At 38.4% G+C, this 123,009-nt stretch overlaps 4 protein-coding genes and 1 long non-coding RNA gene across 6 annotated transcripts; 1 reads left to right on the forward strand and 4 right to left on the reverse strand.

Annotated features, from left to right (window-relative positions):
- Positions 1 to 17,017: 17,017 nt before the first annotated feature.
- On the reverse strand, positions 17,018 to 19,678 carry LOC145121801 (receptor-like protein EIX2). Its single transcript, XM_079057502.1, has one exon. It carries the CDS (start codon positions 19,676 to 19,678, stop codon positions 17,018 to 17,020), a length of 2,661 nt encoding a protein of 886 aa, XP_078913628.1.
- Positions 19,679 to 24,278: 4,600 nt separating this feature from the next.
- On the reverse strand, positions 24,279 to 26,941 carry LOC145121802 (receptor-like protein EIX1). The gene is made up of 2 exons (XM_079057503.1): positions 25,438 to 26,941; positions 24,279 to 25,396 (listed from the first exon to the last, which is right to left on the reverse strand). Exons 1-2 carry the CDS (start codon positions 26,939 to 26,941, stop codon positions 24,279 to 24,281), a joined length of 2,622 nt encoding a protein of 873 aa, XP_078913629.1.
- A 19,315-nt stretch (positions 26,942 to 46,256) lies between these two features.
- LOC145122777 (uncharacterized) lies at positions 46,257 to 47,402 on the forward strand. Of its 2 annotated transcripts, none has more exons than XR_013714732.1 (3): positions 46,257 to 46,462; positions 46,609 to 46,713; positions 46,851 to 47,402. It is a non-coding gene; the product is annotated as an uncharacterized LOC145122777 (long non-coding RNA). The 2 variants fall into 2 exon arrangements; XR_013714731.1 differs by having other exon boundaries at positions 46,257 to 46,450.
- A 5,823-nt stretch (positions 47,403 to 53,225) lies between these two features.
- On the reverse strand, positions 53,226 to 53,699 carry LOC145121803 (receptor-like protein EIX2). Its single transcript, XM_079057504.1, has one exon. The coding sequence runs from the start codon at positions 53,697 to 53,699 to the stop codon at positions 53,226 to 53,228; it is 474 nt and encodes a 157-aa protein (XP_078913630.1).
- Positions 53,700 to 53,846: 147 nt separating this feature from the next.
- LOC145121804 (receptor-like protein EIX1) lies at positions 53,847 to 56,009 on the reverse strand. The gene has a single exon (XM_079057505.1). It carries the CDS (start codon positions 56,007 to 56,009, stop codon positions 53,847 to 53,849), a length of 2,163 nt encoding a protein of 720 aa, XP_078913631.1.
- Positions 56,010 to 123,009: the final 67,000 nt, after the last annotated feature.

The raw sequence follows: 123,009 nt of genomic DNA on the forward strand, positions 1-123,009 counted from the left end.
TACATAGGACCCTCGCGTGTGTTCAAGTCCTAAATTGACACCTAGCGTCCTACCCGGCACACCCACGTCAGGTGAGTTCATACCCCTACACCTTTTTCCGAGTTTTTCATGTTTTCAGGGGGGAATACAAGCAAAAGTACAAGTGAACTTGTACTCAAAAGCTATTATTTTGTATGAAATACTTACATGTTCAACATGCTTTTAACACTGAAAACCGTTTTACCAACCGATTAAGAAATTAACTTGTAGAGTTAGTTTTCAAAACCAAAACAAGGAACTTGTAAATTTCATTATAAAATGGTATATTTCATAATTTACAAAGGATTCACGCCAATCATAAAACGGGATTTTCCATATTATTATTTGTAAATTCGTTATTCTTAAGATTGGAGACAAGTCCTCGGTAACACTCCCCATAGATACGAGAGTGGAGGACCGACCCTGTAACCAGAATCTCCTGGAGGGAGAACGTGACTTGTGTGTATAGATCTATACGAGACTGACTACCCCACACCTTACTGCTAGCTACAGTGGGACCGACAGGTCTACGGGTGACAAAGTCATAAAATGAAACTGGCCCCCGTTACGAGCCATATCTAGTTTATTGTATGGTTATAGAACTCGCAACTTAGATAATGGAGATTTACTTTCAGTAATAATGAACCTAGTGAACTAACCTCAAAGTAATAATTGTTTTGATTACTAGAGGGTATTAGTAATACCCCTAAGAATTAGTTCACTACCTACTTATTAGTTTTATGTGTGTATTAAAACTAATGTACCTCATCGAGAGTAACCGAACTTTCAAGGAAACTGCACCTAATGATACAAGTATGGTGATTACTTGTACACTTCATTTTCGGATCGATAACGAACCATTGACTTTTAAGGAAAATATAGGTTTTTCCTGGGATAACTTAACTTTTCATAAACAGGCTATTTAACAATTGGATAACCAAACTTCTTTCATAAGAAAATATGGGATTTTCTTGGGAAACAACTTTTCATGGAATCAAAGGAACATTTTCTTTCACCAGAATCAACCGCTTATGAACTCACCAACTTTATGCTGATATTTTTAAAACTGCTTGTATTCTCAGGTTCACGTTAGACATGAATCTCGCTTACTTTTGATTATACTGATGTATATAACTATGTATTTCTCCACTTTCAAACAAATGTAAATATTCATATGTAATGTAATGGTTGTGTTTACTATGCTTACTATGTATAATGGTTGTGATACTACGCATGACGTCCTCCGCCCCGGAACGTTTCCGCCGCTGGTTTCGGGGTGTGACAGATTGGTATCAGAGCTTTTGTTTATAGTGAACTAAGTATACCAAACCTTACATGGTATATAACTATAAACACTAAGGGGCCGAAGTGCTCTGAACTAAAAGTATACTTTAAAATACAAGTATTTTACAAAAAGTATACTAGAATACCTAAATATCAGAAACAGTAACCACGATTAGAACAAAACAAAAGTAATTAGGTGTTGGGCACTGCGGTTAAACCTGGGCAGTTATGTTGTCGTGTCTAGGGTCAATATAGCCTGATCAACTATATTCATTCGAGACACGGCCAACATGTGCTTGGGAGTGACTGTGGTGTACAGCAGGCCTAAAACTTACCAAATATCCAAACAACAAGTCATCGTCGCAACAAAACATAAAATACTATAGGAGTTTTTTAGCCAAAGCCGAATATATTGTAGAAATTCATTCCAAGTGTTGCTACTCATTCTTTCCTTAGCGATAGTTTACTTGCTTTAGTAACTTTTTCCTGTTCTATCGCTTAGTAGAACGCTCTATCTGCCATAATGAGATATCTCTTATTTCATATCTCTTGATTCTATCCAGAGGACTTACCATCCTCTCTTTCCTGATCATTTTAGATCAAGATGCCTCCAAAGAAAAGACCCAGCTCAAAGAACAACAATCCTCCTCCGCCACCTCCTCTATTTGATCCCGCCATGTTCCAAGCAGCCGTTACTGCTGCTGTGGCTACTGCAATGTCACAGATGAACCCCGGTGGTTCTGGCGGGCCAGGAGGTGGTACTCATCCCCAAAACCAGGAAGGTGGTCAGGGACACCAGAAGGAGTGTTCCTACAATGATTTCATGAATGCGAAACCCACATCTTTCAATGGCACTGGAGGTGTTATTGCCCTGACTCGATGGTTCGATAAGATCGAGTCTATCTTCAAAATCTGTTCTTGTTCGGAAGCCAACAAGGTAAAATTCGCCGCCTGCACTTTCACTGACAAAGCATTGACTTGGTGGAATGGCCGAGTTAAATCCTTAACCCTACCAGTAGCCAATGCTATGGGATGGGAGAGCTTGAAGGAGCTTATGCTTGCCGAGTATTGCCCACGGGGTGAACTGTAGAAACTAGAGCACGAAATCTGGAACCTAAAGATGAAGGGTTCCGATGTTGCCACCTACACTTCTAGGTTTGAAGACCTAGCGCTCCTTTGTCCGGGAATGGTCACCGCGGAAAGCAAAAAGATTGAAAGATTCATTTGGGGGCTGACCCAGCCAACCAAAGGAAATGTCTTGGCTGCTAGGCCAAACACCTTCGACGGCGCTAAGTGCCTGGCGCAGACTCTGACCAATCATGGAGTCGATCTCGATGAAGTGACCACCACTCCTGAACCGGCTAAAGGGAGTAGTGAGAAAAGAAAATTCTGGAAACAGAAGAAGGGTCAGTCTTCGCAAGAGCCCTCAAAGAAACAACAAATAGTGGCAGTCCACGCTGCTACTACCCCTGCCGCTACTCCTGCCACTCAAGCACCTACCAGTAGATATGCTGGTACCCTTCCTCGGTGCGACAAGTGCAACTACCATCATCTCACTTCCAGCCCATGTCGTGAGATGCTCTGCAACAACTGTGGCAAAAAGGGCCACACTGCTCGGAACTGCAAAACACCAGCCCAACCAACAAATCAAGCATCCAGAGCAGGTGTCAGTCAAACCTGCTACGGTTGTGGTGAGGTCGGGCATTACAAGCGAAACTGCCCCAAAGCAACAACAACCAACAACACCGGGAGAGTTCTAACTGTGGGGCAAGAGGAGGCAGTCGCCGATCCCACCGTTGTCACGGGTACGTTCCTTCTTGACAACTCTTATGCATGCATCCTTTACGATTCTGGTGCGGAACGAAGTTTTATTAGCCATTCATTCAAACATCTTCTTAAACATAGTCCTCAACCATTAACCAAAACGTTTACCGTCGAGATGGCTAACGGCGAGAAAGAAAACGCTAATGATATATTCATAGGTTGCACCCTTACCTTAAACGACCATTCCTTTCCCATCGACCTTATGCCGGTGTCCATAAAGAGATTTGATGTTATCGTTGGCATGGATTGGTTGAGTCCCAATCATGATGATATCCTTTGTTACGAAAAAGCTATCCGTCTCAATCTTCCCTCTGGCCAGACCCTCATGATCTACGACGATAAACTTAGTTCCAATCTTCGCATCATTTCATGCATCAAAGCCCAAAAGCTCCTGCGAAAGGAGTGCCATGCATTCCTAGCTCATGTAATTAACGAGAAACAGGAAGTTAAAGACCTCGAGAGCATCCCCGAAGTCTGCAACTTTCCTGATGTCTTTCCCGAAGAGCTCCCGAGAATTCCTCCCGAACACCAAGTCGAGTTTCGCATCGACCTAATTCCTGGAGCTACCCCCGTAGCCAAGTCTCCATATCGCTTAGAGCCAGCAGAAATGCAGGAGTTATCTAGTCAGCTTAATGAGCTGCTCAGCAAAGGGTTCATCAGACAAAGTTCCTCACCCTGGGGAGCCCCGGTGTTATTTGTGAAGAAGAAAGATGGATCCTTTCAGATGTGTATAGACTACCGTGAGCTGAACAAGCTGACCGTTAAAAACCGTTATCCTCTTCCTCGAATAGATGACATCTTCGATCAACTTCAGGGAGCCAGTTACTTTTCAAAAATAGACCTTAGAACAGGGTACCATCAGCTACGGGTTCATGAGAGTGATGTTTCCAAGACATCATTCAGGACTCGATATGGACACTATGAGTTTGTAGTGATGCCCTTTGGTCTAACCAACGCACCGGCAGTGTTCATGGACCTGATGAACCGGGTGTGTCGTCCTTTTCTTGACAAGTTCGTTATTGTGTTCATTGACGACATACTCGTCTATTCCAAAAGCGAGGAAAATCACAAACAACACTTGAGATTAGTGTTGGAAACCCTAAGGACGGAGAAGCTGTACGCGAAATTCTCCAAGTGTGAATTCTGGATTCGGAAGGTAACTTTCCTAGGTCACGTGGTAAGCGAGGAAGGCATACACGTGGACCCTTCCAAAATCAAGGCGATAGAGAATTGGTCGGTACCGAAGACGCCCACAGAAATCCGTCAATTCTTAGGTCTTGCCGGCTATTATCATAGGTTCATCCAGAATTTTTCTAGAATTGCCAAACCCTTAACTACTCTGACACAGAAAGGTGTACCCTTTTGTTGGAGTGAAAAGCAAGATGCTGCATTCCAAACGTTGAAGTGAGCCTTGTGTAGCGCACCTATCCTGTCCCTGCCCGAAGGGACGGAGGACTTTGTTATCTACTGCGATGCGTCCAATCAGGGCTTAGGTTGTGTGCTCATGCAGCGAGGGAAAGTTATTGCTTATGCCTCAAGACAGCTGAAGGCACACGAAGTCAACTATACAACTCACGACCTGGAGTTAGGAGCAGTGGTCTTCGCACTGAATATTTGGAGACATTATCTCTACGGAACCAAGTTTACGATCTTCACTGACCATAAAAGCCTACAACACATCTTCGATCAGAAAGACTTAAACATGAGACAACGGCGATAGGTAGAGCTGCTCAGTGACTATGAGTGCGAAATCCGTTACCATCCCATCAAGGCCAATGTGGTAGCAGATGCCCTTAGCCGAAAGGAAAGCTCAGGCATCAAGGCGAAGACACTGACAATGACCATCCATTACCACTTATCCGCACAAATCCGAGAGGCTCAGTTGGAGGCCCTAAAACCAGAGAACGTGTTGAATGAAGCCTTGAGGGGAATGGATAAGAATCTTGAGATCAGAGGTGACTGAGTCTATTTGTGACAACCCGAAATTTACTCCGTCACTGTAACCCGTTTCCGTTAACAAAAGTTAGTTCTATTAAAATTTTCCGTTAACTCTTATTTATTAAAATAATTCATTTTGAGTTATTAAAATAAATAATATATAATGACGGAATAAAAACAACTAAGTCGGGTTACGGTTAGTTTACCCGGTAAAAACATTTAGCTCCGTTTAAACGACAGTGTATGGTGGGTCCCCACTAGGCAGCCATATATAAAGGAGGAGTGTCCACCTTTAGAGCCTTTTCCCACCTTGGAGCTTTCTCTCTCTACTTTCTCTCTCTAAAAATCGGGTTTGGCCAAAAGATCACCTCATTCAAGCTCAAAAATCAAAGGTAATCTTCCTAACATGTTGTTTAACTTAGTATTCATGCCATCTCAAGTTTGAATCATCCAAATGCCTTAACATGCATGTGTTTACGGTTTGGGGAGCCTCCCAAAACCGTGAACTCCCGAAAAGGGGTTTAGAAGCCCCAAAAACATTTCCAAACCTTCTCTAATGCTTAGATATAGCTTAGATACTTGCATGCATGGACAAAGGAACCCAATATCATGACTTTTGGCCATAAACTTGAGTTTACGGTTCTTGAACATTCAAAAACCGTAAACCCAAAAACAGTAAACACCTCAAATGGTGTTTTGGTGCCCCTAAACCTTTCCTTAGCTTGTTTGATGAACTAGAAACTAGTGTAAATAAGCTTAAGACCTCGAAACATGAAATGGTTGAAGTGGTCAAGGGTTTACGGCCGTAAACCCTAGAGTTTACGACCGTAAACTCCTAGAGTTTACGACCGTAAACTCCCAAAGAGTGGTCCAAGGACCGTAAACTCCAAGGGAGTACCCATTTGAACCCTAATCACTTCCCAAGCCTTCGAATTGATCCTAGAAGCCTTCCTTGTGATGCATGAGACCTTTAGACACACAAACTCACCATTTCCATGAGTTTACGGCCGTAAACTCATGGGGGAAATGGTCTCCCAACCGTAAACACACTTAAGTGTGGCCAAGTGAAGTGTAAACTCCATAGTGAGGCCATACACTCCTTAGATGCCACCTTTAGCACTTCTAACACTTGAAACAAAGTGTTTTCATACATTGAAGTGCCTTTACTCACTTAATTAGTGATTACACAACTAATTAGATACTTTATACATCACTACATGTTACATAGGATCCGTGTGTGTGTTCAAGTCCTCACTTGACATCTAGCATCCTACCCGGCGTTTCCATCCACTTCACTCACTACAGGTGAGTTCATACCCCTAAATGAACCTTTTTAAATGTTTTTAACTGTTTTATGGGGGGGGGGGGGGGAATACAAGTTGAACCAAATAAGTTATAGTAACAATCGCATGTGAATTATAACTTGCAACCAAAAGGATTTTCTACACTATTAACTGTTTTTACCACCGAAAAGGGATTTTCTATATTTCCAACTATATTGCCAATTAAACTGCTTTCAAATGATTACCAAATTCATTTTCATGTTAAGTCATTACAAAAACTATTTCCAAAACTCTTTTAAACTATTTTTATTCCCAAACCATATCTACACCAATATATTTATATAAGTAAGACTTGAAGGACTTAGGACTAATAACTCGCCTTACTTCCTGTTCTTGTTTGATTGTGGGCTTAGGGTATTTTGTTATTAGTCCGACTCTCGTTGAATTCTTAGTTATATATCTTATATATTTGTGTCAGATATAAAAGTTTTCATATCAGTTCAATGCCTTTGGATATTCAAAGACATGCAACCAACAATACTATTTAACTATAATGGGTATAGTTAAGGGATACTATTCACTACTACAATTGCCATGACAACTACTAGAGTCAATTCAGTTGTGGGTCAATATATGCTATGTACTATACAAGAGAACACTATATACTATACAAAGAGAACACTACATACTATACAAGAGAACACTATATACTATACAAGGAGAACATTATATACTATACAAAGAGAACACTACATACTATACAAGAGAACTTACTAAAATAGAATGTGACATACTATTTCTCGATACGACACATCTTTGTGCTATCACCGCGTAACCAGAGTCTCCTGGAGGGAGAGCGGGCATTATGTGTATAGATCTATACGGGACAGACACTCCCACATCCCGACTGCTAGCTACAGTTCGAGCCGTCTAGGCCCAGGGGTGACAAAATGTCACATTTACATATGACTCGGAGGGTCAAAGGGATTCGATCGTCAATCAGCATGGTTACGTACGAGTTCACATTCAAACCTTTAATTAATACTATAAGAATTAAAGGCAACGGACTCCCTGAGGAGTATTGTACATTTAATACTACCTGGAGTCTGCATTTCATTACATATGGCCGACAGTGATACTGTTGGGGTAAAACATTTTCTCATTACTATACATGGATAAAGTCAAACTATATTTTCAAACTATTAAATACTGGGAAAACTTGTACATTATCAAAGGAACAAACAAACCATCGGGTCTTGGTGAAGACTACTTTTTTTCTGGAAAACATAGGGTTTTCTAGGGCTCATACTATTTTCAAACACCGAAACTTTCTTTTACAAATGTATAATTGTGAATATTTTTATACAGGAAATGACACTAAATACTTATGAACTCACCAGCTTTATGCTGATAAACGTTTCAAAATAACTTGTATTCTCAGGTCATCAGTAGACAGGTACGGATGCAGCTTTTGAGAAGACGGAGCACATATAAGACTCCACTTTATTTTGATTGTATTTATGTGTCTAACATTTGTACTAAACACGTTTGTATTACAATTATTATCTTAATGCAATGGATGTTGTTGCTTGTCTTTACTATTATGCTTTGTTATGATACTGTACATGACGTCCTCCACCCCAGAACGTATTCCGCCGTTCTCGGTTTTGGGGTGTGACACTATTGTTTCATGGATCGAATCTGGACCCCAAAGTTCAGAGGTTTCAGGGAGGTTGTCATGAACGAAGCTCACAAGACTAGATACTTCGTGCACCCAGGTTCGGATAAGATGTACCTGGATCTCAAGAAACTATACTGGTGGCCAAACATGAAAGCCGAAATTGCTACCTTCGTGGGCAAATGTCTGACTTGCGCCAAGGTGAAGGTCGAATATCAGAAGCCCTCAGGTCTACTCCAGCAGCCTGAGATACCTGAGTGGAAATGGGAGATGATTACTATGGATTTCATTACCAGATTACCCAAATCTCCGAGTGGGTACGATACCATTTGGGTAATTGTCGATCGATTGACAAAATCCGCTCATTTCCTACCGATTAAAGAAACATTCAAGATGGAAAGACTCACGCGAATCTACATTCAAGAGATAGTCCGACTGCACGGTGTACCTGTGTCCATTATCTCCGATCGAGATGGCAGGTTTACCTCAAGATTTTGGCAGTCCCTTCAGAAAGCTCTTGGAACTAAGTTGGATATGAGTACAACTTATCATCCTCAGACAGATGGACAGAGTGAGAGAACTATCCAGACCTTGGAAGACATGTTGAGAGCATGTGTCATCGATTTCGGAAAGTCGTGGGATACTCATTACCCTTGATTGAGTTCTCTTATAACAACAGTTACCACACCAGTATCAAGGCTGCGCCGTTCGAAGCCCTCTACGGTCACAAGTGCAGATCCCCTCTGTGTTGGGCTGAGGTGGGCAACACGCAGCTAGCCAAGGGTCGAGTCCCCGACAGTACTCTCACTGGTCCTGAAATCATCCGTGAAACCACCGAAAAGATCATTCAAATCCGAGAACGACTGAAAGCTTCACGAGACAGACAAAAGAGCTACGCCGATAAACGATGAAAACCCTTGGAATTGCAGGTTGGAGATCGTGTCCTGTTGAAGGTCTCGCCCTGGAAAGGCATGACACGCTTTGGAAAGCGCGGGAAATTGAACCCAAGGTACATAGGACCTTTTGAGATCCTTGCTAGGATTGGTCCCGTAGCCTACAAACTCCGATTACCTCAAGAACTTAGCAACATCCACCATGTCTTCCACGTCTCTAATCTTAAAAAGTGTCTATCCGATGAAACCCTTGTGATCCCTCTTGATGAGATCGAGATCAACGAAAATCTGAACTTTGTGGAAGAACCAATTGAAATCATAGATCGGGAGATCAAACGAACGAAACAAAGCCGCATCCCGATAGTGAAGGTTCGCTGGAATGCCAAGCGGGGACCCGGATTCACTTGGGAGCGCGAAGATTCAATGAAACAAAAATATCCGCATCTCTTTTCAAATCCATGATTTGTATCTTATTTCCAAATTTCGTGACGAAATTTCCTCTAACGGGGGATGATATGACAACCCGAAATTTAGTCAATGTAACCCACTCCCGTTAATAAAATTTATTTTTATTAAAAAATTTCCATTAACTTTTGAGTTAAGTAAATCCCTTTGGGTTATTGTTGTATTTTTCATATGCGTCTGAAAGCAATACAATCACGTGAAATACCCTCGAATTCTTTCGGAAAAATTTCTAGTTCACGACTAAGTCGGGTTACGACCATTTAATCGGGTACAATCTTAAACTCCGTTTGATGTCGGGATTGGGTGGATCCCCACCTGGCCGTGAACTCAACCCTATATAAGCGTTGAGTGGTCTCTATTTGAACATTTTTCACACACCTTAGAGCTTTCACTCTCTACTCTCTCTCTACAACTTGGGATTCGATCTAGAAACGCCCCTTCTAGCTTCACAATTGTAAGTTAACCTTCCTAGCTTGTGGTTTAGCCTAACATACTTGAAAAATCGTGATTTAATCATCCAAAAACCTCAAGAACATGTGTTTACGGTTTGGGAACGTCCCAAAACCGTAAACACCCTAAAAGGGGGTTTTTATGCCCCAAAACCCTTACAAAACCTTTCCAATGCTTGGCTTATGACCTAGAAACTTGCATGAATGATCTAAGAACCCCAAAACATGAATTGAAGGGGGTAAACATGAGTTTACGGTTTGGGGATCTCCCAAAACCGTAAACACCTCCAAAGGGTGTTTAAGTGCCCTTAACACCTTGTATGGCTTATATTTGGGTCTAGAACTTTGCATGCTTAACCTACAACCACCAAAACACATAAAAATGGACAAATATGAGTTTACGGCCGTAAACTCATGTGTTTACGACCGTAAACTCCCAAGGGAGTGTTCCAAAGAACGTAAACTCCATAAAAGGTCCATTTCAAGCCCCAAACACTTCCATAACCTTTGATTCAACCCTAGGACCTTTCTTTTTGAAGCATAAGACCTTTGAGCACCCAATAACACCACTCCCATGAGTTTACGGCCGTAAACTCATGGGGATATGGTCTTGAAACGATAAACACCCCCTAAGGGCTTACACTTGAAGAGTAAACTCCTTAACAAGGCCATACACTCCTTAGATGCAACCCGTATCATTCCTAACACTTGAAATAAAGTGTTTCCACGCATTGGAGTGTATTTACTTGCCTAATTAGTGGTTTAAATGACTAATTAGATACAATTATATATCACTTCATGTTACATAGGACCCTCGCGTGTGTTCAAGTCCTAAATTGACACCTAGCGTCCTACCCGGCACACCCACGTCAGGTGAGTTCATACCCCTACACCTTTTTCCGAGTTTTTCATGTTTTCAGGGGGGAATACAAGCAAAAGTACAAGTGAACTTGTACTCAAAACCTATTATTTCGTATGAAATACTTACATGTTCAGCATGCTTTTAACACTGAAAACCGTTTTACCAACCGATTAAGAAATTAACTTGTAGAGTTAGTTTTCAAAACCAAAACAAGGAACTTGTAAATTTCACTATAAAATGTTATATTTTATGTTATATTTCATAATTTACAAAGGATTCATGCCAATCATAAAACGGGATTTTCCATGTTATTACTTGTAAATTCGTTATTCTTAAGATTGGAGACAAGTCCTCGGTAACACTCCCCATAGATACGAGAGTGGAGGACCGACCCTGTAACCAGAATCTCCTAGAGGGAGAACGTGACTTGTGTGTATAGATCTATACGGGACTGACTACCCCACACCTTACTGCCAGCTACAGTGGGACTGACAGGTCTACGGGTGACAAAGTCATAAAATGATACTGGCCCCCGTTACGAGCCATATCTAGTTTATTGTATGGTTATAGAACTCGCAACTTAGATAATGGAGATTTACTTTCAGTAATAATGAACCTAGTGAACTAACCTCAAAGTAATAATTGTTTTGATTACTAGAGGGTATCAGCAATACCCCTAAGAATTAGTTCACTATCTACTTATTAGTTTTATGTGTGTATTAAAACTAATGTACCTCATCGAGAGTAACCGAACTTTCAAGGAAACTGCACCTAACGATACAAGTATTGTGATTACTTGTACACTTCATTTCTGGATCAATAACCAACCATTGACTTTTAAGGAAAATATAGGTTTTTCCTGGGATAACTTAACTTTTCATAAACAGGCTATTTAACAATTGGATAACCAAACTTCTTTCATAAGAAAATATGAGATTTTCTTGGGAAACAACTTTTCATGGAATCAAAGGAACATTTTCTTTCACCAGAATCAACCGCTTATGGACTCACCAACTTTATGCTGATATTTTTAAAACTGCTTGTATTCTCAGGTTCACGTTAGACAGGTACCTCGCTTACTTTTGGAGAAGACGGAGCATATAGAAGTCTTGTCTTTTACTTTTGATTATACTGATGTATATAACTATGTATTTCTCCACTTTGAAACAAATGTAAATATTCATATGTAATGTAATGGTTATGTTTACTATGCTTACTATGTACAATGGTTGTGATACTACGCATGACGTCTTCCGCCCCGGAACGTTTCCGCCGCTGGTTTCGGGGTGTGACAATATATATATATATATATATATATATATATATATATATATATATAGTTCATGCGAAAATACAAATAATTTACGAAAACGCGAAAACAAGAAAACCCTATGAGATTGTGTCACCTCAACCTTATATTTTGGAAAATAATCCATCCAAACTTTGAACTACATGAAGATAATGGATGATACATGAGAAGTTGTTTCATATTAGCAAAGCATGATTTTTTACATTTTTATTATGAAAACTTGAATTTAAAAGTGTTTAACGACGTGAAAAAACAATCGTTAAAACCCTCTTTAAATCTATATTACCACAACATCATCCAATATAAACTTATTATATTTAATTTATTGCTAATAAATTATAATTTTATAGTACATGTGTTTGATTTTTATTAGATAAAATCTATTTTTGCATTTTCCCAAAATATTTATGTTTTCGCATGAAACTGCTTGTATATATATATATATATATATATATATATATATATATATATATATATATATATATATATATATATATATATATATATATATGGCCAGGATCAAAACGGAATCATAAGTATTGTTTGAACGAGTCATTTAAGAAGAATTAAAAGGTGTGAATGTACGGTACATGTTATGAAGATGGACTTGCATTTACTATACAATTACACTTTATTAATTATAAGGGTAAATATATCATTTTATTAATAGAGAAATTAAATTAACTAAATTTTAGGAAAATAAGTCAAATCATGTAACATCCCAAAAATTTCAACGAATTTAAACTTTTCAAAGCGATCCTTTTACTAACAAAATGTTTATAAAAATAGTGTTCTGAAACATTATTTGAAAATAGGTGTTTCCCAAGATCTAATCTGTTGTAAAACCAAGGATGTGTATGGTCACGCCTTCGCCTTGCCAAAATAATCAGAATCACCTGAAATAATAAACTAAAACTGTAAGCACAAAGTCTAGTGAGTTTCCCCCCAAAGTACCACTACACAACAGATAACATATATAAATAACAACATGTATTGGGTCCACAGCTAAAATATCGGATTACCTCTTGAGCCCACAGTATGAGTCTGGCTTGCGAATTCGGCCCACAGCTCATATCTGGCTTGGTCCCTAGCCCACAACATAAGTCTGGTTTCTCCTTGACTCATAACTTATGTGTGGTTTGCTCCCTCAGTCCTTGGACTGGAATACCAATTATTAGCCCTCGGTATGAGTCTGCCATGCCCTTACCGGCCCTCAGCTTGTATCTGGAATGCTCATGAGCACTCATTATGAGTCTGGCATTCCCTCCCTAGCCCTCAACTCATATTTGGTATGCTCCAGGGTTTATCGGCTACATCACGGAGCAGTACAACCACTACCCAACCCACATAATATGTCGACATATAGCATATAATATCATGCACATATAATTAGATACCACTAAGCCCTCATTATGAATCTGGTTTGCCCTACCCGGCCCTCAGCTCACATCTGAAATGCTAATGAGTCCTCAGTATGAGTCTGGCATGCCCTCCCTGGCCCTCATCTCATATCTGGCATACTCCAGGGTTTTTTGGCTACAACACGAAGTAGGACCGCCTCAACCCATTCAAACACAATATGTCGACATATAAACAATCAGGATCAATTAGGCACATAATACAGGCAAACAACAATCATACAACTCACTACTACCTACTAATCCTCTCACAACGTACAGTCCCACTACCAGTTAACCCCTATAGAATGCGTAACCATAAGTAACCAGAGGTGAACTAGCCACCCGAACAGATGGTCCTACTCTAGAGCCACAACCAAACGAGGAACAAGCAAGATATCCTAGACCAAGATTTCTCAGGCTATCCTACATGACCATCGACAGTCCCTAAGGGCACTCCATAGATGATAACCAGCAAGCACAAATAACATACAACTCTACAGTTTATTACCACAAAGCAACATACTCAATATGAGGAGACAGATCTAATTGATCACTACAACATAGCAACATACTCGATACCAGAACACGGATCTAATAGATCATAACAATATTCAATCACAAGATGAACCAGGATAATAATCCAAAGGGCCTACCTTGGTGCCTTAGACCCTTGAGCACAGTAAGGAATACTAACCTCGATATATGCGTAGATAAGCACTGTAGCAATGAAGGGCTCTACAAGCTTCAACTCACTTCCAAACACCTAAAGGATGACACTTGAGTCAATACCCGATCACAGGTTATAGTCACTTGCAACAATGACCACCTCACATGAAATGACATTTAGGGCTTAATTTAAAAGGACGATTAGGACTTAGTCACTCTCGGTTGAAATAATAATCTAGTCAACAACCCAATTACGCGTCCGATACTCCGATTATTGCCCAAAATAAAGTTCCTCGATTCTAGGGTTTTCACATAAAAGGATAACTAGGGTTATTGTTTCTAAATTAACCCATTAATTAGTTAATCCATTAAGTCCAGTATTGCGTCGAGTTAATTGTGGATAATTATTAAGTATTATTTTAGGTTTAATTAATAGTTTTAACGCAGGTCCCGACCAACTCCAAAATTAGGGTTCTCTTGATATTAGGGTTTTCTAAACCCCAATTAAAGTTTCCAATCTCTTAATGTTGAATGATTATGTAAGGGTTGTTTTGTTGTAATTAGTCAAAGCTTATTTTGTACTCTTCGTATGATTTGTAATGTATTTTACTAGGGCTTTTTTGTTCGAAGCTTAAGTGTTAATGTCTTAGTATATTTTTGTACGCTTTGTGTATCCTATAAATAGGATCATTTACTAGAGTTAGAAAACGTGAATAGCATTGTCTATTTTTCTCTGTAAACACTTAAAGCGTAATAGAGCTGAAGCGAAATCTTATTTACATCTTGCATTCAATTACTCATTCATTCTTCAATATCAACTCTGATTAATTTCGTACTCGATTCATTGATTCATCAATTGGTATCAGAGCGGGTGTTCTTGATTGGATCAAGAATTGATCCTTGATGGCTATCTTGATTTGGTGATTCTTTTTGTTCATTGATCTTCATGATTTACTATGGAATGTAGAAAGTAAATCAAACTAAGAGTCTCAGATGGCATCAATTAACCAATGAATACGGGTTATTCTTGATGGATTTTGGAAAGCGGCCTCTAAATTTACATACAATGAGAAAGATGGTACCAGATCTTGAAGAAGATATGAGCTATGATCAATAGTAAGCTTGAATTGGGGATTTTTTTTAGTGCTGATTTCTCTTTTGCCTGCTATTGCTTCTATTTCACCTTCATAAGTTCACCTTTGTAGCTGAATTCATCATTCATCGAAGCAAAAAACAATAAGACGAAGTGGCCCACAAATAGTGTAACCTGTTTTGCTAGGAAAATGAATGCAACCCGTACTTACCTAATGATTATAATTACATAACAAAAAATATATATGGAGACATGCAAATATGAAGCAATGAAAAAACTACCAGCGCCTTCAAAGAAAAACCATGTAATTGTACTGGCCCATTTATAAAAATAAAAAAAATTAAAATTTTTTTTTAAAAAAAAGTTAAAAACTCTTTAAAATGATTATCGGCAATGATTTTGTTAAGTAAGTATACAACCAATTTCTAAATATATTTTTATCAATTCAAACCAATTAATTTCTAAGAAGACAATTTAGTAATTTTTTTTCTCTTATTGCTTTAATTTTATTTAAATATTGAGGATTGGTTCAAGATTGCTTCATTATCTTGGATTTGCTGGTTTATATGTATACAACTTTTCTTGAAGTAATGATTTTTTTTTATGTATGTTACTGTATAATTCATACCATTGGTAGTTTTTTGTTTGCTGTTGTTTTTGTATGGGTTTAACCACACCATTTTGATTGATTTTTATTTTGAGGCAAAGAAGTCGTTTTACATTAGCAGACACAACACCGGTTTCGACAAAGTTCGGTCTTTTTTTTGGTCCTGTCTCATGGTTTTTACGCACTTTTTTCTTTATTGAGTTGATGCGTAACTCAAAACCATCCACCAACATGCTACGTCTCTTCACATGGTTTTTGTTAATTATATTATAATCACATTATTTAGTTTACTTTAATTAATTATATTAAAATATTATGAAAATAGGACTTTTCTTATAAAACAATATGTGAAGTTTTTTTTTGGTCTCTAATCCACTGGTTGCTACGAGGTTATTTTTATGTTTTGTATTTTTTTTGTAACTTTATATTTAATTATAAATAACAATGATGTCATCCTATTTTTTGTGAGACAGCCAGTCCGATTTTCAAAACATTGGTTACGGTGGATTTAATTGTAAAACTAAACATTTTATGATTATTGTTTTTGTGATAATTCTGTAAACTAAAAATTTATATCAAACAAAAATGAAAATAAAAAATCACCATTCACATTATTTAAGTTTTTTTGAGATGTATTATGACTAAATTGATGGTTATCTAATAAGATATGTAATTGTTGCTTGGAATTTGGATATTTCTTTTTAATAAACATTCTTACTTTATAATATAAAATGTAATCTGAGAAAATACATAGAAAGACATCTTAACTACTGAATCTGTATGAAATATACTCTAATGAGAGGAGTTTCGTATTAAATCTAATGTATGCCAATTAAATGCAATCAAAAAGACAATTATTCTAGCATATAACGAAATCCTACTTTCATAGAAAGTCTAAACTGAAAATCCTAAATTTAGAGTTCATGTTCTTTGTGTATGTTAGTTCAGTTTAAGCAATTTTTGTAAACAACCCACAAACTAAAGCATGTAAGTAACAAGTGTATATGGATGGACCATCTTTTAACATCAATTCCACGGATAACCTACATTGACAATTCTCCTATAAAATTGTTTATTAAAAACAAATACAACATTAATTAACTAGATTTAAAATATAAAGTTTTCAGGTTGCCTTAGTTGAGTACACAGCTGGAGAACGGCCACCCATGGTGTTGGTGGCGGTTTTATTGATATTGAGGACATAAAAACTCATGTGAAATACAAGTGAAGCATGATTTAATTACAAGACTATCTATGTTCAACCCTTTGCAGATTTGCAAAGAACACCATCACCTTCACATAAACCAAATCTTTGAAGCTATCATAAAAATGAAAAAAAGCATGTCTCCCACGATGATTGAGAAGTAGAGCACCACATGCAATCCAAAATCCAGTAACAAAACCAGTGCCCCCACCAATATAGAACCACCCCCAAAGTTCATCCATATCTTCCCCACGATCCTCACTCTCACCAATGACATGTGGTACTTCTGATTCATCATCTCCATGACAGTTTTTGGTAAGGGGAGGTCCACCTAGTCTCGGGTTTCCATAGTATCTTGAAGCTTCAATAGACTGCAGTTGAGTGCTGGATGGAATTCTCCCTGACAAGCTATTATATGGCACGTCTAGATGATTCAAAAAATTCATACTAGACATGCTTGATGGCATCTTTCCAGGCAAGTTGTTTCTAGATAAATCCAAAGTTTCAAGTTGTTTCATTTGACCAATTGTTTCAGGAATCTCTCCAAGTAGACTATTCTTTGACAAGTTGAGTGCATGAAGTCCATAGAGCTTGGTAACTTCATATGGAATTGGCCCTGTTAAGTTGTTGCTTGACAAGTCAATGCTCTTCAACAATCCCAGAGTACTGATGAGTTCACGTTCGTATCCTTTCCACTCAATCATTGCATGGTCAAAATACTTATCATCATGTTCACCATAGTGATAACCTCCAGAATAAAACAATTTAAGTGTATAGGAATGCACATTATGTGTAGGTAGAAATCCTTCTTGAACCATGCTTTTAAGATTATCCAAACACGAGGGGATTGTTCCATGGAGATTGTTCACTGACAAATCTAGAATTCGAATACCTTCAAGTTGACATAATTGTAAAGGGATGGTCCCCAAGAAGTTGTTTGATCTTAGGATAAGAACATACAACTTCAGTAAGTTCTCCCCAATCCAAAGAGGCACATTACCAGAAAACTTGTTGGCCCCCAAATTTAATGAGTATAAGCTCGTGCAACTCTTTAAAGACAGAGGCAATTCTCCGGAGAAATTGTTCTTGTATAGATCCAATGACTCAAGTTTAATCAAAGATCCAACAGAGGTAGGAAGCCTTCCAGATAGATTGTTGTGTTCTAGATTAAGAATTTTTAGTTCTTTGAAATGCCACAAACAGTCTGGAATTTGTCCGCTTAGAAAATTATGGGAGAGATCAAGAACAACTAAAAACCCCTGGTCAATTTGGCATAAGAAGGAGATTCCACCATAGAATTTGTTTCTAGAAAGATGCAGTGATGTCAGAGTGGAAGAGACATTTGTTATTGGGCCATAAAATATGTTGGAACTCAAATCTATCATTGAAATGTAGCCACACTTTGATGATAAATCTGGTGCTTTCCCGCTGATGTTATTGGAAGAGAGATTCAGATATGTTAATTGAGAAGGCCACATGTCCCAAAACCCTAGAGCAATTGTGTCTGAAATTCTATTATTGGCAATATCAAGATAGGAAAGATTTTTCAGAGTTTGAATCCATCTGGGGAAGTGAGGCCCTAGATTGCAAGATTTCATACCAAGAATGGAAAGATTTTTAAATCTTAAGGTCTCATTAGAGAGTGTCCCTATCAATCGGTTATGTCCAACATGCAACCCTTGTAATGTAAGCGATGTGCATCCAGACAAGTTGTTGAGAAAATCAGGAAATTTGACAACATCAAAGTTGTTATAGAAATACAAACGTTCCAAATTACAGAGGTTACCTAGATATTTGGGTATCCCATCTAATATGTTCCCGGAGAGATCAAGAATGCGGAGCTTATTGCTTGTTAATCGGAACAACCAAAGATACATGGATGTGGTCAGATTGTTGTTGCTGAGAATAAGGGATTCAATAGATGAAGAAGAAGAGTTGAGAAATGAAGAAGAATATGGATACACGACATGTGAGACCTCACATCCATCTAAACTTAAAGAGATTAGTTTCTGGAGACGCAAAATCACATCTATCCAATAATTTTTTTTGGCTAGAGAAATCCCATCCATTTCAAGTGCCTCTAAATGAGAAAGATGAGATAACCACTCTAGGTTCCAAACTATAGACTTTCCAAGGGATCCACGATTAAGCACTTGCAAGTTTGTGAGGTTTCCAAACTCTAGAGGGATGATACCACAATGAGAGTTATCCGAAAGGTCAAGGTGCCTTAATTTTCTCAAGGAACCAATGGACATGGGAATGGTTCCATTCAAATGATTCGAACCAAGGTGAAGGTACCTTAAACGAGTCATGAAACCAATGAACGTGGGAATAATTCCATGAAAAGAATTAGAGAAGAGATCAAGATGAGTCAGGTAGCTTAAGTTAAGCAAAGAATTGCTTATCTCGCCTTCAAGGCCACCAGAACTAATATTTAGCACAATGACACGACCAGTTTGGTTGTTGCACGTGACTCCACTCCAGTTACAACAATCTTCTTTTTCTTCAGATCTCCATGTAGAGAGAGTTTCATCCGGGTCTTGGAGGCGAGCTTTGAAATCAAAAAGAGCACGTCTCTCCTTATCGGAACACTTGTTCCTAACACCATTATCATCTCCTCCTCCCGCTGCTACCAATTGGTTGGAAGTTATACTCTCAAGGCATAGCAAGAGAAGTGAGAAAATGATAAAAACACAAGTATTCATTATGCTAATGCAAATCTTGGTGATATTTTTTTTTTTGGTAGTGATTCATATTCAAACGGCCCCTCATGAGGGTTTATATAGTCTCAATTGTGAAGACAAAAGATTCAAATCAACAACCTCAAACAGGTGGCCTATTCAAATCAAAAACCTCAATTGTGATACGTAATTTCTATGAAAAAGTAAAGACAAATTAAAGATGAATTGAAACGGATTTCCCCAATTTAGACATTTAAAGACTTACAAGTCTTGGAAATTTGTAGTTATGAATTATATCTTTTCCCATCTTGAGATAGTTTCGATCAACTAGTTATATGAAATGAGTCCCTAAAAACAAACCGATGAAATCAAATATAGTAGATATAAATGAGAACATTGATATGATTGGGTCCAAGAATTTAATGACTATGACATGAACTTATCTCACTTCAATTAATTAAATCGTAAACTTGTTAGAAACAATCCAAGTGTTGGTCCATTTCAACTTTGATCCATGGTCTCCTACATTGTTAAAAATAATTATTTATTTATTTATTTATTTATTTTGTAAAAAGTGCTACACTAGTAGTGATTCTAAAACAAGACGGTAACAAACTTGCAAATTGCAATATATACTTTTTGAAAAATAATTGAATGAATTATTTTTATTAATCAGTCTAGATTAAAATGTTTGGGATTAGTTACAAAATTAAAGAATAGACGACCACACTTTTAGACTTCCCTAGCATTGGTACTATGTTAAACAAATTACATTTTTCTTTTCACACCAAAACAATATAAAATAGCGAACACCACAAGTACACCGTTAATTCTTATATAAAAATGAAGGGATATTTCAGAAACATGCAACCATAAAAGATGTTTAGTCATATCATTGTTAAAGATGTTTAGTCATATCATTGTCCTTGCAGATAATGAACATCCCAGAATGTATTTGGTAGAAAAGAATGGCGTGTTGACTATTAATGTAAAAAGAATAAAATGATGATTCAATAAATAAGAACAACAAGACTTTTAATGGCTTGTGTAGCTGAGTGAGAAGAAAGGCTCTAGACAGACTAACCTGATCTGATCTCAATATTGGATTCGATCTTAAAATGTAAGAGAAGAGCGCTGAGAAAAACAGCTAGATTAGATTCATTCTCTTATAGCTAAATGAAAATGATCATGAGATCTATAATCGTTATAAAGTGGAATATACAACAACAAATCAAATTAAGAGCCTCAAATAGCATCAATTGACCAATTAGCATAAGTTATTCTTCAGGAATTTCGGAAGGCAGGCTCTAATTCTACGTAAAACATAAAATTTGAGAAAGATAATATCGGATTTTCGAACGAGAGACTTGCTATCAATATTATCAACAATACCCTTGAATTTGGGGCTTTTAGTGTTGATTCCTCTTTGACTGCTTCTGCTTCTGTTTCACAATCACCGGCGCCTCTACACTGCAGTAGGAATTCAACGATTAATGTCGTTACGTATCGGTTTTTCTGCACCTGAAAAGAGCTTAATTAAAAAAAATGACTATTACCGGAGACACACAATTAATTTATGTCACGGACAACACTGCTTCTGCTTCTGTTTCACATTCTGATTGCAGAAAAAAAAAATACATAACAACATCCAATTAAGTACCAAAGTGTTATAATTTCAAACAAATACCAAAACAAACAATAAAAGTGTTATTAATTTATGTCATAACAAGTCTAACAAAACACAAAGTAATTCGACGAACCACCATCTTCACTCCCCTCGTTTCCTCCTTGAGCATCACTTGGTGGTTTCCCTGAATAAACAAAAACTACCAAAGTACATTGCTATTTTCTGCACTTAAATACAAGAAATACCAAAAGTATATTGATATTTTTTTTCACTTGGGACATAAACACAATTACCAAATCAACATGCATTTATAGATGCCAAAAGTACATTTTTATTTTTAGACCAGGGACAAAAAACCAATGTACATTGCTATTCCTTGCACTTGGAACATTGACACAATGACAAATACAATTAATCAATCAACATGCATTTATTGATCATTATGTAAATATATGAGACTTTGAAATTAAATAGTCATATTTTACAAGAAATGGTAGCTTACTTTCTAGTTATTTTGAGCTAAAGAACCTTAAATACAAGAAATACCAAAATACATTGCTATTTCTTTTCTTTGGGACAAAAACACGATTACAAACACAATTACCAAATCAACATGCATTTATTGATACCAAAGTACATTGCTATTTCTTGCACTTAGAAAAAAAAAGCCAATTACAAAAGCTTTTAGCAAACAATCTCCAGAAATTTCTAAGCTACAAAACATAAATACTTATGGAAATTAAAATTAATCTTAGTTCAAAAAGGATAACCCTAATCTAGGAGATAATTCCTAAAGGTTATATTCAATCTAGAGATAATAATCAACTAGATCATAATCTAACTATTTTAGAAAAAATAAATGAATTCTTTTTATTAACCATCTATACTAAACATTTAAACATTTTAATTACATCTTTATTACCTATAAAATTAAATCATGTTATGAACGTTGCAGAATATGAACAATCAGAATGTATTTGGTAGAAAAGAATGTAGTGTTGACCAATAATGTAAAAAGAATGCAATGGTGATTCAACAATGTAATGATAAGAAACATGGTACCAGATCTTGGAGAAGATATGAGCTATGATCAATAGTAAGCTTGAATTGGGGATTTTTAAGTGCTGATTTCTCTTTTGCCTGCTACTACTTCTGTTTCACCTTCATAAGTTCACTCTCACCGGTGCCTTGTAGCTTGAAATTCATCGAACCAAAAAACAGTAAGACAAATTGGCCCACAAACAGTGTAGCCTGTTTTGCTAGGCAAATGCGTTAGGGCCCATTAAATGCAAGCCCCATACTTACTGAATGATTACAATTACATAACAACAGAAAATATGGGAGCATGCAAAGAATAAACTACCACCGCCTACCAAAAAAAAACAACCATGTAATTGTACCGGCCTATTTCAAAAAAAAAATGTTAAAAACTCTTTATAATGATTATGGGCAATGATTTTGTCAAGTAAGTCTACCTCCATTTCTAAATATATTTTTATCAGTTCAAACCAATTAATTTCGATGACAATTTGTAATTTTTTTTTGTTGGTTATTGCTTTTATTTTATCTAAATATTGAGGATTGGGTCATGATTGCTTGATTATCTTGGATTTACTGGTTTATATGTATACACCTTTTCTTGAAGTAGTATTTTTTTTGTATGTATGTTACTGTACGAATAATACCATTGTAGTTTTTTGTTTGCGCGTTTTTCTTCTATGGGTTTAATCACTCCATTTTGATTGATTTTCCTTTTGAGGTAGACAATTCGTTTTATAATCTCAACGCCCAAGACCGAAACAAATATCATATTCACATTAACAGACCAAGACCGGTCTCGAAAAGGTTCAGTCTTTTTTTAGACAGGTTTTGGTTTTTTTGGTCCGGGAATACGGTTTTTGTGCACTTCTTTCTTCGTTGAGTCAATGTGGGACACACAGCTATCCACCAAAATGAATGCTACACATGCCCTTTGATCTCTCTTAACATGCTTTTTTATAATTATATTAATCACATTATATTATTTAGAAATATGTAAAGAGGACTCTTCTTATAAAACAATATGTAAAGAGGACTCTTCTTATAAAATAACCTCTTCTTATAAACAAAGAGGTTATTTTTATATTTTGTACCTTTTTTATAATTTTATATTTAGTTATAAATAAGAATGATTTCATCTGGGTTTTTAGACCGGTCCGACTGTTTTACCATCGAACAACTAAGATGACCGATCCAGTTTTTAAAACATTGACTATGATGGATTAAATTGTAAAATCAACCATTTTAAGATTATTGTTTTTGTGATTATTTTGTAAATTAAAAACTTATATCATATAAAAAGGAAAATAATAATAATAATAATAACATTTAGGGTATAATAACTAGAATGACGGCTATCTAATCAGATATGTAATTGTTACTTGGAATTTGGATATATTTTTTTAGTAAACATTCTTACCTTATAACATAAAGTTTAATTTGAGAAAATACATAGAAAGACATCTTAACCTCATAATCTGTATGATATATACTCTAATTAAAGGAGCTCCGTATTAAACCTAATGTATGACAATTAAATTCAATCAAAAAGACATAATTATTCTAGTATATAACCAAATCCTGCTTTCATAGAAAGTCTAAACTGAAAATCCCAAATTTAGAGTTCATGTTCTTTGTTTATCGATCTATTAGTCCAGTTTAACCAATCTTTTGTAAATTACCCACAAATTAAATCATGTGAGTAACAAGTGTATATGGATGGACCATCTTTCAGCATCAATTCCACAGATAACCTACATTAAGAATTGTCCTATAAAATTGTGTACTAAAAACAAATACAACATTAATTAACTAGATTTAAAATACAATGTTTTCAGGTTGCCTTAGTTGATCACAAAGCTGGAAAATGGCAACCCTTGTTGTCGGTGGCAATTTTATTGATACTGGGGACATAAAAACACCAGTCAAATACAAGTGAAGCATGATTTAATTACTAGACTATCTATGTTCTTCAACCCTTTGCAGATTTGCAAAGAAAACCATCACTTTCACATAAACCAAATCTTTGCATCTATCATAAAAATGAAAAAAAGCATGTCTCCCACGACGGTTGAGAAGTAAAGCACCATATGCAGTCCAGAATCCAGTAACAAAACCAGTGCCTCCACCAATAAAAAACCACCCCCAAACTTCATCTGTGTCTTCCCCACCATCCTCAGTCTCACCAATGACATGTGCTACTTCTGATTCATCATCTCCATGACATTTTTTGGTAAGGGGAGGTCCATATAGTCCTGTGTTTCCAATGTATCTTGAAGGATCAATAGACTGCAGTTGAGTGCTGGATGGAATTCTCCCTGACAAGCTATTATATGACACGTCTAGATGATTTAAAAAATTCATACCAGACATGCTTAATGGCATCTCTCCAGACAAGTTGTTTCTAGATAAATCCAATGTTTCAAGTTGTTTCAGTTGACCAATTTTTTCAGGAATCTCTGCATGTAGACCATTCTTTGACAAGTTGAGTGCACGTAGTCCATAGATCTTGGTAACTTCATATGGGATTTGTCCTGTTAAGTTGTTGCTTGACAAGTCAATGCTCTTTAACAATCTCAGAGTACTGGTGAGTTCGCGTTCATATCCTTTCCACTCCATCATTGCATGGTCAACATACTTATTAAGAAGTACAAAATAAATACCAGCTACTGAGGAAAACCATTCAATTGAATAGGAATGCACATTATGTGTTGCTAATGAACCTTCTTGAACCATGTTTGTAAGATTATCCAAACACGAGGGGATGGGTCCATGGAGATTGTTCAGTGACAAATGCAGAATTTGAAGATTAGCTAACTGACATAACTGTAAAGGGATGGTTCCGAAGAAGTTGTTTGATTTCAGGATAAGAACATGCAACCTTGATAAGTTTTCCCCAATCCAAACAGGCACGTTACCAGAAAACTTGTTGGCCTCCAAATTCAAAAAACTTAACCTTGTGCAATTCTTTAAAGACAATGGCAATTCTCCAGATAAGTTGTTCTTGTACAAATACAATACCTCTAATTTTATCAAAGATCCAACAGAGGTAGGAAGCCTTCCAGATAGATTGTTGTCTTCTAGATTAAGATTTTTAATTCTTTGAAATGCCACAAACAGTCTGGAAGTGTTCCGCTTAGAAGATTATGGGAGAGGTCAAGAACAAGTAAAAACCCATGGACAATTTGGCATAAGAAGGAGATTCCACCAGAGAATTTGTTTCTAGAAAGATCTAGTAATGCCACAGTGGAAGAGACGTTTGTTATTGGACCATAAAATCTGTTGGAACTCAAATCTATGATAGAATTGTTGCCAAAATTTGATGATAAATCTGGTGCTTTCCCGCTGATGTTGTTGGAAGAGAGATTGAGATATGTTAATTCAGAAGGCCACATGTCCCAAAACCCCAAAGGAATTGTGTCTGAAATTTCATTATTGGCAATATCAAGATACGAAAGATTTTTCAGAGTTTGAATCCATCTGGGGAAGTGAGGCCCTAGATTGCAAGAGCTCATATCAAGAGTGGCAAGATTTTTCAATGATAGGGTCTCATTGGAGAGTGTCCCTATAAATCGGTTATGTACAGCAGACAACTCATGTAATGTAAGCGATGTGCATCCAGACGACAAGTTGTTGAGAAAATCAGGAAAATTGACAACAGCAGAGTTGTTATCAAATGCAAAATATTCCAAACTAGAGAGGTTACCAAGATATTTGGGTATCCCATCTAACATGTTGCTAGAGAGATAGAGAGCACGAAGTTTATTGCCGGTTAATGGGTACAACCAATGGTACATGGATGAGGTCAGATTGTTGTTTTCAAGAGACAGGAATTCAATAGATGAAGAAGAAGAGTTGAGAAATGAAGAAGAATATGGATACATGACCTGTGACAGCTCACATCCCCTTAAGCTTAATGAAGATAGTTTTCGGAGACTCAGAATCACCTCTACCCAATGATTTTGTTTGGCTAGAGAAATCCCATCCATTTGAAGTAGCTCCAAATGAGAGAGATGAGATAACCACTGTAGGTTCTCAACTCTACATCTGCCAACAACTCCAAGGTAAAGGTATTGCAAGTTGGTGAGATTTCCAAACTCTGGAGGAATGATTCCATAAAAAGAGTTACCAGAAAGGTCAAGGTGCCTTAATTCTGTCAAGGAACCAATGCATCTGGGAATGGTTCCGTTAAGATCATTATTGCCAAGGTTGAGGTACCTTAATTTGGTCATGGAGCAAATGAACCTGGGAATGGTTCCATTAAAATGATTCAAACCAAGGTCAAGGTGCCTTAAACGAGTCATGGAACCAATGAACGTGGGAATAATTCCATGAAAAGAATTATCGACAAGATCAAGATGAGTCAGGTAGCTTAAGTTAAGCAAAGAATTGCTGACCTCACCTTCAAGGCCACCAGAGATAATACTTAGCTTGATGACACGACCTGTTTGGTTGTTGCATGTGACTCCACTCCAGTTACAACAATCTTCTTCTTCTTCAGATCTCCATGTAGAGAGAGTTTCATCGGGGTCTAGGAGGCGAGCTTTGAAATCAAGAAGAGCACGTCTCTCCTTATCGGAACACTTTTTCATAACAACATTATCATCTCCTCCTCTTCCCATGTGGTTGGAAGTTGTAGTCTCAAGGCCTAGTAAGAGAAGTGGGAAAATTATAAAAACACAAGGATTCATTATGTATTAATGTTAATAAAATCTTGATGATTTTTTTTTAGTAGTGATGCATATACAAACTTAGTAGTGATGCATATACAAACTGCCCCTCATGAGGGTTTTATATAGTCTCAATTGTGAAGTTGAAAAATTCACAATTTGTGTGGTCTATTTGTGTGGGGCCTATCATACGTAATTTCTATGAAAATGTAAGACAGATTAAAGATGAATTGAAACAGCTTCCCCCAAATTAGACATTTAAAGACTTACAAGTCTTGGAAATTTGTATTTATGATTTATATCTTTTCCCATCTTGTGATAGATTTCAATCCTCAAGTTATATGAAACGAGTCCCTAAAAATGAACTGATGGAATCAAATATAGTAGATCTCAATGAGTCCAGTGATATGATATCATTTGGGTCCAAGAATTTAATGACTATGAAATGAACTTATCTCACTTCAATTAATTAAGTCATAAACTAGTTAGAAACAATCCAAGTTGGTCGGTTTCTTCTTTGATCCATGGTCTCCTACATTGTTAAAAATAACCAACTTTTTTTTGTAAAAAGTGCTACACTAGTAGTGACTCTAAAATAAGAGGGTAGCACTAACAAACTTGCAATTTATATATTTTGAAAAACAATCGAATGCAATTCTTTTTATTAATCAGTCTATACTAAAATGTTTTACATCTACAAATTTAAAGAATGAACAACCACACTTTCTAGACCTCCCTAGCATTGGTACTATGTTAAACAAATTAATTTTTTCTTTTCAATTCTCACATAAACCAATATAAAAGAGGCAACAGCACTAGTACACCATTAATTGTTATATATAAATGAATGAATAGTTAATAAACATGGAACCATAAAAGATGTTTGGTCATATCATTGTCCTTGCACAATATAATGTAACGTACTTGTGGAAGTTTCCTTCAAACTTCAACATTGGATGATTTCTAGAATACCATTCTACACATGTGGTTTTAATTTGTCAAGAATGGGTGGTAGCATGTTTGTCAAGAATGGATGGTAGCATGTTTGTCAAGCTTGGATGGTAATAGACAATTGAATTCATACATTCATTTGCCTATAAAAAAAATGAAACCAAGCTTATTAAAAAACAACACACCTCAAATTACATCTTCATTTTTCTCTCATATTCATACAAATATATATTTGATATATTTGTTTTTCTTTCCTCTATCTCTGTAAACACTGAATATTATAGTAAATTGGTTCTCGGCTTCCTCCGCCCATGGTTTTTCCCGATTTGGGTTTCCACGTAAATATCGCGTGTTTTTTCTTTTTATCGTTCGATTTATTCTTGGTTGATTATTCAAATAGTTTTATATTCCGTTGAATCGCTATCGTGATATTTGGGTTTTATACTTCGATCTTGAAGTTATCGATTATTTATTGTAGTCGATTTGTCTACAATTGGTATCAGAGCTATCCGGGTTTTCCGATAACGATTCGTAAAAAACTATTTTCAACCATGTCATCGATGAAGTACGATATTCTTTTACTTGACAGAAACACAAGATTCCCTCTCTGGCAAGTAAAGATGAAAGATGTGTTGATCCAAATGGATCTCCACAAAGCACTATTAGGAATGGAGAAAATGCCGGCAACTTGGTCGACTGAGGAAAAGGAGATGAAAGATCTGAAGGCGTCGTCGCAGATCCGTCTGCATCTTTCTAACGACGTTCTCCAAGATGTGTTGAAAGAGACATCCGCAGCGGCTCTCTGGCTAAAACTCGAGCAGCTACTTATGACGAAAAGCTTGCCCAACAAGCTACACTTGAAGCAACGACTTTTTAACCTAAAGATGGGTGAAGGTAGTTCTTTGTCTGATCACCTCTCTACCTTTAAAGAGCTTGTAGGAAATCTGGAGAATATGGACGTCAAATACGAAGATGAAGACTTGGCGTTATTTTTATTATCTTCTCTCCCAGACTCCTACGATCACTTTCGTGACACCATTATCTATTCTCGGGACACTCTTGTCCTTGACGAGGTAATGACTGCTCTTGATTCAAAGGAAAAGATGAAGCTGATAGTTGGGAACAGTAGCAGCGATTCTAAAGCCGAAGGTCTCAACATCAGAGGGAGACCTAACGAGAGAGGTAGCTCTTCACAAAACCGATCTAGATCTAAGTCCAAAGCCAATCGCAAGTATTGCAATTATTTCCACAAGAAGGGACATCTGATCGATGAATGTTTCAAGTTAAAGAACAAGGAGAAAGCAAAGGCAATCGCAAAGGGAAAAACAACCTATAACACCGTTGAAGCCGATGTTGCCGAAACTGGTTCCGATGGCGAGCTTCTATCCGTTTCAGACTACGGTTTAATGACCACGAGTGAGTGGGTACTTGATTCAGCGTGTACTTTTCATATGAGCTCCAACCGAAGCGTTTTTCATTCATATGAAAAGGTTAACGAAGGCCACGTTCTAATGGGTAACGACACTTCGTGTCGTATTATTGGACGGGGTACACTCAGGTTCCGCATGTTCGATGGCGTTGTTCGAACGATTCAAGATGTGAAGCACGTATCAGGTCTTAGGCGAAATTTACTAAGTCTCGGTACTTTCGAGAAGAAAGGTTACGAGTTTGTTGGCAAAGACGGGAAACTCCATATTTTCAAGGAAGGTTCTGTGGTCATCCGAGGAGTTAGAAAATCCGCAAACCTTTACATTATGGATGGGCAAGTTATATCCGGCGAAGTCTCGGTATGTTCTAAATCCCTCTCCAACGCTGATCACTCTCGTCTATGGCACCTCAGGCTCGCTCACATGTCATACCATGGTATGAATGAACTAAGTCGAAGGGGGTTGCTCGGGGAGCACAAATCAATCGAACTTGAATTCTGTGAAGATTGTGTATTTGGAAAGCAGAAGCGAGTGAGTTTTATCAGTGGCAAACATACGACGAAAGGGCCACTTGACTACATACACTCTGATTTATGGGGACCAGCGAAGGTTACATCGAAAGGTGGAGCCTCTTATATGCTCACGATCATTGACGATTTCTCAAGAAAGGTATGGTCGTTCTTCTTGAAGTCAAAGGGAGAAGTATTCCAAACTTTTAGAGATTGGAAAGTATTGGTTGAAAAGCAATCAGGTTTTGAAGTGAAATACCTTCGTACTGATAATGGACTGGAATTTTGTTCTGAAGAATTCAACTCCTATTGCCGTAGGGAAGGAATTACGAGGCATCGCACCGTAGTTCATACACCACAGCAGAACGGCGTAGCGGAACGTATGAACCGCACCATCATGGAGAAGGTCCGATGCATGCTATCTCATTCGAAGTTGCCGAAGTCTTTTTGGGCCGAGGCCGCTTCAACCGCATGCTACATTATCAACTGTTCCCCTTCTCGTGCTATTCAAAAGAAGACCCCATTTGAGCTTTGGTCCGGCCAACCTGCTGATTACACGAAATTGATTCCATTTGGATGTCCAGCATATGCCCGAGTTGATAACGGTAAATTGGAACCGAGGGCAATTAAATGCGTCTTTCTCGGATATCCGACAGGTGTTAAAGGGTTCAAATTATGGAGCCCGGAGCTAAGCAAGGTTTTGACATCTAAAGATGTGACCTTCGATGAAAAGGCCATGCTTCATCCTGTCTCCAACATTCAGACCAGAGAAAATGAAAATTCGGAAAAAGACAAAGTTCGAGTGGAGGTGGAGTTTCCTTTAAATTCATCTTTCGAGGATCAGTCTCATGAAGGTGTCGAGGTTTCTCAACCCTCGAATAATCAACATTCCTCTTCTCATGAGCCAGCCGAAGCTCCAAGCCAACCTCACAGTCCCTCCATTGCAAGAGATAGACCTCGTAGACAGATTGTACCTCCAAAGAGATATGTTCAAGCCAATTCTGTCGCTTATGCACTTACAGTTGCCAATGAAGTTGAGTCTGTTCTGGAGCCCACAAGCTACAACGAGGCCATTCAATCCAAACATTCTAATAAGTGGATGGTTGCCATGCACGAGGAGATGGAATCTCTTCAGAAAAATGGCACATGGGATCTCGTTCCAGCTCCAAAGGGTAAGAAGACAGTTAAGTGCAAATGGGTCTACAAGTTGAAGGAGGCTATCCACCCTGGTGACAAACCAAGATATAAAGCTCGTTTGGTAGCCAAAGGCTACAGTCAAATCCCAGGTATCGATTATACCGACATTTTCTCTCCGGTTGTGAAACACACGTCAATACGTGTCTTGTTGGGATTAGTTGCCTCTCATGACTATGAATTAGAGCAACTTGATGTTACTACAGCATTCTTAAATGGTGTGCTTGAGGAAGAGATATATATGCAACAACCTGAAGGTTTTGTAGCTCCTGGCAAGGAAAGCTACGTGTGCAAATTGAAGAAGTCTCTTTATGGCCTCAAGCAATCTCCTCGACAATGGTATAAAAGGTTTGACTCATTTATGACCAGTCACAAGCTGAAAAGGTGCACCTACGACAGCTGCGTTTACTACAAAAAGTGTGACGATGGTTCAATGGTCTATCTACTTTTATACGTGGATGACATGTTAATTTCAGCGAAGAATATAAAGGAGATTCAAAAGATAAAAGACCAGTTGAATGCTGAGTTCGATATGAAGGACTTGGGTGCTGCCAAGAAAATTCTAGGAATGGAAATAGTGCGAGACCGTAGTGCAAGAACTCTATACCTTTCTCAACAAAGCTACATTGAGAAGGTTCTGCACCGTTTCAATATGCATGATGCAAAAGAAGTCAGCACTCCTTTCACAGCCCACTTCAAGCTATCATCCGCCTTAAGTCCTACCACCGAAGAAGATATAGCATACATGGCAAAGGTACCATACTCCAGCGCTGTAGGATCTCTTATGTATGCTATGATTTGTACACGTCCAGATTTGTCATATGCGGTAAGCATGGTGAGCAGATACATGGCGAATCCAGGAAAGGAGCATTGGGTTGCTGTTAAATGGATTTTTCGCTACTTGCGAGGTACTTCCTCTTTATGTCTGCGGTTTGGAAAAACCGATAATGGAGTACTTGGTTATGTGGATTCCGATTATGCAAAGGACTTGGATAAAAGACGATCGATTACAGGGTACGTGTTTACTTTGGGTGATTGCGCAGTTAGCTGGAAAGCGCAGTTACAATCTACTGTAGCGTTATCCACCACTGAAGCCGAATACATGGCTGCTACGGAAGCAGTGAAGGAAGCCCTCTGGTTGAAACGGTTGATAGGTGAGCTTTCAAACAAGTTATCTGTTAACACTGTTTTTTGTGACAATCAAAGTGCAATATTTCTGACGAAGGATCAAATGTTCCATGATCGAACGAAGCATATTGATGTTCGCTATCACTTCATCAGAGATGTTATTGCTAAAGGCGATATTACAGTAAACAAGATCAGCACCAATGATAATCCTGCTGATATGTTCACTAAAAGTCTTCCAATAGCCAAATTCAAAGCATGTTTGGATTTGGTGGGTGTTTCAGATCGCATTTGAGCCTGATAGGCTCGTGGTGGAGGAAGTATATTTACTTTTCGAAATCAATTTTTTCTCATATGGTGTTTGCAGATTCTTATAGAGATTTGGAGTATGATGAGCTGTTGATAAACTGTTTTGCATGATCATTGTGCAAGTTAAAGTTTTTTCATCCTGTCTCATTTGAAGTCAAGGTGGAGATTGTAGAAGTTTCCTTCAAACTTCAACATTGGATGATTTCTAGAATACCATTCTACACATGTGGTTTTAATTTGTCAAGAATGGGTGGTAGCATGTTTGTCAAGAATGGATGGTAGCATGTTTGTCAAGCTTGGATGGTAATAGACAATTGAATTCATACATTCATTTGCCTATAAAAGGAAATGAAACCAAGCTTATTAAAAAACAACACAACTCAAATTACATCTTCATTTTTCTCTCATATTCATACAAATATATATTTGATATATTTGTTTTTCTTTCCTCTATCTCTGTAAACACTGAATATTATAGTAAATTGGTTCTCGGCTTCCTCCGCCCGTGGTTTTTCCCGATTTGGGTTTCCACGTAAATATCGCATGTTTTTTCTTTTTATCGTTCGATTTATTCTTGGTTGATTATTCAAATAGTTTTATATTCCGTTGAATCGCTATCGTGATATTTGGGTTTTATACTTCGATCTTGAAGTTATCGATTATTTATTATAGTCGATTTGTCTACAGTACTTGGTATAAAAAAAATGAAGTTTTTGACTAAATATGTAAAAAGAACAAAATGTTGATTTGACAATGTAATGAGAACAACAAGACTTTTAATCAGTGTAGCTGATTGCCATGCTAGAGTAAGAAACAGATTTACCAGATCTGATCTTAAAATCTAAGAGAGGCGTCCAGAAAAACAGCTAGATTAGATATACTGTAATAGTAAAGGCCCATTTGCGAATAAAAAAGATCATGTATATTTACTTTCACTTTTCATTTTAATTCAGAAATATTTCTATTCATTCAAACGAAGTAACATAAACAGTAACGACAAAGTGACTTAAACATAATCATTAGAATTAAATCAAGGTAAAACCAAGAGAAAGGTAATTACATCTCAGCCGTTATTATTTTCTGAGCAAGACATTAAGAAGATGAAATCCATTAGTTAAACAACGATGAAGACAAAGAAATAGAAAATGGGTTTAACGTTTATGAAATTTTGGGGGAATAAACTTGGTTGGTGTATGTGTCTATTAAAAGAAGGAAACATTGGGGGTAATTAAACAAAGTGACAAAATAACTTAGGGACTGTTTGGTAGAAACTTAATGATTCAATGTTGAACCATCAAGAGGTCTAAATCATTAAAAGGCCTGATCCACTGTTATTTAGTATGGTTGGTGAATGGATGTGAGAAAAATTAACATTTACAATTCTAACCAAAAAAAAAACTTCAAATGCATATAATACAATTATTCATTTATAGAAAATGGAACCATGTCGTTTATTTTTAAATTATGTAGTAACCTCTATTTATGTCAGTAACATTAATACACACACACACAAAAAAAAAGTAAAATAAAAATAAAAATAAAAAAAATATTAGAACACTACAACTCAAACCAACAATTTTTTTTTATCATTGATTAACTTTTTTTTTAATTCCTATATCCATCTTTAATGTTATGAAACCCATTTGCAAACTATAGGTCTGAGTGGAATGACAAGATTTTATCCGTGAAATGGCCAATAAAATGCCTAAGCACCTAAATCCAAACATAATTCATTATCTCCATAAAAAATTAGACAACAACTCACAAATTTAAAGAAATTAGAAAGAAGTGTTCTGGAAAGCCAAATATATGTTCTTCCTTTTTCTTTGATATTAATCATTAACACTACAACATATAGGGAATTTTGACTATCTCAACTACACCGAGATACCATTGAGGATTAAAAAACAATTACAATTACAATTACAAGCAAGACCAAGCCATTGACTATCATCCAGCAAAAGCTTCTAAGTTCTAACCACCTAGAATAGCAACAAATTTTGAGTTTTGGAGCATTGAGGGAACTAGGAGAAACATGCTTGAGATCAAAACCAAGAGATATAAAAACAAATAACTCTACAACCCCAACATAATACAATGAAACAATAAATTCCATGAGGTTCCAAACTAAAAGCCTAATTAACATATCAACAAAATGACAGATTATAATCAGAAATACACAAAGGTGATTGTCGTATGTCTACATAACTGGAATTGGTTTTCAAATGTCACAATAACTGGAATTTGTTTGTTTCTTACTCATCTTGTCAAATAAAAAGCATTGATTTCATTCAAGCATTATATCAAACACTTCATATGCATGTAAAAGTACAAATACAATTAAATGAATTAATCATCTTCAAACATCCCCTTACTTCCCAAAATCAAAAATAACGTGGATAGAATCAGAAACTTGTCATCTTCGTATTTGAAATCAGAGAAGAATTTGTTTTATTTCAACATCAATCATAAAACACACAAAAATAGAAGGAATTAAAGAGTCCTGAGATGCAGGCCTACAAAATTTAAGACGAATTAGGATGTATTAGCTAAAGAAAAAATCAGGAATGCGTTGCTTTTTTGGTCACTTCTATGTTTTTTTGGAAGTATTATATCATAAAATTATTCAAAGATAACACAAATCCCTCCCAATATCATCACAGTTAAAGATAAAACACAAAATAACACAAATCAAATATGGATTTAGAAGTCGAATTGGTACTGTAGAGATGCAGAGATGAGATGGTACTTGAATGTCAGCGAGGAATGAAGAGACGCGATTCATGTTGGTGATTTTAGTGTCATCATGTCATTTTAAGTAACTGGAATTAACATGTGAGCTAAGGGGCTTCATGATTTGTACTCTAATATATGTATGGGGTTGTGCGGAGTGCACGCATGTATAAGATCGAGTCAGAAGCCGGTTCGACGACTAGTCGGGGGTCCGGGGGCAGCGCCCCCGGGTCCGGGGTTTCCAAAGGGGAGGCGCCCCTTTGGCGGGGTCTAGGGGCAGCGCCCCTAGCGGGGTCCAAGGGGCAGAGCCCCTGGATGGGGTCCAGGGGCAGCGCCCCAAAACCTCAACGAATTTTGCATGTGGGAACATAATGGAAAAACTCAATTTCTTGAGGGTAATTATCGTAAAACTAACGAAACTCGTTAGTTTTGGTAACCCTAATCCGGATTAATATTACTTGTTTCCAAAGCAACTAATGACGGCCCGACTCTAATGAAACCCTAATCGTGTTTAGTATATAAACACCTCTTCCTTTCCAGAAGAGGGTTACGTTTTTAGCTCTCGTTTTCATCCCACATTCACAGAATCTTTAGCATATTGGCTTGCGTTTTCTGTGCCTAGAAACGTAAGTGTCCACTTGGATTATCCTAGGCTGAATTTCATGTAACCCATGCATAGGGTAGAAATATCAGTTCAGAAAGTGATATCACGATCCAAGTTGGTATCCAGATCTCCACCACAAACCCTAAACTTCCCAACATTCGAACTGATATTCTGTTTCTGGAGATGGGTGACTCAATCTGCGAGATGACTACCAAATTTGCCAAACTGGAGAAGTTCGAAGGTGTCGACTTCAGGCCTTGGAAGAAGAAGATGCACTTCATGCTGACTACTCTGAAAGCAGCATATGTGCTGACTACTCCAAGACCAGCAGAGCCTGAGGAAGGTGTTGTTGAGACGGCTGAAGAGACGAGAAAGAGACAGAAGTGGGACAATGATGACTACATCTGCAAAGGTCACATTCTGAACGGTATGTCTGATGCTTTATTTTATATCCATAGTGAAGCCTTGTGTGCCAAGGAGTTGTGGGATACCCTTGAACTGAAATACATTACTGAGGATGCTTCTAGCAAGAAGTTTCTGGTTAGTGACTTTAATAATTATAAGATGGAAGATTCAAGGTCTGTCACTGAACAGTACAATGAACTCCTTGGCATATATGGACAGTTTAAACTGCACAAAATGAATATGGATGAATCCATAGCTGTGTCCACTATCATTGACAAACTGCCTCCGTCCTGGAAAGACTTCAAACATAACTTGAAACATCAAAAGGAGGAACTGTCATTGGTTCAACTTGCTAGTCACATTCGTATTGAAGAATCTCTTCGTGCGAAGGAAAGTGACAAATCTGAAAAACCCAAAGGAAAAGTTGAACCTGGACAGCCCTCGGTTAATATGGTTGAAAACAAACCAAGGAACCAGAACCACAAAGGACATGGCAAACGTAAGCAGGAACATGTCCCAAGCAACTCCAACAAAAAGAGAAAGGATTTGGTTTGTTGGAGGTGCAATCAAGTTGGGCATTGCAAGCGTGATTGTCGTGTGAATTTGGGCAACAATGGTGCTGGAAACAGTGGAGCCAATGGGAAAGTGAACGGGTCTTCGGCCCAAGTTAAAGGAGGTCAGTTTTTGACTAACTTTGATAATTCTAATCAGAATTATGTTTATTATGTTTCATTTATCCCTGAATCATTCTATGTGCAGGATGATGATGTTGCTTGGTGGATCGACTCTGGAGCAACGAACCATGTATGCAAGGATAAACGGGTGTTTGAAACATTAACTCCGCTTGAAGATGGGTCGGTGCTGAAAATGGGAGACAATTCATTTATTCCTATTTGTGGTTTTGGTGTCGTGTGTCTTGAATTTACTTCTGGAAAGACAATTAGATTATTTGATGTTTTGTTTGTTCCCAATATTCGCAAGAATCTTGTTAGCTCTGATTGTTTGAATTCTGATGGTTTTAAACAAGTTATTGAGTCGGATAAATTTGTTTTGTCTAAGGGTGGAATGTTTGTTGGCTTTGGATATTTAAATAATAGAATGTTTCGTTTAAATATTGTTGACAAATTATTATCTGTTCAGAATTCTGCATTTGTATCTTCTGCTTCTAATGTTGATAAATCTATGCTTTGGCATGTAAGATTAGGTCATGTCAACTTTAGAAGGATGCATGAGATGTCAAAAGATGGATTAATTCCAGCCTTTGATATGACATCTGATAAATGTAAAACATGCATGCTTACAAAAGTGACAAAACAGCCCTTTCCTAGTGTCACTAGAAATTCAGCTGTTTTAGAACTTGTACACAGTGACCTGTGTGATTTTCATTCCACTTCTTCTTTGGGGAATAAAAAGTATGTAGTCACTTTTATTGATGACTGCACTCGGTTTTGCTATGTGTATTTGTTGCACTCTAAAGATGAATCCTTAGATAAATTCAAAATATACAAAACCGAGGTGGAATTGCAATTGGGCATTCCGGTTAAATGTCTCAGGACTGATAGGGGAGGTGAATATATGGATCCCATATACTTCCAATCAGTGGGTATCATTCATGAGACCACGGCACCTTACACGCCTCAACAGAATGGCATTGCTGAACACAAAAATCGATTTTTAAAGGAAATGGTAAACTTGATGCTATCTTACTCGGGATTGAGTGAAGGATTCTGGGGAGAGGCCATGTTAACGGCCTGCTATTTGTTAAATAGGGTTCCAAATAAAAGGAACAAAACAGTCCCATATGAATGGTTCAAGAAAAAGTCGAATTTGAGTTATTTTCGGGTTTGGGGATGTCAGGCAGTTGTAAAACTCACCGAGCCCAAAAAGAAGAATTTGGGAGAACGTGGAATTGATTGCATATTCATTGGATATGCTGAACATTCCAAGGCATATAGGTTTTATGTAATAGAACCTAATGATTCGATTTCGGTTAACACTGTTATCGAATCACGAGATGCAATTTTTGATGAGATGCGGTTTTCATCAATTCAAAGGCCTAAGGATCTGACTTTTGGTGCTCCTAAAGAGGAAAATTCAGAAAGTCAAGATGGTGGTAATGTGCAAGAACCACAAGAGCTTCGTAAAAGCAAAAGAGGCAATATTGTGAAAATTTTCGGATCCGACTTCCAACTGTACTTGGTGGAAGGTTCAAGGGATGAAATTAGTCTTGAATACTCTTATTGATATAGTATTGAAGATGATCCTGAGACTTATCAAGAGGCCATGGAGTCTCGTGATAGTGCCTTTTGGAAGGAAGCAATTGATGATGAAATGTCAGAGAACAACACATGGGTGTTGTCTGATTTGCCTCCGGGTTCTAAACCTCTTGGTTGCAAATGGATTTTCAAAAAGAAAATGAATGTTAATGGGACTATTGACAAATTCAAAGCCCGGTTAGTCATTCAAGGTTTTAGACAAAAACCCGGTATTGACTATTTTGATACGTATACTCCAGTTGCACGTATTTCTACTATTAGATTGTTGGTTGCCTTGGCAAGTATCCACAATCTGGTTATTCACCAAATGGATGTGAAAACAGCCTTTTTAAATGGTGATCTTGACAAGGAAGTTTACATGAAACAACCAGAAGGTTTTATTATGCCCGGTAAAGAGCATATGGTTTGTAAACTTGTCAAATCTTTGTATGGGCTGAAACAAGTGCCTAAACAATGGCATCAAAAATTTGATGAGGTGATTTTGTCTTTTGGTTTCAAAACAAACCAATGTGACAAATGTGTTTATAGTAGATTTGATGATGCTACTAGGGCTGGAGTGATCATTTGCTTATATGTAGATGACATGTTGATTTTTGGTACTGACCAAAATCAAGTGGATGAAACAAAGAAATTGTTGTCATCCAAGTTTTCCATGAAAGATTTAGGAGAGGCTGATGTAATTCTTGGAATAAGAATTAAGAGGATGAACAAATGATTGGTAATGACTCAAAGTCATTATATTGAGAAAATTCTCAAGCGGTTTAATTTTACCGAGTATTCTCCTGTGAGTACTCCTATGGACCCAAGTGTGAAATTAATGCCAAACAATGGTATTCCCATTTCACAGTTGGAATACTCTAAGGCTATTGCTAGCTTGATGTATGCCATGACAAGTACCAGACCTGATATTGCATTTGTTGTGGGTAAGTTGAGCAGGTACACTAGCAATCCTAGTGCTCAACATTGGCAGGCAGTGAATAGAGTGTTTAAGTATCTCAAGGTAACCATGAATTATGGTTTGAGTTACTTAGGGAGTCCTTCGGTTTTAGAAGGTCATTCAGATGCAAGTTGGATTACCAACATGGAGGACCATTCCTCAACTTCTAGTTGGGTATTCTTGCTTGGGGGAGGTGTCATTTCTTGGGCTTCCAAGAAGAAATATTGCATTACAAACTCGACAATGGAATCTGAGTTTGTTGCGTTAGCAGCTGCTGGTAAAGAAGCAGAGTGGCTAAGGAATTTTTTCTATGAGATTCCTTTGTGGTCTAAACCGATAGCACCTATTTCTATCCTTTGTGATAGTGCTACCGCTTTGGCTAAGGCATATAGCCAGGTTTATAATGGCAAGTCTAGACACCTAGGTATTAGACATAGTATGATTAGAGAACTAATCATGAATGGTGTGATTTCAGTTGAGTTTGTGAAATCGCAACAAAATTTGGCAGATCACTTGACTAAAGGTCTGACAAGAGACTTAGTGCACAAGTCTGTAATCGGGATGGGATTAAACTCCATTTAGTTCTATAATGATGAGACACCTAATTCCATCCTAATATAATGTTAGGAGTTGAATTCAATGAGGAAAGCTCATACTTATAGATTGGAACACATGAAGTATTCATCCCAGGTGTGTGTTCGGTTCTGCAAGTTAGCCAGGTTGAAGTTTAACTTCTTAATAATTCCTTTGATAAATGTATGTGCATATACATGGAAAGGAGTTACCTACGTGATTGTGAAGTGTAGCCGCATTTCAAGAGGTTGTGGACTTGACCTTGATACGATCATGAGAGGATTGGGACACACGGCTTTATAATAGTGTCAAGTTGTATTATGCTAGAAATTCAATAAACTAGTATGTATTTTACTTTTTGGTATTCAAATGGGTTGATGGGTTCAATTCTTAGAACACCCTGATTCTCGAGTATTTGCAACTATATGATACTAAGTGGAAATTCAATCGTTTCGATATTTTCATTATGTACTAGTTTGGTTTGTTGTTGATAAGGTTATGTTTTTTCAAGGGTTACACTAAAATGGGGGAGGATTGTTGGTGATTTTAGTGTCACCATGTAATTTTAAGTAACTGCAATTAACATGTGAGCTAAGGGGCTTCATGATTTGTACTCTAATATATGTATGGGGTTGTGCGGAGTGCACGCATGTATAAGATCGAGTCAGAAGCTGGTTCGACGACTAGTCGGGGGTCCGTGGTTTCCAAAGGGGCGGCGCCCCTTTGGCGGGGTCTAGGGGCAGCGCCCCTAGCGGGGGCCAAGGGGCAGAGCCCCTGGCTGGGGTCCCGCTGACGGCCCGACTCTAATGAAACCCTAATCGTGTTTAGTATATAAACACCTCTTCCTTTCCAGAAGAGGTGATTATGGTAAAACTAACGAAACTCGTTAGTTTTGGTAACCCTAATCCGGATTAATATTACTTGTTTCCAAAGCAATTAATGACGGCCCGAATCTAATGAAACCCTAATCGTGTTTAGTATATAAACACCTCTTCCTTTCCAGAAGAGGGTTACATTTTTAGCTCTCGTTTTCATCCCACATTCACAGAATCTTTAGCATATTGGCTTGCGTTTTCTGTGCCTAGAAACGTAAGTGTCCACTTGGATTATCCTAGGCTGAATTTCTTGTAACCCAGGCATAGGGTAGAAATATCAGTTCGGAATGTGATATCACGATCCAAGTTGGTATCCAGATCTCCACCACAAACCCTAAACTTCCCAACAATTCAGAAATAGGAGGAAAAAAGGAGCGATTGTTTTGCCGCAGTAGAGGAACTCCGACGGGAAGGTCGGCGCCGGAGGAGGGTCTCCGATGGAAGGAACAATCGACTGGATGTGGGTGTCGCTTATATGGTAAGAAGGAAGCACGGGGGATTTATGTGTATAATTACTTATACATGTCATTGACTTAATATTGGTTTTGTTTCTTGAATCAATAGAAGTTTTCGTTTAGTTCTTTTTAGGATGTTGGTGGCATGATTTTTTTTTAAACATTAGTTTATCCCCGGTCATTAAAAATTGTCATCGTACAATGAGTGAGATGGCAAACGGGCAACAAGCTGTGCCGCTAAGCCTTTTTGAATGGTAAAGCTAATTCGTTTAAAGACTACATCCGAAGATGTAGGGGATATAACATTACTATGCATGATTCGTTGTACTCTTTTAAGAAGCTCTACCGCATCCGGTGCGAGGAAACCAAACGTATCAAATGCAAATGGTATGAACACGTGTTGATTTTCCATGCACGATCTCTCATGTTTGGTGACTTTGCCTGTAGCTGCTTTTAAAGCAGCATGTCCCGCCGTGAAACCCCCAGCCCTCAGGCCCACGAGAGGGGATACCCCTGTAAGATCCACACATACGTGTTTCCCTCCGACCCATCCAAAAATCAAAATGTCAGCCGGTCTGAGGGTTGACCTTCCTTCTGTCGGGTCAGTCAAGAAATTAACAAGTGCCTCTTTCTTAGCGGAAACCCCGGCACGCTTAAATATGTCAAACAAAACATCCCTAACCATATCGTGCATGATTTTAGAGTTTTTATGTGACCATGGTGACTATTATCAAGATCTCTATTTGGAGGCATCAAAACTTCTTATTAACCATCTGTACTATACTTTTTAACATTTTACATCTTTATTAACTATAAAATTTAATCATGTTATGAACGTTGCAGAATATGAACAACTCAGAATGTATTTGGTAGAAAAGAATGAAGTGTTGACTAATAATGTAAAAAGAATGCAATGGTGATTCAACAATGTAATGAGGGCAACAAAACTTTTGATTAATTGTAGTGGGTGTGGCCCTGAACGAGGGAGAAGAAACACTCTAGAGAGTCTGGGACACTAATACAACTTTTTCTATATCTTAAGAAATTATCCTTCTTGATAACCAAATCTGATCTTATAATTGGATTTGGTCTTAAAATATGTGAGAAACATTAAGAAAAACATCTAGATTAGATCCATTCATTCTCTTATAGCTAACTGAACATGATCAATACTCATATAAGAGTTATACAACGGAATGTAGAAAGTAAATCAAACTAAGTGTCTCAGATAGCATCAATTAACCAATGAACATGGGTTATTCAACATGAATTTTGGAAAGCAGCCTCTAAATTTACAAACAATAAGAAAGATGGTACCAGATCTTGGAGAAGATATGAGCTATGGTCAATAGTAAGCTTGAATTGGGGTTTTTTAGTGCTGATTTCTCTTTTGCCTTCTACTGCTTCTGTTTCACCTTCATAAGTTCTCTGTAGCTGACATCATTGAACCAAAAAACAATAATATGAAGTGGCCCACAAACAGTGTTACCTATTTTTCTAGGAAAATATGTCAGAGCCCATGATATGCAAGCCCGTACTTACTTAATGATTACAATTACATAACAAAAAAAAATATGGGGACATAAGAAAAAACTACCAACACTTTCAAAGAAAAACCATGTAATTATACCGGCTCATTTTAAAAAAAAAAGTTAAAAAGTCTTTACTTGATTAAAAAGAACCATGACAATTTAGTTTTTTTTTTCTTTTTTTTGTTATTGCTTTAATTTTATTTAAATACTGAGGATTGGTTCATGATTACTTGATTATCTTGGATTTACTGGTTTATATGCATACAACTTTTCTTGAAGTAGTGATTTTTTTGTATGTAGGTTACTGTACAATTCATACCGTTTTAGTTTTTGTTTGTTGTTATTTTGTATGGGTTTAACCATGCCATTTTGATTGATTTTTATTTTGAGGCAAAGAAGTTGTTTTACAATCACAACGACCAAAACCAAAACAATCTCATATGCACATTAACAGACTTAACACTGGTCTCGAAATGGTTCGGTCATTATTTGGTCTGGTCTACGGTTTTTGCGCACTTCTTTCTTTGTTGAGTCGATGCGGGACTCAAAACCACCAAAATGCTACGTCTCTTCAATGCTTTTTCTTAATTATATTATAATCACATTATTTACTTTACTTTAATTATATTACAAAAATATGAAAAGATATCTTTTCTTATAAAACAATACGTGAAGGTATTTTTGTGAAACTCTCATCCACTGGTTGCAAGGAGGTTATTTTTATATTTTGTATTTGTTTTTTTTTTAATTTTATATTTTATATAAATAATGATGATGTCATCCGGTTTTTTTGGACCGGTCCGACTATTTGACCATCGAACCAATAAAAAGACCGATTCAGTTTTTAAAACATTGGGTATGGTAGATTAAATTGTAAAATTAAACATTTTACGATTTTTGTTTTTGTGGTTATTCTGTAAATTAAAAACTTGTATCATATAAAAATGAAAAAAATAAATAAATCACCAATCGCATAAATGAAGTTTTTTTGGGAGCTATTATAACTAGAATGATGGCTATCTAATCAAATATGTAATTGTTGCTTGGAATTTGGATACATTTTTTTAATAAACATTCTTACCTTATAACATAAAGTGTAATTTGAGAAAATACATAGAAAGACATCTTAACCACATAATCTCTATGAAATATACTCTAATCAGAGGAGTTCCGTATTAAACTTAATGTATGCCAATTAAATGCATTCAAAAAGACATAGTTTATTCTAGTATATAACGAAATCCAGCTTTCATAGAAACTCTAAACTGAAAGTCGCAAATTTAGAGTTCATGTTCTTTGTTTATCGCTCTATTAGTCCAGTTTAGCCAATTTTTGTAAACAACCCACAAACTAAAGCATGTTAGTAACAAGTGTATATGGATGGACCATTTTTCAGCATCAATTCCACGGATAACCTACATTGAGAATTGTCCTATAAATTGTTTATCAGAAACAAATACAACAATAATTAACTAGAATTAAAATATAAAGTTTTCAGGTTGCCTTAGTTGAGCACAAAGTTGAAGAATGGCCACCCATGGTGTTGCCTTATGACCATTTCGCATTTTAATAGAGTATGTAACTCAAAATCGAAAAATAAAAAATTAATAATACCAATTCTGCATATATAATAAAAAAAATATGAATTCCCCAAAGATGAACGTCGATCCGCAGAAGGCTCCTCTGCGGATCTGTTCTTCATCAATACAGCTCTGCAGATATGTTCTTCGGAGAAAAAAGACTTTCCTGGCAAAAAATCAGGATTTACTAATCAATTAAAGTATCATGCACCCTCACAAACATATAATTAATTCAAAAATCAGGCAATTACGGTTTCATACAATTTCAAAAGGTGGAAAAAAAAAATTACATGTGTTCCATAGGCATCGGATAACACATCCAAGTGTAGTTGTTCCACAATCCGCGATCGGCAAACCATCGGAATGATCGATTCAGCGTGTTCGATTCACCTCCTTCCTCTTTCCACAACAATCTTCCACAGTAAGGGTATTAGGAATGGGTTTGTTTTGGCAATTTTCCGATTTTACCCCTTATTCGACCGTTCCTCTATGAAAATTAGCGATCCGCAGAGGTGTTAAATGGATCAGCAGAGACACCTCTGCGGAACCATTATACCCCAATATGTTTTGTCATTTAGCGATGTCACGTCAACTCATCGGTACTATTCATCGTTCCCAAGAGGTTTAAAGCAATCAGCAGAGTCCCTCTGCGGATCTCGTGGTCATTTTCCAAAACTCAAAATTTCTTGGTTAAATGCTTAAAACACCCCCTCAATTTTGGTTATTTCATGAATTTTCTCTTCTGTAATTTACACATAAAACAATTACAAAGCTTAATAACTGCTTAAGATGTAAAACATTGTTTCACAAGGAGTTTGTTTTGTTCATAGCTCTTGATTCTTTAATGAACATTCACAATCAAAATAAGGTGTCACATAAGCATCGGATGGTATATGCCTTGAGCAAGAGAAGCAACTTGCTAGTTTATATAAGGATTAGTGTCTCAAGGCTTGATGTCCTCATGAATTAGCTCAGAGTTTATCGTAATTTTCCTGCTATTTTGTAGGATGTATAATATGGACAAATGTCTTCGTCTTTAAATTATCAAAGAGTTACTTTGCTTCTAGAAACTATTGATTCCTACTTAAGTGGTGATGTTGTAATGTGAATGGTCATTCATGAGTTTTATGAAAGTTGAATTTTCTCTCCAAATTTTCTCTTCAATAAACTAATAAAAAGCCTTATAGTCTTGAAATATTGCTGGTGTTGCCCTCACTCCTTGAGGTCGAAGGTTCAAGTCCCACTTTGGACATATGTAGAATAATTTACGAGTAATTTAGTATATATTTGTATTTGCCTTTCCAAAAAAAAATATTAATTATATAACCAAAAAAATTATAATTATAATTCATTTAACAAACATAGAACTTCAACTGATGTATGCACAAACTATTGGTTAACATTTCTATATATTACTTTTTAAGATCTGGGCAAATTGTTCAAGTGAAAGACAAATTGAAAATGAGAAACATGTTTTATATCGTGAACAACTCAATACGTAAATTAATAGTACTTAAGAAGTTTTCTTCCTCAATATTCACCATCACAGTTAAAAACTCTAATTAGCACAAGTAATTAGATAAACAAAGAACACCTATATGAAAAATTACAAAGTAAAACTAATAAAGTTAGCTAGGCATAGGAATTAATGAATATTACAAAACCTAGTTAAATGAATTAATGAACAAAAATAACACTACATCAAGTTCGTAATAGATAAACAAACACCAAACATACACATAGGTCACAATAACACGCTCTATTTTATAATTAGATAAATTAATGAAAAAAATTTATCAAAAAAAGGAACATAAATGTACATGTATAACTTGCTGATCGAGTGGGGGGAGGCAGCACCACGATGGTGGGCAAGATTACTGGTACACGTTGTATAAGTTGCTGAACGGGGAAGGAGGGAACTCAGTTTACTGAAGCTGATGTATCAAATCAGTAGCTTAATTAGAGAACAATGGCTGGTATTGCTTTATGTATGTATTAGTGTTATTGGTGTTTGAATGCTTGTAGGCCTAAACTCTTATCAACTGATTTAAAAAGACCTAGCGTGCATCACTCTTTCGTTGCTAATAAATTGTTTTCTGATCAATCATTTAGATGCATTCTGGATTTCTTGCAGGAAGGGGAAACACTTTACAATGCATGGAACATTTGAGGGAATGAAGCTGGATGGATGCTATATATATCACCTTACTGCATCCCCAACACAAAGAGCCTAAAATGTGTAAGCACTAGTAATCACTCTGCAGTTCTTACTTTATGGATTGCTTCTTGGGTTACCAGTGAGTTGGTTATTGGTTTTTGTTAGTATCACTAATACATGTTGATGTCGTTAGTTCTAACCTTTATAATCTGTTTTAGGTCGTTTCAAAGAAGTAGCTATTGATTTGGCATGTCGTAGTTCTTCCTTTTGTTCTTCTTCTCCTCCCAAAGGTTTCAATGTTTCATGTTCAATCTTCCTCACAAGTTCACAGATAATCAGTTGTATATTCGCTTTTTGATAAGGTACACAGTCCTTTTTTTTCAGATGAAATTAACTAATTAAATGCGTTCTAGATACATTTTTGTGGCAATTGTATGAATAACACTGTAGGTCTTGAGGAACGTTGATATGCATACAATGTGTTTGTAGAAATGCCCAAGTGAAAGTTAGTTGAAATAAATGATTGTATTCTTGATAAGTTGATATGCTGATTTATGTATATATGTATGTAAGCGAGTGTTAACTAGTGTATATGATTACATATACATGTTGTTGAGTGTGAAGCCATTGGGTTAGTCAAAAGAAGTGGCAGGAAACAGGGACTTTCATGTGAACATGGAAAAATTGTTACGGCTGCAGAATTTCAACAATGGTGGCCTTATCAATTTCACATGTATGTGAATGGAAGAAAAGGCTTACGACTCAAAATATTATAAATAGGCTTCATCCTTTCATTTGTAAAACTTGTATCTAGTGTAACAAAGAAAGAGTGCAGATTAGCACCAAGAAATATAAATTCCTAGTTACCGGTGGACGTAGGTCAGAGAAGGACTGAACCACGTTAAATCCCTCGTGTTCTTGTTTTTCGTGAGTTGTGTGTGTTTACAGTCGTGTGTTAAGTGTCTCGATCCTAACAAGTGGTATCAGAGCCTTGGTTTAGCTCCAGAGGGTGATTTTCAGTTTTTGGTCGGAATTTTTTTTCGTCAAAAACGATTTTGGTGTATACCGTTGGAAAGGTCTCGTTCCAAAGATTCCGAAAATATTTTTTTCTAAATTTTTTGACCACCGGAAGACGTCCAAATCGCCGGTCAAAGGTTTGACGGAATAGTAACCGGAAAAACCAGTTTCGCCGGAGAAGACGACACTGTAGTACCTGAAATCGCCGGAGAAGATGACACTGTAGCACCGAAGTTCCGCCGGAGAAGACGACACTGTAGCACGACGTCAGTGGTGACGTCAGCAGACACTGTAGCACGCCGTCAGCGGCGACGCCAGCAGGCACTGTAGCAACACTGTAGCAGATTTGAAAAATTACAGTTTAGCCCCTGAACTTTCAGAAAATTGCAGTTTAGCCCCTGAATTTTTAGAAAATTGCAGTTTAGCCCCTAATCTTTCAGAAAATGGCAGAAAGCAGTAAGCTTCGGATTGAGAAGTTTGATGGGAAAGATTTTGGTTGGTGGAAGATGTAAATTGAAGATTTGCTCGTGCAGAAAGACTTGGACGCAATTTTAGATGAAAAACCGGAGGCGATGACCCAGGCAAACTGGGAGACTTTGGATAAGAAGGCCAAGACATTTATTAGACTGACTTTGTCAAAGGATGTTGCCTTCAACATTTTGAAGGAGACCTCAGTAAAGGGAATCATGGAGGCATTGTCTAATATGTACGAGAAGCCGTCGGCAGCAAATAAAGTCTTCCTGATTCGGGAACTAGTCAACACGAGGATGAGGGAAGGAAATTCAGTTACAGTACACATCAACAATTTGAACTCGATTTTATCCAGACTTGGGTCAGTGGGAATAAAATTTGAGGACGAAGTTCAAGCTTTACTACTGTTATCATCATTACCTGACAGTTGGTCTGCAACAGTTACAGCCGTTACTAGTTCCACGGGATCGAAATGACTCACTTTTGAGGGAATTCGGGATTTAATTCTAGGCGAAGACGTCAGACGAAGAAATTCCGGGGAATCATCAAGTGAACAATTGAATGCCGTTAGAGGTAGAAGAAATAACAGAGGTAGTGGGAGTGGGAACAGGAGAAGGAGTCATTTGAGGACTCGAAATGATGTGACTTGTTGGAACTGTAAAGAGGTTGGACATTTCAGGAATCAATGTCCAAAAGACAAGAAAGAAGTTAACGTTGCAGTAGACCATTCAGATGATGATGTTTTGATCTGTAGTGTGGAGAGCAATGTGGATTCCTGGGTTATGGATTCGAGTGCTTCATTTCACGCTACCCACAACCGTGAAGCACTGCAGAATCTGAAAGAAGGGGATTTTGGTAAGGTAAGACTGGCGAACGATGAGGTTCTTGATGTGACGAGCATAGGTGACTTAGATCTGAAGACTCCAGTTGGTCCATGGACTTTGAAGGATGTCCGGGTAATTCCAAGTCTGAAGAAACAGTTGATTTCTGTTGGGCAGTTGGATGAACAGGGACACGAGGTTAAGTTCAAGAATGGGCAGTGGAAGGTTGTCAAAGGAAATCTTGTGATAGCTCGTGGACATAAGAGGGGTTCATTATATATGGTCAGTTTACCGTCTGGGAGAGTAACCGTCCCAGTTCAGAAGAAAAACAAAATCCGGTTCATAGAGTCTCGTGGACAGAAGAAGGTTTGCTTTGCAGATGGCAAACCCAGAGTCACAGGTCAGATTCAGGTTGAACGTGTTTGGAACGGTTCAGAAAAACCAGTCAAGGGCATTCATAGCAGTGGGAGCAAGGGCTGTGCTTCAGCTAGAATACCCAGAACACAGTGGGTTAAGAGAACCAATATTCCATCTGTAAAAGTCTCTCCAGATTATCTGCTTCACATGGAGAGTGTCGTTTGTTCTCAGGATGTTCCAGGATCGGGCAGTTCATTTCAGTGGGAGCCGGTGGAGACAAAGAACAGTTCAGTGGCAGACTTAGCCATGACTGATGTGTTGGAGCTAACGGAAGCTTCAACTAGCCTTCAGGTAAATTGAAGAGAAGGCCAGGGTAACTAGGAAGGAGTCAAGATCAAAATTTTTTACAGAAATACAGATACACAGTTGAAGCAATGGTGAAGATTGTTACGTGGCTTCAAGTGGGAGATTGTTGAGTGTGAAGCCATTGGGTTAGTCAAAAGAAGTGGCAGGAAATAAGGACTCTCATGTGAACATGGAAAAATTGTTACGGCTGCAGAATTTCAACAATGGTGGCCTTATCAATTTCACATGTATGTGAATGGAAGAAAAGGCTTACGACTCAAAATATTATAAATAGGCTTCTTCCTTTCATTTGTAAAACTTGTATCTAGTGTAACAAAGAAAGAGTGCAGATTAGCACCAAGAAATATAAATTCCTAGTTACCGGTGGACGTAGGTCAGAGAAGGACCGAACCACGTTAAATCCCTCGTGTTCTTGTTTTTCGTGAGTTGTGTGTGTTTAGAGTCGTGTGTTAAGTGTCTCGATCCTAACACATGTCACTAACTTAATAATAGTTTTGTTTCTTGAATTAATAGAAGTTTTCATTCAGTTCCTTTTAATTAGGATGTTGTGGCATGATTTTAGAGTTTTTAATTGACCATGGTGACTATTATCAAGATCACTCTTTGTAGGCATGAAAACTTCATATGTTTCTGATATTATGCACTAAAAATTACTGTGAAAACCAATAAAGATGAGCAAATGAAATTTACTAGCTCTGGTACCACTTAATGCAGAAAGATGTGGCAACAGTAGCCAATAAGTAGTGAAGAACAAAATAATGAATAACCTTTTCATTTTTGATTAATCACAAATCAATGTAAGTATAAAAACAATAACCATAAATTTCTAAGGTAGAAAACATAAAAACTTATGGAAACTAAAACTAATCTTAGTTCAAAAAGGATAACCCTAATCTAGGAGATAATTCCTAAAGATTATATTCCATCAAGAGATAATAATCAACTAGATCATAATCTAACTATTTTAGAAAAATTAAATGAATTCTTGTTATTAACCATCTATACAAAACTTTTTAACATTTTAATTACATCTTTATTAACTATAAAATTTTAACATTTTAATTACATTTTTGTTAACTATAAAATTTAATCATGTTATGAACGTTGCAGAATATGAACAATTAGAATGTATTTGGTAGAAAAGAATGTAGTGTTGACTAATAATGTAAAAGGAATGCAATGGTGATTCAACAATGTAATGATAAGAAACATGGTACCAGATCTTGGAGAACATATGAGCTATGATCAATAGTAAGCTTGAATTTGGGATTTTTAAGTGTTGATTTCTCTTTTTCCTGCTACTGCGTTTATTTCACTTTCATAAGTTCACTCTCACCGGTGCCTCTATAGCTCGAAATTCATCGAACCAAAAAGCAGTAAGACGAAGTGGCCCACAAACAGTGTAGCCTGTTTTGCTTGGCAAATGCGTTAGGGCCCATTAAATGCAAGCCCCATACTTAGTGAATGATTACAATTACATAACAATAAAAAATATGGGAACATGCAAAGAATAAACTACCACCGCCTACAAAGAAAAACCATGTAATAGTACCGGCCCATACCAAAAAAAAAAGAAGTTAAAAACTCTTAAAAATGATTATGGGCAATGATTTTGTCAAGTAAGTCTACTTCCACTTTCTAAATATATTTTTATCAGTTCAAACCAATTAATATTGAGGATTGGGTCATGATTGTTTGATTATCTTGGATTTACTGGTTTATATGTATACAACTTTTTTAAAGTGGTAATTTTTTTGTATGTATGTGACTATTACCGTACAATTCATACCAATGTAGTTATTGTTTGCGCGTTTTTCTTCTATGGGTTTAACCACACTATTTTGATTGATTTTCCTTTTGAGGTAGACAAGTCGTTTTACAATCACAACAACCAAGACCAAAACAAATCTCATACACACATTAGCAGACCCTGACCGGTCTCGTAAAGGTTCAGTCTTTTTTTTGGACCGGTTTGGGTTTTTTTTGGTCCGGTCTTACGGTTTTTGTCCACTTCTTTCTTTGTTGAGTCAAAATGTGGGACACACAACAATCCACCAAAATGCTACATATTCCCTTTGATCTCTCTTCACATGTTTTTTTATTATTATATTAATCACATTATTTAGAAATATGTAAAGAGGACTCTTCTTATAAATCAATAAGTGAAGGTTTTTTCTGTGAAATTTTCATCCACCGGCTGCAAGGAGGTTATTTTTATATTTTGTATTTTTTTTATAATTTTATATTTAATTATAAATAATAATGATATCGTTAGCGCCGGTGATGAGGAATCAAATATCATCAAAGGTCCTGGCCGCTCTAGAAAAAATGGGCTCTTATCGTTATTCTAAGTTTTTATTTTTAAATAAAAATCTATAATAAAAAAATTAGGCCATTTGTGGCTGCCCAGTTCCCCGTCCCCCCCCCCCCCCCAAGGACGTCATCCGGGTTTTTGGACCTACTGTTTAAGATGGCCGATCTAGTTTTTAAAACATTGGCTATGATGGATTAAATTGTAAAATCAAACATTTTAAGATTATTGTTTTTGTGATTATTTTGTAAATTAAAAACTAGTATCATATAAAAATGAAAAAAAAATTAACTTTTTGGGAGGTATTATAACTAGAATGATGGCTATCTAATCAGATATCTAATTGTTACTTGGAATTTGGATATATTTTTCTAATAATCATTCTTACCTTCAAGGTTGTAAAAATCGTCCGACGTTAGCTAGTCGGTGGACTGGGGTCAATGGATTAATCGGCTAGGCGGAGATTAATCGGGGACCATTAATTGCTAATTTGTTAGATTTAAAAAAATTAAATATGACTAATATCATATAAAAGTTCATAAATACCACTAATATCATAACAAAATAGGTTAATATGATAAATACAACACTAATCATACCTCAAATAGTTTCTATTGAAATATAATTTCTTCAGAGTGTTAAAATTTCATCGGGTTCTATTGTTTTAGTCATTTTGTATGCATGGATTAATCGATAGGCGCTCTCTAATCGGTTAAGTAGCGTCTAAGGATTAATCGGAGATTAATCGGGACCTAATCGGGATTTTTACAACACCGCTTACCTTATAACATAAAGTGTAATTTGAGAAAATACACAGAAAGATATAACCTCATAATCTGTAAGAAATATACTCTAATTAGAGGAGTTCCGTATTAAACCTAATGTATGCCAATTAAATTCAATCAAAAGGATATAATTATTCTAGTATATAATAAAAGCCTGCTTTCATAGAAAGTCTAAAATGAAATCCTGCTTTATTTAGAGTTCATGTTCTTTGTTTATCGATCTATTAGTCTAGTTTAGCCAATTTTTTGTAAATTACCCACAAATTAAAGCATGTGAGTAACAAGTGTATATGGATGGACCATATTTTAGTATCACTTCCACAGATAACCTACATTGAGATTTGTCCTATAAAATTGTTCATTAAAAATATACAAAATTAATTAAATAGATTTAAAATATAAAGTTTTCATGTTGCCTTAGTTCACACAAATGGAGAAAGGCCACCCATGGTAATTTTATTGATATTAGGGACTTAAAAACCCTGTCAAATACAAGTGAAGCATGATTTTACAAGACGATCTATGTTCAACCCTTTGCAGATTTGCAAAGAACACCATCACTTTCACATAAACCAAATCTGTGCATCTATGATAAAAATGAAAAAAAACATGTCTCCCACGACGATTGACAAGTAGAGCACCACATGCAATCCAGAATCCAGTAGCAAAACCAGTGCCTCCACCAATATAGAACCACCCCCAAAATTCATATGTGTCTTCCCCACCATCCTCACTCTCAGCAATGACATGTGGTACTTCGGATTCATCATCTCCATGACATTTTTTGGTAAGGGGAGGTCCACATAGTCTCAGGTTTCCAATGTATCTTGAAGGATCAATAGACTGCAGTTGAGTGCTGGATGGAATTCTCCCTGACAAGCTATTATATGACACGTCTAGATGATTTAAAAAATTCATACTAGACATGCCAAATGGCATCTCTCCAGACAAGTTGTTTCTAGATAAATCCAAAGTTTCAAGTTGTTTCAGTTGACCAATTTTTTCCGGAATCTCTCCAAGTAGACAATTCTTTGACAAGTTGAGTGCATGCAGTCCATAGAGCTTGGCCACTTCAGATGGGATTTGTCATGTTAAGTTGTTGCTTGACAAGTCAATGCTCTTTAGCGATCCCAGAGTACTGGTGAGTTCACGTTCATATCCTTTCCACTCCATCATTGCATGGTCAACATACTTTGCAACAAGTTCAGCATAAGAACCATGTCTTCGGACAAACAATTTAATTGAATAGGAATGTACATTATGTGTTGGTAATGAACCTGTTTGAACCATGCTTGTAAGATTATCCAAACATGAGGGGATGGGTCCATGGAGATTGTTCAGTGACAAATCCAGAATTTGAAGATTAGCCAACTGACATAACTGTAAAGGGATGGTTCCAAAGAATGAGTTTGATTTCAGGATAAGAACATACAACCTTGATAAGTTTTCCCCAATCCAAACAGGCACGTTACCAGAAAACTTGTTGGCCACCAAATTCAAAAAACTTAACCTTGTGCAATTCTTTAAAGACAAAGGCAATTCTCCAAATAAGTTGTTCTTGTACAAATACAATACCTCCAATTTTATCAAAGATGCAATGGAGGGAGGAAGCATTCCAGAGAGATTGTTGTGTTCTAGATTAAGAACAACTAGTTCTTTGAAATGCCACAAACAGTCTGGAAGTTGTCCACTTAGAAAATTATGGGAGAGGTCAAGAACAGCTAAAAACCCATGGACAATTTGGCATAAGAAGGACATTCCACCATAGAATTTGTTTCTAGAAAGATTTAGTAATACCACAGTGGAAGAGATATTTGTTATAGAACCATAAAATCTGTTGGAACTCAAATCTATCCTAGAATTGTTGCCAAAATTTGATGATAAATCTTGTACTTTCCCACTGAGGTTGTTGGAAGAGAGATTCAGATATACTAATTGAGAAGGCCACATGTCCCAAAACCCCAGAGGAATCGTGTCTAAAATTCCATTGTAGTCAATATCAAGAGCGGTAAGTTTTTTGATTTTTTGAATCCATTTGGGGAAGCGTGGTCCTAGACTGCAAGAGCTCATATCAAGAATGGAAAGATTTTTGAATGTTAGGATCTCATTGGAGAGTGTCCCTATAAATCGGTTATGTCCAGCATACAACCCTTGTAATGTAAGCGATGTGCATCCAGACGACAAGTTGTTGAGAAAATCAGGAAATTTGACAACAACAGAGTTGTTATGGAACACCAAAGTTTCCAAACTACAGAGGTTACCAAGATATTTGGGTATCCCATCTAACATGTTGCCATTGAGATAAAGAAAACGAAGCTTATTGCTTGTCAATGGGAGCAACCAACGATATATGGACGAGTTAAGATTGTTGTTTCGGAGATCAAGGGTAACAATAGATGAAGAAGAAGAGTTGAGAAATGAAGAAGAATATAGATACATGACCTGTGACAGCTCACATCCATCTAAACTTAACCATGATAGTTTCCGGAGACTCAAAATCACATCTAACCAATACTTTTGTTTGGCAAGGGAAATCCCATCCATTCCAAGTGCCTCCAAATGAGAAAGATGGGACAACCACTCTATGTTTTCAACTCTACATCTGCCAACGTCTTCAAGGTAAAGGTATTGCAAGTGGGTGAGGTTTCCAAACTCTTGAGGAATGGTTCCATAAAGAGAGTTATTTGACAGGTCAAGGAACGTTAGTTCTGTCAAGGAACCAATGAAACTTGGAATGGCTCCATTCAAATGATTCCAACCAAGGTTAAGGTACCTTAAATGAGTCATGGAACCAATGGACATGGGAATGATTTCATTAAACTCATTCCAACCAAGGTGAAGGTACCTTAAACGAGTCATGGAACCAATGAAGGTGGGAATGGTTCCATGAAAAGAATTGAATGAAAGATCAAGATGAGTCAGGTAGCTTAAGTTAAGCAAAGAATTGCTAACCTCACCTTCAAGGCCACCGAATCTAATATTTAGCTCGATGACACGACCTGTTTGGTTGTTGCAAGTGACTCCTCTCCAATTACAACAATCTTCTTCTTCTTCTTCAGCACTCCATGTAGAGAGACTTTCATCAGGGTCTTGGAGGTGAGCTTTGAAATCAAGAAGAGCACGTCTCTCCTTATCGGAACACTTTCTCATAATAATACCATTTTCATCTCCTCCTCCCAATTGGTTGGAAGTTATAGTCTCAGCATGTAGCAAGAGAAGTGAGAAAATTACAAAAACACAAGGATTCATTATGTTAATGAAAATCTTTGTGATTTTTTTTTGGTAGTGATGCATATTCAAACTGCCCCTCATGAGGATTTATATAGTCTTAATTGTGAAGTCAAAAAATTCAAATGAACAACCTCAAACTGGTGGCCTGTTTGTGTGGGACCTACACTCCGTAATTTCTATGAAATTTCAATGAAAATATAAGACAAATTAAAGATGAATTGAAAAACAGATTGCCCCGAAAATGAGCTGATGGAATCAAATTAAAGATGATATGAAAAACAGATGAACTGAAAAACAAACTATGAAATGAACTTATCTCACTTAAATTAATTTAAATCGTAAACTAGTTATAAACAAGCCAAATTGGTCCGTTTCAGCTTTGATCCATGGTCTCCTACATTGTTAAAAATAACCAACTTTTTTTTTGTAAAAAGTGCTACACTAGTAGTGACTCTAAAACAAGAGGGTAGCATTAACAAACATGCAATTTATATATTTTGAAAAATAATTGAACGAGTTCTTTTTATTAATCAGTCTATACTAAAATGTTTTACATCTACAAATTTAAAGAATGGACAACCACACTTTCTAGACCTCCCTAGCATTGGTACTATGTTAAACAAATTAATTTTTTATTTTCACACACAAAACAATATAAAATAGCCAACAGCACTAATACACCTTTAATTGTTATATATAAATGAATGAATAGTTCTGAAACATGGAACCATAAAAGATGTTTAGTCATATTATTGTCCTTGCACAATATAATGTAATGTACTTGGTATAAAAGAATGAAGTGTTTGGCAAAATATGTAAAAAGAAGAAAATGTTGATTCGACAATGTGATGAGAACAACAAGACTTTTAATGAATTGTGTAGCTGGTTGCCATGCTAGAGTAAGAAGAAATGCTCTAGACAGATTTACCTGATCTGATCTTAAAATCTAAGCGAGGCGTCCAGAAAAAACAGCTAGATTAGATACATTCTCTTATAGCTAACTGAACATGATCATGAGATCTATAAGCGTTGTATGTTAGGAACCGGACCGGGTACATGCAGCGGAAACACACTATCACACACACACAAACTCACGAAAATAAAGCAAGAAGAACACAAGGATTTTACGTGGTTCGGATTCGGTGCAAATCCTACATCCACGGGCTGCAACTAGAGTATTTTATTAAAACTCACAAGATTACAATTGGCTTGACACTCTACACTTGATGTTCTCTCAAGTTTTTGCACACAAAATATGCAAAACATACATGCATATATATAGGTATATTTGTGAGCCGCAATATGCACAAGATTGCTGCAAAGATTGAAAAATGCCTAGATTTTTCTTTAGCCGTCCATTGATTATTCCACCGAAAGTTCGCGTCCAATTCAAATGTTCAATTGTTGCGTTCACATTAGAGATAGTGACAATAAATATTAAACAATTGATTCCACCGTCCATTCAACAATTCAATTGTTTTAATTTCCAAGTTTCATTTATGTCCCTTGAACTCTTAGGAACTTGTCAATTTGTTCATGACTCCATAAATCTTAACAATCTCCCACTTGGAGACTTGAACAAATTAGTCTTTCTCCGCCATCCAACTCTCAATTACTCCAGTAATCTTAAAAAAAAACAACCAAGTCCTTCAAGCTTCCAGTTCCAAAGAACAAGCTAAAACTTAGTCTGATTTCTCTAGTTGCAGCCGCCCCTCATCATCAATTACTAGAAAGGGCCAATTGAAGCTCCCACTAGCTCCAACTCAGCCATGGCTAATCCCGCCACCGACTCATCCTCTGTCTCAACTGGTTTGGACACTCCACCGGATCCAGAGATACACCGAGGACCACTAACACTCTCCAAACATAGCAAACATCCAACAAGAGAGAATTTTCCAGTCTTAGTCTTCAAAACCCAACGGCTCTTTGTAACTGTACCCGGAACACACCCTGTGCTCCCACTGTCACAGAATCCCCTGAATGGTTTAGAATTTCCGACTCGTTCAACTAACATCCCCTTGGCTCCATAATTCATGTTTGCAAAATGAACTCTCTTAGCAGTAGATTTAGCGAACCAGATTTTGTTTTGCTTAATCGGGATGGTCATACTTCCCTCAGCAGGTACCTCAACCATATACAATGACCCACGCTTCATACCTTGAGCAATCACCAAATTACCATTGACCACCATCCATTTACCACCACCAAACCTTACTTCCAGTCCTTGTTTATCCAGCTGACCAACAGAAATCAATTTTTTCTTCAGCTCCGGAATAACCCTGACATTCTTCAGGCTCCATGTAGTTCCCAATGAAGTAACTAGATCAATATCTCCCATGCCCGTTACTTGAAGCATCTCGTCATTTGCTAATCGTACCTTTCCAAAATCTCATTTTTTTAGATTCACCATCGTTTCCCCGTTGTCCATGGCGTGAAACGAAGCCCCTGAATCCATGACCCAAGAGTCCACAGAACTTTCCATATTGAGTATCAGTGCATCATCCTCAGACACACTCTCAGCACCAGCAATGTTTAATTCTTTCTTTGGACATTGACTCTTAACATGTCCCACCTCTTGGCAGTTCCAGCATTTCACATTCTTCAAAGTTCTAGAAGAACTTTTTCCCCGACTCCCACTGCTCCCGCTATTCCCTCTACCTCTTCCGACATTTAATAAATCAGAAGAAGAAGATCCACCTTGATTCTTGCGTCTGATATCTTCGCCAAGAACCAAATCTCTAACCCCTTCAAAAGTCATACCACTGGTCCCCACGGAACTCGTAACAGCAGTAACTGTTCCGGACCAGCTATCAGGTAAAGAAGCTAGTAGCAGTGATGCTTGAGTCTCGTTATCAAATTTAATTCCCACAGATGATAATCTGGACAGAATTGAATTTAGATTATTAATGTGAACCGTAACTAAGCCTTCCTCATTCATCCTTGTAGTGAACAACTCCTTCATCAAGAACACCTTGTTAGCCGCCGATGGTTTCTCATACATATTTGACAGAGCCTCCATCATATCACGCGCCGTGGTTTCATTCATGATGTTGAAAGCAACGCTCTTCGTCAACGACAATGTAATAACCGCCTTGGCTTTCTTGTCCTTTGAGTTCCACGCATCTTCAAAAGCTTTTTCCATTTTCTCCGGTTTATCTCCGAGTACCATGTCCAAGTCTTTCGGACATAGCAATGCTTCTAATTGCATTTTCCACCAGCTAAAATCAGAACCGTTGAACTTTTCGATTACAACCTTATCTTCAGCCATTACGACAAACAAGATACAAATCAGGTACACTCGTGCGTGATAAAAAAAATGATTGTACCCTCCAAACCTCGCTAATCTGGCTCTGATACCAGTTGTTAGGAACCGGACCGGGTACACGCAGCGGAAACACACTATCACACACACACAAACTCACGAAAATAAAGCAAGAAGAACACAAGGATTTTACGTGGTTCGGATTCGTTGCAAATCCTACATCCACGGGCTGCAACTAGAGAATTTTATTAAAACTCACAAGATTACAATTGGCTTGACACTCTACACTTGATGTTCTCTCAAGTTTTTGCACACAAAATATGCAAAACATACATGCATATATATAGGTATATTTGTGAGCCGCAATATGCACAAGATTGCCGCAAAGATTGAAAAATGCGTAGATTTTTCTTTAGCCGTCCATTGATTATTCCACCGAAAGTTCGCGTCCAATTCAAATGTTCAATTGTTGCGTTCACATTAGAGATAGTGACAATAAATATTAAACAATTGATTCCACGGTCGATTCAACAATTCAATTGTTTTAATTTCCAAGTTTCATTTATGTCCCTTGAACTCTTAGGAACTTGTCAATTTGTTCATGACTCCATAAATCTTAACATTGTAGGGTGGAATATACAACAATAAATCAAACTAAGAGTCTCACATACCATCAATTAACCAATTAACTTGAGTTATTCTTCATGAATTTCGGAAGACTGCCTCTAATTCTAAGAAAAACATAAAATTTGAGAAAGATAATACCGAATTAAAACGAGAGACTTGAAATCAATATTATCAACACGCTTAAATTTGGGGCTTTTAGTGTTAATTCCTCTTTGACAGCTTGCTTCTGTTTCACAGTTACCGGCACCTCTGTACTGTAGTCGAAATTCAACATTTTTCGTGTAAATTTCGTGGCAGAGCTCAGCTAGACGCCCGGCCCACAAACAGCATAACATGGGCTGTTTAGGCATGCGTCCTGGCCCAGGAAAAAGAAATCGTGTATATCTACTTTCACTTTTCATTTTAATTCAAAAATATTTTTATCCATTCAAACCAAGTAATTGCTTAGATCTCAATCGGGTTTTTTCTTGTATTGCTTTAGGTTTATTTAAATATTGAGGGATTGTTGCTTGATTATGAGGTTTAGTAGTGTTTATATGTGAACGACATTTCTTGAAGTAATGATTTTTATTGCTTTTGTAATTAAATACCAAACGTTTAAGATTTCTTGTAAAGAAGTTGCTGTACAAATTCATAACCAGGCAGTCTTTTGTTTGCTAATTTTCTTTTATGGGTTTAACCACACTGTTTTGATTAATTTTTTTCTAAGGCAAAGAAGTCTTTTACAACCAGAAAGACCAAAATAGAAACAAATCTCAACCTTAGGTCTTTATCAAAACAAAAACATGGCTAAAACAACATTTTTTTGTCAATTACAATAAGAAGACTTTAATACCTTTTTAGGTATGCAGTCTTCTAAAAAAGAAACAATATGTCAAAAAGTTCTGCAGACAAAAACAAACAACACCTACGACACATGTTCTGATTGCAACTTAGAATGATCAAAGTCCTTAAGGTCCAAAATTGAGGTTCCAAACTAGAAGTGTAATATAGCTAAAAAAAATTGATGGTGCACCAATGGTCCAAAATTGAATATGTTTATTGGTTTTGGTCCCTATCAACTTAAAAAGACTATTATACCCCTTATAATCAAAAGAATACAAAAGACAAAATTGCAAAAATGGTCCCCGTGGTTGCCATTGCTTCAACCACTACCGCCATTGCTTCAGATGGTGGTTATCGGACACCGTCGTCGTCTACCATATGTGAATGAAAATGAAAATGGAGATTTCACAATTAACCTGTTTAAATCCATATTTGAATCTCACTAATTTTTGTACATAAATTTAAAGGTGAAGCTTTCTTTTTATTTGAAACCCACCTTCCGCCTCCCATTAACTTGCCTGACACCACTTCATCAGAGCTTCAAGATCATGGATGGAGATCAAGAAGATCTCATCATGGCTGTGGATACGAATGTGATATGAATGTCATCCGAACGTTGTTGGATCTAGGGCTTGACTGCCATGGATGAAATAGATTCAAAAGTCGCTAGGAAACAACATAAAGATCTAAACGTCGCCGGAGTAGGGGTTTTCAGAAGCAAAGCTAGGCTTCAACAATCTTTAGAAAAAGAACTAGGGTTTTCAGTTGGCAGTGTTTTCCGACGAGTATGGCGGTGTTGTGTCGTTGTTAGTGGTGGTTTTCGATGTGGTAATGAAAAGATAGATAGATGGAGTTTGTGTGGTTACCTGTGAGTATAGCAGCACCTACAGTGGTTTTCGGTGAGACAAGGGAAAGGAAGTAAGGTGGGAGATGAGATATTTTCCGGTGACACAATGGAGAGAGACGACAGAGAAAGTGATTTCTTAAGAGAGTTGAAGGGGTGGATATCGTGGGCTTTTTTATTTTTAATTATGAAACAATTAAAATACAAATTAGAATAAATATTAAAAATGAAAACAAAAAAATAATAAGTTAAAAGGGATATAATAGAAAAAACAATAAATATAAGGGCATAATAGTCTTTTCAAGCTAATAGGGACCAAAAGCACTAAGGTAGTGTTTGTTTTTTATCCGCAGATCTTCCTGGCCTCTTCTGTCTGCATGGCGCAGACCACGTGCAGACATTAGCCTTCGCAGACTGTTTGTTTTTTTGAAGACTGCAGATCTAAAAATGTATGCGCCCCCTCTTCATGGTGCAGATGTAGACAAGAGTCTTCTAACATCTTCAAACATCTTCTAGCCTAAAAAAACACATATACTTTATTTTTTCCTTTTAATTTTTTTGAATTTATATTTATTCCAACTTTATTAGTGATAAACAATTTGTAAAAAAAAAGGTACAATACTAAAAAAAAAAATTCGACGACACAAACATGATACTTTTTGACAAATTTATAAATAAAAGTTTATTACAATAATGGTCGTTGAAGTATAAATATGAAAAAAATATATATATTCTTATATTTTTTGTGCCAAATTTTATAAAATATTATTTAATAAAGCATCGTCAATTTCTTAGAAAAAATATTTATGGCACGTTTTTAATTGATTTAATTGAAAAATCGAAGTTTATTTCCTTTCATTTATATATCAAATTCTTTGATTCCTAATTACAATGTTTAGGCATAACTTTGCGACCAAAATTGTTGGTTTTTATCAAATATATACATTAATTTGTACCATTTTTATTTTCACTTTTTATACAATAATACATAAAAGTTGATTTAGATTTGTTAATTACTTATAACAAAGTCATAAATATATTAAAAAATCACTTTGTAGTTTACAAAATCAGTTTATTTAGATTTTAGTTTATTTTAGTAGCCTGCAGATGTTAAAAAAATAAACCGTCTTCTTTTTTCAGACTACAGACGTTTGGGCCACCTCTTCTGCTGCAGAGGTCTACAAATGTGGTCCGCAAACTGCAGACATTTTGCCTCAAAAAAACACACATTACTTAAAAGGGTCTAAAATTGGACCAATGATGCACCAAGATACGTTTTTTTTTTGACCAAAATCACATATTTTTGCCAAACATAGGGACCATTTTTGCAATTTTGTCAATACAAAATTAATAAAACTGGAAGGCATATTTGTCATTTCATGTGGGGCATGTACCAAAACCACACAAAAATACCAACAATAAGGACCAAAACCATACAAGGTATCCGAAATTGGACCATGGATGGATCACCAAACGTTTTTGGATCAAAACCACAAAATTTTGACAAGCATAAGGACAATTTTTGCAATTTTGTCTAGAAAATGAGTTTAGGTTTTATGAAATTTTGGGGGAATAAATGTGGTTGGCGTATGTGTCTATTAAAAGAAGGAAACGTTGGGGGTAATTAAAAAAAGTGACAAAAATAACTTAGGGACTATTTGGTAGAAACTTAATGATTCAGTGAACCATTAAGAGGTCTAAATCATTAAAAGGCGTGATCCACTGGCGGACTGTTTGGTAGAAACTTAATGATTCAGAATTAAACCATTAAGAGGTCTAAATCATTAAAAGGCCTGGTGTTTAGTATGGTTGGTGATTGGTGAATGGATGTGAGAAAAATTACCATTTACCATTCTAAAAAAAAAAAAAAAAAAAAAAAAAAAACTTCAAATGCACATAATACAAAATTTTATTAATCATTTATAGAAAATAGAAACATATTTTGACTTCTCGTTTATTTTTAATTTATGTAGTAACCTGTATTTATATCAGTAACATTAAAAGACACACAAAAAAAAATAAATAATAAATATTAGAGCACTACAACTCAAACCAACAATTTTTTTTTTAATCATTGATTAACCTTTTCTTTTAATTCCGGTATCCATCTTTAATGTTATGAAACCTATTTGCAAACTATAGGTGTGAGTGGAATGTCAATATTTTATCCTTGAAATGGCCAATAAAATGCCTAAACACCTTAAGCCAAACATAACTCATTATCTCCATAAAAATTTAGACAGTGACTTACCTAACTTAAGGGAATTAGAAAGAAGTATTCTGGAAAGCCAAATAATATGTTCTTCCTTTTTCTATTCATATTTTCCATTAAAACTACAGCAATACAGAATTTTGACTATCCCAACTACACCAGAGACACAATTGAGGATTGAAAAACAATTACAATTAGAAACAACACCAATTTCATTAACTATCATCTTGCTAAAGCTTCTAATACAATGAAACAATAAATACCATGAGATGAGGTTCCAAACTAAAACTATAATATAGCTACAAAATGATAGATTGTAATCACAAATACACAAAGGTGATTGTCATATGCATGTGAAAGTACAAAAGATATTTAAAAGAATTAATCATCTTCAAATATCACCTTACTTCCTAAATCTAAACATAACATGGATAGCATCAGAAACTTGACATCCTTATATTTCAAATCAGAGAAGAATTTGTTTAATTTCAACATCAATCAAGAAATACACAAAAATAGAAGGAATTTAAGATTCCTCTGATGCAGACCTACATAATTTAAGACGAATTAAGATGCATTAGCAAAAGAAAATATCACGAATGCTTAACCTTTTGGTTCAGTTTCATGTTTTTCTTAAAGTATTACATCATAAAATCATTCAAAGATAACACGAATCCCTCCCAATATCACTACAATTAAAGATGAAACACAAAATAACACAAATCAAAAATTGATTTCGAAGACGAATTGGTACCACAGAGATGCAGAGACGAGATGGTACGTGAATTTCAGCGATGAATAAAGAGGCACGATTCAGAAATAGGAGGGGGAAGGGGAGTGATTGTTGTGCCGCCAGAGAGGAACTCCGATGGGAAGGTCGGTGCAGGAGGTGGGGCTCCCATGGAAGGAACCGTCGATTGAATGTGGGTGTCGCTTAGAAGGAAGCACGCGGGATTAGGGGGAAAAGGCGTCAAATGTTTCATTCAGACGGGTCGGAGTGGGCAACGTCCACCTACGTTTTTAGAAGAAAAAACAAGAAAACGGGCGTTATAGGATGTGGTGGTGATAACCGGAAGCAATGTGCAGGCTGATAATGCGCAATAACGGGAAGGAGGGGCGGTGTTTGTCATGTTATAAGGTGGAAAAACACCCCATGGGCGTTGCCCACACCTAACACCCTCATCGATCACCTAAACGAACCAAACTATCTGTTTACAAAACTACAAAATGACACTGATAGCTGTTTTTTTTTTTTTTTGAGAAAATTATATAAATGGTCCATGTAGTTTACCAAGAGTTACGGTTGTTTACTATTTGGATAAAACCAAATTGGACAATTGGACAATTTGGATTGAACTATTTGGTTCGAATATTCGGATTTTTGGATTGGTTTTCAACAAAACCGAATTATTATTTTGGATTTCGGATTGGTTTTGGTTTATGAAATATGAACATAATAGTAAAAAAAACCGAATAACAATTTGTTATTTATTTATTTTTAATATAACTATTACTATTTATTAATTTTATAATTTATTTTTTTAAATAAGTTCGAAAAGTTTCATCTAATAAAAAACATTAATATGCATTTTCTCTCAAAAGTTTTTTAACTATTAAATATTAAACTATATTATACATTCTTAATAGTTTATAAATTTTAAATTACAACTAAATAAATTTTTGTGCTTCTTTTGTAAAAATTGGATAATATTATAATTATATGTCATTTTAAAATGTATTGGTTTTTGAAAACCGAATTATAAAAACCAATGCAAACGAATTGTAATTAGATTGGATCGGATCGGATTAGATTTTAGTTTAGACTATTCAGATCTATATTTTAAAAACAGAAATCAATTTGGATTTAGTTAATTGGATCAGATTGAACCGATCCATCCAAACGAACACCCTACCAAGAGTGACAAATTTAGTCATTCTTAAATTTTAGACGAATATAGTCCCTATAGTTTCCAAAACTTGCATTAAAAATTTTTTTTTTGCTAACACCGTTACTTTTGGTCAGTGAGGGTAATATCATTCGGTGACTGAGTTTGTGATCATGAGTAACTATAGGAACCATATATGTAATTTTGTCAATGTCTTATGTTTATGAGTTTGTGATTTTTCCACCATTTACTTTTTAAGATGTCACTTTGAGCTTTTCATTTTGAACTTTATTAAATTTTGTTTTCATCTGTTTATTTTCTAAACTTTCATGTTTACTCCTCGTACTTTATATAATTTAATTTTCTTTAATAACTTTCGTTCGTTAACTTAAAAACCTATTTTTTACGTGTTTATTTTTATATATGTTTCGGTATAAATTCAAGATGATCTATGTTTCGATATGAATTTAAACTTTTGTTTCATTAATTTCTTTTTCAAAAATTTACTTGTTTTTTTATGGGAAATCTGCGAAAAAGTCCCAAAATTTTGCCCCAATTTATGATTTAGTCCTAAATTAAATTTTACTTATGAAAAAGGACAGGTTACCGGCTAATACACTCAGTTTGGCCCTAACAACCGGTAATACTTATACGAGTCGGTTACCCCAGCTCATTGACCTTATCACCCTCCATTAAACACCCCGTCATCAACTCCTCCTATGTAAAAATCCTTTCTTACCCCCCATCGAAGCAAAATGGCATCTTCAAGCTCAGTGGGAAGTAGGTTCATCATGCTTTTGTGAAGACCCCGTTGGTAAGTGGACATCATGGAGGCCAACAAACCCTGGCAGGAGGTTCATCGGCTGCCCTAATTTCCGGGTAAGTATCCCTTAAACCTCTTTAATTACATCTCAAATCTCTTCCAATTAGGTTTTATTTCCCATATTACAGGATGAGGAAAAAGATTGCAAGTATTTTGCTTGGTTCGATCCCCCATTACCAAACAACTGGTATAGAAACTTGTTGATGGAGTTTCACAATAATCACATTCAAGTACACAATGAGTTTGCAGAAGAATTTGTGGAAGAAGCTGTGGATTTTCACAACAATGGCATTCAAGAGGTTCCTGTACAAGGTGAAGGTGAAAAATGGAAGATTGGGTTTTTTTGTGTTTGTTGGTGATTGTGTGGATTATGTTGAAGTAGTTTTAAGTTGTTGTAAAACTTTTAAATGACAGTTGGATGTAAGTTGTATGTTGTTGAATGAAAAATGGTTTATTGGATACCTACTGTTTGAGCAATGTACAATTGTAAGTGTATGATGTGAGCAAATGAAGGATGTTTTTCAATATAACATAATGAACAAAATGGATGTAGGTTATACATACCAAAATCAGCCAAAGTGTTTACAAAAGAAAGGGCATATCCCAATTAACAAATTTACCAAAAAGGGCTTCCTAACAAATTTGCCCAATTAGCCTATATAACTGCTTAAATCCTAACCAATCTAAAGTCCCAAAGTGTTAACAATGCAGCCATATTGTGTATTGTTTACAAAAGAAAGGGCATATTAACAAATTAACCAAAAAGGGCTTCCTAACAAAGTTGCCCAAGTAGCCCATATAACTGCTTAAATCCTAACCAATCTAATCCAAAGTAAGAGGTTTTTCTGGAGCCATTCCTATTCCTTTCTTGTCATTCACAATTTTCTTCAACATGTTTTCAGTGATCCTTTCAGAAGTTTTTCTTGTTCTAACCCTGACTTGAGTTCTAACCCTAACTTGAGTGTCATCAACTCCCTCTTCATCATCCTCAGCTCCATCTTCATCATTGTCCTCCTGTGATTCTGCAGCTCCATCTTCATCATTGTCCTCCTGTGATTCTGCAGCTCCATCTTCACCATTGTCCTCCTGTGTTTCTAGTACATGTTCACTCACATAAGGCACATCCTTGCATTGGAAAGAATACAAGTTAGTTATGTTATTGAAAAATAAAATTCACTGTCAATGTTATAATATATACCTTTGCAGCTTGTTTGGATTGGTGAATCAAAGCATCAAATCCTTTCAGTTGTGATTGGGTGATATTAAGACACATAAGGATCTCTGCTTCACTGTATTTTGACTCTCTAAGGTAACTCAAATCACTCAGTATTTGATCCAGATCAGCCATATCAATACCATCACCTTCATCATCAATGTTAACATCAGCTTCCTGTGTTTCTGGTACATGTTCACTGTCAACAGTAGGTGCTGTTTGGGTGACAAATTGACTCTCAACATTAGGTGTTGTTTGGGTGAAAAATTGAGTCTCAATCCCAGGTTCTTTTTTCCCAGAACTTTCACCTTCTTCATAAACACTGGTAGACCCTCTTTCACCACTTCTACCCCCTCTTCTACCACTTCTTCCACCACCTCTTCCACCTCTTCCACCTCTTCTACCACCTCTTCCACTACCTCTCCCAAGTCTAGTGCAATTGGTCAATTCTGGATTCAACCTTGGCCTTCCTATTTTCTTCTTAGGCTTTGGTGTTGGTTGGACTGGGGGATTCTTGCAAGAAACTTTATTGTGCCCCGTTTGCATACAATTCTGACATTGGACAGTTCTACCCTTAGAGGAGACTTGGGAAAACCTGTCTTGATGCTCAGAGACATGCCTTTTCCTTTTCATACAAGGCCTTCCTGGCATCCTTCTTTCAATAGGTGGTAGTGGTTTGGTGTAAGGTGTTGGTTCCCACATATTACTGCCATTAACAGGAAGGATGTTAGACTCATAAGTAGCTAAGAACTTGTCCTTACCAAACCATGTGCTGATGAATCTAGCTGGATCCTGTTGTGTGTAAATTATGGTTGCTTGGGCATGGACACATGGGATCCCAGATAACTCCCAAAGTCTGCATGTACAGTACATCCCCTCTAAGTTCACTCCATATGATTGGAAGCCATTTCTCACTTCAAAAGCATTCAAACCACTAGGATGAACATACCAAGTCCTGCAAACACATTAACAGTTTTAATTATTGTACACATTAATAGTTTCAAACCACTAGGATGAACATAATACTTACTTGATATCAAAAGCAAACTCATCCAGTTTCTTAATAGCTCCTGGACACACATTATTCACCCATTTACGTGCTTCTTGCTTCAAGTTAAATAACCTTTCCATCATATATAGTCTAATCTCCTCAAGCATGGCCAACAAAGGCTTCTTTCTGGCATCAAGTATGATGGCATTAAAACACTTTACCATTCCATTTTCAACAGCCTCACATGCCATTCCACCTTTAAAAAATGCCATGCACCAAGATTTAGGCTCCCTTGCCATCAAATGATCATAAGCAGCATGATTGACTTCTTTGATCTTCTCCATATTCAATTTGAAGTCCCCTTCAACAGTTGACTTGGCAACTGTCCAAAACATATTCTTGAACTCTATACCACTGAAGACCTTTCTGAAATTTGCATACACATGTCTTGCACATTGTCTGTGCTCCACACGTGGAAATACAACCTTTACAGCTTCCAAAAGACCCTATCAATTACATTAAAAAATATCATTACTAACTGCTTGATCCATGTATAAATGAAATGAAAAAAAAGTAGATAATTGAAAACATTACCTTGTGTTGATCAGAAATAACACACAAATCCAAACCTCCTTGTAATTCCAGGTCATCATGTAATAGTTCCAAGAACCATTGTCAGTTGGGCTTGTTCTCAATTTCAACTACTGCCCAAGCAATGGGATACACATGGTTATTTGCATCCCTCCCTATGGCAGTTAGCAGCTCACCTTTACATTGTCCTTTCAAAAAACTCCCATCAAGCCCTATAACTCTTCGACAAGCAACTTTCCATCCTTCTTTGATAGCCTTAAAACATGTATACATTCTATGGAAAGTAGTAGTGTTATCAGGGTTTATAGTGACAGATATTTGAATTGTACTCCCTGGATTGGACCTCATCAATTCATGTCCATAATCCCAAACTTTTGCATAGTGATCACTCAACTTTCCATCTATTAAAGAAATTGCCCTACACTTTGCTCTATAACATTTTGACCATGAAACCTTGCAATGGAACCTGCTTTGAATAATAGCTTGCATTTCCTTACATTTCAGATTTGGTTTCCTAATCATCTCCTTCAGAAACTGCCTAGCTATCCATGTGGGATCCATAAGATTAGCACTACAGAAATTCCTAACACAGGTATGTTGCTCAACCATTTTTTTGATTTGGAATGATCTTTCAGTGCTCATCCATGAGGCCCTTACAACAAAGGGACATTCAAATTTCTCAGGGTCACTTGCACATACAGCCACGAGCCTTACACTATCACATTTCTTGAACCTAATTGGATAACCCCTACTTATAGAGTAATTTGTCAAACAAAGCTTCAGTTGGTGTGGTGATTCATACCTCTCTCCAAGAACTGGCTTCATATTGTTCCATTTCACCTTCGGATCATGGGTTGAGTATTGAAACTGCAATTTGTCTTCATCGTCACCTTCATTATCACTCTGCTTGTCCTGCGGTGCTTCATCTTCTGACATTCCTTCAAAATCATTTAGGTTTATCTCAGGTATGGTGCATTCGTCAAGCGCTTCATCTGTGAGAGTATTTAGGAACTCATCTTTGCATCGACTTCTTTGTTTGTGTTTAAAAAACTCATCCAATTCCACGTCAATGGTATCGAAGTCATCTACCGTCTCCATTATCACTACAAAACAAAAATTAATCAAATATTTTAAGGGAAACACGATATTGGAGAACCACATGGATTTTCTTACCTTTGATTCTTCTCAGTCTTACTTCGATGGAGGTAAAGAAGGGGTTTTTACAGAGGAGGTGTTTAATGGAGGGTGATAAGGTCAATGAGCTGGGGTAACCGACTCTTATAAGTATTACCGGTTCTTAGGGCCAAACTGAGTGTATTAGCCGGTAACCTGTCCTTTTTCATAAGTAAAATTTAATTTAGGACTAAATCATAAATTGGGGCAAAATTTTGGGACTTTTTCGCAGATTTCCCTTTTTTTATGCATGTGTCGTTTAAATTCGAATTTGTCTACGTTTCAACGTGTGTATATATATATATATATATATATATATATATATATATATATATATATATGAGGATTTGTTATCATTGTCATCAGGTTGGTCATGTGAAGACCAACTGTACGCAGCTCGCCGCCAAGCCGGCGCAGGGTTCCGCACCGGCTACTGTGAGGATTGGGGATGGGAGGCCAGTCAAGGTGGAGCCTCCAAAGGCTCAGGGTCGCGCTTTCCAGCTCACGGCCGAGGAGGCCAAGGCAACACCGGATGTGGTTGCTGGTATGTTTCTATTTTCTGTTCCAGTATTTTATCTGTGTATGCTTATTGGTTGTACCTGTGTTTAGGTACGTTTTTAGTAAACTCTTTGCCTGCTTTGGTTTTATTCGATTCGGGGGCGAGTCGGTAGTTTGTATCTCAGACTTTCAGTAGAGGGTTTAGTGTGCCGGTAGATGAGCTTGAGTATCCGTTGCGGGTTTCGATCGCCAACGAGCACGGGGTCTCTGCTTCTTCGATCTGTCAGGGATGTGAGTTGGAGATCTTCGGGGTGTCCTTACCGATAGATTTGATTCCTATTCCCATGGGGGAAGTATGTGTGATCGTAGGGATAGATTGGCTAAGTCGATTTGATGCCATGATCGACTGTTAAGGACAGCGAGTGGTGGTTCGAACCCCAAGTGGGGGAGAACTGGTGGTATATGGCGAGGGCACCAGGATGGGATCAGGGTTTTGTTCGGCGGCCAGGGCTCGACGGTATATTCAGCATGGGTGTTCCGGTTATTTACCGTACGTGATGGATACGCGGGTTAGGGATCAGCCCTCGGTTTCGGAGGTCCCAGTAGTTAGAGAGTTTGTTGACGTGTTTCCGGAGGAGTTACCCGGAGTGCCTCCGGAGAGGCAGGTTGAGTTCATGATTGACCTAGTGCCGGGTGCGGCCCCTATCGCTAGGGCGCCATACCGTCTGGCACTGCCTGAGATGCAGGAGCTATCATCTCAGTTGCAGGAGCTGTTGGGTAAGAAGTTTATTCGTCCGAGTAGTTCACCCTGGGGAGCACCGATCCTTTTCGTCAGGAAGAAGGACGGTTCGCACATGATGTACATTGAATATAGGGAGTTAAATAAGTTAACGGTGAAGAACCGTTATCCACTCCCTAGGATAGATGATCTATTCGATCAGCTGTAGGGTGCATCTTGGTTTTCCAAGATCGATTTGAGATCTGGATATCACCAGGTCAGGGTGAGGGAGGAAGACGTGGAGAAGACTGTGTTTCGGAATCGTTATGGTCATTACGAGTTCGGGGTGATGCCGTTTGGGCTCACCAACGCTCCGGCAGTGTTTATGGATTTGATGAATCGATTCTGCAGACTGATGCTCGATCGCTCGGTCATTATGTTTATAGACGATATCTTGGTATATTCCAAGACCCGAGAGCAGCATGAGGAGCATCTCAGGGAGATGTTGGAGGTTCTGCGGCGAGAGCGGTTGTATGCCAAGTTCTCGAAGTGTGAGTTTTGGTTACGAGAGGTCCAGTTCCTCGGACATCTCGTTAATTAGGAGGGGATTTTAGTCGATCCGACCAAGGTGGAGGCGGTTATGCAGTGGGAGACTCCGAAATCTCCCTCAGACATTAGGAGTTTATTGGGTTTTGCAGGGTACTACCGGAGATTTATTCGAGATTTCTCCAAGATTGCAGTACCCCTCACTCGTCTTACGAGGAAGGGGGTGGATTTCCGGTGGGGCCCTGAGCAGCAGAGGGAGTTTGAGACCCTCTGGCAGTGTTTATGTGAGGCGCCAGTGTTGACACTCCCCGAGGGAGTCGAGGAATTTGTAGTATATTGTGATGCATCCATCTCGGGTTTGGGGGCAGTCCTCATGCAAAGGGGACGGGTGATAGCTTATGCATCGCGGCAGCTGAAGCCGCATGAGACGAGATACCCTACGCACGATCTTGAGTTGGGAGCGGTGGTTTTCGATCTCAAGATTTGGAGGCATTATCTGTACGGTGTCCGTTGCACTATATATACAGATCACAAGAGTTTGCGACACATCATGGATCAGCCGAACCTGAACATGAGGCAGCGCAGGTGGCTGGATGTGGTCAAGGACTACGATTATGAGATCCTTTACCATCATTGTAAATCGAATGTGGTTGCGGATGCCTTGAGCCGCAAGTCAGCTGGGTCTTTTACCCAGCAAGGTGTATGAGGATAGCGGTGGATTCCCCGCTTGTGAGCTTGATTAGGGATGCCCAGGTTGAGGGTATGAGACCGGAGATCTGGAAGTTGGAGAGAATTAAGGGCGAGAGCGCCCGGTTTGTTCAGGATTGCCGCGGGTTGTTGACCCGGTACGGTCGGGTTTGGATTCCGATGTCCGGAGGAGTTCGGCAGACAGTAATGGAGGAGGCTCATAAGTCTCACTTTTCTATTCATCCGGGGCCACCAAGATGTATCGTGATTTTATTTTAAGTTATTGGTGGCCCGGAATGAAGCGAGAAATTGTTGGGTATGTTGAGAGGTGCTTGACCTGTAGAATGGTCAAGGCCGAGCATCAGAGGCCACATGGTAAGCTGCAGCCTCTAGAAATTCCCATGTGGAAATAGGAGCAGATCACGATGGATTTTATTACGAAGTTGCCGAGGAAGGTGAATGGGTTTGATACTATATGGATCATCGTGGATCGGTTGACCAAGAGTGCCCATTTCTTGGCCATACAGGAAAGTTTGTCGGCTGAGAAATTGGCCGACATGTATGTCAGTGAGATTGTCTCTCGCAATGGGGTTCCAGTTTCTATCGTTTCTGATCGGGATGTCAGGATTACTTCCCGTTTTTGGCAGAAGTTCCATGAGGAACTGGGTACGCGACTGCATTTTAGTACATCATTCCATCCGTAGACCGATGGGCAGAGTGAGCGGACCATCGAGACCCTCGAGGATATGTTGAGAGCATGTGTCATTGACTTTGGTGGGAGTTGGGATTCCCACCTACCGCTTGCAGAGTTCGTCTAAAACAACAACTATCATTCCAGTATTGGCGCCCCGCCTTTTGAGCTGTTGTATGGGCGGAAGTGTAGAACCCCAGTCTGCTGAGGTGAGATTGGGCACAGGGTGATGGGGCGGACAGATGTAGTTCTACAAACTACCGAAAAGATACAACAGATTAGACAGTGTTTGCATACCGCTCAGAGTCGGCAAAAGAGTTATGCCGACAAACGCCGATCTGAGTTGGAATTTCAGGTAGGTGACATGGTACTTCTGAAGGTCTCACCTTGGAAGGGTGTGATTCGCTTCAGGAAGAGGTGAAAATTGGGTCCCCGTTATATTGGGCCATTCAGGATCATTGCCTGGGTTGGCAAGGTGGCTTATAGGCTCGAGCTCCCGGAGGAGCTTAGCCGGATCCACAGCACGTTCCATGTTTCACAGTTGCAAAAGTGCATTATAGATCATGAGGCAGTAGTATCATTGGACGACATTCAGGTCGATGAGTGCCTGAATTATGTGGAGAGGCCGGTGGCCATTTTGGAAAGGAAGAAGAATATTCTTCGGAACAAGGAAATACCTTTGGTGAAGGTGCAGTGGGAACACCGGAGGGGATCCGAGTGGACATGGGAGCCGGAGGCGGAGATGCGCGAGCATTACCCGGCATTGTTTATTTCAAAGGACTTCGAGGGCAAAGTCTAGTTCAAGTGGGGGAGAATTGTAACGCCCCGATTCTCAGGTATGGATTTAAATAAAAAGTTCTTTGGTTTTAAGTCCTACTCGACGAGTTGGTTGCCCTACTCGTCGAGTAGCAGTGGGGTGAGTGTTGGGTTTTGAGCATTCTAACACTTCCTAAGTGTACATGCAACCCTAATAAACCTTGGATCTATGTTTGTATAAGGTACATGCAAAATATTATTTTTCAAGGTTTATAACCTATCTAGCATACATGGGGTACTTTTAAACATAAAATGACTAGATGAATTACATACCTTTTGTTGATTGTTGATTCCTTGGAGTTTGAGAGCCAAGCACCAATAATGTGAATGCCTCAAATGGAAATCACAAATCACCACAAACTTGGAAAAACTATGAGAGAGTATACTAACACTTAGTAATTTGCCACCACTATTACACACACACTAGTAGTCCTTTTCATGCACCATAGGCTTGTTTATATAGTGTGCATGGTTAGGGTGAAACCCTAATAACCCATGTATTTTCCTCTTCCAAGGATCCATGGGTTAAAAGCTCCATGGATCATCCATGGACTTCCATATTAGCTTAGCCCATTAACAAATAAGCATTAGCCCACACCATATAAATATGATAGCCCATGATTTAATTAGTCTTCCTTTTAATCACTAAATCAATTCATAATTAATTCAAGATTAAAACTAATTAAATAACATGACTTTATATTAATATATTATAACTTATAATATATTAATGGACCGCAAATATACTCTTCTCATAATATTATCCACATAAATAGTTCGGGTGAAGTGCAACTCAAATGGACCATGCCGGGTCGGGTCAAGTATATACCAAATAAGTTATGGACTTAGACACCTTATCCAACAGACTCCCACTTGGATAAGTCTAATAACTGTATTTGCCTATATTACTTCAGGAACCAACCGACAATCGTAGCTCTCGAAAACTCTGTTGAACTATGAAGCGCCATTTTAGATAAGTGATCATATAATCCTTTGTTCTCATGATATCAGCCGGACAAACACATGGAACAATGTCTTACTTATTGTCTGGCAGTTGTTTCTCGATTACCGATTTGTTTGACAAAGAACTTAACTGAACACATCAATTTAGTTCTGACCGGGCCCGGTACATGGGTCAACACAAAATCATCGAGGGGCCCATATATCACTTCTATTTCTAGAAGGAACATATAAACTTCGACTCATATGCTTGTTCTACTACTTGTTGAATTGTACACAAAGGCACGTTTTATAACATCAAGTTACTGATGCGTTTACGTGCAATCAATGCACAACCAACTCATAGGTAACAACTCATATCTCTAGGTTTGAAGACTTATATGATATTATCGTCTCACGATCACTCGAGATAAATTCCATGAAGTGATACAAGTGAGCGTGGGTTTATTCCAATACTCATAACTTATGAGCACTCATGAATGGTGTAGCAACCATTGCCATGTCCAAACACCTTTAGCCATCTACAAACCCAATTCATGACAATCTTGATTCATACCTACTTCCGACGTATGACCGATTGTGGAGGTTTGAATAAATTAATTATTTTGGAAGTCAAAACATGCAAAACTGAAACAATAGTAAATAATTGACAATGATAGTAACACTTTACTCATAAATAAATCACAAATTTTATTCATCATCAAACGTCGATTACATTTTACAAGTTTCAGAAAAGACTATCTAATCTGTAAAACTAATATCGTCCCTCAGCCCGATGCGCCTCGCATGCTGCAAATGCTTAACCCTCGTCAGTCCCTTCGTAAGGGGATCCGCAGGGTTCTCATCTGACGATACCCTCTTTGCCACGAGGAGTCCTTCTTCAATCTTGTGTCTTATGAAGTGATATTTTCTGTCAATGTGTCGGGATCTGCCATGATCTCTCGGTTCCTTGGCTAAGGCAACAACACTATTTCTGTCACAGAAAATCTCCATAGGCTCCTTAATGGCTGGTACAACTCCAAGGTCTCCAATGAAGTTCTTCAGCGATATCGCCTCCTTCGCTGCTTCACTCGCTGCTGTATACTCTGATTCACAAGTTGAATCAGCCACCGTCTCCTGCTTGGAACTCTTCCAAGAGATTGCCCCTCCATTTAGGGTAAAGACCCAACTCGACTGAGAGCGGAAGTTATCCCTATCAGTCTGAAAACTAGCATCACTAAACCCTAGTACTCTCAAGTCATCACTCCCACCAAGGGTAAGGATCCAATCCTTAGTCCTCCGCAGGTACTTGAGAATGTTCTTTACCGCGGTCCAATGAGCCCTGCCAGGGTTCCCCTGATATCTGCTGACCATGCTCAAAGCAAAGGCCACATCAGGGCGGGTACAAGTCATAGCATACATGATCGAGCCCACAGCGGAAGCATACGGTAATCGACTCATCTCTGCTATCTCAGCCTCTGTACTCGGACTTTGAGTCTTACTCAGTTTGGCATTGCTTTGGATCGGTAAATCTCCTTTCTTGGAATTCTGCATGTTGAACCTTTTCAACACCTTATCCAAGTAGGTACTCTGACTAAGTCCAATTAGTCTTTTACTCCTTTCTCTTAATATCCTTATCCCTAGGATATTGGCAGCTTCCCCTAGGTCCTTCATAGCAAAGCACTTCCCAAGCCAGGACTTAACCTCCTGCAAGGTTGGGATGTCATTTCCTATAAGTAGTATGCCATCTACATACAGTACCAAGAAGCTAACTATACTCCCACTAGCTCTTACATACACGCAAGACTCATCTTCACTTCTCAAGAAGCCAAACTCTTTGACCTTCTCATCGAAACAAAGATTCCAGCTACGAGATGCTTGTTTTAATCCATAAATGGATTTCTCAAGCTTGCACACTCTATTAGGGTATTCTGCACTGACAAAACCCTCTGGCTGATTCATGTACACATCCTCAGCCAACTTTCCATTAAGAAAAGCGGTTTTGACATCCATTTGCCATATTTCATAATCATGAAATGCAGCAATGGCTAGCATGACCCTAATAGACTTAATCTTTGCTACCGGTGAGAAGGTTTCATCATAATCAATACCCTGAGTCTGAGTAAAACCCTTCGCAACCAGTCGAGCCTTATAAGTGTGCACCTTTCCTTCCATGTCGGTCTTCTTCTTGAAGATTGTCATACATGGACTGTATCTCGCTGTCCATAGCCTCCTTCCATTTAGCAGACTCCGGGCCTGCCATGGCTTCCTTAACACTGTTAGGTTCATCCAAATTTACCAGTGTACTATCGCTAATAAATGTATCACCTTCCGTAGTAATATGAAAACCATAATAAAACTCAGGTGTGTTCCTAACCCGTGTGGAACGCCTCGGAGGTACAGACTCATCAGCTGGCTCAACAGGAGTTTCCTCCTCAGGTTGATTGCTAGTGTCTGAGGTTCCTTCACCAATTGATTCTTGAATTTCTTCAAGATCAATTTGCCTCCCACTGTCTCCTTGGCTCATAAACTCTCTCTCACGAAAGACCCCTCTTCTTGCTACAAAGACCACATTCTCACTGGGTCTGTAGAAGAGGTAACCGAAGGATTTCTGTGGGTAGCCGATGAAAATACACCTCTCGCTTCGAGGTTCGAGCTTGTCATGAGTCTCGCGCCTCACGAAAGCCTCGCAACCCCAAATCTTGATGTGGTCTAAATTGGGAACTTTCCCAGTCCACATCTCATGAGGTGTTTTGGCAACCTTCTTTGTAGGGACTAGATTAAGTATATGGGCGGCAGTCTCTAAGGCATACCCCCAAAAAGAGATTGGTAGCAAAGCTCGACTCATCATAGAGCGAATCATGTCCAACAAGGTTCGATTACGCCTCTCAGCTACACCATTCAGCTGTGGTGTCCTGGGAGGTGTCAATCGTGAGACAATCCCACACTCCTTAAGATAGTCGAGGAACTCAGTACTAAGATACTCACCACCTCGATCGGATCGAAGCATCTTAATGTTCCTACCCAATTGATTTTCTACTTCCTGTTTGAATTCCTTAAACCTTTCAAAGGTTTCTGACTTATGTTTGATCAAGTAGACATAACCATATCTACTAAAATCATCAATAAAAGTCACATAATACCGATTAGCATCCCTTGTGGCGGTTTTGAATGGCCCACATACATCAATATGTATTAGGTCCAACAAACCCTCACCCCTTTCACATGTACCAGTGAAGGGTGATTTTGTCATCTTTCCAAGTAGACAAGATTCACAACTATCATCCGATTTAAGGTCGAATGACTCCAATACTCCACTCTTTTGGAGTTGGCCTATGCCTTTCTTGTTTACATGTCCAAGAAGACAATGCCACAATGATGCTTTATCTAGGCTAGTAGAAGAATCAATATACAACACATTATTTCCTAAGTTGTCTACAATCGACACAGTTTCATACACGCCATCACAAGGTAATGCTTTAAAATAAAACACATTATTAAAGAAAGCATTAATACCACCACATTCATTATCAAACCAAAAGGTAAAACCTTGTTTGTACAAACCATGAAAGGAAATAATATTTCTCGCTATTTCAGACGAGTACACACATTTATTCAAATCTAACTTTAACCCACTATCTAGCATCAAAGTATAACTCCAATCTTGGTAACAGGTGTAACCTTCTTGTTCCCCATGATTAAGTTTATCTTTCGATGCTCCACATCTTCACTTCTTCTTAGGCCCTGCAAATTTGAACATATGTGAATACCACATCCTGTATCAAGCACCCAAGAGTTAGAATATGGTGAGTAATTAGACAATATTGTGTAAATACCTGCATGGGTGGGTTTCACTTTCCCATCCTTTAGATCCTGCAAGTACTTAGGGCAGTTTCGCTTCCAGTGCCCCTTGTCCTGTCAATAGTAGCAATCAGTATCCTTGGGGATGGCAGAAGGAGTGACAGAACCGCTCTTGGTCCTTGATGAGGAGCCTTCAAGAGACTTTCCCTTGGTACCCTTCGAAGGGGACTTCCTCTTTTTCCCTTTGCCATGCCCGATAGCCAAAACAGGGGTAGATGTAGGAGTAGTAGAGGTAACAACCGACTTGCCCTTAAGACCGGTTTCAACGGTCTTCAAGAGTCCCTGAAGTTTGCTAAGAGTAACTTCCTCCTTGTTCATATGATATGTCATACGAAATTGGTCATAACAAGAAGGTAAGGAGTGCAAAATGATGTCAATTGCCAACTCCTCAGGGAAGTTCACATTCAGCTTGAGCAAACGGTCCACATACCTTTGCATCTTTTGCATGTGGCCCGTGATGGATTCACCATCCTTCATGCGGGTTGTTATCATGGAGGAGATTATTTCATACCGCTCCTGACGAGCACTCTGATGGTACCTTTCCATCAGGTCTTGGTGCATCTCAAAAGGGTAGAAGTCCTCATAGGACTTTTAGAGTTCAGCTATCATGGTGGCCATCATGATGCATGCCACCTTGGTGGCATCTCTTTCATGTGCCTGATACTCAGCGACCTCCTCAGGAGTAGCAGTGGAATCATCAAGCTCCTTTAGTTCCTTATCGAGGACATATTCCTTGTCCTCGTAACGAGTAACCATCCTGATGTTCCGGATCCAATCCATGAAGTTGGAACCATCAAAGATGACCCTCCCACAAAGGTTCGTGAGGGAAAAGGAGCCAGTAGGGTTAGAGCCCGAAGCATTAGTGTTGGAAGACATCTGAAAGAAGAAAGCAAGTTTAGATTAGATATATAGAGTCCTTAATAAGACACCCAAATGTAATATTAAGGCTAGGATCCAATCACAATATATTATACTTAGAAGAGGGATGCCGTAATCTAAGTAATAATACATTTGAAAGGTAGGTGAATGATGATTCACCAATTTCCACCATGAAAAACGAAATGAATTATTAGGTTTTAATTGGATTTGAAATTCCTAGATTCTTTTGAGATTCATTGAACTTTTCAATGGCATGTTTCAATCTCGATTGTGCCCTTCAAGTTTTGTGACTGGGATGCCGAGGATCACAAAACAAGGTGTGAATAACCATACTAATTCACTTGGTACCCTTAATATTATCACCTAATCAATGTGTCGGTTAACCACACACGCTCCATTGATCTATGACAAACATTAAGTCACCCTTCGTGATCCTTACTAGTCCAAGTTAGTGTGCCGGTTAACCACACACGCTCCACCAACGACTTGGTAAGGTACAAAGTGTGAATTCCATGGACTAGCACCATGTTCACATTTTCCCTAAAGTAACTAAGATTGGGAATTATAATATTTAGTTACTTTATAATAATCATTATACTTTTAATGAGAATTTAAAGTCATTGTCCTACCCGTTCGGCTAACGACCCTCCACCAGTCAAGCTAGCGGTGGGTGAGAGTGGACACCCATTAAGTTGCCATTTTATAGGCAACAACCTTATACCCACCTTATAGACTGGCTTCGTGAATGAGGCCTACTAACGGTAGAATGACTTATTCTTATACATATATATAATAATTAACCATTAATGTTATAAATAGTATAAGTGTTGAATTTTAACTATTAAAACTCTAAGGGTTGGAATTAAAGTTTATTAAAGTGTGTGAAACTTTACAAATTCCAAAACTTGAGGACAAGTTTTGAAACCATTCAAAACTTTTCATTTCATAACTTATGAATTAAAGGTTCATAAAAATGAAGACTCTTCATTTTCATGTAACCTATGTGTTTAAGTATGTGTTTAAAAGAAGTGACCTTTGGATATCCATAACTTGAGGACAAATTATGGACTCCATTAAAACACATAAATGATCAAGAATTAATCCTAAACAATTCAGCAAATAATTCCTATCATCTTCTAAATTCATAAGAACATGAACATGATTATCAAAGTTTCAAGAATTATATGAACACATACAAAGCATGAAATTTTGATATATGCTATTGTAAATGGATTAGAACAACCATTACACCAACTAAAACAAGTTTTAAAACACCAAAACAGTTTAGGGTAATGTTTCTAGTCCATTTCCAGCAGCAAAAGTCGAAAATCTGCATTCTGAGGCTCCTACTCGCCGAGTGCACGAAACTACTCGCCGAGTAGGATGAGTTTTCACATGAACTCGGCGAGTCCCCCCATGGACTCGGCGATTTCATCAAGCAGACAGCAAAAAATCAAATTTTTTCTCATATTTTGCATCAAGTATCAAACAAACAAGCCTAGGATCTGATACCACTGTTGGGTTTTGAGGATTCTAACACTTCCTAAGTGTACATGCAACCCTAATAAACCTTGGATCTATGTTTGTCTAAGGTACATGCAAAATATTATTTTTCAAGGTTTATAACCTATCTAGCATACATGGGGTACTTTTAAACATAAAAGGACTAGATGAATTACATACCTTTTGTTGATTGTTGATTCCTTGGAGTTTGAGAGCCAAGCACCAATAATGTGAATGCCTTAAATGGAAATCACAAATCACCACAAACTTGGAAAAACTATGAGAGAGTATACTAACACTTAGTAATTTGCCACCACTATTACACACACACTAGTAGTCCTTTTCATGCGCCATAAGCTTGTTTATATAGTGTGCATGGTTAGGGTGAAACCCTAATAACCCATGCCTTTTCCTCTTCCAAGGATCCATGGGTTAAAAGCTCCATGGATCATCCATGGACTTCCATATTAGCTTAGCCCATTAACAAATAAGCATTAGCCCACACCATATAAATATGATAGCCCATGATTTAATTAGTCTTCCTTTTAATCACTAAATCAATTCATAATTAATTCAAGATTAAAACTAATTAAATAACATGAATTTATATTAATATATTATAACTTATAATATATTAATGGACCGCAAATATACTCTTCTCATAATATTATCCACATAAATAGTTCGGGTGAAGTGCAACCCAAATGGACCATGCCGGGTCGGGTCAAGTATATACCAAATAAGTTATGGACTTAGACACCTTATCCAACAGTGAGATCGCGTGTTAAGTGACCTACTCGTCGAGTCCAGGGAGGGACTCGACGAGTAAGAGCTGGCAGAGGAAACCCTAAATCTCGGGGTTTTGCACCCTATTTAAGGAAGCCTCAGCCTCCTTTGACCTCCTTACAGTCTTTGAGAGCTCAATGAAACCCTAATTCGTGTGGTACTCCTTGTGATGTGTTTTAGACCTTGGAAAGAAGATTGGCTTGGAGAGAAGAGCTTGAAGAGCAAAGGAGTTGAGGCAAGGAAGGTGTGGGAAACAGAACTTACCTCATCTAGCATCTTTTGGAGGTATCAAGTTGCAATCTTTACTTCCCTTTTCTTCTAGATCTCTTTGTGGTTGAGTTTTAGGGTTTTATGGATTTTTGGGAGTCATATTCGTGAGCTATGGGCTAGATCTGAAGTTGTAACTTCAGATCTGGACCCTTCTCAAGTTCTAGAATCATTAAGTTTTAGTTTTGGTCGTGGTCGAGGCCCTCCTTGTGCATGAAACCCCATTAAGAGCTTAGATTTGGCATTAAGAACATTTTTAGTCATGCATGCACGTAAAGTTTGCAACTTTACGTGAAAAGCATGTCCTAGAAGCTTAGATCTGTAATTTGGAGCCATTACATGGCTTAAGGACTGAAGGAACTCGACGAGTCGCAAGGTTGACTCGGCGAGTCATATGAAGATGGCCATTGAACTCGACGAGTTTAAGAACAACTCAGCGAGTCCGATGAAGATTTCCTTAGACTCGACGAGTTGTATGAACAACTCGGCGAGTCGGATGAGTTTTCCCCGATTTATGAATGTGTGTGTAGCTGACGTGTTGCAAGAAGGAAACTCGACGGGTGGTCTTAGGGTTTCGATCGAAAATCGTAAGAACTCGACGAGTCACCCGATGACTCGGCGAGTGGGAAAGAACTTCAAAGAACTCGGCGAGTAGCCGAGGGTACTCGGTGAGTTAAGGTCAACAGGGACTGTTGACCTAGACTGAGGACTTTGACTTTGACCTGAGGTTGACTGGTTGGTTTATGGAGTACTTATGAGGTTGAGGATTTATGAGTATGCTCGTACTATGGTAATAGGTGGAGGAGTCTTTGGCGAGTGATCCGAGAGTTGGGATTTATCTACCGAGTCGACATCTGCGATGTGAGTTATCCTCACTGTATCAAAAGGGTCTAAGGTACCAAGGCCGGCCCTTTAGTTGTTATGGTTATGATATGATGTATGCGATTATGATCTGATAGATTGGAATCAGGATAGACAGTATGTTATGTTTTATGATCCTTAGGGATTGGTATGTTAGTGACGTGCTGGGCCTGTGCTCTAGTTATGAGAGATTGCCATGATTCAAGATCCGTAAGATAAATATGTTTGATGTCTGTACATGCCAGTATATGTTAGTTATGCGCACATGATTATTTGTTTGTTGGTTGGGTTGAGGCGGTCCTGCTTTGTGCTGAAGGCCAACATACCCTATGAACGGTCGGGGAGACTGTGGGCCCACGTGGCGGTCGAGTCATGCCGAAGGCTCGGTATAGATTTAGTTAGACTGTAGGCCCTATAGGCGGTCCAGTCGGGCCGATGGCCCAATATTCATATTGATTGATTGATTATTACTGATATAATATTATCAGTGTGGTGTTGGTATTTTGGGGGTAGCTCACTAAGCCCTTGAGCTTACAGTTTTCAGTTATTGTTTCAGGTACTTCAGGAGACCGTGGCAAGGCGAAGGCGTGACCGTACCGCTCCTCATCCTTACGATCTGTTTTTGGGACACTCTGATGAATAATGATTTGAAAACAATTTGTAAACAAACACTATTTGGGTTTAAATTGTGATTGGAAAAGTTTAAATTTGGTGTAAAATTTATGGATGTTACAGTTCATATTTTTCGATGGAGATTCTACGTGAACTTAACCCTCAATTTTAGCCACTTAACCACCATTTTCTGGTAATTACTCAATGACAACTTTACCCTTTGCATTTGGAGACATGAAGTAAGTCAGTAAATTTGTCTTCCTATGCTCTGTGTACACCTCAATCAGCTTGTTATGTGCAATGTATTTAGAAAGGTTGATCACATCCTGATTATTCCCTAAAGCTCTAAGACCAAATTGAAAGCCATGATTGGGCATCCTAAAATGGTAGTATATCACTGGGGATTTATCAGCGAATTCAGAATTCTATGGGTCTGGATAACCTTGGTCAAGAATTATGGCATCAAGTTCATGTACAAAAAAACTCATCTATGTCCACATAATCAACATAACGCACTTCACCTCCAATATACTTTATATCAGGTAACTTAGTAAATTTCCCACCGTGATGAAGCTTAATACTAAACCATGTGGGTACACCCACTAAAAATCGAAATTGTACATATTAACAAAGTCAAAATTTTGCATTTTTTGTTCTAAATCAATAAGAAAATGAAAAATATGAAAGTTAAAAAAACAAAGCAACTTACCATATACGGCTGATTCATCAACAACTTCATGTTTTGGTCTGATATGCCGAATTACGAACACCATTTCGTATTAAACGTATGGCCTTGCAAGTATTGCATCGATTAACTTATTTGGATAAGGAACAAGGATTTTTTGCAGGTTCAATGGAGCAGAAGCAAGGAGGGAGTTGGAGAGTTGACGGGTGTTGGGAAAGTTAATGAGGGGTAAAGGTCAAATAAGCCAAAAACGGTTTATGCAAAAATGGTCCCTTACATATGAAATGACGGACTTACCCTCACGTGTGAGGCACATGAGGGGGTTAACAGATCCTTTTTAAAGGGAGTTAAGTCCGAGGACCAATTCCACATACAAACCACTCCAAAAGGAGCATGAATCCAAAAAACTTGGGGTTTGGACTAAAACCCCAAAAACTTGCATACCACAAAGGCCATTTTTGCAATTTTGTCAAAAAAAAATCACCATTCACATAAATTAAGTTTTTTTGAGAGGTATTATGACTAAATTGATGGTTATCTAATCATATATGTATTTGTTGCTTGGAATTTGGATATTTCTTTTTCATAAAAATTCTTACCTTATAATATAAAATGTAATATGAGAAAATACATAGAAAGAGATCTTAACTACCGAATCTGTATGAAATATACTCTAATAAGAGGAGTTTCGTATTAAATCTAATGTATGCCAATTAAATGCAATAAAAAAGACAATTATTCTAGCATATAATGAAATCCTACTTTCATAGAAAGTCTAAAATGAAAATCCCAAATTTAGAGTTCTTGTTCTTTGTGTATCGATTTATTAGTTAAGTTTAACCAATTTTTGAAAATAACCCACAAACTAAAGCATGTAAGTAACAAGTGTATATGGATGGACCATCTTTTAACATCAATTTCACGGATAACCTACATTGAGAATTGTCCTATAAAATTATTTATTGAAAACAAATACAACATTAATTAACTAGATTTAAAATATAAAGTTTTTAGGTTGCCTTAGTTGAGCACACAGCTGGAGAACGGCCACACATGGTGTTGGTGGTGGTTTTATTGATATTGGGGACATAAAAACTCTTGTCATATACAAGTGAAGCATGACTTAATTACAAGACTATATGTGTTCAACCCTTTGGAGATTTGCATAGAAACCATCACCTTCACATAAACCACATCTTTGAAGCTATCATAAAAATGAAAAAAGGCATGTCTCCAACGACGATTGAGAAATAGAGCACCACATGCAATCCAGAATCCAGTAACAAAGCCAGTGCCTCCACCAATATAGAACCACCCCCACAGTTCATTTGTGTATTCCCCACCATCGTCACTCCCACCAATGACATGTGGTACTTCTGATTCATCATCTCCATGACATTTTTTGGTAAGGGGAGGTCCATATAGTCTCGCGTTTCCATAGTATCTTGAAGCTTCGATGGACTGCAGTTGAGTGATGGATGAAATTCTCTATGACAAGCTATTATATGACACGTCTAGCTGATTTAAAAAGTTCATACTAGACATGCTTGATGGCATCTCTCCAGACAAGTTGTTTCTAGATAAATCCAAAGTTTCAAGTTGTTTCATTTGACCAATTGTTTTAGGAATCTATCCAAGTAGACTATTCTTTGACAAGTTGAGTGCATGAAGTACATAAAGCTTGGTAACTTCATATGGAATTGGCCCTGTTAAGTTGTTGCTTGACAACTCAATGCTCTTCAACAATCCCAGGGTACTGATGAGTTCACGTTCGTATCCTTTCCACTCAATCATCGCATGGTCAAAATACTTATCATCACGTTCACCATAGTGATAACCTCCAGAATAAAACAATTTAAGTGTATAGGAATGCACATTGTGTCGAGGTAGAAATCCTGCTTGAACCATGGTTGTAATATTATCCAAACACGTGGGGATTGTTCCATGGAGATTGTTCACTGACAAGTATAGAATTAGAATACCTTCTAGTTGACATAATTGTAAAGGGATGGTTCAGAAGAAGTTGTTTGATCTTAGGATAAGAACATGCAACCCAGATAGGTTTTCCCTAATCCAAGTAGGCACATTACTAAAAAACTTGTTGGCCCCCAAATTCAATGAGTTTAAGCTCGTGCAACTCTTTAAAGACAGAGGCAATTCTCTGGAGAAATTGTTCTTGTATAGATCCAAAGACTCGAGTTTAATCAAAGATCCAACAGAGGTAGGAAGCCTTCCAGATAGATTGTTGTGTTCTAGATTAAGAATTTTTAGTTCTTTGAAATGCCACAAACAATCTGGAAGTTGTCCGCTTAGAAGATTATAGGAGAGGTCAAGAACAACTAAAAACCCCAAGTCAATTTGGCATAAGAAGGAGATTCCACCATAGAATTTGTTTTTAGAAGGATGTAGTGATGTCAGAGTGGAAGAGACATTAGTTATCGGGCCATAAAATATGTTGGAACTCAAATCTATCATTGAAAGGTAGACACACTTCGATGATAAATCTGGTGCCTTCCCGCTGATGTTGTTGGAAGAGAGATTGAGATATGTTAATTGAGAAGGCTACATGTCCCAAAACCCCATAGGAATTGTGTCTGAAATTCCATTATTGGCAATATCAAGATATGAAAGATTTTTCAGAGTTTGAATCCATCTGGGGAAGTGAGGCCCTAGATTGCAAGATCTCATACCAAGAATGGAGAGCTTTTTAAATGTTAAGGTCTCATTTGAGAGTGTCCCTATCAATCGGTTATGTCTAACAAGTAACCTTTGTAATGTAAGCGATGCGCATACAGACAAGTTGTTGAGAAAATCAGGAAATTTGACAACAAAAGAGTTGTTATAGAAATACAAACTTTCCAAATTACAGAGGTTACCAAGATATTTGGGAATCCCATCTAACATGTTCTCAGAGAGATCAAGAATGCGAAGCTTATTGCTTGTTAATGGGAACAACCAACGTGAAACATCCCAACAATACGACCCAAAAATTTTTGTTTAAATTTTTACTAAAAACCATCTCATCAAATATCATACATACTAAGAACCATAAACTGAGTAACTCAAAAGTCATATAACTGTGTCAAAACAAATACTGTATCAATCATATCAAAATATCTGAATAAAACTCCCAGGAATAAACTGAAACTGTGGTGTGTGCCATGCCATCATCCCGAGCTCTTCCCTTTACTTGCGGAAGTACCTGAAACCAAAACTGAAAATTGTAAGCACAAAGCTTAGTGAGGTCCCCCAAACTACCACATACCATACAATACATATAAAGCAACTACTGGGCCTTGCCCACTGCATCGGACCGAAGTCCAGAAACTGCATCGGACCGAAGTCCGGAACTGACCAGGGCCTTGCCCTCTGCATCAGACCGAATTCTGGAAACTGCATCGGACCGAAGTCCGGAAGTAAGCAGGGTCTTGCCCTCTGCATCGGACCGAAGTCCGGAACTAACCAGGGCCTTGCCCTCTGCATCGGACCGAAATCCGGAAACTGCATCGGACCGAAGTCCAGAAACTGCATCGGACCGAAGTCCGGAACTCACCAGGGCCTTGCCCTCTACATCGGACCGAAATTCGGAAACTGCATCGGACAGAAGTCCGGAACTGACTGAACATAGCATAGCATAATCACAACTACTGGCATAAACACATATACTGCATACTGCATCGGACCGAAGTCCGGAACACATAACACAAAAACCATACTTGGATCACAAAGACATCAAGCACACTGAACTACTGCATCAGACCGAAGTCTGGAACTACTGCTAACTAAACGGGCCGGCATTGTGGCCGTAGACCCGTTCCTACTGGAAGGAAACTCACCTCGTAACGCTGGCTGTCGAGGTGCTAACTCTGAAACTGCCTGACCGCTGCTCCGGAACTCCCCGGCTAAAAATCCCATAAACACTAAATCGAATACTGATAACTAATCGCAGGGCAAAATGACTGTTTTACCCCCTGGTCAAAGTCAACTTCCTGGTCAAAGTCAACTTCCTGGTCAAAGTCAACATCCTGGTTGACCGGACTCGCCGAGTTGGCTCGCCAACTCGCCGAGTCCCTTTCATCTGTTCTAGTTCTATACTCGCTTCTACTCGTCGAGCTTGGCGAAGACTCGACGAGTTCTTCTTCGATGCATACATCGAGTCCAAGTTCATCCGACTCGCCGAGTTGAAGAACAACTCGTCGAGTTCACGGCTATCTTTATAGGACTCGGCGAGTCCAGCTTGCGACTCGCCGAGTTCATTCAGTCTCTTTTCCATACAGACCTTATTTGAGCCATGCAGCGGCTCCAAATCACAGATCTAGGCTTCTAGGGCATGCTTATCACGTAAAGTTGCAAACTTTACGTGCATGCATAGCTTTAAAGGCTTCAAATGTCAAAAATAATCTCTTAATGGGGTTCTAAGCTCAATAGGGACCTCAATCACGAACATAACTGAGACTTTACACTTCTATAAGGTAATGAGGGTCCAGATCTGAAGTGTAACCCGACCATAAGGTTTCTCTACAAAGGATTAGAGGTTTTTGGGCTTAAAAGCAACAATTTGGGGACAAGCAAGATCTAATAGATCAATAAGCAAGATGGAAACTTTATTACCAGAAAGGATGACCTCAAATGAATGTGTTCTGGATCTACTTAACCTTCCTTGAACTCTTCAGCCTCTTCCTTCTTCTACTTGCTCCAAAATGCACCAAAAGTTCCTTTACAAGGCAACAATCACTCACACACTCTTTAGGGAGGCTAGGGTTTGATAAGAAATGCTCTGAGAGTAGTGGGGGCGAAGTTGGGGCGCAATAAGACGTTTAAATAGGGTGCAAACCCTAAGGATTAGGGTTTCCTCCAGACTGGCCTACTCGCCGAGTCCAGGCGCGGACTCGCCGACTAGATCAGTTACAACCCGCGTCCAACCCGACATCTACTCGGCGAGTTAGGGCTACAACTCGCCGAGTAGCTCTTAAAGAAAAACATTTTGTAAATTAAATACGTACCAGGAACGGGGCGTTACAATTCTCCCCCACTTATCTTAGAATTCGTCCTCGAAGTCTGCTGTCTCTGGAAACAACTCTGGGTAGTGCTCCCTCATCTCCTCCTCCGCCTCCCGTGTCCATTCTGAACCCTTCCGGTGCCGCCACTGCACCTTCACTAACTGAACCACCTTGTTCCTCAAGGTCTTCGTCTTCCGATCTAAAATCGCGACTGGTCTCTCGATATAGTTCAGGCTGCTATCAACCTGAATATCCTCCAATGGTACCACTGGTGACTCATCCACCAAACACTTCCTTAACTGATAGACATGGAAAGTGTTGTGGGTCTGGCTAAGCTCTGCTGGAAGATCCAACCGATAGGCGACTCGACCCACCCGGGCCACAACCCTAAATGGACTAATGAACCTGGGGCCCAACTTGCCCCTCTTCCGAAACCTGATAACCCCCTTCCAGGGTGATACCTTCAGGAGGACCATATCGCCCACCTGAAACTCCAAATCCAAACGCCTCCTGTCATCGTAACTCTTCTGCCGACTTTGCGTAGTCTGCAGTCTGCTACAGACCTGCTGGATCAACTATGTGGTCTTGAATACCACCTCTGTACTCCCCATGACTCGCTGACCGACCTCACCCCAACCGATTGGGGTCCTACACTTCCTCCCGTAGAGCGTCACGAAGGGAGATCGGTCTATACTTGACTGGTAGCTGTTGATATACGAAAATTCCGCTAACGGAAGATACGTATCCCAACTGCCACCAAAATCTAGCACACATGACCGAAGCATGTCCTCGAGAGTCTGAATCGTCCTCTCGCTCTGTCCATCCATCTGAGGGTGGAAAGCAGTGCTAAAATGGAGACGAGGACCCATCTCGTCATGAAACCGCTTCCAAAATCTGGAAGTAAACCGGACATCTCGGTCTGACACCACCAAGACAGGCACTCCATGTCGTGCCACAACCTCGCGCATATAAATATCAGCTAGCTTCTCGGCCGATATACTCTCCTGAATCGGTATGAAATGCGCGCTCTTGGTCAGCCGATCCACTATGACCCAAATCGCGTCAACTCCACAGGCGGTCATGGGAAGCTTAGTGATGAAATCCATGGTGATATCCTCCCATTTCCACACGGGAATGTCTAACGGCTGCATTTTGCCGTGGGGTCTCTGATGCTCCGCCTTGACCTTCCTGCAGGTCAGGCATCTCTCAATGTACCAAGCCACGTCCCCCTTCATGCAGGGCCACCAATAGTCGGGTCGAAGATCCATGTACATCTTCGTCGCCCCTGGGTGGATGGAAAACCGAGACTTGTGGGCCTAATCCATCAGTACCTGTCGTACTCCTCCCCAGTACGGCACCCAAACTCTCCCATGAAGGGTCAACAATCCTCGACTGTCGTAGTCAAAGGAAGCTACTCGGCCCACGATCCTCCCACACTTCTGTCTCTCCTCCTTCAGGCCCTCAACCTGAGCCTCTTTGATCTGCTCCAATAATAGAGTAATCACCGTCATCCTCAGACAAATATCCCTGATCGGGGCGGCTACCACCTTGCGGCTCAGGGCGTCGGCCACTACGTTGGCCTTGTCCGGGTGATAAAGGATCTCACAGTCATAATACTTTACCACATCTAACCATCGGTGCTGCCTCATGTTCAAATTCGGCTGATCCATGAGGCACCTCAAACTCTTGTGATCTGTGTAAATGATACAGCGGACCCCATAGAGGTAATGTCTCCAAATCTTGAGGGCAAACACTACTGCCCCAAACTCTAAGTCATGTGTCGGATAGTTAGCCTCGTGAGGCTTCAACTGTCTAGAGGCGTATGCTATCACATGGCCTCGCTGCATCAACACTGCTCCCATACCTGTGATTGAAGCATCACAGTAGACTACAAAGTCCTCTACACCCTCTGGCAGGGTAAGAATCGGCGCCTCGCATAATCTATGTCTGAGGATCTCAAATGCTACCTGCTGCTCAGGCCCCCAGCGAAAAACCACCGACTTCTTGGTTAGTTGGGTGAGCGGAACTGCTATCTTGGAGAAATCCTGGATGAGTCTCATGTAGTATCCTGCTAATCCTAGGAAGCTCCAAATCTCAGTTGGAGACCTCGGGACCTCCCACTGCATCACAACCACTATCTTGGCCGGATCTACTAGTATACCCTTCTGGTTGACGAGGTGTCCAAGGAACTGCACCTCACGCAACCAGAACTCGCACTTGGAGAACTTTGCAAAAAGTCTCTCCCTCCTCAGTGTCTCTAGCACCTCTCTCAGGTGCTCCTCATGCTGGTCCTGAGTCTTGGAATAAACCAAGATGTCATCAATGAACACTATCACAGACCGATCCAACATGGGTCTGCATACGCGATTCATGAGGTCCATGAACGCGGCTGGAGCGTTGGTGAGCCCAAATGGCATCACCACGAACTTATAATGACCATAGCGGGTCCTAAAAGCGGTCTTTTGCAGATCCTCATCCCGGACCCCCATCTGGTGATATCCTGACCGTAAATCAATCTTGGAGAACCAAGACGCTCCCTGAAGCTGGTCGAACAAATCGTCTATCCTCGGGAGTGGGTAACGGTTCTTCATCGTTACCTTGTTCAACTCCCGATAATCTATGCACATACGGTGCCACCCATCCTTTTTCCTCACGAAAAGGATCGGGGCTCCCCATGGTCAACTACTCGTCCTGATGAATCCCTTGTCTAGCAGCTCCTGCAGCTGCGTAGACAACTCCTGCATATCTGGAGGAGCCAGCCGATACGACACTTTGGCTATCGGAGCCGCACCCTGAATCAGGTCAATCCGAAACTCGACCTGTCTCTCCAGAGGTATTCCAGGCAAATCCTCTGGGAATACGTCCGGGTACTCTCATACTACTGGTACATCATTAACTGTCGCCTTACCCTTCTCCCGGGTATCTATAACATAGGCGACGTACCCTGCACAACCCTGCTGAACATAGCGCCTCACTCTCGCTGCTGAACACAGAATCGGTCCGTGATGTGGCCTCTCGCCCTGAATCACTAACTCTCCCCCACTGGGAGTGCGAAACCTCACTAGCTGCAGCTCACAATCAATCACTTCTCCATTGGGGCTCAGCCAATCCATACCCACTATAACTTTATTCCCTCGCAGGGGAATGGGAACCAAGTCCACTGAAAACTGCTCATTGAATAACTACAGCTAACACGCCCTATGAACTCGTGCGACCCTGAAGGTCCTGTCATCTGCTATCTCAACCTCTAGTGGGCAATCCAGCTCCCCTGGAGCTCTGCTAAACCTCTTGCTAAGCGCAAGAGACACAAATGATCGGGTGGCCCCCGAGTCAAACAATACTGTAGCTGAAATGCCGTTCACTAAGAACGACCCTATACAAGAACATACAACCATAAGAATCAATCAATATCCATAAGGAGATAAAAGGAAAATATATACCTGTCACCGCATCAGGAGTCGCTCGCGCCTCCTCTGCTGTCATCTGGAAAGCTCTACTCTTCGCCAATGTCGTCTCTCCCCGGCCCTGACGGCCGTCTGTGATCCTCAAGGTAGCAGGGGTAGGTGCTGCCACCTTCCCTGCTGCTGCTAAACTCGGGCACTGGGACTTTTTATGTCCCCTCTGATTGCAATGAAAGCAAATCAGATCAGCTGGTGCAGTGGCGGTGGTAGTAGTTGTACAATCTCTACTCACATGCCCGGTCCGGCCGCACTTATAGCAACCGGCACTACCTGCCTTGCATGCCCCATCGTGCAATCTCCCACACCCACACCGACTGTGGCTCTGCTGCCCTCTGGATCTGTGATCTGACACCTTGGCCTTTTTGCCCGAACTCCCTGTACCAGAAGTCACCTCTGGCTTCCTCTTCCTCTCCATCTCCAGATCTATCTCCCTCTCTGGAGCCCTCGCAATCATATCATCCAGCGTTTTACAGCTGGACCGGCTGACAAACTGGCGAATATCACTCCGCAACATCTCATGATAGCGGGCCTTCTTCATTTCCTCATCAGCTGCATACTGAGGAACAAGAAGAGCCCTCTCCCTGAACTTGGCGGTAATCTCCGCCACTGTCTCTGAAGTCTGGGTGAGGTCCTGAAACTCCCTGGCTAACTGCTGCACCTCAATAACCGGTGCAAACTCGGCTCTGAACCTGGTAGTAAAATCAGCCCAAGTCATGGCATCAAGTGCTGCGTCATCCCCGATGACATGCCCAACCTCCTCCCACCAATCTCGTGCCCTGTCCTTCAGAAGACAGGATGCTAGTCTGACCTTGTCCCCCTCGGGACACCTGCTGGTGCGGAAGGCGTTGGCAACATCAGCCAACCATCTGGTACTCGCTATGGGGTCCCGCGCCCCATGATAATCTGGAGCTCCACAAGCCTGGAACTCCCTGAAAGTGAGTGTGCGCGATCCCAACATGGCCGCCACCTCGGCACGGAAGGTGCCCAATCTCTCGTCCATCAACTCTAAAATACCCTCCTTGATCGAACCGAAGATCACAGGAGTCTGATCCAGTATGATGCGAGTAACCTCTGAAGAGAGGAACTCCCTAGTCTGCTCGTCCATCTACCCGGCCCCCGAGCCTGATCCTGATCCCTCCCCGGCACCTGAACTGCCGACTGCTGGTCTAGGGCGTAAAACCACCATTCTGAAAACACATCACGACAAAATGTCAGAAACACTGATATATCTTGAGGGATCGCTACTACTGCAAGTTCCCTGGTCTCATCTCGGCTTTCCTTGATTCGAGTATGGATCCTCTGCTTTCAGTAGTACGGGCCCATACTACCTTCCACATCTATCTGTACTTTCCTCAAGTACTGCCTCAACTCCACCAAGTCACTACTACTGCTACTGATCTCTGCTACTCTCGTCCTAGGCTCGCCCTAGGGAACCCTCTGACCCACTCTCCGCCATCAGCCGCATAAGAAGTCCCCGTTTTCCTTCCCTAACTAGCTCGCGAATACTATTACATATTACTCAGTCTAGATAATTCTTCGAATGCGAGATCCTACCCTACAACGGTTGGACTCAAACAAGAGCTGCGAAATAGAGCTAGACCTAACCTTCTGAAATTATTTAGTCCTTGCAATATGTAACTTAACATATTCGTTTACTAGTTAGTGAAAGACAACTAGAACTCCTAAAAGCACATAGCAAGCAGCATTCGGGCCTTGAGTACACATAATAAAGCATATACTACTCTGGCTATCATACTGACTAATCTGTACTAGCATACAATGCTAAGCTCGTATTATTAGGCATAACCTAAACAGGCGATCCTACAACTGTCTACTCAATACTAGCATGCAATTCTCATAAAGCTGAAACACATAAAGCAGGCACATAAGGCATCCTCCTAGATCCTTAGTCATATTCTAGCATGTTGTTCTACTGAAACTGGAACTGATAAACATATCATAAACTTGTATGGGTAATTTGGGAGTACTTACTTGAGCTCGACTGATCTCATGCACCACACCCTTTTCCTTTTCTCAAAACTCCTTTCTTTCTAGGTTTTCTTTTTCAAAAATCCCTTTGAAAACATTTCCTTTTGAAAATCTTTTTACCATTTCCTCAGTTTGAGTCCAGTCACACTCGAGAGTGTGCCTGAATCCCTCAAACCAAGGCTCTAATACGAACTTGAAACATCCCAACAATACGACCCAAAAATTTTTGTTTAAATTTTTACTAAACACCATCTCATCAAATATCATACATACTAAGAACCATAAACTGAGTAACTCAAAAGTCATATAACTGTGTCAAAACAAATACTATATCAATCATATCAAAATATCTGAATAAAACTCCCAGGAATAAACTGAAACTGTGGTGTGTGCCATGCCATCGTCCCGAGCTCTTCCCTTTACTTGCGGAAGTACCTGAAACCAAAACTAAAAACTGTAAGCACAAAGCTTAGTGAGCTCCCCCAAACTACCACATACCATACAATACATATAAAGAAACTACTAGGCCTTGCCCACTGCATCGGACCGAAGTCCGGAAACTGCATCGGACCGAAGTCCGGAACTGACTAGGGTCTTTCCCACTGCATCGGACCGAAGTCCGGAAACTGCATCAGACCGAAGTCCGGAACTAACCAGGGCCTTGCCCTCTGCATCGGACCGAAATTCGGAAACTGCATCGGACCGAAGTCCGGAACTGACTGAACATAGCATAGCATAATCACAACTACTGGCATAAACACATATACTGCATACTGCATCGGACCGAAGTCCGGAACACATAACACAAAAACCATGCTTGGATCACAAAGATATCAAGTACATTGAACTACTGCATCAGACCGAAGTCTGGAACTACTGCTAACTAAACGGGCCGGCATTATGGCCGTAGACCCGTTCCTACTGGAAGGAAACTCACCTCGTAACGCTGGCTGTTGAGGTGCTAACTCTGAAACTGTCTGACCGCTGCTCCGGAACTCCCCGGCTAAAAATCCCATAAACACTAAATCAAATACTGATAACTAATCGCAGGGCAAAATGACTGTTTTACCCCCTGGTCAAAGTCAACTTCCTGGTTAAAGTCAACTTCCTAGTCAAAGTCAACTTCCTGGTTGACCGGACTCGCCGAGTTGTCTCGCCAACTCGCCGAGTCCCTTTCATCTGTTCTAGTTCTATACTCTCTTCTACTCGTCGAGTTTGGCGAAGACTCGACGAGTTCTTCTTCGATGCATACATCGAGTCCAAGTTCATCCGACTCGCCGAGTTGAAGAACAACTCGTCGATTTGAAGAACAACTCGTCGAGTTCACGGCTATCTTCATAGGACTCGGCGAGTCCAGCTTGAGACTTGCCGAGTTACAGACCTGATTTGAGCCATGCAGCGGCTCCAAATCACAGATCTAGGCTTCTAGGCCATGCTTATCACGTAAAGTTGCAAACTTTACATGCGTGCATAGCTTTAAAGGCTTCAAATGTCAAAAATAATCTCTTAATGGGGTTCTAAGCTCAATAGGGACCTGAATCACGAACATAACTGAGACTTTACACTTCTATAAGTTAATGAGGGTCCAGATCTGAAGTGTAACCCGACCATAAGGTTTCTCTACAAAGGATTAGAGGTTTTTGGGCTTAAAAGCAACAATTTGGGGACAAACAAGATCTAATAGATCAATAAGCAAGATGGAAACTTTATTACCAGAAAGGATGACCTCAAATGAATGTGTTCTGGATCTACTTCCCCTTCCTTGTGATGGGTTTTTGAGCATTCTAACACTTCCTAAGTGTACATGCAACCCTAATAACCTTGAATCTATGTTTTCTCTATATACATGCAAATTTCCTTTTCAAGGTTATTTCCTAACTAGCATGGCATGGGGATTACATAAAACATAAAAGCTAGTAGAAATACATACCTTGTTGTTGCTTGGATTCCTTCAAGACTTTGTGAGCCAAGCACCCCAAATGTTATGCCTCAAATGCTTCACACAACACCACAAGACTTGGAATAACTTGAGAGAATACTTCTAGCACTCAAAATCGGTTATGCCCTCTCTAGTAACACTAGGTCACGATTTTGCTAGCCATAGGGTTCCTTTTATAGTGTTGTCACAATTAGGGTTTACACATGAATGCCCTTAATTGTCATGACTCTTGATTTCTCATGACCCATGGGTTTGTAACTCCCATGGACTATCCATGGAGCTCCATATGGTTATAACCAAACCCATAAACCATGGATCATTAATCCACCATAAAAGAATAGATGATTGTCATAATCAACCCTATATATTTAATTAGTCTCACTTTGATCACCAAATTAATACTAGATTAATACTTGATCAATACTAATTAAATAATACTATTATTAATATATTAGAACTTATAATATATTAATAATCATAAGTGCCTTATTCTCTCATCTAGTCTATCCAAGTATTGCAATGCCATGCAACCCAAATGGACCATGCCGTGTCGGGTCAAGTACATACCAAATAAAGTTATGGACTTAGACACTATATCCAACAGTCTCCCACTTGGATAAGTCTAATAACTATATTTGCAAATACGACTTCAAAATCCGACTAGCAATCGTAGCTCTTTCAAAGTCTCTCGGAACTGAGATGATGATGATACGCCATTTAAGATAAGTGATCATATAATCCTCTGTTCTCATGATATCAGCCGGACAAACACATGGAACATGGTCTTACTTATTGTCCATCATTTGTTTCTCGATCTCTGATTTGTTTCGACATACAACTAAATTGAACACATCAATTAGTTTCTGACCGGGCCCGGTACATAAGTCAAAACCAAATCATCGAGGGGCCCAGATATCGCTTCTATTTCTAGAAGGAACAGATAAACTTCGACTGATATGCTTGTACTAACTACTTGTTGAATTATTCACAAAGGCACGTTTTATAACATCGAGTTACCAATGCGTTTTCGTGCAATCAATGAATAACCAACTCATAGTCAACAACTCATATCTCTAGGTTTGAAGATTTATATGATATTACCGTCTCACGATCACTCGAGATAAATTCCATGAAGTGATGCAAGTGAGCGTGGGTTGGATCCAATACTCAGCCCTTATGAGTACTCATGAATGTTGTAGCAACCATTGCATTGTCCAAAGCACTTTCAGACAAATCATACAAGCCAAATTCATGACAGTCATAAATCAATACTTACTTCCAAAGTTTGACTGACTGTGGATGGTTTGAATAATAACATAATTATTCTTGAAGTAAAAACATGCAAAATTGAAACATAGTAAACAATCAACACAAGATAGTAACACCTTACTCATAAATAAATAACAACTTTTATTTATCATCAAATGTCAATTACATTTTACAAGTTTCAGGAATCTAATTATTGAAACTAGTATCATCCTTCAGCCCAATGCGCCTCGCATGCTGTAAATGCTTAACCCTGCTCAGTCCCTTCGTGAGGGGATCTGCCGGGTTCTCATCTGATGATACCCTCTTAGCCACGAGGAGTCCTTCTTCTATTCGATGTCTGATGAAATGGTATTTTCTGTCAATGTGCCTAGATCTCCCGTGATCTCTTGGTTCCTTAGCCAAAGCAACCGCACTTTCGCTGTCACAGAAAATTTCCATTGGCTCCTTTATAGCTGGTACAACTCCAAGGTCTCCGATGAAGTTCTTTAGCCATATCGCCTCCTTAGCTGCTTCACTTGCCGCTATGTACTCTGATTCACAAGTAGAATCAGCTAATGTCTCCTGCTTGGAACTTTTCCAAGTAATTGCCCCTCCATTTAGGATAAAGACCCAGCCTGACTGAGAGCGGAAATTATCCCTATCAGTCTGGAAGCTAGCATCGCTATATCCTTCCACTCTCAAGTCATCACTGCCTCCGAGGGTAAGGACCCAATCTTTAGTCCTCCGCAGATACTTGAGAATGTTCTTTACCGCTGTCCAATGTGCCTTGCCAGGGTTCCCTTGATATCTACTGACCATGCTCAAAGCAAAAGCCACATCAGGGCGAGTACAAGTCACATCATACATGATCGAGCCCACAGCGGAAGCATATGGTATATGACTCATCTCAGCTATCTCAGCCTCTGTACTCGGACTCTGAGTCTTACTCAACTTGGCATTACTCTGGACGGGTAATTCCCCTTTCTTGGATTCTTGCATGCTGAACCTCTTCAGCACCTTATCCAAGTAAGTACTTTGACTAAGTCCAATTAGTCTCTTACTCCTATCTCTCAATATCCTTATCCCTAGGATATAGGCAGCTTCTCCAAGGTCCTTCATAGCGAAACACTTCCCAAGCCAGGACTTAACCTCCTGCAAGGTTGGGACGTCGTTTCCTATGAGAAGTATGTCATCCACATACAACACCAAGAAGCTAACTATGCTCCCACTAGCCCTGACATACACACAAGACTCATCCTCACTCCTAGAAAAGCCAAACTCTTTGACTTTCTCATCAAAGCAAAGATTCCATCTGCGAGATGCTTGTTTCAATCCATAAATGGATTTATCAAGCTTACACACTCTATTAGGGTATCTTGTATCAACAAAACCCTCTGGTTGAGCCATGTAAACATCCTCAGCCAACTTTCCATTAAGGAAAGCGGTTTTGACATCCATTTGCCATATTTCATAATCATGAAATGCAGCTATGGCTAACAATACTCTAATAGACTTAATCTTAGCTACTGGTGAGAAGGTCTCATCATAGTCAACTCCCGGAGTTTGAGTAAAGCCCTTCGCAACCAGTCGCGCTTTGTAAGTATGTACCTTCCCATCCATGTCGGTCTTCTTCTTGAAGATCCATTTGCACCCAACTGTCTTACGACCTGGTACATTGTCAACCAAGTTCCAAACTTGATTGTCATACATGGACTGAATCTCGCTGTCCATAGCCTCCTTCCATTTAGCAGACTCAGGGCCTGCCATGGCTTCCCTGTAGTTATTAGGTTCATCCAAATCTATTAGTGTACTATCACTAATAAATGTATCACCTTCAGTGGTGATGTGATAACCATAATAAAAATCAGGTGTGTTCCTCACCCTAGTGGAACGTCTTGGAGGTACAGACTCATCTATCGGATCAACAGGAGTTTCCTCCTCAGGTTGGTCGATAGCATTTGAGGTTCCTTCACCACTTGACTCTTGAAGCTCTTCAAGGTCAATTTGCCTCCCACTGTCCCCTTGGCTTATGAATTCTCTCTCACGAAAGACTCCTCTTCTTGCTACAAAGACCACATTATCACTGGGTCTGTAGAAGAGGTAACCAAAGGATCTCTGTGGGTAGCCGATGAAAATACACCTCTCACTTCGAGGTTCAAGCTTATCATGAGTCTCACGCCTCACGAAAGCTTCACAACCCCAAATCTTGATGTGGTCCAAATTGGGAACTTTCCCAGTCCACATCTCGTGAGGTGTTTTGGCAACCTTTTTAGTAGGGACTAGATTAAGGATATGGGCGGCAGTCTCTTAGGCATACCCCCAGAAAGAGATTGGTAACGAAGCTCGACTCATCATGGAACGAACCATATCCAACAAGGTTCGATTGCGCCTCTCAGCTACACCATTCAACTGTGGTGTTCTGGGAGGTGTCAATTGTGAGACAATCCCACATTCCTTAAGATAGTCAAGGAACTCAATGCTAAGATACTCTCCTCCCCGATCGGATCGGAGCATCTTGATGTTCCTGCCCAATTGATTCTCCACTTCCTGCTTAAACTCTTTGAACTTTTCAAAGGTTTCTGACTTATGCTTGATTAAGTAAATATATCCATATCTACTGTAATCATCAGTAAAAGTCACATAATAGCGATTAGCATCCCTTGTAGCAACTCTGAAGGGCCCACACACATCCGTGTGTACAAGGTCCAACAAACCTTCACCCCTATCACAAGTACCTGTGAAGGGTGACTTTGTCATTTTTCCAAGTAAACAAGACTCGCAACTATCATCTGACTTGAGGTCAAATGATTCCAAGACTCCAGCCTTTTGGAGTTGGCCTATGCGCTTCTTGTTAACATGTCCAAGACGACAATGCCACAAGGATGCTTTATCCAAGCTATCTGAAGAATCAATATACAACACATTATTTCCTAGATTGTCTACAACATTCACGGCTTCATATACACCATCACAAGGTAATGCTTTAAAGTAAAATACATCATTGTAATAAACATTAACAGCACCATTTTATTATCAAATGAAAATGAAAAACCTTGTTTGTACAAGCCATGAAAAGAAATAATATTTCTCGCCATTTCTGGCGAGTAACAACACTTATTCAAATCTAACATTAACCCATTATTAAGCAATAAAGAATAAACTCCTATCTTGGTAACAGGTGATGCTTTCCTGTTGCCCATGACTAAGTTTATCTTCCCGTGCTCCACTTGCTCACTTCTTCTTAGTGCCTGCAAATCAGTACAGATGTGAATACCACAACCTGTATCAAGCACCCAAGAATTAGCATTAGATGAGTTATTAGACAATATTGTGTAAATACCTGCATGGGTGGGTTTAACCTTCCCATCCTTTACATCTTGCAGATATTTAGGGCAGCTTCGCTTGAAGTGTCCCTTATCCTGGCAATAGAAGCATTGTGCTTCCTTTGGGTTTGAAGAAGGAGTAATGGGACCTTTCTTTGTCCCACTTGAAGAGGACCATCAAGAATCTTACCCTTGGTACCCTTCGAAGGGCTTTTCCTCTTCTTACCCTTTCCCTGCCCAATAGCCAGAACAGGGGCTGTTGAAGGAGTAGAAGTAACAACCGCTTTACCCTTAAGGCCATTTTCAGCTGTCCTTAAGAGTCCTTGAAGTTTGCTAAGTGTGACTTCCTCCGTGTTCATATGATAAGTCATACGAAACTGATCATAACTTGGAGGTAAGGAATGGAGAATGATGTCAATCGCCATTTCCTCAGGAAAGTCAACATTTAGCTTCAGCAACCGGTCAACGAACCTTTGTATCTTCTGCAAGTGACTGGTGATGGGTTCACCATCCTTCATCCTTGCGGTTATCATGGAGGAGATGATTTCATACCTCTCCTGACGTGCGCTCTGATGGTACCTTTCCATCAGATCCAGGTGCATCTCATAGGGGTAGAAATCTTCATAGGATTTTTGAAGTTCAGGAGTCATGGTGGCCATCATGATGCATGCTACTTTAGTAGCATCCTTTTCATGTGCAACAAACTCCGCAAACTCTTCAGGAGTAGCAGTGGCTTCACTCACAACCTTAAGCTCCCTATCGAGGACATATTCTTTGTCCTCATAGAGGGTAATCATTCTGATGTTTCTGATCCACTCATTGAAATTGGATCCATCAAAGATGACCTTACCATACAAGTTCATAAGGGAAAAGGAGCCTGTTGGGTTTGAGCCAGAAGCATTATTGGAAGACATCTGAAAGGAAAGAAAGACAAGTTTCATTAGATTAGGAATCCTTAATAATTCACCCAATTGAAATATTAAGGCTAGGATCCAACAAACTATTTATAGTTGGAAGAGGGATGCCGTAATCCATACTATAAAATATTTGAAGGTAGGTAAATGACGATTTACCAATTTCCACCATAAGAACGAAATATTTTATTATTAGGTTTTATTGGTTTTGAAACTCCTAGATCTTTTGAGATACATTGAACTTTTCAATGGCATGTTTGAATCTCGATTGTGCCCTCTCAAGTTTGTGACTGGGATGCCGAGGATCACAAACAAGGTGTGAATAACCATACAAATTGACTTGGTACCCTCAACAATATTACCTAATTGATGTGCCGGTTAACCACACACGCTCCACCGATCTATAATAAGGTCAAGTTACCCTTTGCCACTCTTACTAGTCCATGTTAGTGTGCCGGTTAACCACACACGCTCCACTAACGACTTGGTAAGGTACAAAGTGTAATTTTATGGGCTAGCACCAATTTCACATTTTCCTAAAGTAACTAAAATTGGGAATTTATAATGTATAGTTACTTTATAATACTTTTAACGAGTATTTAAAGTCGTATCCTACCCGTTCGGCTAACGACCCTCCACCGATCAAGGAAGCGGTGGGTGAGAGTGGACACCCATTAAGTCACCATTTTATAGGCAACAACCTTATACCCACCTTATAGACCGGCTTCGTGAATGAGGCCTACTAACGGTAAGAATGACATATTCTTATACATATCTATATAATAAAATTATAATAATAGTATAAGTGTTGATTTTTAAACTTTTTAAAAATCTAAGGTTTAATTTGGAATTAAAGTATTAAAGTGTAAGACTTTTCAAATTCCAAAACTTGAGGGCAAGATTTGAAACTATTCCAAGTCTCTTCAATTTGTAACTTATGAGTTTTAATGGTTCATAAAAATGAAGACTCTTCATTTTATGAAACCTCTTTAGTTCTTTAATCATAATTAAAAGAAGTGACTTTTGGTTATCCATAACTTAAGGACAAGTTATGGACACCATCATAGCCATTAAGATCATGAATTAAACACACATGGAGGTTACACATAATTCCTATGATCTTCTAAACTCATATGAACACAAATTCATGTCAAGCAATTTCAAGAAAATCATATAAACATATACAATACTTGAAAATTGATAAAAGTCATGTAAAATGGGTTAACATAATCATTATAATTTTTGAAAAACAGATTTTACAAGTCCAAAACAGATTGGGATAATGATCTTAATCCATTTCCAGCAACAAAACTCGAAAAAACTGCCCAGCACGCTCCTACTCGCCGAGTGCATTATTCTACTCGCCGAGTAAGATGAATTTGTTCATGGACTCGGCGAGTCCTCCCCATGGACTCGCCGAGTCCATGAACAAATTCATCTTACTCGGCGAGTAGAATAATGCACTCGGCATGGACTCGGCGAGTCCAGTCGTCAGAGTGCAGAATTTTCGATTTTTAAGCAGTTTTGCATCAAGTATACAGAAAACAATCCTAGGCTCTGATACCACTGATGGGTTTTTGAGCATTCTAACACTTCCTAAGTGTACATGCAACCCTAATAACCTTGAATCTATGTTTTCTCTATATACATGCAAATTTCCTTTTCAAGGTTATTTCCTAACTAGCATGGCATAGGGATTACATAAGACATAAAAGCTAGTAGAAATACATACCTTGTTGTTGCTTGGATTCCTTCAAGACTTTGTGAGCCTAGCACCCCAAATGTTGTGCCTCAAATGCTTCACACAACACCACAAGACTTGGAATAACTTGAGAGAATACTTCTAGCACTCAAAATCGGTTATGCCCTCTCTAGTAACACTAGGTCACGATTTTGCTAGCCATAGGGTTCCTTTTATAGTGTTGTCACAATTAGGGTTTACACATGAATGCCCTTAATTGTCATGACTCTTGACTTCTCATGACCCATGGGTTTGTAACTCCCATGGACTATCCATGGAGCTCCATATGGTTATAACCAAACCCATAAACCATGGATCATTAATCCACCATAAAAGAATAGATGATTGTCATAATCAACCCTATATATTTAATTAGTCTCACTTTGATCACCAAATTAATACTAGATTAATACTTGATCAATACTAATTAAATAATACTATTATTAATATATTAGAACTTATAATATATTAATAATCATAAGTGCCTTATTCTCTCATCTAGTCTATCCAAGTATTGCAATGTCATGCAACCCAAATGGACCATGCCCTGTCGGGTCAAGTACATACCAAATAAAGTTATGGACTTAGACAGTATATCCAACACCTTGAACTCTTCAACCTGTTCCTTCTTCTACTTGCTCCAAAATGCACCAAAAGTTCCTTCACAAGGCAACAATCACTCACACACTCTTTAGGGAGGCTAGGGTTTGATAAGAAATGCTCTGAGGGTAGTGGGGGCGAAGTTGGGGCGCAATAAGACGTTTAAATAGGGTGCAAACCCTAAGGATTAGGGTTTCCTCCAGACTGGCCTACTCACCGAGTCCAGGCGCGGACTCGCCGAGTAGATCACTTACAACCCGCGTCCAACCCGACATCTACTCGGCAAGTTAGGGCTACAACTCGCCAAGTAGCTCTTAAAGAAAAACATTTTGTAAATTAAATACGTACCAGGAACGGGGTGTTACACAACGATACATTGATGAGGTTAGATTGTTGTTGCTAAGAATAAGGGTATCAATAGATCAAGAAGAGTTGAGAAATGAAGAAGAATATGGATACATGACCTGTGAGAGCTCACATACATCTAAACTTAAAGAAGATAGTTTTCGGAGACTCAAAATCACACCTATCCAATAATTTTGTTTGGCTAGAGAAATCCCATCCATTTTGAGTGCCTCTAAGTGAGAAAGATGAGATAACCACTCTAGGTTCCAAACTCTACACTTTCCAAGGGATCCAAGATTAATCACTTGCAAGTTTGTGAGGTTTCCAAACTCTAGAGGGATGATTCCATAAAGAGAGTTATCAGAAAGGTCAAGGTGCCATAATTTTGTCAAGGAACCAATGGACCTGGGAATGGTTCCATTCAAATCATTCAAACCAAGGCAAAGGTACCTTAAACGAATCATGGAACCAATGAACGTGGGAATAATTCCATGAAAAGAATTAGAGAAGAGATCAAGATGAGTCAGGTAGCTTAAGTTAAGCAAAGAATTGCTTATCTCACCTGCAAGGCCACCAGAGCTAATATTTAGCTCAATGACACGACCAGTTTGGTTGTTGCACGTGACTCCATTCCAGTTACAGCATTCTTCTTCTTCAGATCACCATGTAGAGAGAGTTTCATCGGGGTCTTTTAGGCGAGCTTCAAAATCAAGAAGAGCGCGTCTCTCCTTATCAGAACACTTTCTCATAATAACACCATTTTCATCTCGTCCTCCCGCTGCTACCAATTGGTTGGAAGTTATAGTCTCAAGGCATAGCAACAGAAGTGAGAAAATGATAAAAACACAAGGATTCATTAGGTTAATGAAAATCTTGGTGATATATTTTTTTGGTAGTGATTGTCACACCCCAAAACCAAGAACGGCGGAAACGTTCTGGGGCGGAGGACGTCATGTATATTATCATAACAATGCAAAGTAGTAAATAAGCAAAAACATCATCCATTGTATTAATAGTATAATTTCACACAAGTGTGTTCTTTAATAGTAATAAGACACCAAAAATGAATAATCAAAATAAAAGACGAGTCTTGAAGATGCTTCGTCTTCTCAAAACCTGATCATCGGTACCTGTCTACTGGTGACCTGAGAATACAAGTTATTTTGAAAGCGTAGATCAGTATTTAAGCTGGTGAGTTCATAAGTATTTAGTGTCAATGTTTGTATAAGTTTGATGAAAATATTTGTAATTGATCAATGTAAATGTTCGTATATGTTTGAAAACTCCTAGAAAATCCTACATTTTCTACTAGTATAAAAAGTAGTCTTCTACCAAGACCCGACTGTAATGTATGTTTGTCTCTTTGTAAAAGTGAATGTTTTTCCCAAGTATGACTATCTTTACCAAAAATATAGTTTTATATTACCCTTTATGTGAGAAGATCACAATTTGAATATAGTGGGAAAATGTATATGTGTACTGCAGTATTATTTGTATTAATCACTGAAGTAATAACTACCTTAAAACCAATGGTTTAATTAAGGCAAAATGTGATATGATTGTTACCATACTAATCTGACTATAACACGATGATGAAAGACGTTGGAAGAAATGACATTTGGCACTCGTAGACTTGTAAATCCCACTGTAGCGAACAGCAAAGGTGTAGGATAGTCAATCCAGTATAGATCTATACGCAAACTCACGCTCTCCCTCCAGGAGATTCTGGTTACAAAACGTTACATAACGAAATGGTCGATGTGTCATGAAGTTGGATCTCACATTATGTTATCTCTAAATCTTGTTATAGTATACTTTTTATAGTAATAGTATTCTATGTATAGTATTCTCCGTATAGTATCCTTTGTATAGTATCCTTTGTTATAGTGTTCTCTGTCTAGTATTCTCTGTTATAGTATTCTATGTTATAGTATTCTCTGTTATTGTACTTGTATATGATAGTATTCTCCTAAACTATACCTATTATAGTTTACTAGTAACTTATGTATATGAATAGATGAATGTATACCTTTGCTACCCAAAGGTACTGAATTGATTAAATAGAACTTTTATGTCTACATATGTATACATAATATATATATAATATTTAGACGATCTTCGGACAACTGGCCGATACCTTAAGTCCACATCCAAACAAGGAAAAGGAAATAAAGCGAGCTAGCAGTCCTATGTCCTTTAAACATTATGTATATAACTATACATATATAGACATGCTTTTAACAGTATATAAGTTAAAGAGAGGTTTTGTAATACATTTAAAGAGTTTTGAACAATAAATAAATAATGACTTGATGTCAGTTTATAAAACGATTTAAAAGTAGTTTGTTTTGAAACACAGTTTGAAGTATATGAAATCCTTGTTTGAAACACAGTTATAAATCACATGTGATTGATTATATAACTAGCATGTTTTCTACTTGTATCCCCCCCCCCCCCCCCCATAAAAGCATTTAAAATCATTTAAAAGATAAGTTAAGGGGTATGAACTCACCTGAAGTGAGTGATGTGAATGTAAGATCGGGAAAGGATGCTAAGTGTCAAGTGAAGACTTGAGCACACATGGATCCTATTTAACATATAATGATACATATATGCTTACAATTAGTATTTATAACAACTAATTATGTAATGGAACAACCTTAGGGACTAGGAAACACTTATACCGAAGTGTTAAACCACATAGGGTTGCATATAAGGGGTGGAAGGCCTCTCATTGGAGTTTATGGCCCATATGGTAATAACCACATGAGTTTACGGCCCATGGGCTTATGGCCCAATGAGCTTACGGGCGTAAACTCGTGGTAACTAATACCATTTCATGTTTAAGGTCCTATAGTTCACTAGGAAGTGTTCTAGACCTAGTTCTATGGCTTAAGAAAGTGTTGTGGTAACTTTGCACCCCAAGAATTTGGGTTTACGGCCTTGGGAGATGCCTTGGCCGTAAACACCCTTTTGATCTTGTGTTCTTGATGTTTTCAAGGTGTAAACTAAGTGATTCAATCATGAAACAAGCTAAGGTAAGAGTACTTACAATATAGAAGCTTGATAAGGTGATTAAGGCTCAAGAACACTAGTGTGTGTTCTTGGTGTTCTTGGTGAAATGAAGAACACTTGAAGATCTAACCAAAAGAAGAGATTTCATGGATGAAATCATGTGTATTCACTAGATATGGAAGGATATCAAGTTGAAAATGGAAAGATTACTTACTAGATTGAAGATTGGAATGAAAGTTCTTGATGATACCTGAGAGCAAAACCGAGTTCTAGGCTTGAAAGGGTGATAATGAATGAAAATAGCCAAGTATTTCATATATAGCCATGGAGTTTACTGACACCATGAGTTTACGGCCGTAAACCCATGGTCTCATGGACGTAAACTCCTCATTTGAGGGTTTAAAGCATGTTTAGTGATTTGTAACTCTAGTTGACCCATTCTAATATTTGATCCCTTGATGTACTAAGCTCAGTAAGCTCCAACAGATTCTATACAGTGCTAAAAGTTAGCAGAAGCAAGTTGGACTTTGATTGAGATGTAGGGTTTGTACAAGATAGACATTTCGGGTTGTCACAGTGATTCATATTCAAACGGCCCCTCATGAGGGTTTATATAGTCTCAATTGTGAAGACAAAAGATTCAAATCAACAACCTCAAACAGGTGGCCTATTCAAATCAACAACCTCAATTGTGATACGTAATTTCTATGAAAAGTAAGACAAATTAAAGACGAATTGAAACGGATTGCCCCAATTTAGACATTTAAAGACTTACAAGTCTTGGAAATTTGTATTTATGAATTATATCTTTTCCCATTTTAAGATAGTTTCGATCCACTAGTTATATGAAATGAGTCCCTAAAAACAAACCGATGAAATCAAATATAGTAGATATAAATGAGAACAGTGATATGATTGGGTCCAAGAATTTAATGACTATGAAATAAACTTATCTCACTTCAATTAATTAAATCTTAAACTTGTTAGAAACAAGCCAAGTTGGTCCATTTCAACTTTGATCCATGGTCTCCTACATTGTTATTTTTTATTTTTTATTTTTATTTATTTATTTTGTAAAAAGTGCTACGCTAGTAGTGATTCTAAAACAAGACCGTAACAAACTTGCAAATTGCAATATATATATTTTGAAAAATAATCGAATGAATTCTTTTTATTAATCAGTCTAGACTAGATTAAAATGTTTAACATCTTTATTAGTTACAAAATTAAAGAATAGACGACCACACTCACTTTCTAGACTTCCCTAGCATTGGCACTATGTTAAACAAATTAATTTTTTCTTTTCACACACAAAGCAATATAAAATAGCCAACACCACAAGTACACCATTAATTCTTATATAAAAATGAAGGGATACTTCAGAAACATGCAACCATAAAAGATGTTTAGTCATATATCATTGTTAAAGATGTTTAGTCATATCATTGTCCTTGCAGAATATGAACATCCCAGAATGTATTTGGTAGAAAAGAATGACGTGTTGACTACTAATGAAAAAAGAATAAAATGATGATTCAACAAATAAGAACAACAAGACATTTAATGGCTTGTGTAGCTGAGTGAGAAGAAATGCTCTAGACAGACTAACCTGATCTGATCTCAATATTGGATTCGATCTTAAAATATAAGAGAAGAGCGCTGAGAAAAACAGCTAGATTAGATTCATTCTCTTATAGCTAACTGAACATGATCATGAGATCTATAATCGGTATAATGTGGAATATACAACAACAAATCAAATTAAGAGCCTCAAATAGCATCAATTGACCAATTAGCATAAGTTATTCTTCAGGAATTTCAGAAGGCGGGCTCTAATTCTACGTAAAACATAATATTTGAGAAAGATAATATCGGATTTTCGAACCAGAGACTTGCTGTCAATATTATCAACAATACCCTTGAATTTGGGGCTTTTAGTGTTGATTCCTCTTTGACTGCTTCTGCTTCTGTTTCACAGTCACCAGCGCCTCTGCACTGCAGTAGGAATTCAGCGTTTTTCGTGGCAGAGCGTCCTGGGCCCATGAAAAGCAAGCTGTACATATACTAGTATAACATTATTCGTGGAAAAAAATATATTGTGTATATCTATTTTCACTTTTCATTTTAATTAAAAAATATTTTGTATAAATATTGAGGGTTTGTTGCATGATTATCAAATTTAGTGGTTTATATGTATATGGCATTTCTTGAAGTAATGTTTTTTTGATTGCTTTTGTAACTGAGTAAATACCAAATGTTTAGGATTTCTTGTAAAGAAGTTACTGTAAAAAATTTCATACCTTGACAGTTTTTTTGTTGAGAAATTAAATATCCTTCTATATTTTTTTTCCTATCAATCCTCTTACTCATGTTAAATGGTGACAAATATATTTAAATATTATTAATTTTATTAAATATAATACATGTCATCATTTAAGATGAATTGGAGGGTGAATAGAAAGATAATATAGTAGGATATTCAATTTCTCTTTTTTGTTTGTTAATTTTCTTTTATGGGTTTAACCATAGAGTTTTGTCATAAAAGCTTTTAAGTTTTGCACATATTGACAGTTTTACCTTAAATTGAATTTTATGCTATTAATGTCTTAATTTTGCACATTTTTTCCATTTTGAGTTTTTACATGGTAAACTGGTAACATGTAGACGTAGGCGTGCCACATCGTTGTTGACTACGGATTTTCGGCTGAGTGGGCGCTAACAAAGTGAATTGTATACATATAAAAATGAAATAAATACACATTGTTAATTAGTAATATGTATAAATACATAAATATGTATTTTAAACAATATAAACACATGAATAACTATTTTAATATTAATATGTACACAATATATTTTATAAAAAATAAATATTTATACCTATAAATACAAATAAATACATTTTTAATGCATAATCACGTTTTAAACGTATGCATATGCTTTCAAATGTATAAATATGTGTTTAGTTTTACAAAAACATTTTTTTATAAATACCAGTAAAATCTATTTATCTATACTACTATATTAAGCATATTAGCCAATTCTTGAAAATTAAGTGGTATAAATTTCAAAGCATATTGTACAATTAGAAAATGCGTAAATGGACTCTCCTAAATCTTAGGTTTTAAAAGAGTCAATTCCCCTAATCTTGCCAATAACTAATCACTAATTAAAAACCAGATCCCTTAAACTGTGGATATAATTATGGAATTTTGAATAGAAAATTTGAATTTATTTATTTCTCCACTTAATGTAACCATTGGTTAAGCTATAAAATTGAATAGTATAAATTATTAAACATAAAGAACAATTAGAATGCCAAAAGTTCTTGTACAAGTTAAATCAAGATTTTAGAAAATTAATATTCTAATGTTTTTCCTAATAATGGAAGAAATCATAAAATCTATAGCTGATACCTTTCAAGGTTGACTTTCGGAAGGAAATAATAGAACGATGGAACCATCCAATTACTGTAGAAAATTATATCCCAATGTATGAATCCTTCAATGGATTAATATTCTAATGTTTTTTTTAAGTTGGTATCAGAGCCCTAGTATATTTAAAAATATATTCATATGTTTCAAGACCTACACTACAAGAAAAACGATTATTAGCGTCGACAAAAATCACCGCTAAATATAAGATAGCCGTCAGTATATGTAATAGCGGCGACAAGTCGACGCTAATGATTCATCGCTGATGCCCTATCGATATTGTTCAAAATATCGTCGCAAAAGCTAATTGTCTCCACTAACAACGAAGTCGTCGGTGATATCTGTTATCGCCGCTAATAGGTTGTTACCGGTAATAATCGTGTGTCTCCGGTAACAGTATTGTCGGTAATAGTCATTTTTTTTAATTCAGCTTTTTTCGGATGTAGAAAAACCGATACGTAACATTAATCGCCAAAAACACAAAAATATTACTTGCAGAAAAAAAATACATAACAGCATCCAATTAAGTACCAAAGTGTTATAATTTCAAACAAATACTAAAACAAAAAACAAACGTGTTATAAATTTATGTCATAACAAGTCTAACAAAACACAAACTGATTCGACGAACCACCATCTTCACTCCCCTCGTTTCCTCCTTGATCATCACTTGGTGGTTTCCCTGAATAAACAAAAACTACTAAAGTACATTGCTATTTTTTGCACTTAAATACACGAAATACCAAAAGTATATTGATATTTATTTCACATGGGACATAAACACAATTACCAAATCAACATGCATTTATAGATGCCAAAAGTACATTTTTATTTTTAGACCAGGGACAAAAAACCAATGTACATTGCTATTCCTTGCACTTGGAACATTGACACAATGACAAACATAATTAATAAATCAACATGCATTTATTGATCATTATGTAGATATATGAGACTTTGAAATTAAATAGTCTTATTTTACAAGAAATGGTAGTTTACTTTCTACTTATTTTGTGCTAAAGAACCTTAAATACAAGAAATACCAAAATACATTGCTATTTCTTTCCTTTGGGACAAAAACACGATTACAAACACAATTACCAAATCAACATGCATTTATTGATACCAAAGTACATTGCTATTTCTTGCACTTAGGAAAAAAAGCCAATTACAAAAGCTTTTAGCAAACAATCTCCATAAATTTCTAAGCTAGAAAACATAAATACTTATGGAAATTAAAACTTATCTTAGTTCAAAAAGGATAACCCTAATCTAGGAGATAATTCCTAAAGCTTATATTCAATCTAGAGATAATAATCAACTAGATAATAATCTAACTATTTTAGAAAAATTAAATGAATTCTTTTTATTAACCATCACTAAAAGAAACGGGACTTATAGGGACGACATTTGTCGTCTCTAAAGGTTCAAATGTCGTCAATAACATAATAAGTGAAACCATCAATTGATTTTTGAACTGGTCCCCAAACATCAGAGTAAATAAGTCGAAGTGGATGAGTGGCACTTAAGGAGTTTGGACCAAAGGGTAATTTATGGCTTTATTAATACAACAAGACGGACAATGAACATTTGGTGCAATTTTTAAGCCTAAGCCTAACTTTGAAACAATAGACTTGAAAACTTTAGCAGATGGATGACCAAGTTTGTGGTGGAGAATAAGAGCAGTGTGCTTGAAGGTGGCATGAACTTGATGTCTAGGCGTCGGACAAGTGTGGTATACCCCTTCAGTTCTCTCTCCTCGCATTAGACGCGCCCCCGTGCATAGATCCTTCAAAAAAGTGAGATGGAAAGAATTCCACCGAAACAAGGTTAGTATCACATAAGTGGCCAACTGAAACAAGATTTCGATGTAATCGTGGGACATGTAAAACATTAGATAGTAACTGTTGTTTGGGAGCAGTGTTGATATATGTGTTACTAATGTTAGAGATGGGTAGTCCTGTACCATCCCCAAGAACTATTTCATCTGGGCCACCGTATTCAGATACACTGTGAAGATTGTGGCAATCGGATGTGACATGATTAGAGGCCCCTGTGTCAAATAACCATGATGGTGATGCTGGAGAGGAGGTGGTCACGTTTGCTACTGGTGTGAAGTTTTTTTCATGATGGAGATTGTTTTCTTTTAGGAAGCGAGCTAGCTTGCGACAGTCACGTGCTAGATGACCCGATATGTTGCAGTATTGGCAGAATTCATTAGTTCTGTTGGTACGGTTGTGGTTAGTATTTGACCATTGGGATTGGTTTCGGTAAGCACCTCTGTGGGTCCCCGATTGATAGGGTCTGTTATTGTTTTTGGTGAAGGAGTTTGGGTTGCGATTGGTGGACCCCTGTTGGCGAGCTGTGAAGTTCACGGTTGTGGGGATGGATTCAAGAGTGGGTGATGTTTCTTTAATGGTCCGTTCATAGTCTGTGAGTTTGTCAAATAGTTCAGGGTAAGAGATGGGATTTTCTCGCACCTTAAGAGCTGCGGTAATAGTGTTGTAATCATCTCCCAGTTGGGAGAGAATGTGAATCATAAGATCTTCCTCTGAGATTGGACTTTGAGCAAGGGCTAGGGCATCAGCAATAGATCGCATTTCATGTAGAAATTCAGTGACAGATCGAGTACCTTTAGGGTTTGTAGCGAGTTTTGATTTCAGAGAGATGATGCGAGACCTTGAGGCGGAGGCAAAACTTGAGTGAAGTCGTTCCCATGCTTGGCGTGTTGTAGATGCAGAGTAGATGAGGGGTTGGATTGAATCGGAGTAGCTTCCAAGGATTGCATTGAAGATCATTTGATCTTGACGATACCAGGGACGGTATTCTGGATTGGGAATGGGTTTGCCTTCTTTGTTGTTGACTGTTTTTGAGGGTTTGTTGGATTCGCCAATGATATGGTCTTCAATATCAAGACTGATGAGCGTTGATTCGACTTGTTTGCGCCATACTGGGTAATTGTTGGGGGTAAGTTTCGTGGTTAAGTGAGTGGAAGCAGTGATTTGTGTCTGTTTGCTGGCCATTGAAGAACCCTAATTGGGATGAAAAAGAGTGGTTGGATCGAAGGACTTGTGAGAGCTAGGAGTGCTCTGATACCATATAAAGGTATGGAAATATAAATTTTTGTATTCCGATTTCATATGTAACATTACAAATGAGAGACTTATATATCCAGAATATAATCACAGCTGTAGGTACTAAACTAGGAAAGGATACAGGTAAAATACAACTGTATATGACCAATTATTTACAATATGAATCACAATACAGATATGAAAGATACGTGATATCTCATTCCTTAATAACATGTTGCCACAGATATCAAGAATGCGAAGCTTATTGCTGGTGAATGGGAACAACCAACCATACATGGATGAGTTGAGATTGTTGTTTCCAAGAGAAAGGTATTCAATAGATGAAGAAGAGTTGAGAAATGAAGAAGAATATGGATACATGACATGTGACAGCTCACATCCATCTAAACTTAAAAAGGATAGTTTTCGGAGACTCAAAATCACATCTACCCAATAATTTTGTTTGGATAGAGAAATCCCATTCATTTCAAGTAACTCCAAATGAGAAAGATGAGATAACCACTGTAGGTTCTCAACTCTAGATCCAATTCCAAGCCAAAGATCAACCAGGTTGGTGAGGTTTCCAAACTCTGGAGGAATGATTCCATAAAGGGAGTTACCAGAAAGGTAAAGCTCACTTAATTCTGTCAAGGAACCAATGGACCTGGGAATGGCTCCATTCAATTGATTCCAACCAAGGTTAAGGTACCTTAAACGAGTCATGGAACCAATGAAGGTGGGAATGGTTCCATGAAAAGAATTTCCAAAAAGATCAAGATGATTCAAACTGTTTAAATTAAGCAATGAATTGCTAATCTCACCTTCAAGACCAAGTCCATCAACATCAAGCCCTGTGACATGATCTATTTGGTTGTTACACGTGACTCCTCTCCATTTACAACAATTTTCTTCTTCAGCTCTCCATGTAGAGAGAGTTTCATTGGGGTCTTGGAGGTGAGATTTGAAATCAAGAAGAGCACGTCTTTCCTTATCAGAATACTTTCTCATAATAACACCATTTTCATCTCCTCCTCCTAATTGGTTGGAAGTTATAGTCTTAGCGTGTAGCAAGAGAAGTGAGAAAATTACAAAAACACAAGGATTCATTATGTTAATGCAAATCTTTGTGATTTTTAAAATTTTTTTTTTTGGTAGTGATGCATATTCAAACTGCCCCTCATGAGGGTTTATATAGTCTCAACTGTGAAGACAAAAAACTCAAATGAACAACCTCAAACTGGTGACATATTTGTGTGGGGCCTACGATACATAATTTCTATGAAATTTCAATGAAAATGCAAGACACATTAAATATGAATTGAAACAGATTGCCCTAAATTAGACGTTTAAAGACTTGCAAGTCTTGGAAATTTGTATTTAGGAATTGTGTATTTTCCCATCCTGTGGTAGTTTTTGACCCTCTAGTTATCTGAAATGAGTCCCTAAAAAACTGATAGAATCAAATATAGTAGATATCAGTGAGAACAGTGATATGATTATTAGCGAGGACTATTTTAGCCATAAAATTCGCATAATTATGTCGTATTTTTTGTATTAACTGTACAGTATATGTTCTTTATTTAGCTCTTTAGGTGATTAGACTTTCCTCAATTACCCCCTTGTAATCCTGTATATATTCTGCTCATATCAATGAAAGAGGCATCGAATCTCAAACACTTACATGGTATCAGAGCTAAGGGCTCAATACCGAGACTGATTTCTTTTTCACAGCCATGACTGTGCAACCTTCTTCCTTTCTAATTTTTTTCTCATTCTAGCAGCCCCTACTTATCATGTCTGGTGAAAATGAGACAAACCCTACAAAGGCAATCCATCTCGTTTACAATGTTACCAACATACAGACCAAAGTAAGAGTACTTGATGGAACCAAGGCCACGTATTCCTCCTGGGTTGGTTTGTTGAAACTACACGCAGAAGGCTATAAAGTTTTGTCCTATATTGACGGAACAGCATCCCTGCAAAAATAGATCCAACATATAACACATGGTCAGAAATTGATGCAATTGTTCTTCAGTGGATCAAGGACCATATCCGATTATCTTCATGGTCAGGTCCTTGATCCAGACTCTACTGCATACGATGCCTGGTCCAAACTTTAGCACATCTTCCTAAATAATAAAGGTTGTCGGCCAGCAGCCCTAGAACATGAGTTCAATAACTTGACCCTTCGAGCCATGACATCTCTTGAAGCGTATTGTCAACGACTGAAGGATCTCTCCGGGCAAGTAAATGATGTAGAGTTCCCTGTCAACAAGAAACGCCTTGTCCTGCAACTAGTCCGTGGATTGCCCTATGAATTTGACACAGTGGCAGCCTACATAAATCAAACCTCTCCCAAATGGGATACTGCCTGTTCGATGTTACAACTCGAGAATCAAAGACAACGAGCCTGAGATACTCACTCACCTGTGGAAGTCGATGCTACTGTTGATCATGAATCAGGTTCTAACCCACCACCAAGACGTGGGGACTTCACCAACAAAGCTCGTCCTTCCCAGCAACGTAACTCCAATCGCCGATTCCCACCATCTCGCTCTCAAAACATGGAAAATCCAACGCCTCCTAGTCGCCCACAACCTGTGCACCAGAACAATCGGTACAATCTTCCTCCTAGCCAGAATCGCCCCCCCCCTCCCACACAGCAGCAACAAGGTCGGCCACCACAAGCCCATATTACAGAAGTAAAGCCATTAGAACCATCAAAACTCGGGGCAGCTTTCTCGGCAATGACTTTGGACCCAAACGATGACCAGTGGTACATGGATTCAGGAGTCACCACTCATCTTACCAGAGATACAAGTAAAATATCAATTCCAAGTATGTCATCTATAAAATCGGTATTTGTTGGAAATGGTACTCAAGTGCCGGTCATTGGATCAGGTCACTCCCTTTTACCAAACCCACATAAACCACTTCATCTAAAAAACATTCTTCACACACCCAACGTCATCGAAAATTTAATATATGTACGTCAATTTTGTCGAACTAATAATTTATCTGTTGAATTTGATTCATATGGTTTTTCTATAAAGGACTTCAACACTGGGAAGCTCCTAACGAGGCACAATAGCGATGGTGACCTCTACCCCTTCACAAAGCCAGAAATAGCTCAAGCTTTATCTTTTTTTATTTCATCTAGTTCATCCTTTTGGCATTCTAGACTAGGTCATCCAGGACATTCTGTAATGAATTTTCTTAGTTCAAATAAACATCTCTTGCAATAAAATTGATCGTTATTTCGTTTGTCAATCTTGTCAAATTGCTAAGCACAAACGATTACCTTTTTCTGACTCCACATCCACCACAATAAAACCTTTTGACCTTGTCCATGCCGACTTGTGGACATCACCACTCCGAAGGAATAGTGGTTTTAAATATTACCTCATTCTGATTGATGATTTCACCCATTTTATATGGGTGTTTCGACTAAAATACAAATCTGAATTCCATGAAAAGATAACACATTTTCACAAACACATACAAACTCAATTCAACACTACATTCAAAACTCTACAATGTGACAAACTGGGAGAATTTGACAATCACCAACTTCATTATTTTGCATCTACTGTCGGTCTTCATATCCGTTTTTCTTGCCCTCACACTTCTCAACAAAACGGAACAGCCGAATGCATGATTCGTCATATCAACGAACTCTTGTTATCTCTTTTAACCCACGCCTATCCACCGCCTTCTTTTTGGGTCGACGCTCTCCACACTGCCACCTATCTTCACAATATCCTACCCACCAAAATACTTCCCAACCGTACCCCAACCTCCATTCTCTATCTCAAAAATCCCACATACGACCACCTAAAGATTTTTGGTTGCGCTTGTTACCCCAATCTTAACGCCACACGCCAACACAAACTCTCCCCACGATCTATTCCTTGTGTTTTTCTTGGTTACCCAGCCCAATACCGAGGTTATCGCTACCTTGACATATCTACGGGTAAAATTATCCTCTCTCGCCATGTCACCTTTGATGAAAATACATGTCCCTACGCCAATACCACACCTACACAGCCACATAACTACTCTTTCCTTGACACTGACCCATCCCCACTTATTTACCAACCATACATCACAAATAACCAACCTACTATCCCAGCCGACCCAACACCGCCCACTTCACCACCGCCAACCACCTCTAACACATTTTCCACCTCTCCACCCCAGCCTACTCCAATTGAAACCTCCTCCACCACACCCAATCGTTACCCGCTCACCTACACTCGCCGAAACCCATGACAACAATCCACCTAACAACTACCCACTTTTCAACACCCAATGACAACCCGCTCTCGATCTGGTATCACAAAACTAACCAAACCATTTAACCTTCATACCACCACAAACCATAAAATCATTTCCCCACTTCCAGACTCCGACAAATATGCCTTATCTGATCCAAACTGTCACTCCGCTATGACTAATGAATACCGGGCTTTAATAGATAACAACACATGGGAATTAGTACCAAGACCCAACAATGCTAATGTTATACGTTGCATGTGGATTTACCGCCATAAATTTCATGCTAATGGGAATATTGAGAGATACAAAGCATGCTTAGTCATCAATGGTAAATCACAACAAATCGGAATAGACCGTCATGAAACATTCAGTCTCGTCGTGAAACCTACCACTATCCGGACCGTTCTTAGTCTTGATGTATCACGATCATGGCCTATTCATCAACTCGATGTAAAGAACTCCTTCTTACATGGGGACCTTAAAGAAACTGTGTATATGTTCCAGCCTCCCGGATTTGTAGACAAGCGAAACCCAACCCATGTATGTCGATTACAAAAATTAGTATATGGGCTCAAGCAAGCCTGTAGCACCTGGTTCTTGGTACGTACTCTTTTATTTAATTCTTTAAATATTTTGATATTTTGGCCTTGGACTCGGCGAGTCGAAGGACTGACTCGTCGAGTAGAAGCGGGAAGGAACGCGGGGTGTAAGTGACGGACTCGCCGAGTCGGGTCCCGGACTCGGCGAGTAGCCTCTGTCTGGACAAAAACCCTAATCCAGGGGTTTGTACCCTATTTTAACGACCTTATGCAGCCTCCATCACCCCTTTATGCTCCCAAACACCCCTCACTGAAACCCTAGCCGTTTTTGAAGCAATCTAAGCCTTGTTGGTGGAGTTTGGTGATTGTGATCTTAGAAGAGAGGAGAGAAGCTTGAGGAAGCAGGAAGAGATCAAGGGAACCTGAGTTGTGCACCTTCTACAGCTCATTGAAGGCAAAAAGTTGTGACCTTGCTCATTCATTTGTTAGATCCCACTTTGGGGAGATTTAGGGCTTTTGGGAGCCATTTTGGTGGCCAACCATGTTTGCAAACATGGTTAGGGGTTTAAGCTTCTGAATCACATCAGTGAAGGAGTCACTAGGCAGATTTGGGTTGCTTTTGCACCCATGAAAGGTCCTATGTGCCTTATGAGCTTGTTTTATGACCTTTTGAGCTCAAAGTCCCATGCAAGCACGTAAAGTTTGTAACTTTACGTGCTAGATCGATTGTAGAAGCTTGGATCTATCTTATGATCAAAGGATGTACATCAGAAAGCAAGGATTTAGAGTATGGACGTGACCAACTCGGCGAGTTCATTATTGGACTCGGCGAGTCCAAGGGTTTTGCCCCTTTCTGTTGAGGGTCAAAAGGACCCAGTCGAGTGTGGAAAGGTTTTAACAGGCTCCCAGGGGGTGACCCAACGTTCTGGACTAAGCCATTGTTCTGGAAGTTCATGGGACTCGGCGAGTGCATCAACAGACTCGGCGAGTCCAAGGCAATCTCCTTAGAACTCGGCGAGTTGTTCATCAACTCGGCGAGTTGAGGACAGATCTTGTTCATCAGATGAAGGTGAACTCGACGAGTTGTTCATCAACTCGGCGAGTCGGATGAGTTTTCATGTGGCGTTCGAATGAGAGAAGAACTCGTCGAGTTGACGGACCACCTCGACGAGTAGGGGCGCAAATGAGGACGAGTAGAGAGTGAGGGGTGTCGAGACCAACAAAAATAAATGCCCTAAATGTTATACGCTAAAATAGTGTATAGTGGTAAAGGGATCGAATCCACGGGGAATGGCTCAGTTTTATAACTCTATGATAATCTTTGTTGTACAAATACTTGTAAAATAACAATAAGAATAAAAGATGGGGATTTTGATATTTTGAGATTACTTGAAATAAAACTAGAATTAAGTGGACAATTCAACAAAAATAAGAATTTGATATAAAATCAATGAGAGAAAGATGGTTGACATTGGAATTTCATTACTTGAACATTTGGTTAAATAATCATGAGAATACCAAGGTGCAATACTTGTGTTTATGATCTAACTTGGCTATAGCAATTTATAAGCATAACTTGCCTCAACTCTTCTTTTGTATTAAAATGACTAGAGAAGCTCATAGCACATTTCTTTAATCAAAGTCACAAAACTAATGAAGCATGTAATCTTGTGAAAATTAATTAACATTAGGATTTAAGAGTCACCAAATCCAAAGAGTAATCTATTGCTTTCATTACCATTATGGAGGAAATGTTTTCTTATTTTAAATGAAATGAAAACAAACATTTAAACTAATTGTTGCTTGTTAAATTGAAGACCCATTACTTAGTCAAGAATTTAACCAACAAAACAATATTCATAAATCAATATTCATGACTAGAGAAATATAAACATAAAGGAAATTTTTATAGAAAACATAATCATAGATATTCAACATAAGTTCATGGAGTTCTTCAAAATAACCAAAACATTAAAGCAATTACATCCAAGTCAACCAAATAAGAATTTAGCCAAGCATGGCCATAACAAAAGAAATAGAAAAGAGTTTAGTGATACCAAACATTGTCTTTAGATATGGAATGGAAAGAGTTTCCACCAACCTTCAAGACTTTCAAAAGCCTTCAACTTCTCTCTAACTTCTTTGATGATTCTAGTGTGTCTTGTGTCCTTCCCTTGCCAATCCTTTTATAACCTCATAAAGCAATTGGTGTTGTATTCTTTATTCATGGCTAGGTGTATTGTCTCCAATAATCAGCAAAAGAAACCCCAAAATCGGCTGTCCATGTGGTCAAAAGTATCCACTAAACAACCAATAATAGAGCCAAAAGTAGAAAATCCGAAATTGCCCTTTGCAGAGTACCTACGCGGGCCGCGGGCTTTTCCTACGCGGGCCGCGTGAGAGTGTGGCAGATTGGGCTTCTTCCTTTGTTGGGCCTGCATTACTTAGTCCACTAGCCCAATTTCAGTCCAATCAGTTTCTAACCTATTTTTCTTTAAGTTCTCTTCCATTTGAGCCCAATTTGACTCTTTCAAATCACTCGAGGCTTCTTCAAACTCTTGATCATCGATCCTCCATAGTAATCAAGCACTAAATCCCTATTGCTCTTCAAGCCCAGTTGCTTTCCAAAAGATCCCGCTTCGCTAGTCTCCTTAAAATCTGCATTTATACTCACGAAACTAGAAAGTACCCGAAAGTGGTCATAAAATAACAAAAAAAAAGAAAATATGCGTGGAAATTAATTAAAATGTGAATGAAATATGCTAAAATAAACTATAAAAAGAAGTAAATAAAATGAAGCTATCAAATCACCCCAAGCTTAAACCTTACTTGTCCTCAAGTAAGACAAGACTAAAATGAACTCGGGATGAACTATCCTAAGAAAAATAAAAAGAATGGATAGAACCATGGAACCTGTTCATCGTTAGTCAACATGATCAGAATTGATTTTGCTGCTATCTCACAACTTTTTCATCCGATGACAATGGGACCATAAACCGCAGCTAGGACAACTCCTCTAGGTGAGTAAGGAGGGATGGTCAGTCGCAGCCTCAATGGAACATGCATATAATGAATAACATATGTGATAGGGAGAAAGCAACTGGATGGGCTCGTGTGGAGCTCTTCTTTTCAGTGTACACTCTGATCTCACGTCTTTCGGCCACTCTCATGTGTAATTTGGGTTTAACCGCTCGGGCACCGTTGTAGGAATCGGTTCACTTAGCGTTGGCCCAAAACTCCCGTAGTATCCGACTCAACAGTCTCTCTATCATCACCAATTTGCAGAAAGAAACAACTCGATCTATATACAATAAAACAACCC

Source organism: Lactuca virosa, chromosome 6, assembly GCF_052849685.1.
Source record: "Lactuca virosa cultivar CGN04683 chromosome 6, Lactuca_virosa_CGN04683_v6, whole genome shotgun sequence".
NCBI classification, from domain to species: Eukaryota; Viridiplantae; Streptophyta; class Magnoliopsida; order Asterales; family Asteraceae; genus Lactuca; species Lactuca virosa.

Coding starts and splice junctions, on each gene's coding strand:
- LOC145121802 (XM_079057503.1), bottom strand. CDS start 26,941: ATGGGAAGAGGAGGAGATGATAATGTTGTTATGAAAAAGTGTTCCGAT. Junction 25,397..25,437: donor AAGCGGAACACTTCCAGACT/GTTTGTGGCATT, acceptor TTAATCTAGAAG/ACAACAATCTATCTGGAAGG.
- LOC145121803 (XM_079057504.1), bottom strand. CDS start 53,699: ATGCCATTTGGCATGTCTAGTATGAATTTTTTAAATCATCTAGACGTG.
- LOC145121801 (XM_079057502.1), bottom strand. CDS start 19,678: ATGAATACTTGTGTTTTTATCATTTTCTCACTTCTCTTGCTATGCCTT.
- LOC145121804 (XM_079057505.1), bottom strand. CDS start 56,009: ATGAATCCTTGTGTTTTTGTAATTTTCTCACTTCTCTTGCTACATGCT.